The sequence below is a fragment of the Eucalyptus grandis genome, chromosome 3, assembly GCF_016545825.1.
Source record: "Eucalyptus grandis isolate ANBG69807.140 chromosome 3, ASM1654582v1, whole genome shotgun sequence".
Taxonomy (NCBI): domain Eukaryota; kingdom Viridiplantae; phylum Streptophyta; class Magnoliopsida; order Myrtales; family Myrtaceae; genus Eucalyptus; species Eucalyptus grandis.
The window spans coordinates 1,581,538-1,725,239 of record NC_052614.1 but is presented as its reverse complement, the minus strand read 5'-3'; the positions used below and the strand labels follow the sequence as shown (position 1 = coordinate 1,725,239).

General features: G+C 38.7%; 11 protein-coding genes, 2 long non-coding RNA genes and 3 pseudogenes across 13 annotated transcripts; 8 read left to right on the top strand and 8 right to left on the bottom strand.

The window, feature by feature from the left end:
• LOC120291137 overlaps positions 1–1,661 on the top strand; it is a 6,533-nt pseudogene extending 4,872 nt beyond the window's left edge.
• Positions 1,662–2,336: 675 nt separating this feature from the next.
• On the top strand, positions 2,337–9,519 carry LOC120286337 (annotated as a pseudogene).
• A 1,897-nt stretch (positions 9,520–11,416) lies between these two features.
• Positions 11,417–13,654, bottom strand: LOC120291325 (GPI mannosyltransferase 3-like). Its single transcript, XM_039308542.1, has 8 exons — positions 13,630–13,654; positions 13,480–13,580; positions 13,078–13,364; positions 12,688–12,969; positions 12,390–12,591; positions 12,028–12,179; positions 11,742–11,942; positions 11,417–11,706 (listed from the first exon to the last, which is right to left on the bottom strand). The coding sequence occupies exons 1-8, from the start codon at positions 13,652–13,654 to the stop codon at positions 11,595–11,597; spliced, it is 1,362 nt and encodes a 453-aa protein (XP_039164476.1). The 3' UTR covers positions 11,417–11,594.
• A 39-nt stretch (positions 13,655–13,693) lies between these two features.
• Positions 13,694–15,100, bottom strand: LOC120291176. The gene is made up of 3 exons (XR_005549060.1): positions 14,801–15,100; positions 13,905–14,139; positions 13,694–13,810 (listed from the first exon to the last, which is right to left on the bottom strand). It is a non-coding gene; the product is annotated as an uncharacterized LOC120291176 (long non-coding RNA).
• Positions 15,101–42,274: 27,174 nt separating this feature from the next.
• On the bottom strand, positions 42,275–42,661 carry LOC120291319 (protein DOWN-REGULATED IN DIF1 11-like). Its single transcript, XM_039308536.1, has one exon. It carries the CDS (start codon positions 42,659–42,661, stop codon positions 42,275–42,277), a length of 387 nt encoding a protein of 128 aa, XP_039164470.1.
• An 8,308-nt stretch (positions 42,662–50,969) lies between these two features.
• On the top strand, positions 50,970–51,384 carry LOC120291363. Its single transcript, XR_005549367.1, has 3 exons — positions 50,970–51,051; positions 51,158–51,200; positions 51,302–51,384. It is a non-coding gene; the product is annotated as an uncharacterized LOC120291363 (long non-coding RNA).
• Positions 51,385–51,513: 129 nt separating this feature from the next.
• LOC120291154 lies at positions 51,514–52,857 on the top strand. The gene is made up of 5 exons (XM_039308142.1): positions 51,514–51,600; positions 51,716–51,829; positions 51,915–52,003; positions 52,334–52,403; positions 52,490–52,857. Exons 1-5 carry the CDS (start codon positions 51,571–51,573, stop codon positions 52,553–52,555), a joined length of 369 nt encoding a protein of 122 aa, XP_039164076.1. The 5' UTR covers positions 51,514–51,570; the 3' UTR covers positions 52,556–52,857.
• A 79-nt stretch (positions 52,858–52,936) lies between these two features.
• On the bottom strand, positions 52,937–53,547 carry LOC104438767 (protein DOWN-REGULATED IN DIF1 11). Its single transcript, XM_010051947.3, has one exon. It carries the CDS (start codon positions 53,538–53,540, stop codon positions 53,130–53,132), a length of 411 nt encoding a protein of 136 aa, XP_010050249.3. The 5' UTR covers positions 53,541–53,547; the 3' UTR covers positions 52,937–53,129.
• Positions 53,548–54,040: 493 nt separating this feature from the next.
• On the bottom strand, positions 54,041–55,794 carry LOC120291169 (UDP-glucuronate 4-epimerase 1-like). Its single transcript, XM_039308197.1, has one exon. It carries the CDS (start codon positions 55,650–55,652, stop codon positions 54,324–54,326), a length of 1,329 nt encoding a protein of 442 aa, XP_039164131.1. The 5' UTR covers positions 55,653–55,794; the 3' UTR covers positions 54,041–54,323.
• A 7,815-nt stretch (positions 55,795–63,609) lies between these two features.
• LOC104436003 (glycine-rich cell wall structural protein 2) lies at positions 63,610–64,336 on the bottom strand. Its single transcript, XM_010048736.3, has one exon. The coding sequence runs from the start codon at positions 64,238–64,240 to the stop codon at positions 63,800–63,802; it is 441 nt and encodes a 146-aa protein (XP_010047038.2). The 5' UTR covers positions 64,241–64,336; the 3' UTR covers positions 63,610–63,799.
• Positions 64,337–70,262: 5,926 nt separating this feature from the next.
• On the top strand, positions 70,263–73,393 carry LOC104436002 (protein FLX-like 4). Its single transcript, XM_018869532.2, has 4 exons — positions 70,263–70,334; positions 71,528–72,125; positions 72,677–72,816; positions 72,924–73,393. Exons 2-4 carry the CDS (start codon positions 71,563–71,565, stop codon positions 73,184–73,186), a joined length of 966 nt encoding a protein of 321 aa, XP_018725077.1. The 5' UTR covers positions 70,263–70,334; positions 71,528–71,562; the 3' UTR covers positions 73,187–73,393.
• A 971-nt stretch (positions 73,394–74,364) lies between these two features.
• On the top strand, positions 74,365–77,917 carry LOC104436001 (cytochrome c oxidase subunit 6b-2). The gene is made up of 4 exons (XM_010048734.3): positions 74,365–74,520; positions 76,017–76,105; positions 76,183–76,264; positions 77,623–77,917. The coding sequence occupies exons 1-4, from the start codon at positions 74,512–74,514 to the stop codon at positions 77,674–77,676; spliced, it is 234 nt and encodes a 77-aa protein (XP_010047036.2). The 5' UTR covers positions 74,365–74,511; the 3' UTR covers positions 77,677–77,917.
• A 1,713-nt stretch (positions 77,918–79,630) lies between these two features.
• LOC104436000 (tetraspanin-8) lies at positions 79,631–81,971 on the top strand. The gene is made up of 2 exons (XM_010048733.3): positions 79,631–80,490; positions 81,370–81,971. Exons 1-2 carry the CDS (start codon positions 79,984–79,986, stop codon positions 81,679–81,681), a joined length of 819 nt encoding a protein of 272 aa, XP_010047035.1. The 5' UTR covers positions 79,631–79,983; the 3' UTR covers positions 81,682–81,971.
• A 1,158-nt stretch (positions 81,972–83,129) lies between these two features.
• LOC120292179 lies at positions 83,130–85,226 on the bottom strand (annotated as a pseudogene).
• Positions 85,227–109,528: 24,302 nt separating this feature from the next.
• Positions 109,529–111,794, top strand: LOC104438765 (tetraspanin-8). Its single transcript, XM_010051946.2, has 2 exons — positions 109,529–110,035; positions 111,480–111,794. Exons 1-2 carry the CDS (start codon positions 109,529–109,531, stop codon positions 111,792–111,794), a joined length of 822 nt encoding a protein of 273 aa, XP_010050248.2.
• A 5,397-nt stretch (positions 111,795–117,191) lies between these two features.
• On the bottom strand, positions 117,192–119,595 carry LOC104435999 (WAT1-related protein At4g30420). Its single transcript, XM_010048731.3, has 7 exons — positions 119,127–119,595; positions 118,995–119,060; positions 118,766–118,882; positions 118,219–118,450; positions 117,984–118,142; positions 117,699–117,850; positions 117,192–117,520 (listed from the first exon to the last, which is right to left on the bottom strand). The coding sequence occupies exons 1-7, from the start codon at positions 119,303–119,305 to the stop codon at positions 117,301–117,303; spliced, it is 1,125 nt and encodes a 374-aa protein (XP_010047033.2). The 5' UTR covers positions 119,306–119,595; the 3' UTR covers positions 117,192–117,300.
• Between the last annotated feature and the right edge of the window lie 24,107 nt (positions 119,596–143,702).

Here is a 143,702-nt window from a genome sequence, read left to right as displayed (position 1 = left end):
CTGGAGGGAGAGAAAGGGGGCGAAGGTGGGGGGATGGGAGGGATGTGCTTGGATGGAAGATTAATCATTTATCTGGTAGGAGAAACACAGAACTATAAATCTCAGGACTGTTGAGTCAGTTATTCAGCTGATTCCGAAATCCCTGTAACTAGCCAAGTTGATGCTATTTATGTTGTCGAGCCAACTTTATGTTGTGTAGATCACTTGTTTAGACTCAATGAATTCTTATGACTTGAACTTTTGTATGCTCTTCCTTGTCTTCAACTTATGAAACAAAATGTTTCTAATCCAGCTATGCAGTGATTCGCAAAGTAGATAAGGATCCCAAAACATCTGCATCTGAATTTACTGCCTGTAGGTGAGTTACTCATGATATCTAGCTTCACTTTCACTGTAGTGTTCCTTCATCTCTCATTTCTCAATTTCGCTTCTTCTATATCCCTGTAATTCTTTTCTTGGTGTAGATCCTTGTGATTTCATCCGACAGATCGAATATAGTATAAGTGCATATGGACCAAGATTTCTTCTTCCTTAATAGTTACCCATTTTAAAATGTGTTGGAGAGAATGCCTAGGATAAGCTGCATAAAGTACCTGGAGATGCCCAGTTTTCTTGAAAGTTTCTTGATTGGGTGCCCCCTATTAGATCTGTAATCCTTTGAATATTACTAAAAGGCCACTATCTCGATTTTCAAGTGTACAGTAGCATGCATGTGTTTGAACTTGAGGTTTGTGGCTGTGCATATTGGTCCATTGATGCTTATACACAATCCATTTGAGCTCTATAATTGTGCTCCTTGAGTGATTGAATCTCTAACATAACTGAATTGAGGTGTAATTATTGTTGCCAATGTTCCCATCACATGATTTTGTAAGCAATAGAATTTTAACTTGAAGATCGAAAGCCAAAGAGGGTGTCACTATTCTTGTAAATGTATCTTTTACTGGCTCATGGCCAGTGCCCTCGAATGCTTACCAAAATAACAGAGAAGTTTGGTCTTTCCTTAACCTCTCCATTCCAATGATGTAGACTGATTCTCCATGTACCTTTTTCAGGGCAATAATATCCATCATAACCTTCAACGGTTACTTCCAGGGAGTATAAACTAAGTATCAACGAACAAAATGAGGCCTCCTGGTCCCTGGAACGCGAATTCAACCTCTTGATGGGAAATTCCAGGCCGTAATACAGCACAGGGATCTCATGTGTTCTTTCCAAGAATTCTTTGGAGCACATGACAGGTTGGCAAAACTCATGTATATGTCAGCTTCGCAGTGAGCTTTGTACCAAGCACGCTTCTCATGCCGACATCAACCAACGAATGCTATGAAAGCAATGAAGAAAGATTAGAACATACTTTTGTGGTCATCAACTGAGCAAAGGGGTATTTTCCGAGGTACTCAAGTGGAAGCATGCCCATTTGCGGTCCTATAACACTCAATATGTATATATCATTAGTTTCTGCTATCCATATCTGCTTGGGGATTCAAGGTCTGAAGGTGTCCTTTATTAGACTACTTATCACGAAAGAAGACGAACAACCACGGTATATATGGTCTTTTTCGACTGCGTGGAGTCAGAAAAATGTATATAGCATCATACGGCATCATGTGACTTAACAATGATTGTCCTGCATAAAAATCCTTTCCCTCTTTCCCTCCCTCCCTTCCTCCATCTCTCTCTCTCTCTCTCTCTCTCTCTCTCTCTCTATACAAGGTAAATGCTTGCTTTTTCTGAACAAGGTAAATGTTTGACTTTCAAATGAGGGACTCAATCAAACATTGTATAACCTCTGAGCCATCTATTCAACGATAGAAAAAAGAGTTCTTGACGAAAGCGGACATGCGCAAGCCAAAGTGGACAACGATTGACGGCTGAGCCCGTCCCATGCTTTCCTCATGAAAATTCTTCACATGGCTGGCATTGAAACAGCAGCTGAAGTCAATCTAGTAGAAAGTAGCTTAGTCAACAGCTATGATGTGTTGCTCCAAGTATACCAATACACAAGATCCACAATGTGCGTCCTTTGCATGAATAATGCAGATAAAACATCTGTGCAAAAGTAATATATGACACGTTTGAGCCCAAATTTTGCACTCCCTAAGCGACATCTCAGCAGCATGCTCGGGGCTTGGATTTGGAAGACAGTTCAAAACAAAAACTTTGCATCATGATGGGCCTCAGATAACGTTACAACATACTAAAGAGGAACAAGCAATGGTAAAAGAGGGAAAATTTGTTCTCTTCAGTAATACATCGCATCTGTTGATTGTATCCTGTCTATTCGATTTGGACAAAATCATAACGTTCCAGACAGGAATTTCCCTGATGTTGCCATCAGGATAAGCAAGCCGATGAAGATGTGGCTGGCAAATGAGTTTGGACCCGAGACTAAGTCGACTACTCCAAACTCTTATTCGAAAAAAAAAAAAAGCTCCAATGAACCCTCATTCAGCAGCCTTGAGATGAGATGATGGGTAGCCTCCGTTTCTTCCTCGGTAAATCCAACTCCTTATCATCATCATCTCTTCCTCGGTCTCGGTAATTCGGTTACTATTCTGGTGGTCTTCACCCAACCGTCCTCTCTCTCTCTCACTGGCGGAAACCGGAAAACCCAACCGAAGAGGAAAAAGGAGAGACCTTTAGCAAAGCACTCTTCGCGCCGATTCTCAAAGTCGGATCGCCCTTCGCCTCTCCCTCCGCATGGCCTCCTTACGGAGGCTTCTTCCGTCCTGCTCGTCCCTCAAGGTCTGTGCTTTTCGTGCTCTGCTGCGTTTCCCTTCGCGTGCGGGACTAGGAAACCGACTATCTCTTCCGACCCATGTGCCCGTTCCTTCGGGTTCGCGTCCTCCATGCGCTGCACTCGTGTCTACGGTGTAAAAATCTCTGTGGGTCGCGACTTGCAATGCGGGTTTTGTCGTTGGCATTCTCACAAACACGTCTTTCGTCGTTGCAGGGGTTGAACGTTCTTCGCGATGAGGCCAGAGCAGGTAAGGCTTTTCCGTTTTTCTTGCTGTTCTGTGTTGTTATAAACCGTGGCCGTAAAGGCGGATCTGCAAAAGGTTCATTCTTGATTCTTGCAGAGCTTGGAGGAAGCTTCCGAGGCCTAAGCTCGATATGTCCGCAAAACCAGAAGATCTTGAAATGGGAGGAGCATTGGCAGTCCGAGCACGATGGTCCAGGGCTCGGCAATGAGATAGAGAAGATTCGGCATGAGTTCGATTCTGCCAAGAAGAGTTTTCTCAAGATTCCTGAAGCACTTAAAGAAATGCCAATGATGAACCCTAAAGGTTGCAAACCGTTTTCTTTCGTTTTAAAAATGCATTGCTCTTATTCAAACTGGGCTGTATGAGCCTGTGTAAAGTGCTGATTAGATGCTGACTGTTGTTGGGGATCACATTAGGAATATATGTGAACAGGAATATCAGACTGGATACTGTACAAGTGTATGGATTTGACTATGACTACACCCTGGCACATTACTCCGCTAATTTGCAGACTTTGATATATGATCTTGCGAAGCAGCACATGGTCAATGAGGTTTGTATAATGCCTAAAATCTCTGGATGTTACTTCCGCGTCTATAGCATGGCTGTTTTATGACGTGATTATTAATCACAAATTCCTTTGCCTTTCTTTCAGTTTAAGTACCCGGAAATTTGTATGAATTTTAAGTATGATCCAAGCTTTCCAATCAGAGGATTATACTATGACAAGCAAAAGGGATGTCTCTTGAAGTTGATTTCTTTGGCTCAATTGAGCTGATGGATGCTACTTTGGTCGACGGAAGGTAATTTTATCGCTCATTAGTCTTTGGTTGTTGTAAACATATTTCTTTCTAATGGTTGAATTCGTAGATCTTTCATATGGTCTTTGTATTCCTTTATCATGATCTTAGATGGAGACCAAAAATTCCACCTAAAGGTTATATCACTGCAGTGACTTTTGACATATGAAGCAGCATAATTGAGCAAATTCTGGAAATTTTCTACATGGTTGTGCATAGGAGTTAATAGAGCTTAAGCATCTCTCTTTATCCCTTTTGATGCATGTATTTTGGTATTGATTGTGCAGAATTGTTAAAGAACAAGTACTAAGCTTGATGAAACCATGTCTTTTACATGCTTGGTCATCTTATTTGTCAACTCAAATAGTTTGTGGTCTTTTCGGGTCATGGTTGACAGCATCCTTAGCTTGCTATTAGGTGGTTGGGCTTGTTGTAATATTTTCTTTTAATTATTTTTTTGCTAGTCAAGAGGCCCCACCTCTTGAGCTGAAATATAGTTGTTCCAGCTCATAGCTTTATGCACATTAATGCAGCTTTCCGGAAGGAAATCAATCTCATGTACGGAACACGACACATTGGCCGTGATCAGGCACGTGGGCTTGTTGGCTTAATGGACTTCTTCTGCTTTAGTGAGGTTAGTTTCAGCATCTGTTTGCTATTTTTAGAATCTCCTTCTAGAAAGCAAGTGGCACAGTAAGAATTTGGTGGTATTTGTAACAAAAACCAGTATCCTACACCAGGGCATGTGTCCTACTGCTGTCTGTGATTGAAACAACGTACTATAGACATATTGATTGCGGCTCCAACTTGATGGATTTTTCTTTAATTTATACAAACCTGTCTCTCTGAATGGTTTATATGTGCAGCGATCTATTCAACATTACTTCTATATCTTCTGTGGATCCATCTGACTTGAAGTAATTTTAGCTTATGCCACCATATACTTGTCTAAGCTGCTGCAACTTATAAATTGGCCATCCTGTCTCAAACCCGATTTTCAGTACCTTATCTGTAGTACTAGCCTCATCTTATCAGCTTCTCACCTGACTTTTGCTTTGTTACTTCTAGGCATGCCTCATTGCAGATATGGTGCAATTTTCGTTGATGCAAAGCTGGAATTTGATGCCTGTTACATTTATGAAGATGTAAACCGGCAATTCAGCATGTTCATCGAAGTGGATTAGTTCACAGAGGGATTCTTTCAGACCCTCATAGATACTTTTAGTAAAAACGTAAGTTAGTACTTCCTGTATTCATGTACTTTTTCACTGGATATTATTCTTTTATTGTTTATCGGATATGTGGAGTTCATCTATTGGTATTTGTCAACATAATGTGGAGGGGTGCTACACTTCCTGAAGATGCTGAAGGAGAAAGGGAAGAAACTTTTTGTTGACTAATTCTCCTTTCTATTTTGTGGATGGAGGGATGCAGTTTATGCTGGAGGTTAGATTCATCCTTGAAAACTATGCCACCGTGTTTCTTGTCATAGTGAAAATGTGAAGGTTGATGACTTCTATCTGGCATTCTTTTTCCACCACAGCAGAGCTGCTGGTGTTGATATTTTATGTATTAAAAGACAACAACATGTTCTTGTTCTTTTTTTTAACCCTTCTTTATGAGTTATATGGAGGTGTTATAATTTCATGAACCCAGTCTTGAAATTCTTTTCAGGAATACATAGACTGTAGAGATTCATGGAGGGAACTTTTGATGTTGTGATAGCTAAAGCAAATAAGCCTGACTTTTACACATCTGAGCACCCATTTCGGTTAGCATTTATACTTTGCTCTTTTTTTTCCCCTTTATATAAATAAAGTTAAGTGCTTTTTTACCTTACCATAGCTGTAGTTTGTTTCTTTGGTAATATTAAGAGTTGTGTTTTTGCGGGTATAAGCATCTCTTTTTGAAAATAGAGGAGATGGAACAGGGATTGTTTTACTGGTCTAAAGATATTCAGAAATTGCCTTACCCAATAGAATTGCTATTTAAGTCAAGCTAAAATGTGCAAAGTTATCTTGTAGCCATTATGTGGTTGTATTGGTATATGAGATGCTTTTCATACTATACTGGGTTAGTGGTAAACCTTGCCAAAAACTGTTGCTTCATTGCATCTGCTTCTGAGGAAATACAACAATTGATGATCGGACATTGCTCTACCTAAAATTGTCATCTCCCCTCAACTGTCAATGCACACATTATGCCACTGTCTCAACTTGTGATGCAGCCTCAATTTACTGGAAATTCTGCAAATCCAAATTTTCAGTCATCTAATTTTGAAAAAAATTGTGACTCATGTTGATGAATGCATAATTTTCCTCTTTCTTGCATGAAAACAGCTAGAAAATTGGATTGATATTTTAGGAGACCAATTTTTCTGAAGAGGAATATCTTCTTCTATAAGACCAGAAAATCTGTTTGGTTTGAGGACAAATCACATGCCCAGTTTATGATTCCAACTGTATGACCAATTACACCAAATTTATGCTGCATTAGAAATAGAGCCATGGATTGTTCATCATTACCAATTGAGGCATTGGAAGGGAGGGAGGGAGTAGATTGTTTCACTGCTCAAATAATTTATTCTTGTGTTTTGTAGGATCATTCTTGCATTGAAGAGTCTAGTTACTCAGCATGAAGTTCATTAACTATTGAAGTGGCCTTGTTAGTTTATGTCCAATTGAATTTTGTCTATGTGATAATGTTATTTTTGGTGATTTTCTCCATCAAACATCTATGCAGTTGTTATGACTGAAAGGATACCTGGCTTTTCACCAAGGTGGATGCGTTGCTTCCCAATAAAATTTATTACCATGGCTGCCTTAAATCATTCCTTCAGATCACTAAGTGGAATGGTCCAGAGGTATGCACTAAGTAGTTATACCATGTTTGCTTATATTTGCTTATTTATCAGACAATTGATCAATTCATCCTCCAGTATATCCTTTTTGCACCGTGAACTAATTTGTAATCCCTTTACCTCCTTGTAAGGTGATATACTTTGGGGATCATCTATTTAGTGACCTAAGAGGGCCTTCAAAGGCTGGCTGGCGTACTGCTGCTATCATCCATGAACTAGAAGTATGTTGGTTTATTTAGTTGTGATTCTTTCTATTCAGAAAGTTTATGGAGTTAATTGAACTCCTAGCCATTACTGATTTTAAATCGTGTAGTGCAAATTAATTATGAAGCATAATACTGAAGAAGCTGGAACGAAGTAGATGGAGTTCATTGAACTTCTTTCTTTTGTACTTTATAGATCTGGAGTCACCTATAGTTAGACAAAAATTAAAGATAAGACAATCCAATGTTGTGTCAGATTGTTGACTGCTCTGTTTATGCTGTGAAGCACAGCTTTTATTTCCCAGTCATGGTTTTGCTTTCTATTGGTTTACATACTCCTGTAGTTAGATAATAGAGGAGCTACTTTGTACTTATGTCAGTCTTTGGTTATATGCAGAATGAGATACATATCCAAAATGATGATCGCTACCGATTTGAACAGGTAAACTATGATGAATATTATTTATAATTGTTTGTATACCCAAAAATAGTTTGAATAAGGCATGTTATTATCTGTGATGATTTCAAGTTTTCATCATGCTCATGCATTCTTTGAGCTTACCATCATAAAGATTGCGATATGCATCTAAACTGTATGGAAAGACAAGACCCCCTCCCTGTCTCCCTTCCTCTCTAGGTGTATATCTGCTTGTTCACTTCCGGGTCATGCTATAGTGAGGCAGTTGAACAGCTTATTTATGTTAATTGTTTTGTGAGAGTTTTGCTTCTGATTTTTTATAAAACTGTTGGCATGTTTCAAAAATATTGATGGAACATTCCTATTTCCTATTAAAAGATGAATGCATTTAGGGATTACTTAGTGTCACCTGTAGAATTGAACTTGAGAGGGAGAGGCGAGGGGAGTTACCTCTACATGAGGTTCGTCTAATATGATATACTTTATATTTTTAGATAATTCCCTCAGTAATTTCATGTCAAAGTGGAGGTGGCTTTGTGGCTATTACTATATCAAGCTGCTTTTGGGTTTGGATGTTTTGATATTGCCACTTTTTGGGAGACGACTTCAACAAAAGTTCTCCCAACTTGAAGCTTCTTTCACCTTTTATACACCCAGTAACTACAACCGTTTGCTTCTGTCTGGCGGCAAACAGATTCTTTTGTCCTTATCCTTTTCATGATCATGAACCAGGCCCATCATTTAATCTTGTTCCCATCCAAAAATCACCTTTATTTTTTACCCAAAAAAAAAAAAAAAAAACGATTAGAGGGCCCTATTTCCTGATTCCATACTTTGGTGGCCATTCATTGTAATTAAGGGTGCGATGAGGTTTCATACTATTATATTCAATTAAGAAAGGGTTATTCATCTACTCTCAAAGCAACAAACTGAACCTTAATCTTTTCCCTAATATTAACTTGAGTTTACAGTCATATTTATGTCTTTGTGGTTGACATCTTTATTACCGAGGTAAGCACGTTTATGAACCTTATTGGTTATATGAGGACGTCGGACGTCCTTTGGGTTGCCCCAGAAGTTAATTTTTTATCTTTTCTATTCTGTTTAATTGGGTAGCTGAATGACTGTGTCAGCTGCTTGTTTCCTCAAATCACTTTATACCCCTATCATTGTGCATTTGAAATTTGATTCTGATCCTATGTACGGTATAGGAGTTTATAATCAACAGACTTAGCTGGCAATTCAAACCGGAAGTGTCTTTTTCTTATTACCTATTTTACTTGTGGACTCAGGCAAAATTTCACATTATACAAGAGTTACTAGGCAGATTGCATGCAACTGTTGTCGGTAGTCAAAGTGAAGGGTACAAGTCTCTTTTTTGAGGAGCTGAATGAGGAGAGGCAGAAATCGCGTCTCATGATGAAAAGAATGTTCAACAGTTCTTTTGGAGCTACTTTCCTCACTGATACCGGTCAAGAATCTGCTTTTTGCATATCATATTCATCAATATGCAGATGTCTACACCAGTAAACCCGAAAACTTGCTTTATCAACCTGAAGCATGGCTTCATGCACCCTTTGATATTAAAATCATGCCACATCATGTGAAGGTATGTATGGCTGCCTTTTCTCCAAACTTTACATCTATGTACAAGCAAATATCCTCAGTGGATGTGCTTGTGCCTGTGCGTGTTTTTCAGTTCTAAATCTACAATCAGCAGCTCCAATTCCTCTCCTGTGCAGGTTCCGCCTAGCCTGGTCAAAAGTCACTGATATCATTCCTGGTGCGCTTGGGGAGTAAGAATAGTTTTGGCATCATTACTCAGTTCTCACGAGTAAGATGAGACTGCTGGTTGTTTTGGTGATTTGATCATGCGGGTGGATGATGAATACACGAATTGAGTGCTCACCTTGCTGTTTCTTGGAGGATGTAGTATAAAAGTGGTCGGGCATTTATTCTTTTACATTAGCGTAGACACAAAGATAATGATCCCGTCAATTTTTGTACCTTGAAGTCCATTTACTTTTGAGGGTCACATGTACAAATTGAAAACTCCTGTGGTTATTTTCCTATAGATGTGTCTTCTAGAGTTAGTGGGGGAAATAACGCAGTTTCCCAGTTAATAAGGGAGTTGTGCAAACCATTGTTTTAAGCTGCTGATGTTCTTCAATCCAGTAAGCAGTTACCCAAAAGAATTCTCTGGCCATTTTATGGTGACTAAGAAATAGTTCAAGAATTGGACTTTCATTAATGATCTGTGTTCTTCCCATTGCAAATGGGATTTAGACACTCTCTTGCAACATTTAGATATGGCCATCAGCAATAAGCAGTTTTCAAAACAAGGTCCAGTAACAAGCAAAATCCAAAGCATGTCATTTCAGCTTTAAGTGAACATATCCTATCTCTGACAGCAAAATTCTTCTGTGCTGGTCTGATCTTTAAAGTTAAATATATCCTTCAATCATTAGTCTTTGAATTTAAGATTAAGATTACTAATTTTCGCCAGACTAAGGTTGGCGTTGATGGAGTTAATTCCTGCCATCAGATGCTGTGTAGGCTATTCACAACTATTAGGTTGTTTAATTGAGAATCTGTTAAAAACTGCTGTGAAGTGAAGTACCCTGGTTCTTATATGCATCTTATGAAGGTCTAGACACGTCAAAGCCAGAGACATTCATAATTTTTTCTGAACTTATTTTTCTATCTTTATTTTTCCCTTATATTTTTCTTTTCTTTTTCTTTTTTCTTCATTGGAAGTCCAGCGGGCCTCGGAGAAGATTGGCAATGCCCTAGCCAGCCCACGAGCAAGGACATCCGTGCCCTGGCCGACCACAGGTGAGGGTCTTGGCCCTATTCTCATCTGGGGCATTGCATGGATCTGGGCTAGGGCTGTCCTGTGACGCTCTCTCCTAGATTGAGCGGGTTGGTGGCCCTTGGCCCTCATTGGCCTAGAGTTGGATTTTTTTTTTTAAAAAGAATAAAAAAGAATTAGAAGACTGAATTGAACCGCCGTTTAGGACTTCATTTGGTAATTTCCCCATGCCGGTGCTCAGAAAATTGATCCATCGCAATTCCATCAAATCGCCTTTCTATAACCCTAATCAAAGCTGATTTGACCCCGTCAAGCTCGCTCCAGAAAAATTCCATTTCACGCTTGACCATGATGGAGCAAAAGACGAACGTCCTCATGATTTTGTGATCCTAGCACGTTGTCGACATATGCAAACATATTGCGAGACTTTGTACCATCAATGTGATGGGCACGACGATCAGGAGTACGAGGTGCGCCTCCGACAAGAGGAATACTCGCTAGAGAGTCGGTTCGTATGCGAGAGTTCAGATGGACTGCTCCCAGCACCCAACATGGTCTCTGGGTGCAGTCATGAGAGTGAAGAACAACCCGATTCAATTATGGAAGTGCTTGGACTGGACGATAACAGGTATACTCTGGCTAGACAACTTGGTAAAGATATTCCCCTATAGTATTGGAAAATTAGGGATCCATGTCTTAGGGAGAGAATTGCGCTTGAGCACGCATTGTGAACTCCTCGACGAATGACGGATTGTAGTATCCTAAACATTGTGAAGGAAGATGAAATGTGCACATCTTTTATCTGCTGTTGGTTCTAACCTTTGTTCATTCTAGTCTCTCTGGCCATCTTAAGGTTTTGTCAACATTGCATCCTTCAATATGGCTTATTGCAGGTAATCTAGGAATAGCCTTTTGGCAATTCCAACTTCCTATCAGTTTCATTAGCAAGTTTTGTCTTAAGATCAGGAATACCACGCGGACAATCTGTTGCAACATTTGGACATGTCCATCAGCTAAAAAGCAAGTTCCAAAACGGTAAAACCAGGTCCAGCGATAAGCAAACTTCATATCACGTTTTTCGGGCTTTAAAGTGCATTTATTTGCAATAAAACGAATGATTTAAAAAATATTTTCCTAAAAATGATCGCTTGTTTCGCTGTTCATTCAGGTGTCATTTAGCATTGGAATTAAAGATTAAGATTATGCTCCTTTCGTCGATTTGGTTCATGCCATCAAACCATGGTGTAGGCTATTTAAAATCCATAGATTGTTAACTGAGAATCAATTGAAACTTCTCTCGAGGGAAAGCTGCTTTAGTTTTTTAACGTGCACCTTATAAAGGCAGAATTACTTCGTGTAAATTTCTTCAAAGCCTAGGAATTGCCAACACATTCTGATCAGTGTTCACACTCTAAAAAACAGATGAGTTTCTCAAGCAAAGTGAAAATAGGATGTGAACAAAAAACACTTCAGACTTACAGAAAACTCGAATAACAAATGCATGAGCACATATCTCATTGACCTGTCAAAGCATAGACAACCACTGACGATTGGAGGTCACGATCCACCTTGAAGTGAGCATGGAAGAATCTCTTGACCTGCGATAATGGATAGCTCGAGTCATCAGGAAGAAACATAAACCAAAAGAAAATGCCCTGGGATTAAGATAGTAGGTGTTGAAGTTGAAGTTGGTATCTACCTCTTTGAAAGAATGCAACAGCAAAAATTCCCTCAAAACTCTTTCTTCTGATTCGAATAACACTATGTGACTTGGTGGTGACCAATCATTTGCAAGCTCTTTGGTAAACCCCACAGGATCCATCATAAATCGGTCTGACTCATCCGGAACACCCCTCTCTTCACTGTCGAGCAAATCCAAATGCAAATCCATGACTTAAGACCTCAGATAGATAGATCAGTTTCATACATGAACCCATAAAAGATTACCTTGGTGAGCAGTCCAAGAAATCCATGGGCAGGTCCTGATGAAGTGTTGAATAGTAAGGTGTGGCATGGCAGGGCATAAGGAAAAGGATACTTTTCACTCTATCTTTTGCAGCTTCTCTCGAAAGAAAGTTCATCACATCCTCAGATCCTCTCTGTCCAACATACCAAAGTACTTAGATATTCAAGAAGAAAAGTTCCAACATACATGTAATGATGAATAACGAAAAAGGCCCTAGTTAACAGAGCCATTCCGGCATTCCAACACACTCAATGTAAAAGGATAAAAAAAAAAAAAAAAAAGCTTTAATGAAACTGGGAGCATCACAGTTTTTTTATCAAAGGCAGAAAGAAGTATGGAGTACCTGATGAACTAAGCTCATGTACAAGGCCATAGGAATGTTAGTTGCAAGCAAGAAGAAGATGGCCCATCGCATTCTTGAGGGGCATTTAGTGTGATGTTTTGAAGCTTCTGCTGTCTTGTTATCAGAACTGTAGTTTGTCGATATTGCAGCTAGAGAAAATCCCGAGAACATCAAGGTTATCGGAAGCACAGGGAGAACAAATCTGGGTCCACATTTCTGGTTACAAAGGAGGATAAGTCGGGAAAAAAGGAAGGAATTCAAAGTAGCAACTAAGCAAATACAAAGGCATTGCCTGTACCTGAATTCTTTGTGGCCCAGTACACTGTAAAGTACTAAAACCCAGGCAATAAGCCCAGAAAGCCTCCAATTTCTGGACATGATGGTGCCAGCCAAGGAGAACGGCAAAAATGTAAAGAGCATCACTGTGAATCCCTGAGTAAAGTACCAATGCCACTTGTGTGTTCCATAGTAGTCCCCTCCGGAAGAAAGAAAATTGAACACGAGGAAGTTCAGAGGTACTAAAACCCATGAGCCGTAGACTAGCCGATCAAGTAAAGTTGCCAGTCCAAGCACCAGCACCCTATACAGCATATTAGAAATACACAAATCAAACGGACGAAATGCATCCACAGTTGCATGCCATCAAATAACCACAAGTACGAAAATTGATAGATGCACAATAACTCACCCAACAGGAAGAACCTCCAAAAAAATGAATCTCATTCTGTCGCGGGCCAAAAAAAGTTCTAGAAGGCCAACATACATCCATATAATGGCACTTGTTGGTCTAATTACACATGCAAATGCTGCCACTACCACACCCCATATCCTCATCGACGAGTCATCCCTCCTGGATGAAACTCTCACACATGGCCAGTAATACAGCCCAATGATTGTAAGGACAGTTTCCAAACTGTTTGATAATGTCCGTGTAATACAGAAGAACATAAACCAGTTTGTCAACTCTGAAAATAACTGACAGAAAGTTAAGGTCAATATTATTAAACTTCAAGCTGAAAATTCCACAAATCAACAATTTGGTCCAAGGGGGACGATACAGATGATGCCAAGTGTAATATGAAAAGGATACTGCCCATTTAGCGACACGATTGCCAAAAAGAAGGCGAGAGAGTTTATATAAGTAGAGATCACCAACTGCAGAAAATATTGACTGGAGCAGCCTTGGAGCCCCTCATCTGCATAGCAAGAAAAGCAGCTTTGCATATAATAGACGACAAACAATATTGATCACTTTTGTAATTCATCAACTTATCATGGCAAAGTTTTAGTTTCCAGTATTTACCATGATCAAAGGTTTATCAAGACCAAGTACTGCAAGAACTTTGTAAAGAAGAGCAAATATCATTGGATGCAGATAACCTCGAATACCCTTTTTCCATTCCCATGTTATGTGTCCATAGCTGCAGTTCATATATCCAAAAGACAATGTTTATCCCGTTAGCAACAACACAAATAGAAAATATGCAGCTATAGAACTTATGGAGGCTACCTTACCCAAATGCAATACGATGTGCAACTTCTAGAGCTTGCCAATGCTCATCTGGGTTGAAATATGTCTGCACAAGCAAGGAGTTCAACACTCGCACAGCCAAACAAAGCAAAAACACTCTCCTTTCTGACAAGCATGGATATGATTCTTCTAATTTTTCTTCAGGGAGGTCTTTCAAATTCTGTGATATTTGTCCACCACTACCGCCAGCAGAAACATGACGTCTCTGTCGCATGGTCGCTGCAAATGCACAGATAGTGATCACAAGGTTAACAAAACTGAGTAAGGGAATGCTGATCGGAGTTTAATCAGACATAGTGATAGATCGAAAAGTCAACAAAATGAAAACGTGTTCACCATTCACGATCAGAGTGAAACAACCATGCTTTGGCCAAAGCTACCATTATATCTCTTTTGGCTGGGAAATCAATCACCTTCCACAACAGTTTCACATGGATAGCCAACCAAAGAACACGCGTATGTGCACATTTGTGGCAACATCCGCAAACATATCAACTAACCATGCTGGAGATTTCCTCGTTTTTATTCGATTAAGATTTGGAGTAACAATCCATCACGTAAGCACAACATAATTCAATCCATTTACATGTGACAGAAAAAAATTGCAAGATCACATCCAGTCGGTTCTCTCCCGCCGTAAAGTCGAACTACAACCAGTAGCCATTCAAGCATATCTTTTCGTTTTCTTCTTTTCGTGGCAAATCTCACTTGACCCAGTTGCGATATGATCCAATTTAAATTGCAGATAGTTTCAAAAACTGAACTTTACGCACAACGCGAAGCGTGTAGCGGGAGATCCCAGATCACGAAATGGGGCAAGGCCGCGCGGGGGCGCGTGGGAGAGGAAGGGGAAAAGGGCAAATAGGGAAAGAGAAATTACCTGCGACGGCCACCTCAACTCGGGCTTGGCGGCAGCTTCGTTAGTTCGCGAGCAGAGGAAGAGAGAGAGAGTCGAAATCGCACAGAAAGGCGAGGGAGGCCGAGACCGAGAGAGCGAGAGAGGCGGCGGAAGAGAGAGAGAATGGGCAGTGAGTGGTGCGAGGTCTCTTCAAAAGGTGGCGGCGCCGCCAGCCGCGGCGGAGGAAGAGGCGGCTTGGCCAACCCGGGTCGTCCAATGCTTAGTAGAGATGATCAGTTCCTGATCAGGTCTATTTCGATTTTACGGTGAAATTGGGAATCGGACTAATTATCAAAAATGGGAATCGGAGATCGAACTATTTAGTTATAAGATTGGGAGTCAAATTGAACTATTGGTAAATAAAACTGATGATTTAGGCCCGTTTGTTTGCGTTTTTTTTTTTTGTTTTTAAACAGTTTTTTTTTTTGTTCCTAGAACAAAAAGGAAGAAACGCGTGTGTGCGTTTCTTTTGCTCTTTCGTTTTGTTAAAGAACAAAAAACAAAGAAAACACAAATTTTGTGTTTAGCATTTTAACACAAATCAAACACTTTTTTTTTTTTTTTTTTTTTCTTTTATTTTCTTGTTCTTCTTTCATGGCCAAGGCGGTCGCAAGCCTCGGCCACGGCGGCGACCGGCCGACGAGGGCCAGCTGGCCTCGCCCGGCCACGGCGGCTCGCCGGCCCCGCGAGGCCGACGCTTCGCCGTAGCCGGGCGAGGGTCGGCCTCGCTCGGCTGGTGGTCCGGCGAGGCCGACCGCGCCGGCCCGGGCGAGCTCGATCTCGCCCGAGATCCGGCTCGAGCTCGCGGCGGTGGCCGCGAGGCCGCGCCTCGCCGGCCGTCGGCCAAGGCCTTGGCCGGCGACCGGCCAAAAGAAAAAAAAAAAATGAAAAAAAAAAAAAGAAAAAAGGAAAAATAAGAAAAATAAAAGAAATAAAAAATTATCCAAATTTACCAAACATGTTTCTGTTTATTTTTATTAGAACAAGTTTACTAAACGCGTATTTTGTTCAAAAATTGTTAGTAAATATTTTTTTTTTTTTTCTATTTCTATTCCCTAACAATTTTTAAACGTAAACACAACCAAACGCGCCTTATTTTTTCTCACTATTTTTATCATTATTTTTTTCACACTACCTAAAATTGAATTGAGATAATATTCAATTTATATCCTATTAATTTTTTAAATAACAATAAAATAAAAAGACATATTTAGTCAATCCAGGTCTAATTTCTTATTAGAACCGATCTTACTTTTAGGAATTAAGAATTGGATGGAGAATAGAAGTGAGACTAAATCAACCGATCTAATTCGGTTTAGACAGATTTCGATTCCGGCGGTAGAAAGAGAGAGGGAGGAGATTTTACGATTTCCTTTTGTAGAAAAGTTGGAGGTGAGGGGTGATGAGTCATCTGCTAAAGTCACTTTAGGGTTTACTTATCGGCTGTTGGCTATACGAGATTCTCTGAATATCAAAAAAGAAATAAATTGGAGTTGAGGAATCTCCAAAGATGCCACGTGTCCGGGGAGCAGCAGCAGCAGCCAGGTTCACCCAAATGGAAATGGCTATGGCTACATGGCTACATGGCTATTGTTGCGCTTGCTTCTACTGCTTGTGTCACGGCCCGAAAGAAAGTATGTCCAAGAGGCTCCTACGGAACGGGCGTGATACATTCAACGCTCAACTTATCCCGTCTACTAGGGTTTTCTCGAGTCTTCTAAAACACTCCTGGGGGCGGGCGGTAAAGTAATTATACTGTTATGTAATAAATGCGGGTAGCTGGTAGTTGAGGAGATATAATCTCCACCGTTGGATTTAAGGGATATTTACGGATACGGTTTGCCTTATACTTATATATAAAGGGGTTTTCTCCCTTATTGTAAACCATCTTATTTTTTAAGTAAATATAAATCCAAAACGTTTATCTCTAGAAGTCTCTCTCTAAGATTCTTGTGAGTAAGTGTTGAAAAGGCTGCTTAGGGGTAAAACCTTAAGGCCGCACGGGTCAGCCTACGTGTGATCGAGAGTTGATCGATCGGCCCATGACAAGTGGTATTAGAGTTGATTTTGATCCAAGCGTAAGTTCAATGGTTGATCCACGATCTGATAAGGCACTCGCCATGGATGGTGACGTTGCTGATCGTGGGTGGAACGCTGAGAAGGGCACTGCCAAGGGGAAAAAGACTCGTGGTTGTTTGAGTTCAAGGGATCCAATGGGGAATCTTGTGCATCACATGACGAAGCTAGAGTTGTTCGTCATCGATGTCCAAGGATTGGTTGACGAGCTGACCCTCGTTGGTTTTTTTTTATAGGATAAAATTCCAAAAAAATGGACAGACCCCTACTGTGAACTAATAACTATATAACTAATAACCAACTCATCGTTTAACATTATTTGGATACAAAAAAGCCAGACTGTGGATGGAGTTGACGCCGGAAGGGAGGAGCTGGTTGCGGAAGTGCAAGAGCTCAAGACCAGCATGGGAGAACTCCACCACGAGTTGCTGGGGACTCTACAGGAGAAACTCACACAATTGTGCGAACCCTTGGAGGCCATGATGGCAACCATGCGCGCTGAGATAGCAGAGCTTACGGATAAGCTCACTGAAGCACAAGCTGCACGCGTGAATGGAGTAATCACGGTGCAAGGTCTACGAGTGAACACGCAGAAGCTGAAGGACTTTTGGGACTCGCGGGTGGCCAAATAAATGGACAACTTCCTATGGTACATGGAGCGGTACTTTTAAGCTATGGGGATCAACGACGACCAAACACGGGTAAACATCGCTTCAATGTATTTAGCTGATAGTGCATTGTTGTGGTGGCATTGTCGGTCGAATGATAGGTGCGGGAATCCTATCACGACCTGAGGTGGATTCGTCAAGGAGTTCCGACGGAACTACTACTCTGCCTATGCGGAGGAGGAAGCTTGTGACGAGCTAAAGCGTCTCGAGTAGAAATGTGGTGTACGCGACTAAATCAAGCGGTTTTTGGAGTTGCTACTCCAAATCCCCTCGATGAACGAATTTGAAGCATACCACCAGCTCAAGAGTAGTCTCAACCCATGGACCAAGCAAGAGCTGAAGCGGTTCAATGTGGAAGATCTCACGACAGCCATGACCGTAGCCGAATCACTTGTGGAATTCAAGGCATCATCTTTCACATCATGACCGGACACTCGTCCAGTCACTAGTGGGGGAGATCGGGGGAGATATAACAGCTCGACCGAAGGTAGAACACTAGCCTCCTCACCGGGCTCATGTGGGGCTAAACGGAGGAAAACAAAGGAAGGTACGCTCTTATAGCTGTTTCTTTTGTGACGGTTCGCACATGGCGCGGGATTGCCCGAGCAAGGCTAAGCTGGCTACCCTGTGTAAGGAGGATGAACCTAGGGAGGAAACGTGGTTGGGTTCGCTGTGCCTCCTTAGCACCATCAAAGCCAAGAAGGCGAGCCAAGGGCTTGATGTTCGCAGACTTGAAGATCAGAGAGTCCACAATGAGTGCGCTCGTGGACACGGGAGCATCCAACATTTTCATATCGGAGGAAGCCACAAAGAAACTTAACCTACGGGTTGAGAAGGGAGCCGGTTGGCTCAGGACAGTGAACTCAAAGGAAGTGCTTGCAATCGGTGTTGCGATACAACTTGGGGCATGGAAGAGTAAGGAGACCCTCGAGGTAATTCCCCTTGACGATTATGATATTGTCATTGGAATAAAGTTCCTAGATAGAATCCATGCGGTTGTAATCCCTTTTGCCGAGTGTATATGCGTGTTGGACAAGTATTGCCAATGCGTGATCCCGGTTCATCGTAAGTTGGACCGTGGTCGAAGGATGATCTCGGCCATGCGACTCACCAAAGGAACAAGGAAGGGTGAAGTGACTTTACTAGCGGCCTTAAAGATCGAGGAAGACAAGGGTGAAGGGAAGGAAGTCCCGACGGAGGTAGCCCAGGTCCTCGGCTCATTCAAGGACGTGATGCCTTCGGAGTTGCCGAAGAAGCTGCCACCCAAGAGAGAGGTGGATCATCGGATTGAGTTAGTGCCTGATGCTCGACCGCCTGCCATGGCGTCGTACCGCATGACACCCCCAGAATTGGAAGAGTTGAGGAGGCAACTCAAGGAACTGCTTGATGCGGGATATATTCGGCCGTTTAAGGCCCCGTTCGGTGCGCCGGTCCTATTTCAAAAGAAGCACGATAGGTCACTCCGGATGTGTATCGACTATCGGGCGCTAAACAAGCTGACTGTGAAGAACAAATATCCGATCCCGCTCATCACGGATCTCTTCGATCAACTTGGTGGAGCTCGGTAGTTTACTAAGTTAGATCTCCGATCGGGTTTCTATCAAGTTCGGATTGCTGAAGAGGACGAGTCGAAGGCTACATGCGTGACGCAGTATGGATTCTACGAGTTCCTTGTGATGCCGTTTGGTTTGACCAACGCTCTGGCTATTTTCTGCACAATGATGAACAAGGTACTCCACTATTTCCTAGATCGGTTTGTAGTGGTTTACCTAGATGATATTATAGTTTATAGTCAGACATTGGAAGAGTATGTCGAACACCTAAGGCAAGTCTTCCAAGTCTTGCGTGAGAACGAGCTGTACGTTAAGCGCAAGAAGTGTGCCTTCGCCCAAGAGGAAATTCCATTCCTAGAGCACATTGTCAGGGGTGAACGAGTGTAGATGGATGAGGCCAAGATTCAATCAATCGTCGAATGGGAACCACCAACGAAAGTGATGGGGTTGAGGTCGTTCTTGGGCCTCACCAATTACTACCGGCGATTCATTCAGAGTTACTCGAGCATCACTGTGCCACTCATGGACCTATTGAAGAAAGAGAAGGCATGGGAGTGGACGGATCAATGCCAAAGAGCCTTCGATCGATTGAAGACTGCCATGACCGAAGAGCGAGTGTTAGCATTGCCCGACCACACCAAGCCCTATGAGGTAGAGATTGACGCCTCGGATTATGCTATTGGTGGTGTATTTATGCAGGATGGTCATTCGATGGCATACGAGTCACGAAAGTTGAATGATATTGAACGTTGGTATACTGTTCAAGAGAAAGAGATGACTGCGGTGGTCCACTGCCTTCAAACGTGGAGGCACTATCTCTTGGGGTCGAAGTTCATCATGAGGATATACAACGTGGCCACGAGTTATTTCCAGAATCAAAAAAAGCTGAGTCCGAAACAAGCTCGATGACAAGATTTTCTGACGAAATTCGACTATGTGCTGGAGTACAAATTGGGGAAAGCCAACTCTGTGGTGGATGCACTAAGTCGAAGAATGGAGCCGGCAAACACAAGTGAGTCGACTGAGTTGTTCTTGGGTCAATTGTATCAAAGAAGGATCGGGGCATGATCCAAGAGCCCAAGCCCTCCTCGGGTATTCCAAAGAAGGCAAGACCTGACAATTTTGGTGTGAGGAAAAACTCCTCTACACCAAGGGAAGACGACTGTACGTGCCATTTCATGGGAAGCTGATGAAGGAGATCTTGCGCGAGTGCCACGACTCGAAGTGGGCGGATCATCCAGGGATCCACCGCACGTTGGCCCTCGTCGAAGATCAATACTACTAGCTTCAAATGCGAGACGACGTAGAGGCTTATGTGAAGACTTGTCTCGTGTGCCAACACGACAAGCCGGAGCAACGTTCGTCGCCGGGCCTGTTGGAACCACTTCCCATTCCAACTCGTCCATGGGAGAGTGTCTTCATGGACTTTATCGTCAACTTGCCAAAGTCCGAAGGGTGTCAGACTCTAATGGTTGTAGTTGTCAGATTCTCGAAGTACGCAACCTTTGTGCCCCCGACAAAGGATTGCTCGGCCGAGGAGGCGGCCAAACTGTTCATGAAGCATGTCGTGAAGTATTGAGGAGTGTCACAAATGATCGTTAGCGATCGGGATCCTCGCTTCACGGGACGTTTCTAGTTCGAGTTGTTCAAGCTGCTGAGGTCGGAGCTGAATATGTTGACGAGTTTGCATCTCCAAACCGACGGTCAAACAGAGCGAGTTAATGCACTCTTGGAGATCTACCTTCGGCACTATGTGAGCACGACGTAAGTGAATTGGGCGAAGCTGATTGACGTAGTCTACTTCTCCTACGACTTGCAACGGAGCAAGTCAACCAGCCAGAGTCCATTCGAGGTTGCGATTGGGCAGCAACCGAACACCCTAGGCACAATTGCTTCGGGTTACCGGGGGAGTAGTCCGCCCGCGTACAAGTTCACCAAGAATATCCAAGCGCATGAAGAAATGGGCGGACAAAAAGCGACGGCACGTGGAGTTCCAAGTAAGAGACCAAGTGTTGGCTAAGCTGCATACGGTCCTTCACTAAAAGGACGTGCACAAGGGGTTGATCCGTCGCTACGAGGGGCCGTTTTGTGTGCTACAACAGGTTAAGAATGTTGCATACAAGCTGGAGCTACTACCAAAACTCAAGATGCATCCGATTTTCAACATAAGTATGCTCAAACCTTTTCAAATTGATTTGGTCAATGGATTTGTAGCCTCTACAAGGAGGAAACAAAGACCGTGAAGAACTTGTTTCTTCATGGTTCTTGTACAGTGACTTTTGAAACATGATCTTTGTGATTACAGTGACCTGTTTGGTCAATGCAGTAAATTCTAAGTAGAGTCTTAGGAAAGCATTAGGGGAGGGACGAAACCAATCCAACATGGTACCCTTCCTATGTTTTAGTTAGTTCAGAGGGAGAGAAACCCGAGTCTGGGAAGTAGTTTAGAGAGTGAGAAACCATATTTTGCTGTTGGCTTCTTGCCCCGTACGGATGAAGATAATGTTAGTTTTCATTATGAACTTTGGTATAATAATTATAATTGAGTCGATGCAAATGATATCATATGGTTAGTGGATACTGGATGCACTTGCATGTATGCGATTTTTGTGCATGGGAGGCACTCCCTTCCATTTAAATGAAATAAGTTGATCAAAAAAGTAGAAATAGATTTTTGTAATTGGAACTTCATTGTCATGGTCATTTCAACAAGATACCCAAGCAACAATGTCGAGATTAAAGAGAATATTTTGTATTTGTTGGTCACCAGAAGATGTCCACTAACAATTATTGTCATAGCCCCAAAATATTTTGTTTTACATCCAAAGCAGTCCTTCTGAATTATTGTTGTTGCCCCAGAATATTTTGTTTTACATCCAAAGCAATCCTTCTGATCTTGTTGTAGACTCTGCCAGCTTAAGGGTTATAAAGTAAGTTGAAAATATTCCAATAAAAGTCACTTTGCACTGCCCAATGATGAAAGCTGACTTAGTGCTTCCAACGTGCCAAAAAATTCTCTCTACCCTATCATGTCTCTGTCATTTTGTGTGCTCTGAAAGATTTTGTTCGCTATGGTCAACACTAGTCATTGAAATCGGAGTTCTTTTTTAATCATTACAAAATTTTCTATTCTGCTTCTGGTCAATAATTCTGTCATCTCTGGTCCATATTTTGCTTTGCTTATGATGAAACAGTTCTCAGAATTGTTTTTGACCACCTCATGCCTTATATCTAGATGAATGATTGCAGTCTCTCTACATATTTCGCTTTAACCCATTCTCTTTTCTGTTCTGAGGATACTTAACTGCGGGTTTAGAATGTTGCATATGACATAGTTGTGCAGTTTAATGTAGAATTAAGTGGTTGTACATTATATCATGTGCACAGACAGAGTCCGAGGTTCATGTACACCTGAAAGGAGCTGCTGAAATAGTCTTGTCCTCATGTACCCAATACATGGATTTAAATGATCAGGTGGCTGCACTGGATGAAGAAAGGTATGTGACATATGGCCTTTAGGCCACGGATGTCTTTGAGCTAGTTAGGGCGTTTTGGTAACGTTTCATTTTAAAAATTGTTTTCAGGAACGTAAATAGAAAAAAATGTTTATGTTCCGGGGAACAATTTTGAACAAAAATGCGTTTGGAACTTTCTTTAAATATAAAAAGAATAGAAACACGTTTGGTAAATTTATATAATTTTTATTTCTTTTAATTTTTTAATATTTTTATTTTATTTTTCTATTTTATTTCTTATTTTTTATTTATTTTTCCTTTTTTTATTTTTCTTCTTTGGCCGGCCGCCGGCTCGACCATGGCCGGCAACCGGCAGGGCGACCGGCCGACGAGGGGCCGGCGGCCTCGCCCTGCCCACGGCGAGGCTCGCCGCCCCGGCGAGGCCGAGCCTCGCCGTGGCCGGGCGAGGCTCGCTTCCGCCGGCCACCGCTGGCGATGGCCGGCGAGGCCGAGCTCGCCAGCGGCCGGGCGAGGCTCGGCCTCGCTACAGCGCCACCGCCTGAGTTGGCGTCGCGGGCGGTGGCCCGGGCGAGGCCAAGCCTCGTCGGCCGTTGGGCGAGCTCGCCTCGCCGGATCTCGGGCAAGGCCGAGCCTCGCCCGGCCAAGGCGAGGCCGAGCCTCGCCAGCCCACGGCAGGCTCGGCCTCGCCGGGCCGCGAGCCTCGCCGTGGCCGGGTGAGGCCGCCGGCCCTCATCGGGCGGTCGCCGGCGGTCGCCGGCCATGGCCAAGGCCGGCGACCGGCCAAAGAAAAAGAAAGAAAAAGAAGAAGAAAAGAAAAAAATAAAAAAGATAAGTATTTCTAGATTTTGTTCCGAAAAACAAGAAACAAGTTTTTTATTTCTTTTGTTTCTTTTTTGTTCCTAGAACAAAAGAACAAAAAAGGAACAGTAAACGCACACAAACGCGTTGTTTTTGTTCATTGAACAAAAACAGAAATTTTTTTGTTCGGGAATGTAAATGAGGTGCAGCCAAACGCGCCCTTAAAGTGATTGAGCTCAAATCTGATTATGAAAATAATTATTTATGAGAGGGTTGCTGCACTAGTTTCGAGTAATTATTTGTCCTTTCCATCACTATTATGATGGTAGGATGTTAAGTCGTCTGGAAATAGGGTACCTTCTCTGTATCCAAAATTATGTACTCTAACGAGATAATTTTTACCCACTGATTGGAAAACATTCTATCAAGCTTCACCAGATACTCTTTGCACTCGTCTCTCCCTAATTCATTCCACTATATGATTTCTAAACAAGTGGTGGAAATGAATGCAGAGAAGCAACAGTTATCTGCCTTAATAAGCAGTTTTACTGGAACGACCCCTGTACCCTCTCTTCTATTTTCAACAAGAGATGCTCATACCCGCTGAAACACTGTAAATCCTAGCGTTACCAACGGAAACAAACTACAGCCCTAGCAAGAAAAAAATGCATTTAATTTTATTCACAATGGAGGGGAAAAAAAGAACAAAGTATAAATGCGAGCTGAAACGGGCGTTCAGAGGTGTAGAAGTCAGGCTCATTCGCTTATTTGCCGTTGTTTCAGGACTTCGGAAGACTTCAGAATGCACAGAGTTAATGCATCCACCGAAACGTATAGGAAGAGGAGAAAGAGTGAATGTGGAATCTTTACGTGGACAAACTCATCTTGCTTCTTCTCTCGAAAGGAGGCGAACCGGGAACTCAGGAACATGAAAGCGATTTTGCGCTTCTTTGATTTCAGGGGAGAGGTGTATTTAGTTTGTCCTTGAATCACAACTCACTTCACTCGGCGCTTTACTCTGTCTCTTTCTTTCCCGCAGAAAATCTTTGAACTTCCGCTTTTCCCTTCCTTCCTCGTGGAAGCTCTGGCCATAGCAGTCCATGAAGATGATCATCCATGCATTCATAATTTGCCCAACGAGCCTTGGGATTGGGAAGCAATATCTCTCCGTCTTCTTCTCTGCTCCAACATCAATCAAGTTTCGTAAAATGCAATCTCTCTCTCTCTCTCTCTCTCTCTCTCTCTCTCATTCATATTTATCTTGCAACCCTCTTCTTAGTTTTCAGGTTTTGGAGTTGGGGAATGAATAATTACCATGGGGAAGAAAGAAGCACTGGCAGCGCTGGTTGGGGAAGTCGAGAGCGATTCCCCAGTTGATTCTCAAGCTTCAGGTCCCCAAATTCAGAGAACCTGCTCTTCACTTGCTTAGCTCTTTCCTTTTCCAGGTCTACTCTTGTTCAATTCAAAGCTTCAATCTTCTCATGATTCTGTTCACTGAAACTTTTGTTGCTTTGTCATTTGTCAACAGAAGAGGGAAGAGGACCCAGAGAATTATTACAGAGCGAAATTATTTTGTTCCATTCTTGCAGTACCGCAGCCATCCTGATACAGGTCATTGCTCCTATTTTTACTGTCAAATTAACAGTTGTATGTGTAAAGTTGCAGAATATGAAGCTGGATCTTTGTTAATAGACCATTCAGTGTAGATTTAGGAAATGACAAGTTAACGTTGTAATCATTGGGATTAACGTCTGTGTTCTTGTTGTTTTTAAGGGTTCCACGAAAGAGGAAAGTCTTGACCTTTTTAACTCAGCTTGTTCTGCTCCCTGAGGTTATTTAGTCAGCGGTCTGCAGAGGGGATTCTAGATCGGTTGAGAATTTCATTTTGCTTGAAGATTGATTGGACGGGCAGTTTTCTCTTTAATATTGAAGTACCTGTGAATTAGTTGACAAATTTTTACTTTTCTATATCAGCCTGTAAATTGGGAGAAGGAAAGGACTCTGATACTTTTAACATGCAGGCTTTGTAAAATCTGCTTTGTCACAATGAAAAAGAGAATCTAGTGTTTTCATTTTGTGGCACAGAGAATGATTCTTCCCTATTTGCATCCATACTGCTGGTGATGTTTAGGTGATGGGTAGATCTTTGAGTTATGGTTGGTCTTATGAAGCAGGAGGTGCTCTTGATCTGCAGGATGATGGCTGATGGAAGTCTAAATGAGAAAGCATGCATGTGCTTTATCAATGTCATTAGTCTCTTGCAGGTAATCTGAAAGCAACTCATAAAGAAGCATGTCAAGTGCTGCCTAATGCATTCTCATTATTGTTCTTGTTCTCCCACTAATTTCTTCATTCAAGTCCATTGCAGGTAACAGTGAAACTCGGCAAAAGCTCATGAACTGAAGGCTTTGGAAACAATAATCAGTGTCTGAAATTGGCTAATCACGCTCTAGCATTTATCTTGATATGAATGTTCTCTCGTTTCCCTTCTTTTGTTAGTTCATCCTGCATTGTTAACTTCTCGGTACTCTTATAGCCTGTTTGTTTTCAATCCCGCAAACAACTGCTTCTGTTTTTTTATTCTCAGAAGCAAAAAAAGAATAAAAATCCTTTTGGTAAATTTTTTGTTCTCATGAATAGATTTGAACAAAATCAAGAAAAAAAAAATAGCTTCTTATTCTTGGGAAAAATTCATAAAATCTATTTTTTTTTCTTCTCTTTGCCTCGGCCATGGCTAGCGAACTCGCCGGAGCATCGCCGGGGGTCGGCAACGCCTAGCCACGGCAAGGCTCGACCTTGCCTTGGTTGGGCATGGGTGAGGTCGAGGCTTGTCATGGCTAGGCAAGCCTCTAGCAAGCTCGTGGAACATCGCCTTGGCTTGGCAAGGCTCTAGCAAGCTCGCAGGACTTCACCTAGCCAATCGCCACCACTACTATGGCTCGCAACGGACCACAAAGAAGGAGGGAAAAAAAGGAAAATAAAAATAAAATAAAAAGTATTAAAAAATTAAGAATTTTACCAAACGTATTTCTATACCGAGAGTAGAAATTTTGTGAAGTTATCAAAAATATGCTTTTGCTCAAAGATTGTTTGCGAGAACAGAATGAGAAAAAAATTATTTTTAATAAAAAATTATTTTTCAAAACAAAATCATTATCAAACGCGCCTTTAATACTATTGGAATCCATGATGGAAGTGTATGACAATATGATAGTTGTTGCCTTATCAGCATTTGGCATTATATGCCAGGTGGATTATTTTTCTCCATGCAGCAAATCGTCATTGACTCCATCTGATTGCAGACAAAAAATTTCTTCCATAATAACGTCTTTCTTGAAGGCGAGAGAAGTTAGTGCTGTCCAATGGGCTATTGAAAATGAGGTGGAAGTATGCTTCTTTAGCATGGACACTGGAAACGATCTAACAGAAGCGGTGAGAATTGCCCTTCACGTTCTATAATTTCTTAGCATCCCTTTTAACTGTTGTCCACCTATTTAAAAATGGGCGAACTCTATAATTCTCAAATTCTGTTCTTTCTTTATTAGATTGGACTGCACATTCTTGAATCCATACTTCAGGTTGACTTTGGAATATCACACATATTCAGTCCTGCAGCTGATCATCTTTTGAATAGACTGATGAGAACATGGGATAATTTGGTATGTCTTTAATCAGCCACTGTGGCCATTATAACGTGACATTATTTTGCACGAATCTCAAAAATTCAAACCTTGAATTATCTCCTTTTTTTTCGGGTAAATCAGATACCTGTTGTGCACGACTTCCCTCCTCAAATCCACTTTCATACCATCCGGTGCTACACTCTCCTATGTCATGATGAAAGGTAATTTACCTCATTTCCCTCTCGGTTGTGAAGGTGAGAGGTACTAGGTGCATTTCCTCTTTCATCATTGTCACAACCAAAATTTCAGATGCACCACATAAAATTAGGCTAATGGACTATTAAGTCTAACTTAGCTCGGGCTCTTCTAAGCACATACTAATTCACAACTTAGGTTCAAATATCTAGCATGCAAAAGGGAGTCGCCACTAATCAGTTTACGGTAGGTTGATTAAATACCTAAGTAAAATAATGAAATAATTATTTTACTTCTACAAGTTAGAGATTTTGGGTACGGAGATTTGGTTATACTAAACTTTTCTAATGCCTTTTGATGCATTTCTTTTATTTAAAAAAAAAAATTGTAGGCAACTTGAATTAATTTTAATTCACTTCCTAAACATGTGAGCTAATCATGCGGGAACATAAACCACCAATTTAAAATCCAGATAAAGTAGTGAATAAATTGCAAGACTTACCTCATGGCAACAAAATCATCTACAACGTTAAATCAGAATTCACATTAACAATCCTAGATATGATTTCTAATTAATACGCAATCACTCAATCTTTTTTTTTTTAAATAATTTTTCTTGTTTAATAAAATTCAATTTATATGTAATGCAATCTAGCAAATAACCTAATTCTAATGACGGGCAATCTTTAACTAAATGGACCTAGCAACCGACGTGCATTTCATGAATCTAATTCTATATGACGTGCACATGGCATTTTTATATTTTTTTTTAAAAGCATGCAATCTATCTAAAAGATTTATCTAAACTTAAAATTAAACATGCAATTTTATCCTAATATGCAATTATGTGCAAAGAATACCCAATGAAATTTGAAATTAAAATTGTCACATAATTAAACGTGCAATTAACATCCTAAATGAATGCATTTTTTTTTTTTTGGATTTTTATTCTTAAAATTCGAAATAAAATTCATATTCTAAATATGCAAGATAATCCTAAAATAAGAAATATTATAAAATGAACATAATCCTAATTCAAATATTTTTTTTTATTTTTTTACGAAAATGAAATTGATTCAACCAAACAACAAAGAAATAAAAAAAGATAAGATTGATATCCATAAATTGGCAAACCATATCTCGTGCATGAAATTAGGTTGGCCAATTTTTCAACAAAATTGTGAATTGAATCTCTTCGTGGGTTTAGTTCGACTTGCCATTGCACTAGCCACCGCGCGGCATCACCGCCGTCCGCGAGCTCGAGTGCCGACGCCCGAGCCACTCCACCACTATCGTTCCGCCAACTGCCCAGTTTCGTCTCCCTCACCCACAAGCTCGTGTCGCTGCGTCTGCCCCAAAGCCCGAAGCCGTCGCACACCGCCTCGCTTGCAACCCGCATTGGCTCGCGAAGCCACCTCTCCTTGCCAGCCACACGCGCCGCACTCACGTGCTTCCGCTTCTACTCCAACGACCCGAGGCCGCTCCTACTGTTCATTGCTTCGTCCCTACCACCGAGCCGTCACACGCTCCGCCCCGATTCGACCCCCTCTTCGAGCTATGACCTAGCAACCGTTGCAACTCAAACGACTCGCAACACTGCCCGACCAAAGAATGCCTTTGACACCGCCTATTCTCGCCCTCACATCGCTGGTTCAGTGCTAGCCGCCACTCACCATAGCTCCGAACGCGACCCACCACCAGCAGCCCCTTGTCAGCCCATACCCGAGCCCATCACGATCCACAATCCACCGATCGTTAAATCTTGTTTGAAAAAATCAATTAGGTAGTTTTTTTTTTTTTTAACTTTAACTTTGATCCTTTGTTTGAAATAGTCACCGATGTATGATCGAAATTCCTAACATGAAATAGTCTCTTAAATTAGGAATTGACAATCCGATTTTCAAGCTCGAAATCCGACTTGCAATTGCCTGGAAAATCGTCGATCCGATCTCACACTCTAGATTCGATTTGCGATTTTGTTTAAAAATTGACCAACCGAATCTCATGCGCGAGATATTGTTCACCAATTTATGGATATCAATCTTATCTTGTTTGATTTGCCGTTGTGTTGGTTGAATCAATTTTATTTTCGTAAAAGAAAAAAAAAAAAAAAAATTATTTGATTTAGGATTAAGTTCGTTTTAGAATATTTCTTGTTTTAGGGTTATCTTGCATATTTAGAATAGAGATTTTATTTCGGATTTTTATTTAAAAATCCAAAAAAATTTATTCATCTAGGATGCTAGTTGCACGTTTAATTATGTGGCAATTTTAATTTCAAATTTCATAGGGCATTTTTTGCACGTCATTGCATATTAGGATAAAATTGCATGTTTAATTTTAAGTTTAGATAAATCTTTTAGATAGATTGCATGATTTAAAAAAAAAAAAAAAAGGTCATGTGCATGTCATATAGAATTAGGTTCATGAAATGCATGTCAGTTGCTAGGTCCATTTAGTTAAAGATTGTCCGTCATTAGAATTAGGTCATTTGCTAGATTGCATTACATATTGATTAGATTTTATTAAACAAGTGAAAATTCTTTAAAAAAAGATTGAGTGATTGCGTGTTAATTAAAAATCATATCTAGAAGCTGTTGATGTGAATTCGATCTAACATTGCGAGATACTTTCGTTATCATGAGATAAATCTTTGCAATTTATTCACTGCTTTATATGGGTGTTAAATTGGTGGTTTGCGCTTTCGCATGATCACCTCACATGTTAGGGAAGTGAATTAAAATTAACTCAAGCTACTTGCAAAATATTTTTTCGAAATAAAAAGAGAAATGTACCGAAAGAACATTAGAAAAGTTTAGTGTAATTAAGTCCTCGTATCCAAAGTCTCTAGTTCATAGAATTATTTTACTTAGGTGTCTAATCGACTTACCGTAAACTAATTAGTGGCGACTCCCTTTTGCATGCTAAATATTTAAATCTAAGTCGTGAATTGGTATGGACTTGAGAGAGCCCGAGTTAAGTTAGACTTAGTAATCCATTAGTCTAATTTTAAGTGGTGCACCTGAAATTTTGGTCGTGACAGCTTGGCGAGGGATTTGTTAAAACTCTTAAGTGGACTTAAGCAAATTTTTCTTTTTTTTTTGAAAATTTTTTATTTGTTAGCGAGGATCCAATATGTCCCTTAAATAATGTTCTTGCAAAATGGGAGGTATAAGAAGAAGTATTTGCTAACATTTATTTTGTAGAAAGGTGGTTTATTTTCATGTTGAAGTGTTGTTTGATATAAACTGTTGTGCTTACCTTGCATTTGCACTACACTATTGCACATACAACCTACCGCCGGACTTGGGCCACATAGGATCACTAGGATGATATCGAGATGGATACCACTTTGACCGCATGCCTGCGGTACAAGTCATCCATCTCGATCCCGAAATTTCTTTTTTAGTGTTAAGAGTACCTATCTTGGTTCGCATGCACGCTACCCGGGTCGGCTTTTTAACCAAGCTGGAGTTATGAGGACCCAATGTAAGCCGCACGCCTGTGGCTAGTCTGATCATCTTTGTGGCTCCACTTTGTTAAGCCCTATAGACTAGAAATCGAGTCACTTATCATACGCATGTCTTTGTAATTGTCTCTTGTTTATTGGTAAAGTAAGTTTCCTAAATTTGCACCATTGCAATCTAATTACTTTATTATATCATTTTGTTGGTTTATGACATTAGGATTGTCCTAAGTCTTAGTCAATATACAATGGGAATACTGGACATCTGAATTATTCTCCCTTCAAAGGAAGAGCTTAGCACATGGTGGGACAAGTTAGACCAAGTTGGCAGTCAATTTGTAGAGTTACACATTAGTCAACTACTTCCATTGCTGCGTATCAACATCCATGGCGGCCTCATCTAAGCACTTGCCCATTGTTAGTGCCCCGAGATTTTTACTTTTATTTTTGGCAGTAAGCATGAGCTCACTCCTACCTTGGAAGAGTATAGTATTGCCGTAAGAAAATCCTTAAAAGCCGAATTAATTAGTCCGCCTATCGAAATAGATCCCGTTGTAGCCTTATCTCATTATTTGAGAATTAAGAATGACAATATAATGAAGGTTTTAAAGGCTCACCGTAATACATGTCATTTATCTTTTCTAAACGAATGTTTTGAAAATGGCACTTTATTTCAAATGTGTAGGGTTTCCCTTTTGCTTTATTTGGGTTTATAGTTTTTCCTTACTGTAAGAATGCTATTAACTATTTGATTGCTCATTTAGTTAAACAAGTGTTGGAAAGAAAAAATTTCGTAAACACTATTATGATTGAAACTCAATTTAAAGGAGGCGGTGATAAGACTTTCATTTTAAAGAAAAGTTTAAGCTAGAATAGTGTTTACGAAATTTTTCCTTCTAACACTTGTTTAACTAAATGAGAAATCAAAGGGTTAATAGCATTCTTGTAATAAGGAAAAACTATAAATCCAAAGAAAGCTAAAAGGAAAAACCCTACGAATTTGAAATGAAGTGCCATTTTCAAAATATTCTTTTAAAAAATATAAATGACATGTATTACAGTGAGCCTTTAAAAAATTCCTTATATTGTCCTCCTTAATTCTCAAAAAATCAGATAAGGCCACAACGGGATCTATTTCGATGGGCGGACTAATTAATTCAGCTTTCAAGGATTTTCCTACGGCAATACTATATTCTTCCAAAGTGGGAGTGAGTTCGTGCTTACTGCCGAAGATAAAAGTAAAAGTCTTAGGGCACCAACAATAGACAAGTGCTTAGATATGGCCGCCATGGATGTTCATACGTAGTAATGGAAGTAGTCGACTAATGTGCGACTCTGCAAATTAACTGCCAACTTGGTCTAACTTGTCCTACCATGCGCTAAGCTCTTCCTTTGGAGGGAGAATAATTCAAATGTCCGGTATTCCCATTGTATATTAACCAAGACTAGTACAATCCTAATGCTATAGACCGACAAAATGATATAATAAAGTAAGCAGATTGCAAGGGTTTCGAATTTAGAAAACTTACTTTAATAATAAACAAGGGGTAATAACAAAGACATGCGCATGGTAAGTCGCTTGATTTTTAGTCTATAGGGCTTAATAAAGTGGAGCCACAAGGATGATCAGACTAGTCACGAGCGTGCGGACTACGTCGGGTCCTCATGACTTCGACTTGGTCAAAGAGCCGACCCGAGTCGTGGGCATGCGGACCGAAGTGGGTACTCTTGACACCAAAAAAGAAATTTTGGGATCGAGATGGGCGACTCATACTATGAGCATGCGGTCAGAGTGGTATCTATCTCGATACCATCCTAGATATCCTATGCGGCCCAAGTCCGACGATAGGTTGCGTATGCAATAGTGTAGTGCAAATACAAGACATGCATAACAATTTATATCAAGCAACACTTCAACATAAAAATAAACCATACATTTCTATACCTCCCTACAAAACAAATGTTAGGAAACACTTCCTCTTATACCTCTAATCCTACAAGAACATTTAACACCTTAAATGTTAAGGACGTACCTAGGATCTCGCTGCAAAACAAAAAAATTTCAAAAGAAAAAAAAATTGGCCTAAGTCCACTTAAGAGTTTTGACAAATCTCTAGCGGAGTCGCCAAGTTGTCATAACCAAAATTTTTGGTGCACAACCTAAAATTAAGCTAATAGACTACTAAGTCTAATTTAGCTCGGGCTCTCTCAAGTCCATACCAATTCGCGACTTATATTTAAATATCTAACATGCAAAAGGGAGTCACCATTAATCAATTTATGGTAAATCAATTAGACACCTAAGTAAAATAATAAGAGAATTATAGACTTTGGATACAAGGATTTGTTACACTAAACTCTTCTAATCTCCTTTCGGTATCTTTTCTTTTTATTTGAAAAAATATTTTGCATGCAGCTTAAATTAATTTTAATTCATTTTCCTAACATATGAGGTAATTATGCGGGCGCAAACCACCAATTTAACACTCAGATAAAGCAGTGAATAAATTACAAAACTTACCTCATAGCAACGTAAAGCATCTACAATGTTAAATTAGAATTCACATCAATAGTCCTAGATATGACTTTTTAATTAACATACAATCACTTAATCTTTTTTAAAGAATATTCCTCTTATTTAATAAAATCTAATTTATATGTAATGCAATCTAGCAAATAACCTAATTATAATGACGGGCAATATTTAACTAAATGGACCTAACATGCATTTCATGAACTTAATTCTATATGACGTGCACATGACATTTTTATTTTTTTTTAAAAACATGCAATCTAAAAGATTTATCTAAACTTAAAATTAAACATGTAATTTTATTATAATATGCAATGACGTACAAAGAATGCTCCATGAAATTTGAAATTAAAATTGCCACATAATTAAACGTGCAATTAACATCCTAAATGAATGCATTTTTTGGATTTTTATATTTAAAAATTTGAAATAAAATCCATATTCAAAATATGCAAGATAACCTAAAACAAGAAATATTTAAAACGAACCTAATCCTAACTCAAATATATATTTTTATTTTTTCTTATACGAAAATAAAATTGATTCAACCAACACAACGTAAATCGACAGACAAGATAAGATTGATATCAATAAATTGGCTAACCACATCTTACGCATGAGATTTGGTTGATTAATTTTTAAACAAAATCGGGAATCGAATCTCGAGTGTGAAATCAATCGGTGATTTTCAGCGATTACGATTCGAATTTCAGCGCGAAAATCGGATTATCAATTCCTAATTTAAGAGGCTACTTCATGTCGGGAATTTCAATCATAGATGACTATTTTAAACAAAGGATCAAATATTAAAATAAAGAATAAAAGAAAGTAAATTAAAGAAAAATACCTATAATTTGATTTTTTCAAACGAGATTTATCGACGGGTGGATTGTGGATCGCGATGGGCTCGGTATGGCTTGACAAGGGGCTGCTGTGGTGGTGGGTCGCCGGCGTTCGGAGCTATGGTGAGTGGCGGCAGCTAGCAGACCAGCAGTGACAGAGGGCAGAATAGCTGGTGTCAAAGGCATTGCTGGGTCGTAGCTCGGAGAGGGGGGCCGCCGGGCGTCGGACCAGAGGCGGAGGCGTGCGGCGGCTCGGTGAGAGGGACAGCAGCAACGAACAAGGCAGGAGCAGCGTCGGGTCGTCGGAGCAGAGGCGGAGGCGCGCGAGTGCAGGCGAGGTGACTGGCGAGGGAGCGGTGGCTTCGCAGGCCGGCTTCGGGCTTCTGGGCAGACGCAGCGACAGGAGCTCGCCGGCGAGGGAGACGGAACTCCGGCGGCTGGCGGAACGGCAGTGGCGGAGCGGCTCGGGCGTCGGCGCTCGGAGCTCGCGGACGAGCGGCGATGCCGCGCGGCGGCCGGTGCAGCGGAGGCCTCGAGCGGCTGTGAGGCGGAGAGCAGCGGCGGGGAAGATGAACAGCAACCCTTGCTTTTTTTAACTCTCTCTTCAAGTCTCCCTCACGTCACTTTTCTCTCTGCACACTACTTTTGGCAGCCTTTTCCTTGAGGAAAATAAACCCCAAGGAAAGAGCTTTTTGTTCTTTTCGCTCGAACGAAGAGAAGCCTCGCTTCTCATCGTACGCAGCTCCTTTTATAGGGAAAAAAAAGTGATATTCACGAAATATTTTATCTCTTCCTCAATATACACGAAGATTGCCTATAACATCACGATCGCAAAAATCTTTTTTATTTTCCTCATCTTTTGAATATTCTCCACTGATTTCATCGCCTATTATTAAAAATAAGATTGCAATACGATTTTCTCAAATTCCAAAAAATCCACTGTAATATCATACCAAATCTCCATTTAATTTTCACTCATTTGAAAAAAAAAAAGGTTTGAGTTAATTTGCTTCCTTTGTGAACTTAGTCCAACGTCAAATTATAGTTCGTAACTACCAATTCAAACCCATTTATCACCAGCTCAATGCAAAATGTAATAATAATAAATAAGTGCACCTAAAATTATATATTATGCATTATAATATTTTTTTTTTCAGGGATAAAATTAATCTCTAATTTTATGCAATAAATAAATAATCAAGTCACCTAACAATCATCCAAATGCATATGGTACGCCCAACCAGTGGATACTTGTGTGCATTATAATTTTGGGCATCATCATACCGCTTGCCACCTAGTAGATGCTTTTGAATTTTCTGGGGCTTAAATTAAAAATTGATACGGTGCTGCAAAGTTCTAGCACTTGTTTTCAAGCAAATATTCTACTGTTCTCGATTTATGTGGTGACTCCTGATTCTTAAGTCGAGACCTGGCACTCATGTCTAGCAGGACATAATCTTGTGAAGCAGTTCCTCCCTGAGTCCTTCATCAATATCACTTTTCATGAAAGCCTAAAGGTATTTGCTGATAATTGGCAGCAGATTAATTTTTTTTATGAAGGATATGCAAATCTTGCAGTTTCATAATCTGTAGATAAATATTGCACGAGTTTCCCGTGATCCATAGATTGCTTTTACAACTACTGCAGATTGCTGCTATGAATGACTCATGAGACTCATGAGTAGCTCCTTCAGTTCACGAGATCTCATCATTAAGAAACGAATCAGGACTAATGGTGTCGAGTATTTCCCAAAGCTGCTGCATTTGGGGGTTCCGGTTTTATATTGCATTATGTAGAAAGTCGGTTCCTCAGAATATTACTTCAGAGAGAGAAATTACCGGACGTTAACCCACATCTTTTGTTGCACGTAACAAATCCGCTGCGAATTGCATTTTTTGCTCGAAATTCTTGGTCCGATCTTCGAATCCTCTAAAGTCTTTACCTTGTTTTTCTGTTTTCCTCGTTTTAACCTCCATGATCATGTCTTGTGTAAGATGAGTTTGGCAGGTTTGGCAGATTCTTTCTTTTATATCTGATGATTAGATTAGGGAACAACTTCCTGGTCTCTGGATTATCAATCCAGCCAGTAGGTCATATTCATCTCTAATTCGGTTTTACTTTCGGAGACACAGGTAAAACTAATTTGGGACAACAACTGATAATGGATACAAATTGTACTAAAAGCGCAAATAAACAACTCTTTGAACTGTCATCGTTCCCTTGCTTTGAAAAAGAAAAAAAGAAAAGAAAAGAAACTGCTCATTATTCCTCGTGTTTTTCGAGTTTGCAATGATAATTTGACATCGATTAAATCCGATAAAACCAGGCCTCCTTACGGTAGGGTAGGCGCTTTTTTGGCCAACAGGACACACTTATTCCACACTTTCTTGCTCCTGGGCACGGTGATGGAGGCATTCTTGCTGAAGCTGGGCGATAAGATAATGAAGCCCACCATCGACTCGTGGCACTGTTTTCCCATCGACACAAGCTTCTTACAGCATGCAGGGGTGATCTTTCTCTGCTTCGTGAATATGTTGAAGAAGATGTCTTCCCCGCAATTCTCGGCCAGCTTGCTAGCACAATTGACCAGGTAGTCTAATGTCTCCTGAGCAGGATCAGTCCGTTTGACTTTGACGGACAACGCGGCAACTACGCTGGCAAGGAGCAAGAACGCGACGAAGCCTGATCTTGCCATGGTCGAAAGAGGGGGAAGGCAACACAAGTGGAAGGTGATGAGATGAACGGTGCGAGCCGGTTCCATCTTATAGAAGATGTTGGAGGTGGGTTCAGCGGGAGGAAAAAGCATTCAGAAACTGCCCAAATGATTTCGATTGCGTCACTCTTCAATTAATGGCTGGCTTCAGTTACTAATGGGACTTAAAGGATACCTTGTTAACAGACCTTGGAATGGAATGGAATGGAATGGTGATGGCGTAGCCATTTTATGAACTCAAGATCAAGAAGCTCGATCACTCTCAAGCGAGACAACCATGACGATACACAGACAGGCAGGCAGGCAAGCAAACCGTGACAGCGAACGCTGAGTTTACAGCTGGGATACGTGATGAAGACGACGACAGAAGAGGTTGGGGCCCTCGTCATAACTACCCACTGTCCCTATCATCTCCCCATGTTCCCAATATGAATTTGCCCTTCAATCTTCCCTCATTAGATATCAAAATTCAATTTCATCAACATAAACGTGATGGATCCCGAGATTTCCTGAAGGAATTTAATAAACATGAAAGATATAGGGATGCAAGTCCGGAACATAATCCACACTGCAATCCTTACTATAATCCTAATTGTCATGTTCAGTGGAGGATGATGGCAATCGCTAGCCATTATCTGGATACAACCTGTACCCACTCTCCAACCTTCAGCTGTGTTCATCAAGAAGACTATCTGCAAATGAGCCGAGGCTCATGGACAGAGTTTTCCTTTTGGCCGTGGGACTGAGTCAAGGCTCAACAAATCGGAATGCGATGCCATATTTGAGCAGCCGTAAATGAGAACTTCCGTGTAAAACACCAGTTCTTAGTTTTCGCTGTTGTGCAATCCCGTGCTATGAATGAATCCAATCACCTAGCTCTTTTTCTTATGGAAATGACTTAGGGAAGCGGATGACTAAGAAAACAGTCAGCTTAGTTTTTTACTCTCTTTGCATTTTTAACCGATCCTCTTCTTTTTGTTTTCACGGAGGACTTCTGGCTTTGCTCCCGAAATCTTCAACACCCTATTTGACCGGACATAAACAAGCACTTGTCCACTCTTCAGCACCCTGTCCTACCTAGTTCTCGGTAAAGTACAAGGCCAAGTAGTAGTCCTGATACTTGTATGACAATCACCCAGAATCTGAGTCGTTTCTCAATGATCTATGATGATTTCTTTGCATCAATGCTGATTTTAGGCGAAAACTACTTCGTTTGCATGACCTGACACTAGCACTACCAGGGCACACACTTTGTTCGTTGAAATGCTTCGAAGCATTGTGTATGAGGCCCAAAAACTGAGCCGATCCACACTGGGCCACAGCTTGTACAGGGCTGGCCAGGGTGGATCATACGTGAAGACCAATTTGAGAGGTTGTTCTGATGGGTGTAGTTAGTTATTCTCCGAGATGTTTGTCCCATTTGAAAATCAATGTCACATACTTGCATTGGGATCGATTATATTTTCCTGTATGTCTCGCATATGTTAAGTATCATAGCTTGAATCTGGGTTGGCAACCTGTTTGCCTGACCTGGATTCTATCTCAGATTTGCAAAAACAGGTTGAACCTGTATATTTGAGGCTAATTTTAATCAGGTTATGTGTGTTTTAGGATCTTAATTCCAGTTAATATTGTTCCATACATGTTTTAGTATAATCCTCATTCCCTATTTGAGGTTAATATTGCTCACGGGTCAAGATTGAAGGCCATGAACATGGATCAAATAAACTAGCCTGGCCAGTCTATGCACACCAGATGTTCGACGTAATGCACAGATCAATTAATGTGATCTTTTAGTGTGATCTTCATGTTGTGAGTTGGCCCGTGTTCATGTAAATAAACATAGTTCGGTTTAATGAATTAAAATCGGCTTTCAAAAAAAAAGAAAAAAGCCAAAAAATGTAGACTAGTGTTAAATTAGGCAGAAATGACATTTAGAATTTAGAATTTTCCTAATTTTTTGAAGTCATTATCCTAATTCAGTGCTTTTTTTTTTTTTTTTTGTATTTTATAAATAATTATGTTTGTAAAAATAATCCATTTTGCTTATATTAGAATTAATATAGTGTTAAATCATAGATTTAGAGTAATTTCATGCATACTTAAATTTCCATATAGCTCATGGGGATCCTATCTTGTAGCTATATAACAAAGTTATGTATATTCTTTGCCCAACCCGAATCGAGTTATTATACCGCACTTTACTCTTCACTCATTCTCTCAATATTATATTGTTCATTTGTTTATGATTACTTTACGCTGTTTTTTTGAGTTGTGATTTGTCTGTTTTTGTCACGTCCCGAACTTCAAGCGCGTGCACATCCCTCAGTGGTCGATAAAAGTTTGCAACCTCCCAGGAATTTTTGCTAACCCGTTCATTTTATTGCACAAGCGGAAACGTAATAATAACCTCCAAACAACACAAAAATGTGATAGCAAACATATGATTATATTTTCACAAAACATACATATTTTTACACTAGTGTTTATGTACATAAAAGTCTAACTGAACATAGGTCTATATCAAAAGAAAAGAAAAGAAAAGAAACTGCTCATTATTCCTGTCGCGACCTAAATTTTTCGAGGTGTGAATCACCTAAAATTTGGTTAATGGATTATTAAGCCTAGACTTAATTCGAGCTCTCCCAAACCCATACCAATTCGCGACTTAGGTTTGAATTCTTAACATGCAATTGATTTTTTTAATCGAGTCGCCACTAATCTATTTTTTTAGTGGGTCGATTAGAAACCCAAGTAAAGTAACGGGAGTTTCACTTTACTCCTACGAACTGAGACTATGGGCGACGGGACTTGGTTACACTAGATTTCTCTAATGCCCTTTCGGTACCATTCTTTTATTTTCAAAAAATGATTTTGCAAAGTGACTTAAATTGATTTTAAATCTATTTTCCTAACATGTGAGGTGATTATGCGGGTGCGCAATCCACCAATTTAACACCCGAGATAAACAATAAATAAATTGCAAAAACTTACTTCAAAGCAACGAAAGCATCTACAAGGTTAGGTTAAAAACCATATCAACAACCCTGGATATGGTTTCTAATTAACACGCAATTTCTTTTTGTTTTCACTTAATTAATAAAAATCATGCAATATGCAATACAATATTAACTAAATGACCTAATTCTAATGACATGCAATTTCTAATTAAATAGGCCTAGCAAAAATACTAAATGACATGCATCCCGGTGAATCTAGCCCTAATGACATGCATATGACATTTTTTTCTAGGAGAATGCATTTTATCATAAATAATAAAACTAATTTAACCTATGACATTTTTGTATTTTTCAGGTGAAATGTGAAAATTACCTAATTAGATTAAGATCCTATTTAATTTATATTAGAATTAGGTTGGGCCAAATCCTAATTTAAACTAAAACATTATCTTAACCAAAATAATCCTAAAATGCAATATATCTAAAAATACCTAAACTTATAACAAATTAAGAAAAAAATATTATCTAGAATTGAACTAAATGCAATTTAGTCCTAATATGCAATGACGTGCAAAATATGCTTTAACACTACATGACATGTATATGATGATTCTTTTGTTTAGTTTCGAAATTAATAATAATTAAACATGTAATCCAAATTAAAAATCTAGCAACCTAAATTGATTGATTTGATTTTTTTAATTTTTTTATTTTAAAATTTGAAATAAAATTCCTATTCTAAATATATGAATCCTAAATCATGCAATATTATAACTCAAACACATTTCAAGATAAATAAAGCAATCAAGACAAAACAGATCATCAAAAATATTACATATCGTTCGGATCAATGGGTAATATTTCGCTGATAAAATCGATAAATTGATCTTAAGCCTTAAAGATCAAAATATCAATTTTATTCCCGCTAATTAATTATTTCATCTAGGCGCCTTATAGATGAAATAAAAACTCTACAGCGCGGTTGCGAATCAGGTAATATGTTGGAATTTCCAATCATATACTAAAGGCTAATTATACTAAAAGGAATAAGATAAAATAAAATAAAATGAAATAAATAAAACAAACTAAAGAAAACTACCTAATGTGTTTTCTCTTTTATTTTATTTTTTTCTCAAAATGGGCTTGGCAGCCGTAGGGTGGCGCTCGGACGGGGGACTCAGCAGCAGGTGCGGCGGCGTCGGGCTTGTGGGTCGCGGCGGCAATGGTGAACAGTGAGAGTTCGGTTGCTGCGGAACAGTAATGGAGCGGAGCAGGCCTCAGGCTTCGAGATGCGGCGTCGGGTGTGCAGGCGCGGCGTCCGATGAGCGGAGACGGGCGGCGAAGGCACCGGGCGCTTGGCTGAGGCGAGCGGCGCGGCGGCGCGGCGAGGTTGGGAGCGGCAGGCTTCGGAGCTCCGGCGTCGGCTGGGCAAGAGCGGGTCGCGATGGCCGGTGCGGGTTCTCGGGCTGCTGCAGCGTCGCGGGGTCGTCGGGTGGTGTGCGCGAGTTGCTGCGGGTCGCAGGTTGCTACGCGGCGAGGCTTGCGAGTGCTAGTGCGCGGAGGCGCGGCGATGACCGGCCGAATCGCGAACCGGCGGGTTGCAGGCGAAGCGGAGGGACCTGCTGCAGGCGTCGGTGGCGGTGCGGAGGCGCGGTGGAGCTCGGAGATCGACGGGCGGCGTCGCGGTAGAGCAGGGTGTTGCAGTGGCGCGGCGTCGGCGAGGGCGGGAGCGCGGTCGTCGTGGGTGGCGCTGGTGCAGTGCTCACGGACGGAGGAGGTGCGACGCGAGCATGGGCAGGGGCTTCCACGCGAAGAAGACGAACAGTAGCTCCTGCTGCTTTTTTTTTTTTTTTCTTTCTGGCCACACGTCACTTCTGCACTCTTTCTCTTTCTTTTCTTCTGCGGCTGCTGACTTCTTTCTTTTTCCTCTGCAGTTTGTCAGAGGGGAAAAGAACAAAGACTTCTTGGACGACAAAAGGGAGGAGGCCTTTCTCTTCTTTTTTTGGTATTTTTCTTTCTTCTCTTCTCTCACGATCGTGCTTCTTTCTTCACGAAATTCTTTACGAACTTTTCTCTCCAATTTTTTTTCGAATTCCTCTGAAAATTTTCTGAATTCGCTCCTCCTCGCATCCGTACGGATCGACTTATTTTATAGTGATTTCTAGACGGCCGGTCTTCATGGCAACTTTCAAACTTCCTTTTTCCTTTGCCTTAATTCATGTAAATTGGAACGAAATTTTGCAATCAATTTGATTTTTCCTTGGATATTTCGATTCCTTCCCTTTTATCAAACTCCTTCCTTTTTTTTATTTATCTAATTTCTTTGATTGAAAATTTGCTTCCATATTTACTATGAATTAAATATTCACCGGAGCAAGGATGGTTAATCAGAATTTCCACATTCCATTCATAACCAATCGAATCAATTTTCCCCTTTTTTATTTTTTCTTTTCAAAAAGCAATTTTTTTTTTCCTTATTTTCCTAGATTTGCTAAAAATAGGTGTCAACAATTCCTCGTGTTTTCGAGTTTGCAATGATAATTTGACATCGATTAAATCCGATAAAACCAGGCCTCCTTACGGTAGGGTAGGGCTTCTTTGGCCAACAGGACACACTTTTTCCACACTTTCTTGCTCCTGGGCACGGTGATGGAGGCATTCTTGCTGAAGCTGGGCGATAAGATAATGAAGCCCACCATCGACTCGTGGCACTGTTTTCCCATCGACACAAGCTTCTTACAGCATGCAGGGGTGATCTTTCTCTGCTTCGTGAATATGTTGAAGAAGATGTCTTCCCCGCAATCATCGGCCAGCTTGGTAGCACAATCGGCCAGGTAGTCTAATGTCTCCCCCGCAGGATCCTTCCATCTGACTCTGACGGACAACGTGGCAACTACGCTGGCAAGGAGCAAGAACGCCACGAAGCCTGATCTTGCCATGGTCGAAAGAGGGGGAAGGCAACACAAGTGGAAGGTGATGAGATGAACGGTGCGAGCCGGTTCCATCTTATAGAAGATGTGGGAGGTGGGTTCAGGGGGAGGAAAAGCATTCACTCTTAGCATTCAGAAACTGCCCGAATGATTTCCATTGCATCGCTCTTCAATTAATGGCTGGCTTCAGTTACTAAGTGGGACTTAAAGGATACCTTGTTAACAGACCTTGGAATGGAATGGAATGGTGATGGCGTAGCCATTTTATGAACTCAAGATCAAGAAGCTTGATCACTCTCGAGCGAGACAACCATGACGATACACAGGCAGGCAGGCAGGCAAGCAAACGGTAACGGCAACCGCAGACTTTACAGCTGGAATACATGATGAAGACGATGACAGAAGAGGTTGGAGCCCTTCATCATAACTCTCCACTGTCCCTATTATCTCCCCATGTTCCCAATATGAATTTGCCCTTCAATCTTCCCTCATTAGATATCAAAATTCAATTTCATCAACATAAACGTGATGGATCCCGAGATTTTCCGAAGGAATTTTATAAACATGAAAGATATAGGGATGCGCAAGTCAGGAATATAATCCACACTGCAATCCTTACTATAATCCTAACTGTCATGTTCAATGGAGGACGATGGCAATTGCTAGCCAATATCTGGGTACAACCCATACCCAATCTCCAACCTTCAGCTGTGTTCATCAAGAAGACTATCTGCAAATGAGTCGAGGCTTGTGGACAGAGTTTTCCTTTTGGCCGTGGGACTGAGTCAAGGCTCAACAAATCGGAATGCAACGCCATATTTAAGCAGCCTAAATGAGAACTCGGGTAAAACACCAGTTCTTAGTTTTTGCTGTTGTACAATCCCGTGCTATGAATGAATCCAATCACCTAGCTCTTTTTCGTATGGAAATGGCTTAGGGAAGCGGATGACTAAGAAAACAGTCAGCTTGGTTTTTTACTGTCTTTGCATTTTTAACCGATCCTCTCCTTTTTGTTTTCACGGAGGACTTCTGGCTTTGCTCCAGAAATCTTCAACACCCTATTTGACCGGAAATAAACGAGTACTTGTCCATTCTTCAGCACCCTGTCCTACCTAGTTCTCGGTAAAGTACAAGGCCAAGTAGTAGTCCTGATACTTGTATGACAATCACCCAGAATCTGAGTCGTTTCTCAATGATCTATGATGATTTCTTTGCGTCAATGCTGATTTTAGGCGAAAAACTACTTCGTTTGCATGACCTGACACTAGCACTACCAGGGCACACACTTTGTTCGTTGAAATGCTTCGAAGCATTGTGTATGAGGCCCAAAAACTTGAGCCAAAAACTGAGCCGATCCACACTGGGCCACAGCTGGTACAGGGCTGGCCAGGGTGGATCATACGTGAAGGCCAATTTGAGAGGTTGTTCTGATGTGTGTAGTTAGTTATTCTCCGAGATGTTTGTCGAATTTGAAAATCAATGTCACATACTTGCATTGGGATCGATTATATTTTCCTGTATGTCTCGCATATGTTAAGTATCATAGCTTGAATCTGGGTTGGCAACCTGTTTGCCTGACCTGGATATTCTATCTCAGATTTGCAAAAACAGGTTGAACCTGTATATTTGAGGCTAATTTTAATCATGTTATTGTGCGTTTTAGGATCTTAATTCCAGTTAATATTGTTTCATACATGTTTTAGTATAACCCTCATTCCCTATTTGAGGTTAATATTGCTCACGGGTCAAGATTGAAGGCCATGAACATGGATCAAATAAACTAGCCTGGCCAGTCTATGCACACCAGATGTTCGACGTAATGTGCAGGTCAATTAATGTGATCTTTTAATGTGATCTTCATGTTGTGAATTGGCCCGTGTTCATGTAAAAAAAAAAAAAAAAAAAAAAAAAAACATAGTTCGGTTTAATGAATTAAAATCGGCTTTCAAAAAAAAAAACCAAAAAATGTAGATTAGTGTTAAATTAGGGCAGAAATGACATCTTTAAGATTTTCCTAATTTTTTGAAGTCATTATCCTAATTCAGTGCCTTTTTTGTATTTTATAAATAATTATGTTTGTAAAAATAATCCATTTTGCTTATATTATAATTAATTTAGTGTAATATCACACATTTAGAATAATTTCATGCATACTTAAATTTCCATATAGCTCATGGGGATCCTATCTTGTAGCTATATAACAAAGTTATGTATATTATTTGCTCAACTTGAATCGAGTTATTATACCGCACTTTACTCTTCACTAATTCTCTCAATACTACATTGCTCATTTGTTTATGATTATTTTACGCTGTTTTCTTGAGTTGTGATTTATCTATTTTTGTCACGACCCGAACTTCGAGTGCATGCACATTCCTCAGTGGTCGATAAAAGTTTGCAACCTCTCAGCAATTGTTGCCGACCCGTTCATTTTATTGCACAAGAGGAAACGTAATAATAACCTCCAGACAACACAGAAATAGGATAGCAAACATAGGATTATATTTTCACAAAACATACATATTTTTACAGTAGTGTTTATGTATATAAAAGTTTAACAGAACATAGGTCTATATCAAAAGAAAAGAAAAGAAACTATTCATTATTCCTCTGTGTTTTTCGAGCTTGCAATGATAATTTGACATCGATTAAATCCGATAAAACCAGGCCTCCTTATGGTAGGGTAGGGGCTTCTTTGGCCAACAGGACACACTTATTCCACACTTTCTTGCTCCTGGGCACGGTGATGGAGGCATTCTTGCTGAAGCTGGGCGATAAGATAATGAAGCCCACCATCGACTCGTGGCACTGTTTTCCTATCGACACAAGCTTCTTACAGCATGCAGGGGTGATCCTTCTCTGCTTCGTGAATATGTTGAAGAAGATGTCTTCCCCGCAATTCCCAGTCAACTTGCTAGCACAATCGATCAGGTAGTCTAATGTCTCCGACGCAGGATCAGTCCGTTTGACTCTGACAGACAACGCGGCAACTACGCTGGCAAGGAGCAAGAACGCGACGAAGCCTGATCTTGCCATGGTCGAAAGAGGGGGAAGGCAACAAAAGTGGAAGGTGATGAGATGAACGGTGCGAGCCGGTTCCATCTTATAGAAGATGTGGGAGGTGGGGAGGAAAAGCATTCTCTCTTAGCATTCAGAAACTGTCCGAATGATTTCCATTGCATCGCTCTTCAATTAATGGCTGGCTTCAGTTACTAAGTGGGGACTTAAAGGATACCTTGTTAACAGACCTTGGAATGGAATGGAATGGTGATGGCGTAGCCATTTTATGAACTCAAGATCAAGGAGCTTGATCACTCTCAAGCGAGACAACCATGACGATACACAGGCAGGCAGGCAAGCAAGCAAGCAAACCGTAACGGCGACCGCAGACTTTACAGCTGGAATACATGATGAAGACGATGACAGAAGAGGTTGGAGCCCTTCATCATAACTCTCCACTGTCCCTATTATCTCCCCATGTTCCCAATATGAATTTGCCCTTCAATCTTCCCTCATTAGATATCAAAATTCAATTTCATCAACATAAACGTGATGGATCCCAAGATTTCCCGAAGGAACTTTATAAACATGAAAGATATAGGGATGCGCAAGTCAGGAACATAATCCACACTGCAATCCTTACTATAATCCTAATTGTCATGTTCAATGGAGGACGATGGCAATTGCTAGCCAATATCTATATACAACCCATACCCAATCTCCAACCTTCAGCTGTGTTCATCAAGAAGACTATCTGCAAATGAGTCGAGGCTCGTGGACAGAATTTTCCTTTTTGCCGTGGGACTGAGTCAAGGCTCAACAAATCAGAATGCAACGCCATATTTAAGCAGCCATAAATCGGAACTCGTGTAAAACACCAGTTCTTAGTTTTTTCTGTTGTACAATCCCTTGCTATGATAGAATCCAATCACCTAGCTCTTTTTCGTATGGAAATGGCTTAGGGAAGCGGATGACTAAGAAAACAGTCAGCTTAGTTTTTTACTGTCTTTGCAATTTTAACCGATCCTCTCCTTTTTGTTTTCGCGGAGGACTTCTGGCTTTGCTCCAGAAATCTTCAACACCCTATTTGACCGGACATAAACGAGCACTTGTCCATTCTTCAGCACCCTGTCCTACCTAGTTCTCGGTAAAGTACAAGGCCAAGTAGTAGTCCTGATACTTGTATGACAATCACCCAGAATCTGAGTCGTTTCTCATTGATCTATGATGATTTCTTTGCGTCAATGCTGCTTTTAGGCGAAAAACTACTTCGTTTGCATGACCTGACCTAGCACTACCAGGGCACACACTTTGTTCGTTGAAATGCTTCGAAGCATTGTGTATGAGGCCCAAAACTTGAGCCAAAAACTGAGCCGATCCACACTGGGCCACAGCTGGTACAGGGCTGGCCAGGGTGGATCATACGTGAAGGCCAATTTGAGAGGTTGGTCTGATGTGTGTAGTTAGTTATTCTCCGAGATGTTTGTCGAATTTGAAAATCAATGTCACATACTTGCATTGGGATCGATTATATTTTCCTGTATGTCTCGCATATGTTAAGTATCATAGCTTGAATCTGGGTTGGCAACCTGTTTGCCTGACCTGGATATTCTATCTCAGATTTGCAGAAACAGGTTGAACCTGTATATTTGAGGCTAATTTTAATCATGTTATTGTGCGTTTTAGGATCTTAATTCCAGTTAATATTGTTCCATACATGTTTTAGTATAACCCTCATTCCCTATTTGAGGTTAATGTTGCTCACGGGTCAAGATTGAAGGCCATGAACATGGATCAAATAAACTAGCCTGGCCAGTCTATGCACACCAGATGTTTGACGTAATGTGCAGATCAATTAATGTGATCTTTTAATGTGATCTTCATGTTGTGAATTGGCCCGTGTTCATGTAAATAAACATAGTGCGGTTTAATGAATTAAAATCGGCTTTCAAAAAAAAAAAAACCAAAAAATGTATATTAGTGTTAAATTAGGGCAGAAATGACATCTTTAAGATTTTCCTAATTTTTTGAAGTCATTATCCTAATTCAGTGCCTTTTTTTTGTATTTTATAAATAATTATGTTTGTAAAAATAATCCATTTTGCTTATATTATAATTAATTTAGTGTAATATCACACATTTAGAATAATTTCATGCATACTTAAATTTCCATATAGCTCATGGGGATCCTATCTTGTAGACATATAATAAAATTATGTATATTCTTTGCCCAACTCGAATCGAGTTATTATACCGCACTTTACTCTTTACTCATTCTCTCAATACTACTTTACTCATTTGTTTATGGTTGTTTTACGCTGTTTTCTTGAGTTGTGATTTATCTGTTTTAATGTAATGGTTAGATTACATTTTAGAACCATAATGAACACAAAAATATTGCATGGACACTTAGCAGACGAGAATCTTAAAGTTCATAATTTGATGAAAAGACTATATGGATACTTTAGTTGACAAATAATCAAGTTGAGGTATCGAAAAGGCATTTATTAGATAATTAGTGTAAATTGAATTTTTGGTTTTAAATTTTTGATTGCATAGAAAGTGAGATATATTGTCGAATTTCACTTGGCACCTAACCAATCCCATTAAACTAGTGACAACTCCTTCTCATGATAGAATTTTATAGGTTAATCAATTAAAATGACAAATTCCAATGTCGCGTAAGATAAGAGTTTAAGAGACCTTGCGCCGATTAAAGATTATTGGTCCACAACTCAACATTATCTCTAAACCCATCTTCCCTTAAATCTCGCTCTAGGAGGGTTGCGACACATGGTACGAACCTTCTATGCAAAACACCATAGTTTGACCGAACGTTTTTGACCGAACGTAAATAAGCACCTAAAGTCCAAAGAAAATAAAACCTTTAATCATTTGTTGATGCAACAAGTGCCAGCAAGTGCTAAATGGTTGAACAAGTAATCCGAGGGTTGGGAAAAAATATTGAAACTCAGCGCTCCCCTAAAATCTCAAATTCTATTATTGTCCAAGGGGTTATGTAAAAGTAATGTTGTATTTAAGACATAAAGGTCCTGCTTGTGACAATGCTCAAATGATGAACTCAATCGATGCACGAAGGTTTATGCAAAGTATGAACTGTTCATTGTAGCAAAACAAACACTTTTTCAATTTTGTTTTGCTCTAATACATTTATGTGACTATAATAATGTTCAACCCAAAAGCTTAATTTTAAAGATGGACGAAGACCACATGAATATAAAAAAACATGTAAACTTTGTAGATAAGCTATCCCTCTCATGTGCAAGTCAAATATTATAGTTTGGCGAATTGTATTAATAAGTTGGATATTTACACATCCCATCATGTTCATTGTTTAATATAAATAGCATATTAGAGTACATAAAAGATGCACAAACAAAAATGATAACAATATCTTATAATACTATTGCCTACTTGATTTTTATTTGCTTATATTTTTATTTGTTTCCCCACTCTGTTTTTAATTTTTTCCCTTTCTATCATTCTCTGATAAAATTTATTAAATAGTAAACTATACTAATATACCTAAATTATGTAATATATATAAATTCCAAAATTATATATTTATATATATTGAATTTATACAGTAAAATAGAAAAAGAATTGAATGTATGAAGAAATATAGGATTTAAGAAAAAAAAAAAGAAAGTGTTGTTATTTTTTGTATTTTTGATTTTTATATTAGAGTTAAAATATTATTTTAATTTTATTAATTTAAGAAGTTTATTATTCAAGAAAAATAACTTTTATATTACAAATATTAGAAATCCTTTTCATTTTTGTCTCATCTCCCCAATGAAATAATTTAATTTAAACTATATTCATCTTATATCTGACTTAATTCTGTCTTGGTGGTACACAAATAACAAACGTAGCCTTAATTGATGTTATATTGTCACCTGAAACCCTCATTTCAAATTGTATTGATCATTTTAGACTTTTATTTGAAATAACATTCAATTTAAGTTTTTATTTAAATTTTCTTTTTTTCTTTAAATGTAAACTGTGAATCTTTTTGGAAAACAATAAAATAAAGCACACTTGGAAAGACTTTGAGAAAGCACGAACTAAATGCATCCACTGAAACAAAACAGGAAGAGAAAAAAGGAGTAAATGTGGAATCTGTACCTGGAAAACTTAAATCCCACAACTTCTCTCGAACATAAAAAGCGATTTTGGGCTTTCTTTGATTCACAGCTCACTTCAGTCGGCGCTTTCCTCTGTTTCTTTCTTTCCCGCCGAGGAACTCTTTTGAACTTCCTCTCCGGCCATGGCGGTCCAAGAAGACCATCCCTACGCTCACAACTTGCCCGACGAGCCTTGGGATTGGGAAGAGATATCCCTCCACCTTCTTTACTCCAACATCGACCAAGGCCCGTCAAAATGCGATCTTTTTCGCTCTCTCCCTCGCTCTCTTTCGTGATCGATTTCGCGACCCATTTTCTTGAATTTCTTTTTCCAGGGTCGGGAACGGCAAATCGCCGTGGGGGAGGAGGAAGCACCGGCTCCGGTGGCTGGGGAAGCCGAGGGCGATTCCACAGCTGATTCTTAAGCTGCGGGACCCTCAGTTCAGAGAATCTGCTCTGCACTTGCTCAGTTCTTTCCTCTTCCAGGTCTCTGCCCTTGTTCGATTCAAAGGTTCGATCTTTTCACGGTTCTGTTTACTGAAACCTTTGTTGGGTTCGTCATTTGTCGACAGAAGAGGGAGGAGGACCCGGAGAATTATTGCAGGGCGGGGTTTCTTTTGTTCCATTCTTGCGGTACCATGGCCATCCTGATACAGGTCATTGCTCCCGTTCGCATCGACATTTGTATGTGTAATGTTGCGGAATTTGAAGCTAGATCGTTGTTAAGAGACCTTTCAGTATAAATTTCGAGTATGACGAGCTAACGTTGCAGTTGTTTTTAAGGGTTCCCACGAAAGAGGAAAGTCCGATTTTTTATATTTTTTTAAAACTGGGCTTGCTTTGTTCTTTGGGGTTATATAGTCAGTGGTCTGAAAAGGGATTTCTACATTGTTTGAGCATTTCGTTTTTCTTGAATATCGAACGGGCGGGCAGTTTGTCCTTGATTTCTTTGAAGTTCCTCTGAATGAAAATAGTTGATACGTTTTTTCCTTACTAGATTGGGGAAAAGGAAAGGACTCTGATACTTTTAACATGCAGGCTTTATAAAAATAATACTTTGGCACAATGAAAAGAAAAATTCTTCCCTATATTCATCCATACTGCCAGTGATATTTAGGGTGATGGGTGGATCTTTGAGTTATGGTTGGTCTTATGATGCAGGAGGTGCTCTTGATCTACAGGATGATGGTGGATGGAAGTCTAAACAATAGAGCATGCATGCGCCTTATCAATGTCATTATTCTATTCCAGGTAATCTGAAAGCAACTCAAAAAGAAGCATGTCAAGGGCTGTCTAACGCATTCTGATTATTATTCTTGTTGTCCCTTGTCTCAGTTAACTCTTTGCTTCATTGCAGTGCATTGCAGCTAATAGAGAAACCAGGCAAAAGCTCATGAACTGTAGGCTTCAGAAACTATCATCAGTGTCTGAAATTGGCTGACCATCCTCTAGCATTTATCTTCACGCGAACCTTCTCTTTTCCTTTCTTTTGTTAGTTCAGCCTGCATTGTTAACTTCTTGGTACCCTTAGTACTGTTCGTGTCCACACTGGAGGTGTATGACAACGTGAGAGCTGTTGCCTTGTCAGTGGTTGGCATTTTATGCCAGGTACATTCCATTTCTCCGTGCAGTGAATCATCAATGACTTTATCTGATCTCAGATAAAAATTGACTTTTCCTTCCATATTGATGTCTTTCTTGAAGGCAAGAGAATCCAGTGCTGTCCAATGGGCTATCAAAAATGAGGTGGTGGAAGTATGCTTGATTAGCATGGACACTGGAAATGAACTCACAAAAGTGGTGAGAATTACCCTTCACTTTCTATGATTTCTTAGCATTCCTATCACATGGTGTCCACCTATTTAAGATTAGACGAAATCTGTGCTATTCTCAAATTCTGTTCTTTCTTTATCAGATTGGACTGCACATTGTTGAATCCATACTTCGGGTGGACTTCGGAATATCATACTTATTCAGTCCTGCAGCTGATCACCTGTTGAATAGACTGATGAGAACATGGGACAATTTGGTACGTCTTTTGTCAGCCATTGCGGCCATATATAATGTGACTACACAAATCTTAAAAATTAAAACTACTTTTGTCTTTGCTTCAGGTAAATCAGATAGCTGTTGCGCACGACTTCTCTCCTCGAATCCTCTTTCATACCATCCGGTGCTACACTCTCTTATGTCATGATGAAAGGTAATTCATCTCATTTCCTTTTGGATGTGAAACTGAAAGGTACCAAGCAAGCATTTCCTCTTTTGTCGTCCAAATGCATCTGGTATGCATGACTGGTGGATATTTGTGTGAGTATGGTTCTTTCACGTATGCGTGGTGCATTATAATTCTGTGCATCGTCAAACTGCTTGCCACATAGTAGATGCTTTTGAATTTTCTGGGGCTTAAATTAGAAAATTGATATGGTGCTGCAAAGTTCTAGCACTTGTTTTCAAGCAAATATTCTACTGTTCTCAATTTATGTGGTGACTCCTGATTCTTAAGTTGAGACCTGTCATTCATGTCTAACAGGGGACATAATCTTGTGAAGCAGTCACTCCCTAAATCCTTCATCAACGGCACTTTTCATGAAAGCCTGAAGGTATTTGCTGATAATTTGGCATTGGATTAATACTTTTATGAAGGATATGCAAATCTTGCAGTCATAATTTGTGGATATTATTGCAGGAGTTTCCCGTGATTCGTAGATTGCTTTCACAGCTGCTACTGATTGCTGGTATAAACGACTCATGAGCAGCTTTTTCAGTTCACAAGATCTCATCATTCAAAGAAGTATCAGGATTAATGGTGTATTTCCTCAAAGCTGCTGCATTTCGGGGCTCAGGTGTTATATGGCATAATGTAGAAAGTTTCTCAGATTGTTACCTTAGAGAGAGAAATTGGCTGATGTTTACCCGTGTCTTTTGTTGGGTGTACATAAGCCTCTGTAAATTGCATTTTTGCTGGAAATTCTTGGCACGATCCTCGAATCCTCAAGAGATTCTAGCTTGTTTTTATACTTCTCTTTTTACTGTCCATGATCACGTCTGCTATAAAATGACATCGCAGGCTTGGCAGATTTGTCTTAATTTTTTTCTGATGATTAGATTAGGGAACATCTTCCTGGTCTCTGAATTATCAATCGAGCCCAGTAGGTCGTATTAATTGATCTCGTATTCGGTTTTCCTTCCGGAGACAAAGGTAAAACTAATTTAGGACATGAACTGATTATGGATGCAAATTGTATTGTAAGCGCAAATAAACAACTCTTTTAACTGTCAACATTCCTTTCGCCTTTATCGAGCGTGCGAAGATAATTTGACATCGATTAGATCCAACGAGACCAGGCCTTCTTACGCCGGGGAAGGGTTTCTTCGCTCAACAAGACGCACTTATTCCACACCTGCTTGCTCCTGGGCACGGTGATGGAGGCATTCTTGGCGAAAGTGGGAATGGAGACAATGAAATTCACCATAGCCTCGTGGCACTCTCTCCCCACCAACACGAGCTTCTTACAGCATTCGGGGGTGAGCTCGATCTCCTTCGTGAATATGTTGCCGAAGATGTCCTCCCCGCACTTCTCGGTCAGCTTGGAAGCGCATTGGGCCAGAAAAGAATCCGGCCCCGAGGGTTCAGGGGCAGGTGCGTCCTCATAATCCGCCCTTGCGATGGACAACAGGGCGACTCCACTGGCGATGAGCAAGAACGCGACGAAGCCGAAGTTTTCTGATCTTGCCATGGTTGAAAGAGGGGGAGGGAGGGAGGGAACAAAAGTGGAAGGTGAAGAGACGAACGGTGCGAACCAGTTCCATTTATAGACGTGGGAGGTGGGTTTGGGGGAGGAGGAGAAAGCATTCATTCTTGGCATTCAGAAACTGCCTGGATGATGTCGATTCCATCAACTCTTCAATTAATGGCTGGCTTCAGTTACAGAGTGGGACGTAAAGGCTACCTTGCTAACGGACCTTGGAAGGGCCTGGAACGGAATGGTGGTGGAGTAACCGTTTCATGAACTCAAGATCAAGAAGCTTTATCACTCTCAAGCGGGACAAACATGGCCATACGCAGGCAAGCAAGCAAGCAAGCAAAACCGGAACGGCGATCGCAGACTCTACAGCTGGGATCCAATGATGAAGACGACACCAGATGAAAAGAAGGAAGAGGTTGGGGGCCCCTCATCATAACCCGTCCATCACCAGTCGTCCCCACCACTTTGCCCTTCAATCTTCCCTCATCAGATGTCAAAAAAATTCAATAACCATCAAAATAAACGAAATGGGTCCCGAGATTTCCTGATGAAAATTTAAGATAACCATTACATCATTCCCCTTGAATTTCAGCCACTGAGCAATTGGATTGCTGCCTAGAATCGAAGCACTGAATTTTATTTACAGAACAGAAAACAACAACAAGATTTCCCTGAATTTTCTTTGTATATCACTTGTAAAGGGAAAAACCCCACTTTTTAAGAACTTCCGAACAAGAAAGGGGGAAATCGCAGGAGAGGAGAGGAGAGGATTGTTCAATGCGCAGACTTGCCATGATTGCTGTAGCCGTAGTACGACAAGTACCACTTCACGAACCTCTTCAGCCCGGTCCGCAGGTCCGTCGTGGGCTTGTACCCGAGCTCCCGCCGCGCCGAGCTGATGTTGGCGTGCGTGAACGGAACGTCGCCGTTCCCGGGCATCTCCACCTCCCGCCGCCGGGCCCTCACCCCGAGATGCCCCTCCAGCATGCTCACCATCTCCGGCACCGTCACCGGCGACGTGTTCCCCAGGTTGAAGACCCGGTACTGGGCGGGGCCGCGCTTCTTGCCGCCGGACCCGGTGCTCTTGCGCGCCGTGTCCAGCGACGCCAGGCAGCCCTTCACGACGTCGTCGATGTACGTGAAGTCCCGGGCCAGGTCGACCCGGTTCTTGCCCCGGTATATCGTGATGGGCTTGCCCTGGAGTATGTTCCGGGTGAAGGAGAAGTACGCCATGTCCGGGCGGCCCCACGGGCCGTACACGGTGAAGAAGCGCAGGCCGGTGATCGAGAGGCCATAGATGTGGTTGTAGGCGTGGGTGATTTCCTCGCCGGCCTTCTTGGTGGCGGCGTAGAGGGAGGCCGGCCGGTCGGTGCGGTCCGACTCGGAGAAGGGCGACTTGTCGTTGAGGCCGTAGACGGAGCTGGAGGAGGCCCAGACGAAGGCCGGCTGGGGGTTCGCCGACCGGGAGGCCTCGAGGAGCGCGACGAGGCCGGCGACGTTGGAGTGGACGTACGATTGCGGGTTCTCAAGGGCGTAGCGGACGCCGGCCTGGGCGGCGAGGTGCATCACGTGGGTGAAGGCCACGACGTCGAAGAGCTTGGCCAGGAGGCGGGCGTCGTTGACGTCGCCGTCGACGACGAAGACCTTCTGGGCGCGGAGCAGCGACGCGCGGGAGCGCTTGAGGGAAGGGTCGTAGTAGGGGTTGAAGTTGTCGAGGCCCACGACGCCGTCGCCGCGCTTCCGGAGGGCGAGGGAGACGTGGGCGCCGACGAAGCCGGCGGCGCCGGTGACGAGGACGGAGTGGCCGGCGCCGGCGCCGGCGGGGCGGCGGGGCCGGGCGGAGACGCGGACCTGCTTCTCCCACTGGATGCCGCCCCAGGAGGCGGCGAGGAGGCGGTTGCCGGAGGAGAGGAGGCCCTGGAGGCTGAGGTAGGAGGCGGTGAGGGCGAGGAGGAAGAGGGCCCACATGAAGGTGGCGCTCGTGGAGGCGAAGCAGCGGCGGAGGTGGCGGTGGTGGCGGTGGAGGTGGTGGTGGTCGGTCTTGAATTTCCCCGGCGTCGGCGGGAAGAGGTCGTCCTCCTCGGCCACCAGCAGTGGCGGCATCGCTACGCTTCTCGTTCTTGTTTCTTGTTCTTGTTCTTGATTGATTTCTCTCTCCTCTCTCCTCTCTCTGAAAAGAAGAAAGTTGAGATTTTTATGTTCTTTTTCAGCACCTCTGCTGCTGGATGCGAAAGGGTTTTCTCAAGTTCTAGAGGGAGATTATTTATAAAAGAGAAAAGTGGTCACCCACCAACACGGAAAGATGAGAAATTTCTCACGCGTGAACCCCTGTGCCGACTATAGTAAATATAATGTGCACAAAAACAGTGGGACTACTCTATTAAATTCAGCCTCTTATAAAATTATAAGAAAAAATTTCGAGTTAGTACATTCATGCCGCGTTAGAAAAGTGTCCGTTCCGAGTATTCTTTGGGATTTTTTCTATAACATAAGTCGTGGGGAATGTTAAACTCCTTTTGCGCCTATAAAAAAATTGCTAATGCTTGACGTGGACATGTTGCTGAATTGATGGGAATTGCACGCTTAAGCTAAAGGTCAAAGGCCTTACACGAAGCCATTAATAATTGGTCCGAGGATTTCCTTCTCGAGAATTGTCGAAGCCTTCCGTTGAGGTTGTCGTTGTTGTCGTCCCCATCTTGGGCCCATCTTGGGAATTTGGTCAATCTCGTGGAAACATGGGGCGCCCTCATTGTGGAAATTAACCGAATGATACAGCTCCTCGTTATTCCAGGACTCGTTGTTCTAGAATAAGAAGTGTGGGAATCGAGGGAGTGCTCCTGAATTGATCGATGGATTAGCAATAACAAGGGAAAGTTAATTAAGATTTCATCTATGGATGCACCTTTTACTCGCCAGCTTGTAGATTGCGAAATCTTTTGCTCAGATTTGTTGCCTGCTTTGGAGAATATGTTATCTCCCCCCTTTGAGGTCTTGTCACGCTCACTCTTTATGTTATGGTGTAATACTAGACCTATTAAACGATATGGTCTGATTTAAATTGACTTATATTTCCATACAATAAACTCATATTTGATCAAATTTATATCCGATTAATATTTAATTCAATCCATATTATTAAAATATTTTTTTTATATAATTCAATTTTGGAAAACTCATATCCAAACTAAAATAAAAAAAAGTCAAGTGATCGAGCATTAGATCAAGTACAAGTGAGAGAGAGTCATAGAGGTAGACTAGGTTTAAGTAGGGGTGTGCATGGTCCGGGCCGTCCGCTAAGGACCAGTTCCAAAAAATTGAAACCGGAATCCTTTGTTTTGTTACATGGATCCACCCGGAACCGGACCGGTTCGGTTCGGCCCTGGTTCGAATGGATCCATGGAACCGATCTTTATGCGAAACAATTTTGGTTTTCAACATGTAGAACACTAAGTGACATCAAAGCAAACCAAAGAAAAGAGCAACCAAATTTAAGTATGTGGAACAAAGATTCATTTGTTGCAACTATAAATGCAACCAATGAAGGAATATGTACGTAAGTTAATATAGAGTCGGAGAGAGTAGTAAGTGTTCAGGAAAAAATGGTCTCTCTTAACGCTATGAACTGGACATATCCCTCATCAGGTTTGGCAAAATATCACAAGTCGCACAGACAAATCAAAGGAGGTGAAATGAGGCACCATCCAAACACAAGAAAACAAAGGAAGTGCAATTAAACAAGACTTTATTGAATACATCACCTTCATTATATTAATAAATAAACTAAACAACCAAAAAGCATAAGAATTCCCCAATATTCAGCTTTGTATTCATCCTGTAGCGAAACAATTGCTACAAAACAATTGCTTTATATTCAGTTTTAGTAATTTTTTTTTAATATTAAAAGGGAATCGGTCCGGTCTGGGTGGGCGGCCGAGTGAATCTACCCATGGAACCGGGAATCGGACCGATTTCCACTGGTTCCCAAAAATTGGAATTGGGAACAGGACCGGTTCCCTCAAGAACCGCCGGTTCCGGGCGATTCCGGTCCGGTTTTGGGCGGTTCCCGGATATTTTGCATACCCCTAGGTTTAAGTAAGTTATCAATCCATTTAACATCCATATTATTTTATATTTCAAATCAATTTACTAAATATAATTAATACATATAATGTCTCAACCCATCTTTTTTAAAAATTAATGTGATTAATTTAGGCCTAAGCCTCTAGAGGTTTTACCAATATGGTCCATCTAATAAATTTTGGCTGAAGTTGACATGGGTGATAGCCTTTCTACATGATATACTCAGCACTAATATAAACAATTTTTTTCCAATTTTTAAAAATTTATATATATATTTTATTCTTTTTTCCTTTTCTTTTTTCCCCCTTTTTTTTTTTTTTCATTGTAGCCAAAGAGGTCTCTGAAACTCGTTAACCACTAGGTGAGGGCCTAGTCCTCATCGACCAGTTGGCGAGAGTTGCAGCCCTCACTCGGGCCATCTCGGTCGTGGGGAATAAACGATGAGTCCATTTGTGTTTGTGCATGTATCACTGAGGAGCTTGGGCAAATGGACTCAGTAACTCAGAGCAGGATGGAGATTTGACCACTATCTAAACAAAATGATAGCTTAGTGTCTATCAGCAATTGACGATTGTAGATTATTGATGCAAAACTACTTTGATGCTTATTTATAATTTGATATGAACCCATTGGGTATCACAGTTAATAAAACAAGAAACGATGGATAAAGAAAATAAAAATGAAGACAGAAGTGAGCACCGGTGACTAAGATCCTATTGCTCCATCTTTAACCGGTTACTCTGAGAAACATTTGCTCATCAGAATTTGGTGCCCACCGCCTTCTTCACAAAAGATGGCAGACAGAAAGCAGCAGCATGGATCTGGCACGATAGAATGCAAAGAGGTTTGCATTAGAAGACGTCAAAGTTTCAATTCACATGATGTGTAACATCTTTGTTTCATTTCTACCTGAGGGTTGTAGAACTTAGGAGGCCCTTTAGCCACCCCATTGTTCTCGGTATTTAGAGGATGACAGGTTTCTCAAAGTCAACTGTCGGCCCGTCGGTGGAGCATAGCACATATCCAATCGTCCCGCTAATGGAAAATAAGTCGAAAATTCATTCTTCATTCTTCCCATCATAAACTTGAAAAGAAAGAAAGAAAGGAGATTGCATAAATACGGTAAGAGAGTTTGGTTTGATACCTTGGGTAGGAAGGAATTGGACTCCAAGCATATCTGACTGAGCCCTTGAAAATTTTGTGACATTCATCAATTTTATCTTCCAGTTGGAAGTTATCCAGCCAAAAACTGTCAGCAGGAATGGACATAATGCCTCCAGGACGGAGCATCCGAGCTACTGATTCCAAAAACTCTTTATCCGCTATTTCAATTGCAAGAGTTCCTGAAACTTTTTCCACATGATTAGCATGTACTCTAGAATTCTTTTCTAGAAAAGGAGTACATGAGATCAGGAACTCTTGCAATTGAATTAGCGCTAAAGAGTTTTTGGAATCCGTCCTGGATTAGCATGTACTCCTTTTCTAAGAGGAGAAATATGATGTGACGTGCCATAGAAGATAGATTTTTTTATCTGGCACAGAAAACAAAAGTTATTCGATTGATTGAAATATATACCGAGTTTCCAAGAGGGTAGGGGAGGTAAATAGGCAATGGAAACTGCCCATGTTCTCAAATGCATCCAATATGATCACATCATAAGTTCCTTCGGGAACAGCCTTCAAGAAAGCAATTCCTGCAATGTTGAAAATAGAGACTGTGAAATAGAAATCTTTCGCAGCCTATCTATGTTCAGCAACGTGTAAAAACAATAAAAGAGACATATACCATCGCTAATGTACACTTTCACTCGCGGAAGTCACCTGGAAAACAAGAAGCTCCTGATATTTGGACTTCTCGTGGAACAACACCTTTTCCACCTCATAGAAGGGTAGTTCGCCTTCAAAACAAAAAAATCACAAATATCATGTTAGGCCTATATTGTAAATTTTTGTCTTTGATTTATAATTGTAGTCTTGATGTGTGATGATATTATTTGAGCAGTCAATGTATGGGTTTTATTAAGTAAACAAACCAATCTCTAGTGATGTGTTATACTTCTTTTCGAATATAATTAAGTGAGGTAACATATCAATCTAAGATGTTGAGGATAAAATAATTTACTGTCACCTCTTATCGTGCGACAATCTTATTTGAATTGAAATAAGTTGTGAGATTGTATTTCCAAGTTTTACCGTTATCTAGAAAAACTACAGGATAACTCACGAGCAAGGTTGAAAAGAGAGAAAAAAATGCCAAAATCAATTTGGAATGGTGAATCGCCAATCCCAATGTGGATGCTAAATTTCAGTAGACGTCCAAAACTAAAATGTTATGTAATGGGATATGTCATATCTTGACTTGACTATGCAACATACCTGGCCATTAAGGCAACTTCACAGGATGCCATTCTACATTATTGTTCAAGCCCATTGCCCTGATCTGATCAGCCAATTTATCGGCCATTTTAACCCTCTGGAAATGTGTGTACTGCATAGAAGCAGTCGCATTGAACTGCCTATTTATCTTCAAAGGGTGTAGGTATCGAGGGGGGGTGCTCCTGAATTGATTGATTAGCTTACGAGGGAAAGTTAATTAAGTTTTCATCTGTGGATGCACCCTTTACTCTTAATTAAGTTTTCATCTATGGATGTACCCTTTACTCGCCAGCTCGTAGATTGCGAAATCTTTTGCTCAGATTTGTTGCCTGCTTCGGGAAATATGTTATCTCCCCCATTGAGATCTGGTTGTGCTTACTCTTTATGTTATGTCATAATACCAGACCCATCAAACAAGATAGTCAGATTCAAATTGATCTATATTTCCATACAAAACAACTCATATTTGACTAAATTCATATCTAATTTATAATTAATTCAATCCATATTACTAAAATACTTTTACAAATAATTCAATTTTGGAAAATTCATATTCAAACTAAGGCGAAAAAGTGAAGTGATTGAGCATAAGATCAAATATAGATGAGAGAGAGTCGTAAAGGTAAATTAAGTTTAAGTTAGTTGTCAATCTATTTAACATTTATATATTTTTATATTTAAATCAATTCACTAAATGCAATTAATACATGTAACATCTTAATCCATCTTGGTAACATTTTAGCCCATCTGTGAGAGAGTCATAACACCCATATTATTTTTATATTTTAACCGATTTACTAAATATAATTAACACATATAACATCTTAGCTTATCTTGTTAAAATTGATTTATGACCCATTTTGACAGGTCTAAATATTATATATATTATATGATGCATTCACCATGCTTGATGTTTTCTCTTGTAAGAAAATTTAAGAGAGAAGATAGGAAAAAATGAATTAAGGGGGTTCAGGCATATAATCATCTTTCTAAAGGTAATTATTGCTCTCAAGATACAAGGAAGCCTAACAACTTTTGTCTCTAAACACTTCGTCTTTTTTATTAACTCTTCTTCCACGTGCTTTTGACGTTACAAATTACATTAAAATTTCTTTATTTGCCAAAAGAAAACATGCTTTGATCTTCACTGTTCGAAATAAATTACCAAAAAAATCTGATCCGAAAATAGAATAAGTTACCAAGAGAAAAGTAGCAAATCTTGGGATTTTCTAAATTCATCAAAATGAGTCATGTCATGTTGTAGAATCCATCGTTGAGGATTGATCAATCATTAGAGGCCAACTGGTTACGTTTGCATAAATTATTTCAAATATAAGTAGTTTTATTATTATTATTATTGAAAGCTAAAAAGTAGTTTTTCACATGAAAATAGTTCATATGGTTATGGATAAAATCAGTTATTTTAAAAAATAAAAACAAACATCCTTGAAAGCAGATATTGTTTGTTTCTCATAATCAGAAAGGTGATTCCATTTATCTGTAATTTTAGACTAATTGAGGGAAATTTCTAAGTCAAAACAGCGCAATTTTTTTCTATTTAAGAATGACTTGCATTTTCTTCTTTTCACCATACAATTAATTGATAACCTTAAAACTGTCTTTAGGATCGCTCAAAAGAAAAAACTGTCTTAGTAATGCCATTTTTTTTTATTGAAAACTCGTCTGGTTGGCAATAGATCTATATGGTTCGGAAAATATATGAATTCATCTATATTTTAACATGCGTTGCATGGTTGTACTAATTTATTCAATTTTCACCTTTTTATCTTGTCCTTTATTTATATAAGGGAAAAAACCTCCAAAAAACTAAATGATGTCAATTGTGACATATTTATCCTAAACATTTTTTGTGACATCAAAAATCTCAAGTTTGTACATGTGTGACATAGTTACCATATATCAACATTCCGTCGACAAGCACCATAAAAAAATCTACCTTCATGAATGGTGAAAGACAAACTATGTTAACAATGGTGCCTAGGTGGTTTAAATAAAATAAAAACGACGTTATTTTGAATGAAAAATCATTTGATAGAACTTTAATGAAAAGTACATGTATTACATAGATATACATTTGAGGTTTTTTATGTCACAAGAAAAAATATAGGATAAATGTGTTACAATTGACATAATTAGTGACTTTCTATGTCGCAATAAAATATTTAGGGTGAATGTATCACGGTAGGTATATTTTGAGTTTCATTGTGGCTTTTCCCCTCATATAATCAATGAACAATGGATTGTATACTCATATCATTTCTTTTGTATTTAAATATCAGAATTCTTGTTTGGGTGTTGATGAGGTTTTTTCCCAAATTATAATCCATGTTGAAGATAATAATCAATTTGAAATAATTTTACCGGCTTAGATTATTATTTTTATTAATGGAAACTAAGTGACTATATAATGGACAATAAAATAAACAAAGCACAGCTAATTGTCATGCATATTTCATAAAATGGTGTTAAGCAAACATTTGTTACTAGGCATAGCCAAACATCATTTCTATAAAAAAAAATGCAAAAAAGTTAAAAAAAAAAGTTAAATAATTTTATTTTATCCAAAGAAACAAAAATAAATGCAATCAAACGGCCTTCTAGCGTTCGAATAAAGCAAGCTGGTTTTTGTAAGGGAAAGAAGCATCCGGATCTCTCTTTATTTGTTATTTATTTATTTATCATCATCATCGTCATCATCGTTATCATTATCATTATTATTATGCGCTTCTTATTAATTATGTCACTTCAAAGAAACTGAGTTGGCTTCAAACAATTTGATGCTTGACTCCTGCTCTCATTGGCCGAGAGCTGCCTTCGCACGAAGGTCATTTTCTTCTTAGGTCAAAGGAAATTGATCATATCCATCACGGTTCTACATTGCCTCTTCGGTTGACTTTGGGAGCTGGACTGCTTTAGCATGCCTTCAAAAGAAGATTATCTTCTTCAACGGTTGCAGTGGTTATATGTTAGACTCATATCAATCTTCTGCTCGCGCAATGCCAAGCGTCCCTTTTGGCATGCGCATCGATAAGCACCGGCAGACTGAGAATGTCCCCATTTTCGACGTCGACATCTTTTCACGCGATGCTACTTGGCTATGATTATTATTGCCCATTCGCACCTCAAAATCTTACCTTGCTAAAGATCCTGAGCTATTGCGTATCATGGACTTTAGCCCATGAGAGAGGCAACGAGGTCCAACTGGTTTAGTGATTTCAATAGGAATCTTGGAGTTCATCTGTCTCAAACGTTTTCTGTTCCTGTTTAAATTAATCTGTATTTTAGTTCATCTAAGTTCTTGTGTTGCTGCTGAACTTGTTCAAGAAAGGTGTTTATACATATCTATGTCAGCTTCTGTTTGGCTCGAGTTAGTCTACTGTCAAGCCATAGGCAAAAATCTTATTTACTCGGCCAAATGACATACTCAGGACAATATTAGATCTGGCTTCACATGTATGAATCTTACTGATAATCTTTTAAAGGGAGCACTGCTCTCCAATTCCGTGAGAAAAAGACTCGCCATGATTTCTCGTCATGAGATAAAACACTTTGTTTCGATGTAATCAAAGTGCAGCGATGGACATGGATAATCATTAATATTATTTGAATCAAAGTAAGATGTAGACACTGAGATCAAACCCAAAGTGGTTCAAAAGACATAAAATATATGAAGTGATTAACCACCACTGGCACTCTCCCATAACATATTTATTCATAGTGATTCTTGGACTAATACATCTGTGATTGAGGCGATATAACAACACAACACATGCTTATTTGCCATGCCCTCCAGATCCGGCCCTGGACCCCGCATAGGAACCAGCATATGAGCCAGCCTCGGACCCAGCACCAGATCCTGACCCTGACCCTGACCCGGCCTGGGACCCCGCGTGAGATCCAGCATATGAACCGGCTTCAGATCCAGCTCCAGACGACCCGGACCCAGAGCCCGATCCTGAACCTGATGAAGACGCTGACCCCGATCCTGAACTAGACCCGGATCCAGAACCGGAGCCTGACCCAGCACCCGCTCCTGAGCCGCCGCCACCGCCACCTACGCCAATGCCTATCCCGACACCAGCACCAGCACCAATCCCCAAGTTTCCAAGCCCGAGGTCCAGGCCCAGGTCCTTCCTTGCCACCCTACTTTCAGACAACATAAAAAGAGTGGAAACGAGCAGCACCCCGAGGGATAAACACTTGAAACCGGCCATTGCGATGACCCAAATGAGACAATCTACCTGCTGATACCAAGGGGAGTCGAACTCACGCACTGTTTTCCTATGTTTTTGTATCAACTGCTGAAGTTATGCTGTGAGATGGACAATGTGAGGGGTCACTGCTATTTATAGCAACAAAAAGAGAAGTTGGTATGCCACGAATGGTGGAGCACTTCAAAGTGAGAGTACGCGTGTCGGGAGCCGCAATGAAGAAAGTGGAGAGAGCATGCGGATTGCTTCAGCTTTTGTTTGGTTGGCGATTTTGGGGTTTAGCTGGCCAAATTTTGTGGCCAAGAACGCCTTGTGTCTTCTACATAATATATTCGTCATAAGTTTTGGATTTGGATGGTGCGTACAACCGATCCATTTGTTCCCACAAATCATAGTGGAAGTATGATACATAAGCTCGCAATAATTTGATGCAAAGAATTGGATATTTCTGGAATGTCAACGCTTAGAATAAGAGATGATTGATAGAGTCGATTACAATGTTGCCTCTTTGAATTGTGTAGGACCTTTATCTTACCGAGCTTATTATTGTTTCTCGTAAAAAATGTCCAATAAGTCATAAACCTATTGTACAGATGTTAATTTAGTCTTTATCTTTTCAATTTTGCTAATATAGTCCTACACCTTTATATAAAATTCTACTGTAGTCATTTTGGTTAATTTTTGCAAAAATCATTGACATGGTTGGCAAAAGATTGAATTAGCATATATATAATAGGTTTAAGTCTAAATGGATAATTTTTCCATAGCTTCTCTTTAGCTACCTCATTGAACCGAATGTTTCTTGGTGTAACTTAAAGCTTTCTAAAATTTCTATATTTATACACGGAATACATATTGTTAGCCTAAGTTTCTCCAAGTCGAGATATGATTAATGTACCACAAGGGACTTGGGGACCAAGGTCAACTAGGATCCTTCTCCATCCAAATTAAGATTATGAAAAAGGATTGGAAGTTATATGTGAATCTTTCGCAATGAAAAAATCAATATAGTTCAAATAGGATATTGATATCAAGGGCTTATGGGACACTTGTTAACCATACACGATAAAGAATTACTTTCATTGTCCATGCGTGCTGATCAATCAGAACACTTGATAAAAGTACCTTGAGAATAATGGACTTGTCTGAATTTGAATGTATGACAAATGCCCTTAGTTCACTCGCTATAAAAATCTTCTTGTAAAGAGGAAATAGATCGCAATATTGCTTAGAGTTATAAAAGTTAAAGGATTTTTGGGTGCTTCGGAAGTACCGTGAGATTTTTTAGTTCAACTAATTATGGAGTACCAAGTGTTGCTGAAGTTTTCAGTGGAGAAAAATAAGGGATGAAAAATTGAAAGATTGCTCTCTAAAACAATGATTGATTTTTATCCCACAGTTAAGCCAGTAAACTTGAACTCAGACTTGTAACTTGACCTACTAATACCAGCCGAACCTTCAATTGACATATGTTCGCTCCAGAAAAAAAAAATCATGAAAACGAAAAAAAATTTCCTAAATTTTTTTATAAAATATTTTGTTTCTTTTCAAATTATGAAATTCATTTTGCTAACTTTAAGCACTATGCTTTCTTTTACCGTAAATGATTTTCTGTTGATTGATAATTTTTGTCACACCGCAAACCTCGAGCATGCCAACATCCCACCAATGGTCATGCAAATGCGACATTCCCAGGTAGTATTGTCGACCCCATTCATTTCATTACGCATGTAGAAGCGAAACAAATCCCCTAACCATGAAATATGGGATAGACAAGCAGGAAGCAAAACCACAACATAACACTTTCATAATTCAACTGAATTACAAATAGAGGTCTAGGGTCAAAAGTCTACAAAAGACCGGCTCTTAAAAAGGAACTGTCTTACGACCTACAAGTCGAACAAGTTCTCCAATTCTTATGACTTTACCTCCGCAACTCCTCAATCCTCAAGGCCAACCAAAGCTATCTGGTCGCTCCGTCCACTAGGGACTTGAAATTTTAATCCCACAACCGGGATGAGACGATGTCTCAGCAAGTTTAACCCCTAAACCCCTATTAGAAAAAAAATATGCCCGGGTGGCCTAGCTACATCACACGTAAGACTTACCTCGCATTAGTTTTCATTTGCAGGTTAGCACAGTTCATATAATTCAACCACGTGCAATTATGATAACCAAACAACTATGGCACAATCACATTATCAGAACAATTCAACCATTTGGATCGTTTCAACGATCAATCGACTCCGCAGATTACATGTCATTATAGCAAATCAATCACTGCTCCCAATCACGGCCCTATAGGAAGGTTTAACAATCAATGGCAATCACGGCCCCACTCGGCACGACCTTTGATTAGGTGGTAGATCTCGGCCGATGGGCACAACCTTTAATAGGTGGTTAATCATAGGTGGCAATCACACTTGGGCACAACTTCTAATAGGTGGTTAATCACGGTCAATCTCCCATCAATTTCCACACTTAGGATTTTATAAAGAATCCATATTTATCCCAATCACACTCAATTTGCCATAACCAATCATCAATTTCAAAGTCTAAATGCACAATAAAAATTAACACGAAATTCTAAGAGAATAAAGTCCCGACGAAATTCTCGAAATTTAACAAATAATTAAATTTATTCCGAAAACTAATTAAATAATAATATCCATATTTTTAGTGATCCACACTCAATTTATAATATCTAACCATCAATTTCGAAATCCGAATACACAGAAAGATCGATCACACGAAATTCTGAGAATCTGGGATCAAAATAATTTTTTATTTTTTTATAAATAATAATATTTTAATAATTTCAGAATATAATATAATATTATAAATTCCAGAATTTCAAAACAATTAAATTATTCAAAAATAAAACCCTATTATATCACATCAAGGCTTATTATTAAATAACTCTATTAGCTTTAATTAAACACACTTTAAATTAAACAAACTTCTTAATCCAAATCACAATTAAATAAACTAAACTATCCACCTAATCTTAAGCAAGGTAGACTAAGCACACTTATGCATCATTAACTCTTTAATCAAGATTTAGTGAGTCAAACTTACCAGATTAACGAGCCGAACAAACCAAAACGACGAGGACGACGCAAGGATCGACTTTTCTCAACGCAGGCCGAGCATCCGGGCCGGAAAGCCGGCCAAAACGGGTCAAACGTCCGCTGCCATACCCATTTTCTGCAACTATTGATTTGGGGCCGAGAGGGCGGATCCGGCGTCGGAATGGGCGGAGGAGGGCGGCGGCAGCTCGTGCGGGTGAGGCGGCAGCTCCGGCGGGTCTCCCGGCGACCTTGGCGACGGCGAGCTGGCTCTGAACAGCAGCTGGACGGAGGGCTGGAGGCGCGGGCCGAGGCGGAGCGGAGAGACGAGCTGGCCAACGAGCGGCGCGGGGTAGACGCGCAGCGGCGGCGGCGATAACGGCATGTGAGCGGGTGCGGACGGCCGGCGACGAGCGGCCGGGTGGGCGGCGAAGGGGCGGCGTCGGGCTGGCCTGGCCGGTCGCGCATCCTCTCCCCCCCCTTTCTCTCTCTTCTCAAGGTTGAAGAAGGTGGTGGGACCTCCTCACTTTTTGAGGACTAATTAGCACTTGCCACTTGTCAAGCTCTCCTTCAATATGGCCCAACTACCATGACATCATATGATGTCATACTTCAGTATCCCAAATCTTCCACAACCTTTCTTCAATAAGTTCAATTTCTTTTTCCGCCGAGGCCTAAATTCTCGTACATTAAATTCTTCAATTCTATTCGATTCTCTTCCAATTGAGTCCAATTGAAGCCTATAAAATTAATCCAATGTCTCCACACTTCAATTCACATCTTCACTTGTCCGTAAAACCAACTTAAGTTCCAAAAGCGCGATCAAATGTGGGCCTATTAATTTCTCGAGCCAAATTAGCCATTCTCTGATTTAATCGCTGAAAAATTCTAATTACATGAAAAATCTTATGAAGATGAGTTAATATTCCTAAAATGATTTGTGACACACCAAGACTTCTAATTTCTGAATTCGATTTCAATTCTACAGTTAATTTCACTTTGGCACGATACTAGCGCGGCCTAACCTACCAGGTAGCCTTTAGAAATGTTCATGTATTTGACTTGTGGTTGATCATCTCAAGCCACAATGTATATCTTTGAAACATTGGCGACTTTCAGTTGTTGGGGTAATCTCAAGATTTCAAATACGGACGCAGGGTACCAAATCGATAGAAAAGTCGGTCAAGTGCCGATCGACAAGAATTGTGCGATCTTGTGGAATCACCCACACCTGTCACATGCCTCTGTAGAGTTAACTTATCTCCGATCTCTAATCGATTTTTAATTGTGCCGTAATGACCTTTGCAGATTAACTCGGTCGAAAGGTCGTTTCTTAGTCAAATTCTTGAGTCCGATGCATTAGAATTTCTTAACGGCTTCACCTGATAAACTAGTTTTCACATGAGTGGCCGACTCAAGGAAATGAACTATATGCGTGCCAACGAAATGCCCGTTTCAATTTATTGAAAATAGAATTGGAAAATCGGGATGTCACAATTTTAGCAAACCAAACATGTAAAAGTCCAAAAAACTAATTTGTGACAATTCACTTGGTGTGTTTGAAGGAAAACCATTTTTGGGATATTGTTTTCTGACTTTTTCAGTGTTTGGATAATGAAAAACTAATCAATTTACAAAAAACATTTTTCATGAATCGAAAACAACAAGCTTAAATTATGGGAAAACAACTTCCTCTACTAATAAGAAAAATATCACTTTCCACAAGTGAAAAACTAACTATTCTCTGAAAAAATGAATTTTCATAAAAAATATTTTCCTTTTTCATAAATTTTTAGTGAAATAAATGCACTGTTATTTGTAGTGAAATTCATTAAGGAGAATATGTATAAAAGACTTGTTCATACACAAAACATAAGATAAATTTATTACCAATTAAGAATCTAAAATTCTGTTCATCATCAAATAAATGCTCCCGTCTACTATACGTTCTACACTCGTATTGATTTCCATTTAGAACGAACATAATCGCCATGGTAAAAAGAAACACAAAAATTAATTACCAATTTGACAACAAAACTCATTGACATGATCAATGAACCTATATGTTTGGAAAAGTGACACAAATTGTCTTTGAGTTTTGATCTAATATGCAATGTCATTCTTAATTTGTTTAATATAGTTATTGAACTTTGGTTCAATTTGCAATGCCGTTCTTAAACTTTTAATAAATTTAATGTAATCCCTAAATCTTTAAACATTTTCATATAATATATGAATTACATTGAACATTTATTGATGGTTCATAAAGTAAAAGTTTGGAGACAACATTGCACAAATAAAAAATTCAGGGACATCATTAAAATTCAAAAGCCATTTATGCTATCATCCCCTTATTTTTCATGCAAGGATGCGGTGAAACTTTATTTATTTATTTTATGTACATCAATGATCCTATCATCCTATCCCATTTGTCCCTCAAGTCGATTGCACACCATATGTATGGTACAAAACAAATTGCCCTCCCAATCTTTTATCAGTTTGTTTACTGAAAAATAAATAATTTGAAAATCATTTTTCTCAAAATAATCGTTTAAACAGTTGAAATAATTAGTTGAATGTCTTTATTATCGATAACAATTTATATCTAAATATTTTCGTGAACTATAAGAATATTTTTCATCCGTTCATTTTATAAATTTTATGAATATTTATTTTTAATAAAAAGTATTTTCAAATCATTTACTTCCCTCAATACAAAACGCATAATCCCACTTGGGCCATATCTTTCATGGGCTCGTTAGGCTTCGGTTTCAAGGGAACCCCAAACTCCCGTTTGTTCCAAGTCTTCGGTCGGTCTTCAGATTCGGAGTCTCCCCGAAGGAACGAAGAACCCACCTTTGAATTTGATCCTCCCGGCGTCAGCATCTCTGCACGACTGATTCTCTCTCTCTCTCTCTCTCTCTCTCTCTCTCGCTCTCGCTCATGGCGGAGGTAAAGATCTCTCTCTTTCACTCTCTCTCTCTACGCTTCACTTGGGTGGTCGTGCTTTTACTGGCTCGGTTTCCGACGTAAGTATGGCTGTCAAATTTGACTGGAGAGAAAAAAAAAAAAAACTGAGAAAGAAACAGAGGAGGGATTATCATGGTGCTCCGATCTTGATTCGTGTTCGTATATGTCGGATAGGATGCGGTGGCAGCGAAAGCTTCGGTTTTTTCTTTTTCTTCTTATATTTTCAGTTATTTTGCTGCCTTTTAGCTTGATGGGTAGGCCGGCGGTTTGTTGTGGCTTGAATTTTGTGATCAAAGTTTTTAGCTTTATGAGAATTGAGCCATTTGTTTTTGTTGAGAATTTGCTCGGTGGGTTTGGTCGGGTTGAATTTCTTGTGCTGGAGGTTGATGGGATCGATGAGTTCTAACTTGTGATGGGTTTGTGTTGAATAAGAAAGCAGATTTTCGTGTAATTTTCAGTCTGATTTTAGCATGGATGTTCCGTGTTGCAAATGGAACCTTTTTGGGAAACCCTTTTACCACCTTGTCTCCATCATGACTAAGATAGCATTTTCTTGGATCAAGAAACGCCGTATCTTTTATGAGGGCCGGATGTTCCGGATTGTTTCTGCTTGTGGCCTTTTTCTAGATTTCTGAGAATGCAAACGCTCTAGCAATGAATGTGCTCCTGTTGTTCTATCATCGCAAAAAATCTCTTAGCATTGCCACTGCTGTTAGCATTCAAGTGATGTACTATTGGAGTTCTGCTTTGGGCGGAAGCATGCTAAAGGTTGGTGACAAATTGATGATAGATATTGGGTGGCACCTGGTCTATCAATGGTCTACCAGGGCAAGCCTACTAAGTTATCCTTCAAGCATTTATCTGTTTGGTTTTTAAATGCATGGGCCCTCGAATAGCTGGATAGTTGGCTCAGACAGAGAGTCTTGAGCTGAGAAGATGTCAAAGAGAAGAGCATCCACACAATTTCTTGGCCTTTGGAATATATTGTAGCTATTTGGTGCTTCTTTTCTTATATAGCTTCTATGCTGCAGAGTCTTTAAGTAATATTAGTAGGTTGCTACCTTTATCTACTAAAAGATTAGAGGCAATCGATATTGTCCTGGCTCAAGTAAATTTGAAGCTTTCTCATTTTATACTTTTCTCTCCTTTGAGGGTTGCAGATGGTGGCCTGATTGCTATATCTGGTCACCCATGACCCAGATGAGTTTTTTTTTACTCGCAAATTGTCTTTAACATGAATTTGATTTTTCAGGAATTCCTGTGACTGAACCATCAGAACTTTACAGAATGTCTTCAAGGAAACATCTTCGAACTTCCCTTCTTGATGGACGATCTAGTCAAGCACCAGGTTTAATGCGGCATGGTCCATATACTGGCTTAGTTCCTCTGCCTGCTAGCAGTCGGCCATTGGAACCATTACCTCCTTCCCTCAAACTTTTGGAAAATAAGATTCTGGCCCAGAGTGCAGAAATTGATCAACTTGCCAAAGAAAATCATAGAATGGCCACCACCCATGTAGCTTTAAGGCAGGAGCTTGTTGCTGCTCAGCAGGAGGTACACCAACTTAAGGCACATATTAAAAGCACGCAGACTGAAAGTGACATCCAGATGAGGGTGTTGCTGGATAAAATAGCAAAATTCGAAGCAGACATAAGAGCAGGGGAGAGTGTGAGAAATGACCTACAGAAGGCACACAAAGAGGCACAAAGTTTAGTTGCTGCAAGACAAGAGCTGATTGTGCAAATTCAACGGGCAAAAGAGGAGCTAAATAAAAAACTGCTTGATGCCGAGAGCTTGCACCATTTGCATGCTGAACTGGATGGCTTGATGCGAGAACACCAAAGACTACGGTGAGTCATGAGTTTGCATTAATAAGTGATGTCTGAACAGAAAAAATGTCATGTTAATGATAGACTTGGAAGGCTTTTCTGTTTTAGGTAGAATACAATTTTAGGCTAACAACTAATTATAGGCAATTTTGACTGGTGCTGCTGAATATAAATAAGTAATGACAAGTATAAAGAGTGGACACTTTCCCTGACGTTCAATTCACACTCTCTGCTTAATACACATATTAGTAGACTAAAATGGATGAATAGGCACTTTTGGTTGTTGAAGAAATGGTAAGAAAGATTTCAAAAAATTAGGTACCTAGCATTGATCTACATTCATTTGCTGTATAACTTTCTTATTAAAGGTTGTACTTTCATTTGTTACTTTCCATTTGTGTTCTGCATGATGAGAATTTTACCTGAAGTACTTTCCAAAACGGATCAGTTTGGGCAGCATGACCTGTGCATCTTGTCGATATGAGTGTAAATAATAGGACTGATGTATCCTAGAGACAAATTTTAGAAATTTCTGGATTTTTCTGATAATTTTATTCTCCTTGTATCTGTAGCACTACATTCGAGTATGAGAAGAGTTTGAACATAGAGAAAGTACGGCAAATGCAAGCGATGGAGCAGAACTTGATTTCAATGGCAAGAGAAGTAGAGAAGTTGCGTGTTGGTGTTGTGTATGTTGAGAAGATGGCATATGGTTAGTAGTCTTGCCCTTGTTGAATTAGCTGATTATATGTCTCAATGTTCTTCCAGGATCTCTATTTGCTCCATCTGACAAATCTTTGTCATTAATATGTAATTAAGCACCGAACCCCCAGGGTGGTGTTGGCCTTTCAAACCCGGGTCCCTCGAGTGTGGCCCGACTACAAAGTAGCAGCCCCTATGTTGATGGTTTGGGAGCTCATCATGGCCAAATGGGTCCTCAGGCTGCAGGAGAAAGAGCCATTCCATACAGTGGGAGCAGCGGTGCAGTTTCTGGTGGTGGGATGGGTGGTGCGACGATTGCTAGTGCAAGTAGTGGTGTTGGCTGGGCAGGCACATATGACCCTTCACTTGTTGGGAGATGAACGACAAGGATTTTGAGATTCGATAATGCTTCTTGTATTGTCTTGCACATGTTGGCCATGACCTTATGTATGATAGTATACTAGATGTTTTGATAGCTCAATCTTTTGGGGTAAACAATCTCATGCCCATTGTCCATTTCTCTCTCTCTCTTTCTTGCAGACTTTGGTCCATAGTTCTAAAATCATGCTTGTTGCTTATTCTCCTACTGAACACCTTTCAAAAGCATCATCCAAAGAAAGCTACTCTCCACCGGTCTATACGACTTCTCGCAGTAGCATGCTCACTCCGCTCTTTCATTGCAGCTGGTCAATGCACCAATGAAGTTTCTGTTCTCAACAATGACTGCAACCGATCGTCTTTACCTCGCAATGCCGTTGTTGGTCGAGAAACTCAGCTGTACTTTGCCTCATAAGAAGCATACCGATCGTGTTCGCCAGGCTTCTTCATTTTGAATTAACCCAGCAAGGTGAATTTCAGTGAAGGGCAGTTGTGATTTGGGTGGAATTGTGAACCATGAAATGAAATGAAGATCCCTTGGCGATGATCAATTGAAAGAAGTGCCAAAATTATCTTCTGAACTGCGTTTGCCCCTCTGATTATCCAATACTCTTTCGAGTCAAGAGAAACAGTTTACCTTGGTGTTACGATACTGGGATAAGATAAAGGGGCTCCTCATATAATTGTCGGGATCATTGAGTGTAAACTAATTCGCTTGCAGTAACTTTTGTTTTATCAATTTTTATCTGATTTTAAAAGGGAAAAATGATACTATAATTTCTAAATTTCGGTTCAACATGCAATGTCACTTTTAATTTATTTAATGTCCCTAAACTATTTCATATGTTTAATATAGAATCTATTGATGTGATATTCAATCTGTTAACTTAAAATGGTAAACGATAGAAACAAAGTTATTCGTCTTTATCATTAAATAACGACGAACATGTTAACGCTTAAACTCTTTAATTCTTATTCCAAAAAGGATGGATAAACATATGGACATATTGACCTATCGCATTTTAAAATATAACTCAGCATATAATAGCGCCTAATTTGCCGTTTCTACCATTTTCCCCGTCGGAAAAGCAATGAACTTCAAATGGGCTTTCTCTTCGGCCCGGAAAATGTGCGTCGTTCCCTGTGGTCACACGTGGCGAACGGTAATTGGAAGGCGTGCTTCCTAGTGGCGAATAGCGAGCCACCCTGGTTTTTCTGACAGTCTCCTCCGAAACGAAGGAACACGAAAGAAGAAAAAGCTCCCACCTTTGATCTTCCTCTGCGCGTGGATCCGTGCGCGACGCTCGAGCTCTCTTCCAGATCACTCATGGCGGACGTACGATCTCTCTCTCTCTCTCTCTCCTTCTTTCGATTCGAACGTTCTTTCCTGTACTTGCTCCGTTTCTGTCGTGTTTGCCCCAAAACACAGTGGAGAGGGGAAAATTCGGGGGGGAAAAGAGGAAATGCGGCCGTCGAGCGGGCCGCGAACGCGTTCGAATGTGCGATTAAGTCGGATACGAGGAGATTGTTATGAAAAAGATGCGATATTTTTTTGTTCTTTCAGGTGTTTCGTGAGATTTTAGGATTTCAATGGTGCGAGGACGAAGAAATGCGGCCGTCGAGCGGTCCGTGAACGTGTTTGAATATGCGATTAAGTTGGATACGAGGAGATTGTTACGAAGAAGATGCGATTTTTTTCTTTTTTTAATTATTATATTCTTTCAGCTGTTCTCGTGAGATTTTAGGATTTCGATGTTGCGAGGAGGATTGGGGGAGGATGTCGGATTTTTATGTGCTTTCCCGCTTATAGGGGATGGATGACGTCTCTGAGGTTGTCCTGTTGATTTGATGAGAGAATTTTCTTGTCTTCATGAATTGGGTTGGGGTGTTTGGTCGAGGAAGTTGCGGTACTGAAGAGAATTGTGTTGTCCTTTTGGGGTTGAAGATGAGTGAGTCTAATGGGTTCTGATGGGGATGTGCTGGATATAGGTAGTGCCTTTAATATGACTTCTTACTTTGAGTTCATTGCTGTGGGTGAAACTTGTTGAAATATGGTCATATTGTGCGGGCGATCGTAACTCTGGATCGGTACTGTACAGCATGGTCTTAGATTGGCTGTATCTTTTGCGTATAGCATGTCGAATGGGGAATTTAGAAGGATTTTGTTGCCTAGACAGCGCAGGAAATGGTAGGAGTTCAACTTGGGGAGAAACTATGTGGGAACCAATTTTAGGCAACTCTCTTGTGCGCTGTGCATTGGGATGTGTATTTTGAAGCAGTCCTTTTGTTTGAAGTTGAGGGAAATGGAGGATTATTCATGATTTGACTGATTCCTTCAATTATTTGCATGGAAATTATTGTTCTAAGGACCTTCTTTTATGTTTCAAAATTGCGTTTTGATGCCAAAATATGCATTGGAGGCAATATAATGTTGTTAGTGCTACTGCATAGCCTGATTCTGTTCCAATAAATAGACAATTTGATGGTGCTTACTTTTTGCCGTAGATTAATCTGTTATGACAACTCATGATTCTTATTTTGACATTGAAAAAATATTAATTTTTTTAATGGCGCTCGTTTTCATATTCTTGTCTTGCAAATCCGTTGCTCTGTGTGCTAATGTTGTAAGCCAAATTTTCTTTCCACTGTGTGTGACGTATCCTTTCTTAGTAATAGAGAGACGGGCCTCCTGGAGCCCCTAGTCCCTGTTCTAGAAACCTTTGTTTTAAGCCCTTTGCTCAATATTCTTTCCTTGTATTTCCAAGACAACTCGGTCATTGTAAGAATAACATTCTATGACCATTATTTGAATGAGTTCTTTTTTTATGTTAGATTGATCTGAAAACAGCACCAGCTGATTTTCGATTTCCTACAACAAACCAGACCAGACATTGCTTCACTCGCTACATTGAATTCCATAGGTACGTTCATTTTTGACAGTTTTGGTAATTGTACCATTGAGTTTGTCAGGCATTAATTGTGTGTGTTCATTCTGCAGGTGCATTGCAGCAAAAGGCGAAGAGTCCGGTGACTGTGAGAAATTTTCCAAATACTATCGTTCCTTGTGCCCTGGGGAATGGGTGAGTGCATCTGCTTGTTCTATTTTTGCACAGATATTGGCTTTGGTTTCTGTCTGTGGCTTTGGGTGAGCTTCCAAATGGCAGTGGGGGCATGCAATAGTGTGGGCAAAGTTGGTCCATTTTATGATGACAATCCATGGGATTTGATCGTTTGATATGATGTTCATTTTGGAAAAATTCTCATTTCTTACACTCATTTTGCATTATTAGGAAAAAACTTAGGAAAATTGTTGCCTCTGTTTTATATTTTCACACTTTTTCCTAATCAAGTCTGATACCTTTAGTTTGTCTAATTATTTCCTTCTACTTTCAAAATTTTTTAATCAAGTCCCTCTGATACCAAATCCAACCAAATTTACCTGACATGCCTGTCGACCGACCCCATAATATGAGCTGGATATTTTTTTGAATGTGACGTCTACAAGGGCATCCACATTGGCTAAAATTATGCATATCATACTTCACAGATGTCTCCATTGGCTAAATGTCCACTTGGGGATCCACATGTTTTGTCCCCATTCTGTTTTGGTGTTGTCCGATGGCTATTTCAGCTGAAAATTTGGTTGGAACTGGTGTCAGAGGGATTTGATTCGAAATTTTTTGAAAGTAGAGGTTGATTAGATAAATTAGAAGTACAGGGACTTGAGTAGAAAGAACGTGACGGTACAGGGACAAGTGTAATATTTCCAGAATTATAGAAAGAAACTCTCTCCTTGGTTACGTGTTAAATCTTGGAATAATACTGAAGCTTTCAGGTTTGTTTGTTTTCTTCAGAGGTATACTCATGTCAGACCTCACATTCATTGTAGACTCTTGTATTTTCATATATAAGATGTACATCTTGACTTAAGTATAGAACTGAATTTTGCGGGATTTTACTGTTTCATCCCCTTAATAACTTGTTGTTTGCCTTCTTGTCAGTCAAGCTTGCGATTAAAGAAATTTGCTTCTGGCAAGGACAATGAGGTTTTGATGTCTGCACAATGCATGTCATAAGAAGGCACTTCTCGTCACAAATTCTAGTTAGGCCACCCACCCTCTCCATACAGATGTGCAAAAGTAGAGGGCATAAGAACAAATATTCATTCTCATCGGCTTAACTAAGTTCGACCCGATTACCTTATTTGGAGCATATCACACTCAATCTTATAATGTGCCTACCCACCTGTTTCATTGCTGCATCCCATCTGTCATCATCTTTTCTATAGATATTAATGACATGATACTGGGGATTGAGCTGGTTATATCTTATTTGGACCAACTTCTCTCAGGTTCTTTTGTCATTGATGTTCAAGTGATGGTACCTTACTATGCATCATATTATGTTTGTGATCTCCTCTATGCTTATCTTGGTATAGGTTGACAAGTGGAATGAGCAGAGGGAGAGTGGAACTTTCCCGGGGCCTCTTTAATTTCAGACTTTGGGCATTCAGTGTGACCCTTGTTGGTCATGGACGTGCAGATTTTTATGTTTGTTTCTGAAACTTGGCCTTCTTGCATGTGGATTTGATTCTAGAACAATAAGGCATCAAATGGAGCTTTTTGAGTTTGCCCAGGTTACTTCGATTTCATCGAACAATACTCCTTGTCTTTGTTGAAAATATTACCTTTTCTGGTCGAGTTTATCCATCTTTTAGCAGGTTTGGGTTTTAACCTAGAATCACAACACTCGCCTTAACTGCTGTGTTGGTCCCCGACATGAGATATTTTACGTTTTAACTGCTTCGCGCTTGTTGGGAAAATCTGTGGTATCCGCTTCTCGCGAATTCTCTTTTAGAGCATTTGAAGCACTGTTGCCACATGATAGATGCATCATTGGCATCGAGTACAGATGCCAGTGCTTGGAACTCTCTGGATCGTACAGCGGCATTATTCTCATGCGCCTAAAATTCAGGACTTGACCAAGAAACTAAAGCTAACTAACGAGAGTATGATGGAAGAAATGTGCGTGATTTGCGCGCCCAAACGTTTGACCTTTACCCAGCTTATACGCAAAGGCTTCTTCATGTACACAAGTTTGAGATAAACGCCATAGAAGAGCTCAGTAAGAAACAGGACCGTCAAGTCATCTTCACGAGCTACCAAAGAAAAGCAAGAAGGCTTACATAAAATAGAATTTGCAAGCATTCACTCTAGCATCATAATAAGTTGATTGACGGGTAGGCATTTTTGGGACCATGCGGGCTATTTCTTTCTTGGAAAATCAATGGTCTGGATTAGAAATGCCCTCTTGTTTTGCTTATGAAAGTGATCGAACGGTAAATATTTTCATCATCATAAATTGTTTAGATATAAAACATTATTGACCATGAAAATATCCTGTCAACTAACTTTTCTAAGAGAGAGAAAATTTCATTGCTTCTTTTTTGGCAAAGACAAGGCATTCTGCTGGGAAAATATTTCTTCTTTTCAATCGACATTTGTGAAGTCCAGGAGCAAAGGGTTTCTTTATCTTAAATTAGAAAATGCATTAAGAGCAGCTAGCCGAATCTCTTCTGTAGCTCATGGTAAAAACAAAAGGCTAATCGATGGCTAATGGTAGTTGGAAGAAGTCAAACACGCGAATGATTCTCAACAATTTCACCAAACGGCTGCTTTCTTTAAGATCAAAAGACAGATTAGACCAAAGGGTTTTTTTTTTTTTTTTTTTTTTTTTTTAATCTCAGCAAGCATGATTGAAGAAATGCCCGGATAGCACATGCACAACCGTGTGAACCTGACTATTAAAGTATTTCATATCTTGCGTCGCATGTTATTGAAGACGCCGCTTTCACATCACAGTTAAGTCAACCCCATCTCGGGTGCTCACAATCTTCTTCACTGAGAACGCAAAAGCAGAGATAATACCCGGATCGGCTTTGCTAAAATAGCGATATCTCAACGATTCGACGCATTGAAAAGTTCTTCAAGACCGGTTCTCGTGCATGCGCGACTGATGCTTCGACTAGTCAGGCTAATCTGTTTTCCAAACCAAAAAAATGAAAAGAAAAAAAAGAATCATTTTCCAACCCGGGTTTGCCAAATTTCTGCCATACGTCTCAAAGGTTTTGACAACGGCACAATAAATCAAAAACAAAGAAAGAGTTTGAACAGTACAGGTTGTTTTTTGAAATGATTTTTCAAATTGCAAGTGCATCATAGAAGTGTGAGAAATGGCGGTGAGCGAGACAGGGTCAAATTGTCTTGGCAGTTTGACCGAGCACCTTTCCCCAAGTTCAGTAATATCCCCCACAAATAATACCTACTCGCAGCGAAAGTTTCTTTGCAGATGGCGTTAAGCACACTAATTAAGTAACTAAATCCCTCGAGGATACACACTAATATACGATCAAACACGTTGCGTACGACCTTTTCAGCTGCAGAAAGTCAAGGAGCTTTTTCCTTTGCTTTGCTTTCCCTTGCGTTCTTGACGTTGGCAAAAAGCTGTGATTTTCAAATCGGTCACCGCCAGTCACTCCCCCAATTCCAACCCCCGACTCCACGACTGCCTGTCCCAAGCCAGTCGTGATCTCTCCTCTTTAAATCGCCAAAGCTCGAAACTTCCCAGCACGATTCTTGCGTTCACTCGTCACCGCCATCGCTCGACCCGCGTCGGTTACCGTCGCCACCGCGTGCAGGCGTTGTAACCACCGCCATTTACCGGCATTATATTCCGACCCTTTTGCTCATTCGGTCATCGGAGCGAAACCCACCTCAAAGATCGCACCTTTTTCGCCGCCATGGTCCGCCTGAGCAACAACCTCGTCGGGGTCCTCAACCTCGTCACCTTCCTGCTCTCGATCCCGATCCTCGGGGCCGGGATATGGCTCTCCAACCGGGCCAGCACCGACTGCGAGAAGTTCCTCGAGCGGCCTGTCATCGCCCTCGGCGTCTTCCTCATGCTGGTCTCCCTCGCCGGCCTCGTCGGCGCGTGCTGCCGCGTGTCCTGGCTCCTCTGGGTCTACCTCCTCGTCATGTTCTTGCTCATCGTCCTCCTGTTCTGCTTCACCGTCTTCGCCTTCGTCGTGACGAACAAGGGGGCGGGGGAGGTCCTCGGCGGGCGAGGGTATAAGGAGTATCGGCTCGGGGACTACTCGCATTGGCTGCAGAAGCGAGTGAGCAGCACCAAGAACTGGAACAAGATCAAGAGCTGCTTGAGCGACGGCAAGGTCTGCTCGAGCTTTCAAGAAAAGTACTTGAACGACACGATCGAGAAGTTTTACACCGAGCACTTGTCTGCTCTTCAGGTGAGTTCAGATCTGCCCGTCCTTGTTTCTGGATCTTTGTTATTCGTTCTTACCGTTGCGTTCTATCGTGAAGATGTGAAAGATGAATGTGTTATCGTGCTGTGGTTTTCTTCTTGTCGGCGGTTTTGATTGAGATCTGACCTCGTGGACTTGACCCCTTTTGAATCATTGATTGTGATTATCCGTGTTTGATGATTATGAGTTGGGGCCAAAAGATTAGACCTTTTTGGGCTTATTCCTGTTTCTTTTCCCCTCTTTCATAGATGATGAATGTTTCATCAAATGTTTCTGTGGGTAGTTTCCTCGTGTATTCTTTTTTTTTCGCTGGTCCTCAAAGATCTCTTTCCACAGAAAGATGGAGCTGCTCTGACCATGAACTTTTGACACTTTGTACTTTTCAAATTTCTCTGGGCATTACTTTGTGAACTTCAATGATACATCTTCAGAAATGCCAGCACCTTTTTTCTATAAGAATGTCAGGTAGTCGCTTTTTGCAATGGCTATTAAACGTTTTAATCCGGGGGCATTATTCATGCCCTCTGCCATGACAGGTTTACAGATGTTTCCTTTGCAATCCTATGTACACATTCATTGTGTCGTTCTGATTACGATATGGTGGTTCGATATGTATGAGTCCAATGAGGCCATGGCTAACTGCAATATGGCAACACATCTGCCTCCAATCTTCTAATCAAAAGTACCTACTGAAAATTTCAGCACCGGGTTTGCCAATTTCGTAGTGTGATTCTGATTGATTGCATCTCTCTTTTAGAGTCTGAGCTTGCACACACATGATTTTTTTGGTTCTGCCATTTAGCTACACTTGTTTTTATCTATCAGAATATGACATTCCAATGATATTTATTTCTTGATGTGCAGTCTGGTTGCTGCAAGCCGTCAAATGATTGCAATTTCATCTATGTGAGCCCGACGGTGTGGAACAAGACTGCTGTCCCTGTCAGCTCCAACCCAGATTGTAATGCATGGGACAACGACCCCAAGGTTCTGTGCTACAATTGCCAGTCATGCAAGGCCGGGCTGCTGCAGAATATCAAGACCGACTGGAAGAAAGTGGCCGTGGTCAACATCATATTCCTCCTCTTCCTCATTGTTGTATACACGGTGGGTTGCTGCGCCTTCAGGAACAATAGAGAGGACAACCATTATAGTGGATACAAGGGCCCCTACTAAAATGGTACACTATAGCTGGATCACTGCTTGTGTACTTGAGTGATTAGCGAACAATGTTGATGCTTTTATTTCTTGTTCAGCTGCTACAATTCAATTCAGTCGGTCCTGTACAGCATCCGATCTTTCAGGATTTGGTGGTTACTCTTGCTTCATTGATTTTGTGTTCTGCAACTTTTCGTGCCATGAGTTCATTTGATTATCCACTTCGCCCTTCTACCTTAGACCTACAGTGTATCGCTAGCTAGGAAAATTATGACCAGCGGTCCACCACTAGCTGTGGCTTTGTGCAATTAGACTTTGTTATGCCATAGCTTATTGTTACTAGAACTGTTCTGCGGCCTTTTCTCTTGAGAGATGTTTTTTATAATCACGGGGTCAACTTCATTTTTTTAAATGGACGTCTTTATTTAATGAAAACTATGGTGTCCTAGTTTATCCCTTCCGCTTTCATTTGTTTAAAGTAGACGTGTAGGTGAGCAAACGCGTAGGTGAGGTGGAGCGGATATGATTGGTCAAAAGAGGAAAAGAAAATGGTTGAGTGCGCATGAGAAAGGAGGAAGCAATCGGTTGAGAAATTCTTTTGTGGTTGATCTATCCAACTGGGACAGCTAACCTAACCCGCCAAATTCATTGCGTTTGAGAGTAGCAATTGGTTGGAGACTTTCATAAGCAAATTATCTATGAGGCGTTGGTCACAGGTTTCTAAATTTGAAACTTTCATTGATAAGCAACGACTTTACAGGGAAGGTGGGCTTAACCGTGGTGTAGAATTCATGCGTCAGCCTCTTGAGTATGGTTGGATAATATTGTATCAGCATTTTCCTGTCAAAACGGTCCACTGGTTACTTCAAATGCTAATTTGATACTGGCCAAACCCAAAGAGTTGTTTTGCTCTTAAAGATAAACTGGGTTGCTTGGTGGGTGAGGACTCAGATGACAGAGCACTGTTTCTGGATTCTCCGAATAACATCATCTTGTTTTAAATTACTAAGTAGCTCATGAGATTGATGTTGGTACACTTTGCCTCGTCAATCTTTCAGAAATTGCACTTAACATCTTTGGACGGAGCTCTTCTGCATTTCAGGGGTTACCATCTGCATAAAGAAAACTTTGGATCTAAGGTGACTACTTAGTACTCACCACATTGGCAGAGCCAGGGCACTGGCCGATCTTGTTATCATTTGGACAGGTCTGCAAGAGATAATTAAATTTGGCTGATCATGCTGCGATTTGGTTCTTGCACTACTTATCGGGTTCAAGGTTAATTACTGATATTGTTGCTGATTTGGTAGCGTGGCACGCTTTATGAATTACGCCTTGTTTAACACTGAAGTCTTGGCAGTCGAGAAACGGACGATACGATTTTACTGTTGATCAAGACCCATTGAAAAGTCTGTGGTTCGTGTTTGTTCCTTCTTCAATCACACACCTATACTAAATCAATTTCCTCCACCTGCTGGCATTTTAATAGTTGGTACGAGCAACATCTCGACCCCTGAATGTTAAAAGGACATTCAAAAGAATACAATCAAATACAGAAAGGAATTTGTAAAGCTTGTCAATCTAGACAGGGCTTATTTCATCAGCTGATTTGTCTGATAAAAGAGGTTCTGATAATTGACTTTTACAACTCGACGGCTTCTCCAGTAACGATTCATCGGCAGATGGTTTCACAGTTGGAGCACAATCAAACTGAAGCTTGGGGTCTGTCTCTTCAATGATCTCAATGTCTTTAGCTTTACCCCACAGCACTAAGTATAAACCAGCTACTACCTCAATTGCACCTGCCAAGCTGCAATCGAGTACAATATGTCAATTTTTCTGAAATCCTCAATTTGTATATCAGACTGAAATTCAAGATCAAAGTATGAAGTTCAAACTATGGAACAATAAGTTATTCTTAATACGCAAAATTGTTCCTCATAACACATAGGACTGACTATCCAAGATAGGAATGAAGACCCTACCTTCCGGTATATATCTCTGCGTGTAGAAATATAGCACAGCCAAAATGGTTACTATAACAGTGCTCAGAGGGATGAATGTCGAGGAGAAAATAGGACCTCTTCAGGAAATGCACCACGACTGGACGAAGAAAGAAATTCCAGATCCTACAGTTCCCTATTCACAAAGAGGCAAACAAAGCAAAAAGAACATCAAACTTGAGTAATTCGTACGAATAGTTCTAATTACGATGACTTTTGTGTGGTATCGTGTTAAGATGAACAGCTTTGCTGTAGTTACTTTACAGAATACAGAATGGCAGCTATTCCAAGCTTGGAATGGATCCTCCATGCATCAGGATCTTGTTCTAGAAATAATGTAATGACTGCACATTGAGTTGTGGACATAAAACACATCCAATCCGATAGAGATAGATGGTCAGGATGGCTTGCAGACATTGGGACCTGATTAGAAAATTATTCATCACTTCAGTGACCCTAATGGCATGTATGCGAGCAATGGATTACAGTTCAACACCTGCAGAATCAACCAAATCGACCAGCAGCAAGCACTTCCAAGTAGAAATACGCAACCCAGCAACCGTCACCTTCAGAATCAAAAATAGAGCTTGCGCGCAGATGGAACTCTGCATTCAGAAGCTTTGGTCCCCTGAGCAACACCATAACAATCGCTGTGCTGACGCAGACTGTCGTGCCCAGTATCTTGGCAATGTTTCTTAGACTTCTTCCATTAACCTTCTCCATTCTCAAGTTTTAAAGCAACATAGAATGGGAATGTCAGTGATTAGATTTCCTACAACAGAACCTATGCTCCCATTAACCACATTTGAGTTTCGAAGTACTTCTATGACGCGTGTGATCATTTTTTAGATATTGGCCACTGATTCGAAGTCTTCAAGCCCAGGAAAACATTTGTTTTTCTTCATTAACTCAATTCAGGTCATTGGCGTATAATTAGTTTTGACTTACGGAGACTGTGGAGGGCAATTATTTTCGATAGTCAGCTTATTTGGATTCCTCAAGAATAATCGGAACACAATTGTGTGTACTTACCCAATAGCAGACGCCATCAGAAATGTGGTTGCAGGGACAAGATTATTTGTTGCACTAGCGATCGATGATGAGGCCAAGTAACTACCTTCATAGTAAATGTTTTGACTGATTGCTACCCTGCAAAAATTCATTCTCATGAATCATGCGGACTTCGAGGTGAAAAGCACAAACATATTATTTGATATGAATTCAATAATCTAACTTCCGAGGGAAACTTACCCAATGAGAGATGCCAAGAATATCAAAGAGAAACTCTTCAATCCCAACGAAGTTTTGTAAGACTTCCTTCAAAAGTCAAAATTGAAAAGGGGAAAGTGGGGGGAGAGAGTCCAACAGAACAGTTCAGTACCTCCACAAGAAGGCAACGGGTGAAATGAAAAGTGTGGCTGTGGCTTGTCTATACACAACAAAGACTCTAGGGCTCACCCCTTGTAAAAAAGAAGCTCTAGCGAACAAAGTAAGAGCTGCATAACTAAATTGCAGGCCAAACATGGCCATGACAGGCTTGTAATTCTCAAAACCACCCATCCTTTCTTAGCTTCTCAAATGATATCGCTTAGCCCTAATATGAAGCCACACAGGCTGACAGATATAAGTAGTGTGGAACAAGGGGATGGTGTCTGTATTTACACTTCTTTCTGTACGAACTTACAAATCCGAGACACAGAGAAAAACGGGCGAAAAAACAGAAAGAGAAAGATGCAATACTTACACCGCCCGAACAGGTTCCTTAATAAAATCAGGATTTACTCAAGATGGCATCAAGTTTTACAGTAAACTTGTTCGATAATTGGAATGATCTACGTTGATGGCCAGCTAAAAAATTAACTTAAATTTTATTAAAATACCATAACAGTACTAATGATTCTCATGAAAGATGCCGTCTTTTCTCATATCAAATTTATCTTTCCTTGTTTGGGAGGTTGAATATCAGAGGAGGGAATTAATAGGGGAAGTAAGACGATTTAGTTCCTTTTCTGGAAGAAGAGATAATGTAGAGAGTGAAGGGAAGAGAGCCGTTCCATTCCAAGATGCAATCAGTCATAAGAGAGCCGTTCCATCCCAAGATGCAATCAGTCATACATTCATTAGGAAAGTTGGATTAGGACTAGTAAATTACCTGTCCTTATATGCCGTGGCTTTTGAGAGGCATTATTCAGATCATATCGTATGAATATCTATAATTTCAGTTAAATGTTTTGCCTACAAAAATTTTGTACGTGTCACCTTGACAAAGCCACACAAATCAATGTCTGTTAGCAAACCTAAAAAGAAATGCTATTCATTTGTACACGTCACCTTGACTAAGCCACACAAATTAACATTAATTGACATGTTAGGCCTAACGGAAATATCCCCATTGGGTGGTACCAATGGATTCACTGGCCTACATTTTCGACATTTGGTAGTTGATTGGCCTATTGATCAATTTGATCAGTCAAATTATTATTATCAATTTGGTTATTTTGACCAATATTAGCCTGATTATCCCCTTTATTCTAACATTCATTAGATGATTCAGTCCTTTCCATAGCTCTTATAGGAGTTTACTATTCTGAGAACGTGAAACTCTTACTTATTTTTGGGCCAAAGCAATTGCAACATTGTGCTATATCATCGATAGAGCATTTTTCCGATTATTGTTAGAGAAAAAACTCTATTGAGTTGTTCAAAGGAAGAAATCCAAGCATATCCTACTTCCACATTTTCGGCTGTAAATATTATGTGTTGAAAAATGCAAACGACAACTTGGTAAGTTTCAACCGAGGTCAACTGAAGATATATTTCTTGCTTACTTTACTACTAGAAAGGTATATCGTGTGTTTAACAAGATTTCGCAGGATGTAAAAGAATCAATAAATTATTAGGTTTGACAACAATATGAAAGGTATCCAAAACGTCGATGGAGATGAAGTTCCATCACCACTCAACAAGGTAGCACTTGTAAATATAAGAAATAAACTTGGCAGTGCAATCCACTTGATTATGGGACCTAAGGTAATTATCTTCCTAGAAATTGGCTTACTAATCTTCCTAATACTTCATGGGACCTCATCGTTTCCGAGGTCTGTGTTTTTTTTTATGAAGAAATTACGTGAAGTAATGAAGCTCAAATATATTTTATGACCGAAAAAAAAAATATCCACCTGATTACATAATCAATAGTGCAAATGATCAACACCCCATGGGAAATCAGGTCCACAACTAGTAAGATTGAAGTCAAAATTATTACCGTTGCACTGTACTACTTGTTATCATTCTGAACGTATCTGCTGTACAACTGTTTGAGTATTTATTGTTTTTAACTCTTTTAATTTGCCAGAAGTCACAGTTACTCTCTCTGCTCTCCTTACGTTACCATTGTCTCCTATTTATATGGCGATCGTGGCTCTGCAGTTACTCCATAGCCTTAGTAAGTTCTCCTTTTCCCTCTCACATTTGTGCCTATTTTAAGCCTTTAAATATGTCTACTCTATGCAAATTATTTTCTTTATCCTCTCACTTAGAAAATCCAGTGCTCCTAAGGCAAAGAGATTGAACCGATCAGGAAGACTCCAACTCTTCGCACCCCTGAGTCAAGCCTGAAGACTTCGCAAGAACATGCTCCTGACTGATCTATCCAAGAAGCCATTCTCTCAGCACTTGGAGTGAAAGCATCTGTTACTGATCAACAAATGCAGTTGCTTGCGCAACTTTGTCCTCAACCACAAGGGGCACCCCTACTCTTTCTTAGCAATCTGCAACTTGCAATTACGGGATTGATCCAACAGCAACAACATCAGCAACTCACCAACCAACCAATGTAAGGCGATGGTGAATCCCAACCTTCGCAAGAAGAAAATGCTCATAAGGAAGGCAAAACTAAAACCTCCAAAGAAAAGACTGATGAGCCTCAAGAAAAAGACGAAAAAGACGAGGAGATTACTTAGACAATCATCAAAAGCATTAGCATTGGTCCTAGTGAGACTAGCATCGAAAGCAACACCTGAAATTGAAGGAGTACACATTGAGAAGAGGAAGGACGATGACGACCGAGAGTACAATGTGATATTCTGAATTTTCCATGTTCAGTAATAATATTTAAGACGATTTTCCATTATGTAGGCTGCGTTTGGCAACCACTTTGCCAAGGATCTTTAGGAGTCTAAAGGCCTTTAGGCCAAAAATTGGGTGTTTGGGAACCAGCTTTCAAAGTCCCTTATGGGAAAGCAAATACTTGGGAAGGCTGAAAGCCCAAGCATTCTCGGCATCGAGGATCACTGTTCATTTTTTTTTTTTTTTCTAAATTTGTCCTCACGAATTTTTGTTTTTTCTGGTGCGTGCCCTCGTATGAGCACTGTTCATCTTCTCCCGGGACGCCGGGAGTTGCCGCCGGCCCCCGGAGGTCGCGGGTCGGCCGGAGGTCGCAGTCTCGCGGCGACCCAAATCTAGGTCGCCGGAGGTCGCGCGACCTCGCTGCGCGACCTCGTGCAACCAGATCTCTGGTCGCCGGAGGTCGGCGACCTCGCGGCGACCAGATCTGGTTGCTGGACTGGTCGCCGCGAGGTCGCGCGACCTCCGGCGAAACAGATCTAGTCGCGCGACCTCTGCGCAACCAGATCGGGTCACCGGAGGTCGCGCGACCTCTGCGGCCAGACTTGCCTCCGCGACCCAGATCCGGGGGTCGCCGGAGGTCCCGACGGCGTCGCGCGACCTCGCCGGCCCGGATCCGGGGTCGCCGGAGGTCGCCGCCGGCCGCCGGATGCCGCTGCCCTTTCTGGTTTTCATTTTTCATTTTTTTATTTTTCTTTTAATAATTTTTTTTTTTCACAAAAGTCCTTTGTCCCCCAAACACCATTTTGCTCAAAGGTACTTCACAAAGGGCTTTTAAATTACAATTTACCAAACACGTTTGCATTTTGAAAAACACATTTAACTCAAAGGTCTTTGCATTTTCCTAAAGACTTTCCCCAAAAGTCTTCCCAAACGCACCCGTAATCGGTGAAGTCCAATGCATTAATATTATATCAATAAAATATTGATGTGAACGTTGATGGTGTAATGACGCGAAGATCTATTTACTGCTATATTAGTTGAAGATGTGGATGGATAAACTTCGAATTTTATTTTTGAGAATTTTCAAATTTAAATTTATTAAATTGAATTTTTCCTACCATTCAATATTGTTCACTAAAATTTTTAGTGGAATCAAAATATATTTTGAATTAATCAATATTTTGAATGGATATTGATTTCTTTGTTTACATACTAATTTAATAAACATTTTAATAACTTGACTAGATATCCATTTTAAAAAGCCCATAGTTGAGCCGTTAGCCACATTCAAAATTGTGCCATCTCTTCGTGCTCAATCGATTATATTGAACCTAGTCTAGCTTGAGATCATGCAGTACATCACCAATTTTAACCTTAGCCAATTAACCCCTTTGACTCATCCATTTAATTGGCCAAGAAGGAGCTCTATTTTTTTCTTGCAGCCAATCTTATTAGACCATTTGCATCCTAACTCCTTACTTAGGGCCACTTGAAGTATTTCTATTGGAACACACAAACCTCCTACTTTCAGACCTAATGATTTTAACTCGATGACATTTATACTTTAACTTTGTTTAATCCATCCCATCCACATAACTCTTGTCTTGACCGTGTAAATGAATCTTGGAGAAACTTTTAAGTTCTAAGTATAGAAGACGTCACTTCATTAACTTCCAACTTTTTCTCAACTTTCGCTTTCGAATTCTGCGATTAAAAATGAAGGTACCACACTATGTTATTAAAGTTTCTGTCTTAAATCTTTCTAGGGTGGATGAGGCGAGTTATTGAGCTATACTACTTTTAACTCATGGGTTTCATCGTTTTGAAAAGGGATATGTTCACAAGAAATCCTAAAACTTATCATAAAAATGCAATTAAGTCTTAAAATTTACAAAAAATACAATCATGTTCTAAAACTTGTCAAATTGATTTAATCAAATTCTTTTGTTAATTTTGTCCAATTTGGCTATCGAAAAAACAAGCCCTCGATCCACCATCACTGAGAAGGGCCAGCGAGTGTGGAGGTGAGCCAACAAGGGTCATTGGGGCCTAGCTAGGGGTTGGCGACCCTCACCAACCATTGGTGAGGGTCTACTGGCCTTTCCTTGACCCTTGTCCAAACTGGGTGAGGGTTCGACCTCCTCTGACCCTTGCCTAGATTGGGCAAGGGTCACCATTTGTAGGGGTCGGCCACTAGTGGTGGCCTCACCTAGGTTCGTGCATGATCCTCGCTTGATCTAGGCAAGGGTTAGGGGAGGGCCGCGACCCTCACCCAAATTTGGCCTCGCTTGTCGTCAACGAGGGTTGCCAGCCCTGGTCGAGCCTCGACGATCTTTGCCACCCTTGATCAAGCCCCAGTGGCCACCACCAGGTCATCCTTACACTTGCCAGCTCTTCTTATCAATGGTGGGGTGGCAGCAACAAGGGCTTGTAGCCCTACCTATTTGACTTCTCCTTTTTATTTAAAATTTAATTTAAATAAAATTAGTATTAAAAATCAAATTTAGACCAAAAGGACATTATCTTAGTCTTATATTATGATTTAGCTACGTCATCATCACGTAGGAGAGAGATAATATTAAGAAAAGCCATGTTAGCATTTTTCATTATCGAAATGGGACGAGGTTAACGGAAATATTTGATTAAATTAATCTGTCAAATTTTAGGACTTGATTGCACTTTTTGCAAGATTAAGACTCAATTGCATTTTTGTAACAAGTTTAATGAATTTTAGTGAACATATCCCTTTTGAAAACAAGAATTGTTAATTGCAGTTTTGTTTATTTTGTTTGAAGGTGACTAAAGTTTAAGTTATCAAGTGAAACTCGAAGGGCTTAGTTAGGTTAATCTACTTAGCACTTTAACTTGGTTGTTTGATGGTTATTAATTTTTAGTTCAAACTTTGATGCTATGTGTGAGAAAGTTATAATGATTGCAAGTTGAATCGTTGTGTTCATTCCACTTAAATCGATGAGTTTCTACATGCCGAGGTTGTGATTAATCGACTTCCGTTAGATTTGATAGTATAAAGTAGAAATGATATTTTTGAACTAGAAAGTAATATCTTGCAATTTGATTAAGTTACTAATCTACTAGTGAAGTGTTGTTGATTAATTGTGTTGTTGTTTCTTTGAGTTGTCAATATTCACATTATCGATATTCAAGTCAATTTTTCGATTGAGACTAAGTTGTCAATGTATAAGATGTTGGTTGATAAGTTATGTATTTTTGTGTTATAGATTTATAAGTTGTCAACTTTTGACGAACTTATCAATCTTTGACTATATTATTACAGTTCATATGGGAAATGGAAAGAGGTATATTTGTTATTACAATTTATGTTAGTGATGCATATACATGACATGATGATTGTATTTGTATAAGATGATGTCGTGTACTGAATGTTGATTTGGAGAATGGCTGTGCAAGAAATATTAAAAGGGTGTGAATTCATTGTTGATGTAAGGAAGATCACATGACTTTGTTGTTATGTGCACTTTTGTTATATGATTATATATGAAAAGCATATTATACAATTCCATCGACCATGAATTAATGATGATGATGCTCCATGTGTCGGGATGTCCTAAGGAGTGTTTTAGGATGCCTCAAAAGTCGAGATGCCACATGAATTAGGATGCCCCTAGAGTGCTTAGGATGCCTTGGGATTGAAATGCTCCATGAATTGGAATGCTCCGTGAGTCAGGATATCTCGAGATTGTATGGGAGGAAAAGTAATAATGAATATTATACATGTTCATGGGTATGCTTATATTCATAAGTTGTTTAATTGGTGGTAGCCTTGCATCATAATATGTTAGGCCATTCACTTGCTTTGGAATGAATAATCTCATGCCTTGATATTGTCAGTCTCCATTGAAAGTGCTAGTATTACCACCTAGAGGTAGGTATGTAGGTGTAAAAACAAATTAAGCCAATAAAAGCAGTAAAAGTTATTTTCGCAAACAAAGTATGACTAAAATTTACACTAGACTTCTGATATAAGTTCAGACTCAAATAAGATGGTTTAGAAATTAGCAGAACTCAGAAAAAGATTGCAACAAACAAATCAAAAGAGTTAAAGGAAGAGAAAATTAGACATGAGATTTAAAGTAGTTTGATTTAGATCAAATTTACGTCAACTCTTCCACGTTGACAACCTTCTAGCTGAATTTCACTAAGGTACCAATAGAGAAGTACAACGATTTGAGTATGAATACTTAGTGAAAAATTTCTTTTTCTCTCACTAAGTCACCCCTCTTGTGTTTTTCTCTTTTGAGTCAATTTATAAGCACTGTCAATGAAGAACAAGTGATTGGAAAGGCCTCAAATTTTGGAATTTTTATTTTCACACACTATCCCAAATGGATTGAATGACTTCTTTAAATACTCATATACGCCTTTCTAACCGTTGACATTCTGCAGAGGAATTTCTTCCAATCAATCCGTTGGACAAAATCAATTAAGGAAATCTTGTAGCCATTTGAAGATTGAGGTGAAAATCCGATGATTATGGTAGCCTATACAATCAGAATCTAAGTTTCCATAAATAGATGCTTCCCAAAAAGGAACTTATCTTCTGTTCATAAACAAAAAAAAAAAAAAGAATGAAAACATGCAGGCCCTAAGTTTCCATAAATAGATGCTTCCCAAAAAGGAACTTATCTTCGAGGTCGATTTCATCAATTCGTGATTAATTTCATCAATATATTTATAAAAGGTAAGTGAGATTCTTGCCAGAAAGCTAGATATTAAGGATAAATCTTGTACGTACTAAATCCTTATCAAAAGATTAATAATCATGAGTCTAATTATATCTCCGTTCTTGACTTGAGTTCAATCTAGATATCGTTAGAGTGAGTCACATACAGTACATTTGAGCCTTTTGAAGAATTTTGTACTGATCCATCTTTCCAATCTGATCTTTTTCTACAGAATGATCATGAATAGACTTTTATACTTCTCTCGTGAACCAATCAAATCGATCCGTCAATTTGTCTTATTTGGAAGGGCATTGTATCTTGATTTCAGACCTTTTCAAAAAACTCTCTTTGAAATTCTTTTGCACACTACAACAAGAAATTTACCTCAGATTATAGCAAGTTTTTACTCCAACCTTCAATTTCCGAACAGAGAAAAATTTTATTTTTACTTTTGAAAGACGAAGCTATACTGTCACTATAAGCTCTAGCTGAGCTTATTTGCCATCCGGTCAGCCTCTTTGAAAGAAGTCCTGTTAACTCCTCTAAAGCTTATGCTTTTATATTGGAAAATTCTGAGCCTGTTCATTGCGAAAAAATTCTGTAAATATGTTGCCCTTCAAAGTCAATTTGATCTATAAAATTCTCATCATGCTTCTTCGTCCCAAGTCAAGCTCCACCGATAATGTCTCTCACTATAAAGCAAGATTTTTTTGAGCTATCTTGAAAGGAGTTAATTTTTCTTAACTCATATGATTATCCTACATATATATCATGCGGTAAAGCGAAAAATTGGTCAGGTGCCACTTGGAGCTCTCATCTCCCTTATCCTGCGATCAAAAGGCATCATCATCAACGATGATTATAAGGGGGACAAGCTACCAGGGGTGAAGATAGCAAGGAAACTCTGAAGAAGATGATATTGAGACCGACTCGTGAATTATGGGTGAATCAACAAAATGAAATTGTCCAAGTTGGACATGGTGATGATCAAGAAAGATTGAAAGGTGTGGAATGAACGATGCGTGGTAAAGGATTAGCACCATCGGCACCAACTAAACCACCAGTTCTTCGCTCCCGTCAAAAGAAATCATCAGTTCATGGGAAGTCTGGGTCTGGACGCCAAAAGGATGACATCTTCAATGCTACTCTCCACAAGGCCATTTAGAATTTATAAACCACTGTCAACCAAATGAACAAATTCCTCGTGCGCCTGGAACAGTCAATCCTTAGCCTGCAATGCTATAATCCTATTCGCCCATTTCCAAAAGCATCTGTTGAAACTCCTCCCTCTACCAAGATGAGAACCCGTCGTTCTTAGAAACTCTTAGGACCGTACCATCATCTCTGCGCATTTTAATTATTATCCTACTGTCATCTCTTATTTGGAATAAACTATTTGGTTTGTTATCTTTGCATCTATCTTTATGATAATGACAAAAAGGAGCAAAGTTAGTATGCGCATAGCGTGAAACGCTAAATGCTGATATAATCTACTAAGTAAGACATCGACAGGCGCTATGCTGATACCATTCTCATTAACGCACTTAATTACTTGATCTTACCATCACATGCTGAATCATCGAATCTCCTGTTAAGCAGATTCTATTTAATTTTATAGCAAATAATCTCAAATATTTACTGTATTATTTGACATTTGTAGGATAGTTTTGTTATCATAAAAAAATGAGAAATCGTTGGAAAATATTCCTTATGATATTTCGATGATTGTCAAACTATCTCTGAGTACTAACATTTACTATAACAAATGTAGATGGTGAAAGTGTTTGCATATCATCAATGATGTTGTGTTACCAAGAAACTAGGATGTGATGTATTGAACTTACAAGTATAAATGAGAGTGATGTCTCATAGTTACTTGGTAGGATCAGTCAAGCTAGTATCCTTAGAAGTCCCTTGGTATTGATAAGGATCGTTGATCTTAACATCTTGTGTCACTTAGTTAGTATCATCATTGAAGATAGCTAATTAGGTCACTCACAATTAGCACCGGTGATAGTATGGTGATGTATTAGGTCTAACAAAAGTGAGATACACGCTAGAAAGATGACCATTGATAGTATAGAATATAGCCATTACAGGACTAGACCTCTTAGCAAAATAATCGGGAAAGCAATCAAAAAAGGTGCTAGCAGTTTACTATTTTGATAGACGCATCAGGCCTATTTCAAGAAGCCTAAGACTAGTAGAGGAAACAAACATAGAAGTAGTGCCAATTCTATCAAAGGTTTCCTCCAATGATTCTCAATGGCTATCTAATCATCCTTGATGATCTCCAATGAACACATTGAGAACCTCATTACATAAGAAGCAATGATGCTATGAAAAGGCTTGGCTAGATTAAATATTGCGATTACTATCACAAACAGAAAGTGTATTTACTCTTTCTCTGTATTGCTCTTTGTAATGATATAGCACTAGAATAGTCGATGGTCGAGTGTACAAGTGTAAGAGTAGTGTGTGTTTCTTGATAGTGTGATCTATCATGTAAAAGGAACAACATGTGCTTGTTGTAACTTGTTCTATTGATTATTAGTGGAATCCAACCGTTGTTAAAGATGTTAGTTTGAGAGTGGACATAGGCTTGTGTACGAAGCCAAAACATTATAAATCGTTGTGTGATTATCTTGACTCACTTTGATCTATTTATCATCATCACACACGCTACTCTGTTTGAATTAATATCGTGAATGTTAATTATTTAACCTTTTGCAATTTTTTTTTTTAAATTATCATCCCTCAATCTATTCAACCTCTCTTCTAGGTTGCATTGTTAGCCCCACCACAAGTTATATCAGTTAGTGTAGTGCGATTCTACCAAGCAGCTATTTAAATAAAAAAATAAGATAGAAGAACTGTGATTAGAGTTTTATTGTGGTTTAGCTTTATATAAACCTACATACACTCTCTTAGACTAACAGTCACCAAAAAGTTGAATTCCACTAATAATCTTTTGAGTTGTTACACAATAATACTTGATGCTTCTACCTAAAACACTTCTACCAAAAATTGGTGCTATTTATATTTAAAGCTATTTATCATACTATTGCATACCCAAGCACTACTACAACTCTGGTACACTTCTCACTGAGATTGCAATCATTGATAAGCACTCTTGGTAAATGAACTCTCGCTTAACAACTCAACAAGAGTATAAGTACATAGCTTTTTCTATTTCATGGATTTGTCCTCTTTGGTGTAGGTTGACCTTCTTATATGTTATATTACATTGGTTCGTCCATGATAAGGTGAAATTAAAATATACTAATTCGTCTTGATATGATGTGATTGAGAAGGCACCCTTTGAAGGGATATGAGTAGTTATCTTTTCTAAATGAAGTATAAAATGGATAACTTCAGAAGATAGTTGACTCATGACAATACAATGTTTCAAAAAAGGACACTCTTCCTTTCTCTCTATCACTCCATCAAAGACGAACAAACAAAAAGGCTTCCATTTCTATTTTGAGAAGAAAAATAGCATTAACACTGCAGAACGTGAATGCTTTGCTCGTGATTATATTCAAACCATCGTGAAGTTGTGTCATTCATCCTTTGCTTATGATTCAACGTACATTCCTAGGTAGTTTATTTATTACGCATTGAAGAGGTTGGTTGTTTCTTGCACCAACTCTTTTCCAATATTGGTATTAAAGCCTGTGTTATGATCTCTACCTTGCTTTTTTGTTGAATTTTTTTTGCTTATTATTTGATATGAGATCAAGAGAATGAACTTCATATTGTTTGAATGTTCATTGCTCTGAAATTGCAACATGAATCGTTGAAAATGAACTGAATTGAAAAACGGATTTGAAGGTTACGGACGACCGTTTTGTCTTAGCCATTTTTGGTATTTTTTTAGCCAAAATTAATTTCTAACTACACAAGATGAAAGATCTTGACAAAACAAGTAGAAGGGTAGGTCGAATGTCACTGGAAAACTCTGAACGCGCCTTCATGAGCGGCTAAAAAGGGCGGTGCATGAGGGCTATGCGTCATACATGCTGGGAACGCTCAATGCATGAGCATGATGCACGCGCTAGCGGCACATGTTGACGTCATCGATAATGTTAGCAAATGGTTGATAACCGACAGTGTGACGTTATCGATGACATCGTCCACTAGCGACCTAACCTAGTCGAAGACTCGATCTGATGAGCCAACCTGGTTGATTGGTCAATGGTCGGATTGGTTGAACCGATTTGACCATTGGACTAGTCTAATCGGTCGGACTAGCCATGAGCCGCATTGGCTTTTTGGCGCATGCCTCACATGCGCTGTGCACTCAGATGGTGCATGTGGGTGTGTGTGATTTTCAATTAGTGCGTGGTTTGAGGCGTTTAGTTTGTATGGATGTGCTCTACATTGTGATACAATTATTTTACATGTTTGAGGCTTTTAAAGGTATAAAAATGCATACAAAGCCCTAAATATGCATATTTTTGAGATATAAATGCATTGTTCGTTTCCTCTTACTTGTATTTCACTATGGTATTGGAAATACAAAAACTAACCTATATGTAAATGACCACATATGTGTTGTGTGGAGTTTGGTTTGATGATAGCATGTATTTGGTTTAACATGCTTGCAATTTCCTAGTTTCGAACAAATTCAAACAATGGTTGGAGATCCTTGATCTTTTTTATTATATTATGAATTCTACTTTCGATTATAGTTATTACATGAATGTTTTGTATATTGGTTCATGTCATGCAATGCCTTTTGATATTAATAGAAAAAGTGCGATGATTACATGAGGTTACGTAATCATCTTTTTTAGTAGGAGTTCATAGGTTGGTAGAATTCGAAAGAGTTCTCATTCTAGAACTTAAAATGTGCATAAATTAAATTAATTAATGATAATAAAACAATCATACACAAAAACTGATTAGGAACATAGTAAACTTTCATTTCGGTGCCTTTTGTTAAATTATCATTAATTTAATTTTTTTGTTGCAAATTTTATATGTGTGTTACCATGGAAAATGTGATAGTATTGATTTCGTGTTTATTATATCAATGTATAGTAGCAATTGATTATGATTTCGGCATCCAAGATCATTATGACCGATCTCAATAAGAGTAAGAAGATGAACGGTGACAATTATTATATTTGGTATTGAAATGTTTAGTACATCCTTGAAGAGTAATAGATTTTAGAAACCCTCAATCATATAATGGATAAACCCGAGCATAGAATTTCAACTCAGCATAATAGAGATCAAGAAGTTTATCAAGCTTGAAAAAAAAATTGCATTACTTGAGTTACATGCAAGATGATCACATGTGTGAGTTTGAAAGTTATGATAAAATCAAGTTATTTTGGTTGCCTTGAAAGATAAGTTTGAGAGTATGTTTGTCACTTAATTGAGGAGGCTTAGAATCAAGTTTGACACATACTGAAAGCACTCAAATCTAATGATGGGCCAATATCTTTAGGAGATTTCAAACATAATTCATGAGCTGAAATTGATAGGTTACACCCTTATTGATGAATAGCAAGTTCAAGGTGTTATAAGGTATTCTCTTGATGGTAGAGAGTATATGAAAATTAACATGACGCACAATGAGAATGTCGCCACTTTTGACAATATAGCACATCATTTAGAATTAGAGAATGAGCACCTAGAGGCTGCGAGATTCTCTACCTATACTTTTGTTGCTGAATCGAGTTTGTGTAAATTTTTGAGCTTCAAATGCAAGGGGCACCATAAATTCAATAACAAAAGAAGGAGATTAATCAAGCACCTAAAATAGTTAAGACCCTATGATGCAAGAAGTGTGGTGAAAAGTAGGACAATACTAAGATGAAATGTTATAATTGCGGCAAATTGGGTCACTTTGCTTATGAATGTACTAAGCCGAAAGATGTATCCAATTATTCCATTAGTTTAAGTAATGCTTTTGTTTTTAGTACTGTAATGCTTGTTAAATCTCATCATATATGGACTATAGCCTCGGGAGTAATAGACCATGTAATTAGAGACTGATGAGCATTAGTGAAGTATCGTCGGATACAGCTTAAAAAAGATAGATATATGTTGAAAATAACTCAAGAGTTAAAGTAAATTGTATCAACACATGCAAATTAATATTACGTGGTGGGCAAAACCCAGATATTCGACGGAACTTTGTCTACATAGTTGTTATTCTAAGCTTAGGTTACCTATTGAATTTTTATGATGATTGTGTTAAAATTTTGTTTATAATAACTTATTATGGTTCTGTCATATATTGAATGATTTTGTGCTGTTAGACATTGATTATCATGTGTACAATATTAATGCTGATAGTTGTTCTTCTTTAATTGTATCTTCTAGTAATGTGGAGATTGATGCAAGTACATTGGGTTACAAAGAATGAAACGATTAGTAAGAGAAGGCCTTTTAGAATCACTCATTAATCCTGATTTACCCATATGTGAACATGGTCTAATAGGAAAAGCAACTAAAAAACCATTTAGTAAAGGAATCAGAGTTGAACTTCCATTGCAATTTGTACATTCTGACATTTGTGATCCATTGAATGTGAGGACAAGCCATAAAGCCTCATATTTCATCACTTTTATAAATAACTTCATGTGTTTTAATTATGTTTATCTAATCTCCTATAAGTCCAAAGTTTGGGATTGGTTTATACGATATATAATTTTGGTAAAGACTCAATTAAACAAAACAATAAAGGTATTGAGAATTGATAGCGACGTGAGTATCTGTCTGACTAATTTAAGGCTCTTTATAATGAAAAGTGAATTGTAAGATAATTGATTATTTCTAATATTAAGCAACAAAATGGAATTATTGAGAGAAGTAATATAACCCTTTTAAAATTGGTGAAGTCTACGATGACGCAGACAAGTCTACATGTCTTATATTAAGGAGATGCATTATCAACTACTGCATATATTTTTAACCGTGTGCCCTCTAAGTCATTGACTTTCTCCCCTTATGAATTATGGACCAATAGGAAATCAGACTTAAATAACCTATGATTTTGAGGTGTGCAGCTTATGTTCATAATTCTTTCCATATATATGGCAAATTAAGCCTTAGAAGGAAAAAATATATCTTTTAAAGATATTCTGAACACTCTAAAAGGTACATGTTCATAGGTGAGCAAGCCGACAAAAGTGTGATTGAAATGGAGTCACGAGATGTCACGTTTTTTTAGAACAATTCCCTAATAGATGTGAGATTAACACTAACTTCCAATTATATGAGATAGAAGATCCTGATAATACACCCATTGATGTTGTTAAGGGAAATGAAGTTTACCTCAATATACAAGAATTAGTAGAAGTGTCACATTGCCTAAAGAACTAAATTCAGAAGAAGTTTAGTTTTGTAAAAGTAATTGTAAAAGTATTTTCCGTCATCATTTTAAGATTGAATGAAAAGTATTTATGATTACTTTGTAAGACGATGTCGAGCCTAAGTAATTGTTAATTTGATAAGGAAGAATGAAGATAAGTTTTAAAAAGTGAAATAGAGTCAATAAGGGCATATCACGTCTGAGACTTAGTTGATTTGTCACCCAATCGCAAAGTTAAAAAAAAATAAATGGGTTCTCAAGATTAATCGAGGGACATATGGATTCATTGAAAAATATGAGGCTTGTCTTGTTATAAAAGGCTATACTCAATAAGAGAGTATAAAATATGATAAAACATTTTCACCAATTGTAAGATTTACCTCTATACACCTTATTTTAGTTATTATCATACATTTGGACCTATAATTACATTAAATAGATGTAAAGACGACATTTATCAATGAAAAACTAGATGAAAAAATTTATATGAAACAATCAATAGGTTTCATAGCAAAATATCAGGAGCGTAAAATTTGCAAGTTTCATCGCTCAATATATAGCATTAAACAATCATCTAGATAATGATATTTTTGTTTTCATCGAGTCATAGCATCTTTTAGGTTCATATGATCAAAGAAGATCACTGTGTATATGTCAAACAGTCTAAAAATAAATTTGTGATTTATCACTTTATGTAGACGATATTCTATTGAGTGGGAATGACAAGAGTTTGGTTATCACTTTAAAAGAATAATTGTCCTCTAATTTTGAAATGAAGAATATAGAAGAAGCTGATTCTATATTGAAAACTAAGATTGAAAAGATTGATCAAGAAAACTTTTTACTCTATCACAAAAATCTTATATAATGAAGATTCTTGAACATCACAATTTGTAGTATTGTAATTCCATTAATATCCCTGTCATGCAAGGCAAAGACTTGAGTACTAAAATGTGTCCTATAACTCCAAAAAAAAAAAAAAGAAATTGAGAATGTTCTTTACACTAGTTCAGTCGAAGTACTAAAATGTGTCCTATAACGTGTACTCAACCTAATATAAGTCATGTCGTAGGGTTAGTAAGTCGATATCAATCAAATCATGATCAAGCACATTGGAAAGTAATGAAGAGGATTTTAAGATACTTGAAAAGCACCATGGACCATCGACCTTATTATCAACAAAATAATTTACGCTTATTAGGTTACTCAAATGCTGATTGGGAAGAGATCTAGATGAGCATAAATCTACTTCTAGGTATGCGTTCTTACTTAAAGAAGGTGCAATTTCTTGGAATAGTAAAAAATAGTCATGCACAACTTTACCTACGATGGAGGTGAAATTCATTGCATGCTTTGCCCCAGTGTAAGAAGTAGAATAGCCAAAACATTTCTTGAAAAATTTAGCTATTGTCACTGATGTTTCAAACCAGTAATAGTCTATTGTGATAGTCAAGTAGCCATTACATATGTGAAAGGTTTCAAGTATCATGACAAGATGAAACACATTAGCATAAAGAACAACTTTACCATAAATATAATAGCATAGAAATGAGTGATCCTTCAAAACATACCAATCCATTTATAAAGGTTATTCTTAAAGACGTGTTCTTAACCTACAGAATATCTCTAAGATTACATAGAAAATAATATATAATATTATTGAATATCATTAATTTATGTATAATGAACATATGTATTGTACTTGTTTTTTTTTTTTTTTATGTGCTGGAGGAACTGCCTTGCAGCCGACAGCCGCGCCATAAACCCCTAGGTGACACTTAAGCAGGAGGACCCACTACCCTTGAGTCACACTTAATACACCTAGCGCCTCCCCTGGGTTTTGAACCCTTCACCTCTAGGCTGAGGATCAGCATGGCCTTATCCAGCGGAGCCACCGTGGCCGGTGGTTATGTATTGTACTTGTTTATCTTTAGTAACTTGATATTTTATTAATAAGTACAAATCATTATGAGACTAGCTCAAATATATATATATTATTGAAAGGTATGTCAGCAGATAATGATTGGTTCACTCACACAAGCAATCACCTTAAGTGCCATAGTTAGCATGTTGAGATGAGATATTATGTACCTATAAATGCTAGAATAGCAAGTTTAGTACATAAAATTATTTTATATCACCTTGATTGAAGTCAAGATGAGGTTTGTGCTTTGCACATAATAAAATTGAACATGAAAGTCCTACAATCATAAATACTTGAAAGATGCCGAATACGAGTACTTTTGGGTGTTGTAGAAAGCAAACTGATATAGTACTCAAGCTAAATATGAGAATGTGAGGAGCACACGATTATGTTTAAGCTACGATCTGTATAGTTAATGTCGCAACCAATTTTTTTGGGTGTGAACCATCTAAGGTTTGGCTAATGGATTGTTAAGCCTAGACTTAACTCGGGCTCTCCCAAGCCCATACCAATTCGCGACTTTCGGTTCAAGTTCTTAACATGTAATTTTTTTTTAATTAGGAGTTGCCATTAATCTATTTTTTGGTGGGTCGATTAGAAACACAAGTAAAGTAACGGGAGATTTACTTTACTCCTACGAACTAGAGACTAAGGATACAGGGACTTGGTTACGCTAGATTTCTCTAACGCCCTTTCGGTACCTTTCTTTTTATTTTGAAAAAAATGTTTGGCAAGCGGTTTGGATTGATTTTAAATTTATTTCATTAATATGTGAAGCGATCATGCGGGTGCACAAACCACCAATTTAACACCCAAGTATAGCAATAAATAAATTGTAGGACTTACCTCGTAGAAATGAAAGCATCCGCGTTGTTAGTTTAGAATTCACATCAACAGTCTTAAATATGATTTCTAATTAACACGCAATTTCTCTTTTTGTTTTCACTTAATTAATGAGAATCATGCTTTATGCAATGCATGCCACTAATTTAACATAAAATGATATGACATGGCAACATGACTTAACTATATGACCTAAGCAATATGACATAAATAAGCATGTAGCCTATCCTAAGCATGAGATGGATTTATTCTAGATAATTTTTTGTATTTTCCATGAGATTCGAAATTAAAGAAATGCAACACTTAAATATGCAATCTAAATTAATCTAATGACCGACAATTTCTAATTAAATGAACCTAACAAAAATCACTAAATGACGTGCATTGTATGAACCTAATTTTATATGACGTGCACATGGTTTTTATTCTAAATAAGCATGCAATTTATCCTAATATGCAATGGCGTGCAAAGAATGCCCTAATTCTAATTTTTTCTTTTTCTTTTATGAAATTCGAAATTAAAATTGCCAAATAATTAAATGTGCAATTCAAATTTAAAACTAACATCCTAAATGAATGCATTTTTATTTTTATTTTTTCTTATTTAAGGAATTCGAAGTAAATAAATTTCTTATTCTAAACATGCAAAATAACCCTAAAAACAAGTAATATCCTAATATGCATTTAACCTAAATATCTATATTTTTTGGGGTTTCTTTTACGGTAGTAATCAAATAAAGGCATCAAGAACATCCCGGCAACAAATCAAGCAAGATATCATCCATGTCTATTTAATTTTGGGAAATAAATTGACGAATCGTATCTCGCGCATGAGATCAGATTGACCAATTTTAAAATAAAATCACGAATCGTATCTCGAGCGTGAGATCGGATCGGTGATTTTCCGTATGATTGTGGGTCATATTTCGAGCGTGAAATCAGACCGTCAATCACATATACGTTGCAAAATTAGGAAGATTTCCCAATTTAAAAGGCTAATTGAGATTACGGACACCGCGTCGACGAATTTTTTGGAAATTAAAATAGACAAAATTTTACCTATTCCCAATACCGACTTCCAATTTGGACTTCGAACGGTGGCTCGTGAATCACGATGGAGTTTGATTTAGATCGGTAGATCGTCGCCTTAGCTTGCGGTGCGGTGCTCAGCAAAAGTGGTGGTGTAGCCGACGTCGAGGAATCTTTGCGTGACGATGCGAGGCAAAGTCGAGAGTTGGATACCGTGTAATCGTTTTCGCTTGGTAAGGCTCCGAGATCAGCGTTGATTGGAACTTGAACGCGTGACCAAAGGATGGAATTCTCGACTGGGGTTATTGGCGTCCCTCGAGAAATCCTGCAGCTGCTTGATGAGGCACGACTAAGGCTAGTCGTGGCGGGAACTTGCTGAACACCTGCCATGGAAAAGTCGATCCCGATAATAAAGAGACAAGCTTGCTGGAAGTGCGATGACGCGAGGAGCTACCGCAACGTCTTCAATTTTTGTGAAACACAATCAATTCCCCCTCAAAGTTGACCAGCCTTCTTTTACTAGGAACATCTATGCCCTGATTTTTCTTTTCTCTCTTTTTTTTGGTCGAAGTGAAAACGCTTTGATTGATACTAAGTCGGTGGATTACAAATAGTAGGAAAATCAACACATAAGATAAGAAAGAGTTCATGCGGGGGATTAGTAACCCAATTACCGAGCAAGGAACCGGAGCTGTGTGATTTTGCGACCCAGTCCGCGGCTCGGTTGGACTCGCGCGGTTCAAATTGCAAGCAAACATCCTTCATTTGGCCCAGCAATTGTCGGCAGTCCAGTACAAAGGGCCGCAAGGCCCATGGAGTTTCTGTGCAGCCCCAGAACCGATGAACAGCCAAGGAGCGGTCGCTAGATACGTAGAAGATGGCTTCAGTTCGTGCGGGTGAAAGTGATTATGTCAGAACAGCTCTCTTCTCCTTCAACCACTCGAGCGAACGCCGGATAGCTAGGGTTTCGGCCATGTGAGCCGATTGAGCTCGGATTTTCTGCACAAAACCAGCAGTGCACACCCCATCAGCTCCTCTACAAAGACCGGCGATGGATCCCTCTGATCGGCTCTCCTGCCATGAGCAATCCACGTTGATCTTCCACGCGCCCGGATCTGGAGGTACCCACAAGTGTCTTTCCGAGGTAAGCACTGTCTTTTGTGGTTGCCACTTCTTGAAAAGTTGCTGAGCTAGGCGAGCTTCACTTATTATCTTGTTTTGTTCTGTTTTCCTTCCTTGAAAGATCAGGCCGTTTCGTGCTTTCCATATGTACCACAAAATGGTCGCGAAGGTCGCCTTTTGACTTGCTGAGATGCCAGAGAAGAGGTAGTTACATACCCACTAATCTATTCTTGTAACTGATGTCGGGGATGTGCTGATTTGGTCACTAAAGTTCAGCCATATTGCGTTTGTCCACTGGCACAGGATAAATAGGTGCTCGGAGGACTCCGAATGCTCACAGCAGAAAGGGCAAGTAGGCTCAGGTAAGATTTTCCTCCGGCACAGGTTGAGTCTCGTAGGAAGACCTTCAGTACATAAGCTCCACATGAAGTGCCTGATTCTGGGATTAGTATGTATGTGCCATATTTCCTTCCATAGTCTGTTGGGGACTTGAAAAGAAGATGATGCCTGATTCTCTGTGTTTGTTATGGTTGCTGCTCGTAGTCTGTGGTATCCATGTTTGATTTTGTAGTTCCCTGAGTGATGCCCTATCCATATTAAGTGGTCAGGTCTGGTGTTTATGCTAAGTGTCATTTGCTGGATCTCCTCTAAAATGTTGCTGTCAAAAAGCTCATTGATGAGTTGATTTTTCCATGTGCGCGAGTGTGGCTCGATAATATCTGCAACTAACTTTGGGTCGTTTTGATTCGCCGGTCCTCCAATTTTGCCTGACATGAGCCAACGATCTTCTCTTAAGTTTATAGATTTGCCATCCCCAATCTCCCATTTCAAATCGGGTTCAAGAGCATCGCGGCCAAGTAGAAGGCTTTGCCAACCCCATGATGGTCTGGCACCCTTTGTAGCGATCCATAGGCTACCATTAGGGAAGTAGAGTCCTTTAAACATTCTACTCCATAAGGCTTCTGGAGTTTGATGGAGTCTCCAGCTTGTTTTCCCAGCATTGCCCTGTTTAGATCCATTAAATCTCTAAATCCCAAGCCACCCCGGGGTCCTTTCTCATCTTTAAGACATCCCAACTCTTCCAGTGAACACCTCTCTGTGCTGCATTCTTTCGCCACCAGAAATCTGAAATTTTCCTTTCAATCGCTCTACAAATGGATAGGGGTATTTTGAATATATTCATGGCATATTGGGGAAGAGCCTGAACAACCATTTTTATTAGTACTTCTTTCCCCGCCTTTGAAATTAACTGCTCCTTCCAGCCCTCCAGTTTTCTATCCACCGTGCTATGATCCAATTGAACATCTGTTTTTTGTTGGACCCCAATCGGATGGTATCCCCAAGTATTTTCCAGTCTTTTCTAAGATAGGAACCCTCAATTCCGATGCTATGTTTCTTTTTAAAACCTGTGGACAGCTTTCCCCAAAGAATACCCCAGATTTGTTACGATTAACTGACTGGCCCGTCGCAAAGCAATAGCAATTCAGTAAGTTTGCAAGATTCTGAGCTTCTCTAAGTGTTCCATCCATAAAGAAAATAGCATCATCCACGAAGAATAAATGGGAAAGAGTGGGGCGGTGAGGGTTTAATTTGATACTTTTAGGCTACCATCACCGACATTTTTTTTTTTTTCACCATGTGGGAGAGAGGACATTGGCCAAAAGTATGAACAGATGAGGTGAGAGCGGATCGCCTTGTCGTATACCTCTTGATGGACTAAAGGTTTTCCTTCACCATTGCTTAAAATTCGAAATTGGGCTGAGGAGATGCAAAATCTAATTAGCTGCACCCATCTATCACCGAAACCCATCTTCTTCATGCAATCACATAGAAAGTCCCACTCGACTCTATCGTATGCTTTATGCATATCTAGTTTCAGCACAGCCTGAAATTTCCTTCGCCTTTTTCTAACTCGTAGCTGATGGATAACTTCTTGGACTATAAAGATATTATCTTGTATCTGTCGATTGCTAACAAAAGCGCTTTGTTCTGGAGAAATAATGAGATGGAGCCAAGGTTTGAGTCGATTCGCCATGACTTTTGTGATAATTTTATAGCTGAAGTTGCACAGGCTGATAGGCCTGAATTCTGATATGCTTTCAAGGTTTGCCACCTTGGGGATGAGTGTAATATGGTTAAGGTTTAGTTCTGGATCAAAGGTTCCTTCTCTGAAAAAGGAATTTACAAGTTGAAATATGTCTTCATGAATGATATGCCATTGACTTTGGTAGAATAGGCCACTTAAACCATCCGGTCCTGGGGCTTTAGTTGCCCCCATCTGAAAAACAGCTTGCTGCACTTCTTCCTTTGTGACTGGTCTTATGAGCACCTCATTCATTTCCTCGGTTACCATGCTGGGACATTGCTCTAAGACTGGCTGATAGTGTCGGTACCCCACAGATTGGTATAGATTCTTATAGTAGGCTGTGATGTGTTGTTTGATAACTCGAGGCTCGCGGCTCCACACATTCTCATCAAGTTTGAGCATGCTGATTTTGTTTCTTTGTCGTCTCTGAATGGTTGTTGCATGGAAGAATTTTGAGTTTGATCACCCCACTTCAGCCAATTAATTCTGGATCTAATCCCCCAATACATTTCTTCTTGGCGCCATAATGCGCCAATTTTCTCAGTTAAATTATTGTATTCCTCTCCCATATTTGTCTGGTCTGCTCTGTTCATTATCTGGATAAGCTGGTTTCTAAGCTCATCAATATGTTTGGATGCATTTCTAAAGGATCTTCTGCTCCACTTTCTCAAATCTTGAGTTACTTGCTTTGTTTTCCTTACCAGGTTTTGGTGCTGCCCATGTACTGTCTTCCAAGCCTGATCTACTACAGCTGCACACTGAGGATGATCTACCCAGTAAGGTTCAAATCTAAATAATTTCTGTCTTTTCGGTACTATTGAATTTAAACAGAGCATTAGAGGACCATGATCAGAACCTATTGCTGGATAGACAAAAGCTTCAGCATTTGGAAATAGGATCCGCCATTCTAGGTTGCAAAATACTCGATCAAGTCTTTTCTTGACTAATTCCTCTCCTTCCCTTTTATTAGTCCACGTGAATGCACACCCCTTACTTTCAATGTCCAATAAAATAAACAAAAATGTTCCTAAACTATATGCCATGTGATTTTATTTTTTCAGGGATAAAATTAACCCCTAATTTTTTAATACGATAAATGTCTAAATGGGTCGCCAAAATTTAGGTGTCAACAGTTAATATATTTAATAAATGACATGAACTTTTATAAAAAAAAGAAATCAATTATAGTATATAACTCATACTATATGTGCATTGTATGACTAACAAGGGAATGTGAGTAAAATCATCTCCCTTTTTTTTTGTAAGTCTTTGAGGCAATTTATAATTTATCTCAATCTGTATCCTATGTTGTTTTTAATTATGTTCTCGAAATAAAAGATTAAAGGTTGTTACTTTAGCATGTTACCGATGGTCATGACTAGATTTAACTTTATAGGACATGTTTAGGAAAACAATTATTATGAAATGGAGAGAAATATGAGTGCAAATGAAGACTATTGTTGTTTTTATATCTATCACATGTATTTACCGGTTGATCAATTTTATCGCTTTCTGTGGTTTTGGATATAGTTGTAAATACTTGGTGTTAAAAAAATAATTAAATATAAGCTTTTAAGTATAGATTTTAAGGGATATATATACTTATGTTGATATAGCCAAATATGTATGAGGCACCGTGAGACATCAATTATTTATTATTTTTTTGGGTTGTGGCCATTATGTTATCTCTAATAGGTACATAATTTGAGCTGCCAAGTACAAATGTACTCATTAGTCACACAACTTTCTTGCCAGTGTGAATTATTTCAAAAATAAATTAATGTTAATGCCTTATATTGCCCATCATGTTAGAGTAAGAGATGTTATTATGTTGGTTCCTCCATGATATGGTGCATTTAAAAGATACTAATTCGTATTGATGTGATGTGATTGAGAAGGCACTTTTTGAAGGAAATATAAAAAGGATAATTTCTAAAGATGACTAACTCTTGACAATAAAACCTTAAAAAAAAATGCTTTTCCTTTCTCTCACTCTCATTCCATTAAAGACAAACAAACAAAAAGCTTTTCATTTCTATTTAAGAAGACAAACGGTATTAATGTTGTGGAACATGAATGCTTTTTTCGTGATTGTATTTGAACCATCGTGAAGTCATATCATCTATCATTTGCTCGTGATTTAATGTACATTCCTGAGTAATTTGTTTATTGCGCATTGAAAAAATTAGTCTTTTTTTCCACCAATTCTCTTCCAACATTATATAATCTTCATAATCCAAACTAGCCATTGAATCTTCAAGTTCATTACTTTATTCATTGAAAGTAATCAATCAAATAACCAAAGATCTAGTCATCCATACAATCAAATCTTCCAACATTCTTATTGCTTAGATGGATAGAGTTGACTTATTAGGAAATAATCCTTATTACCAAATGATTAATAATGATTGGATTTTTCCCTAAATAATGTTTTGGATTTTCAAACCTACACCATTAGATTATGGGGAGATCTACGATTGGAATCAAATGGATACTTGTATATAGAGAAGTCTCTTCCCCCTCATCTGTATTATTTCACTAGTAACAAAAATTCAGTGCTTCTTTCTACGAGTTTTTATTTCTAATATCCTTGTGAGTATGGTGAGAAAAGCTGACTAGGAAAGAAATTCCTAAAATCGAATGGCAAGGGAATGCTAAATTAATTGGCTGTGACACCAATCTCCAATCCACACATTTCACTCTATCGCTCTCGCGAAAACCCACCTCAAAGATCTCGCCTTTTTCGACCCCCACATCATGGTCCGTCTGAGCAATAGCCTCGTGGGCATCCTCAACCTCCTCACCTTCGTCCTCTCGGTCCCAATCCTCGGCTCCGGCATATGGCTCCTGAAACGGGCCAGCACCGACTGTGAGAAGTTCCTTGAGCGGCCTGTCATTGCCCTTGGCGTCTTCCTCATGCTCGTCTCCCTCGCCGGCCTCATCGGTGCTTGCTGCCGCGTGTCCTGGCTCCTCTGGCTCTACCTCCTCGTCACCTTCTTGCTCATTATCCTCTTGTTCTGCTTCACCATCTTTGCCTTTGTCGTGACGAACAAGGGGGCTGGTGAGGCTCTCAGTGGGCGAGGGTATAAGGAGTATCGGCTCGGGGATTACTCGCATTGGTTGCAGAAGCGGGTCAACAGCACCAAGAATTGGAGCAAGATCAAGAGCTGCCTGAGTGACAGCATGGTCTGCTCGATCTTTCAAGACAAGTACTTTAGGGACACGAGCGAGAAGTTTTACATCGAGCACTTGTCTTCTCTTCAGGTGAGTTCAGATTTGTCCATCTTTGTTTATCGTTCAGACTTTTGGGTTCTCCCGCGAAGATGTGAAAATTGAATGTGTAATTGTGTTGTGGTTTCTTCTTGTGGGCGGTTTTGATTGAGACTTGACCTTGTGGACTTGACCCTAATGAATCATTGATTCTGATTGTCCATGTTTGATTAATATGAATTGTGATTAAAATCGTAGAACTTTTGACATTTTGCAATTTTTAAATTCCTCTTAGCATAACTTTGTGAACTTCACTGATACATCTTCAAGAAAAATAGCAAAAAACAAATCTTAAATCCATGGCATTGATATTAATTCAATCTTAAATCTTTCAATTAGACCAATTTAGTCATTTTTTTTATAGTGGCACTAATTCAATCCTACTACCAATTGCCAAATGCTGACATGGCAATTTTTTAATAATTTTATATTTCTTTCGAATTTTTTGTTAATTTTTTTTCTTTTTCTTTTTTTCTCTTCTTTCTCCTTGGGCTTCTTCTCCCTACAATGACTACCGAGGCTCTGGCAAGGGCCGCTGCCACACCCAGCCTCGCCATGGCCTTGCCTTGAGTGAAGGTGGCCTCACTAGGGCCTTGAAGAATGCCCCCTTTGCCTGAGGCAAGGCTATGGCAAGGCTGGCCTCACCTAGATTTGAGCTAAATTGCCTCGCTCACAACCCTAGGTGAGGTCGGGCAAGGGCCGTGATTCTCATCGGCAACCGGCGAGGGCTGCTGTAGGGAGAAGAAGGTCAAGGAGGAAGAAAAAAAAAGGAAAGGAAAAAGGAAAAAAAAAAAAAAGTTTGAAAATTAATGAAAATTAATTTAAAAATTGTCATATCAGCATTGGTTGGATAATAGGCATTGGCCAAGGTCCACATCAGCGCTAGTCGGCTAAAATTGACTGGAATGACTAAATTGGTGATAATATAAAAATGTTTAGAACTAAATTAATCCAATTGAAATGTTTGATATTGAATTGGTATTAATACCATAGGTTTATGACGTTTTTAGTACTTTTCCCCTTAAAAAATGCCAGCGTTTTTTTTTTCTATGAATGTCAGGTAGTCGCTTTTTGCGATGGCTATCGAGTGTTTAACTATGCCATGACAGGTTTGCAGATATTTCCTTTCCACTGCTAGTACAAATTCATTGTGTCGTTCTGACTATGATATGGCGGTTCTATTTGTACGAGTCAAATGAGGCCATGTCCAATTGCAATATGGTAACACATCCGCCTCCAATCTTCTAAACGAAAGTATCCACTGAAAATTTGAGCACCGTGTTTGCAAACTTCGTAGCGTGATTCTGATTGATTGCATCTCACTATAAGAGTCTGAGCTCGCACACGCATGATCGTGTTCCGGTTCTGCCATTTAGCTACACTTGTTTTTATCCATCAGCATATGACATTCCGACGACCTTTGTTTCTTGATGTGCAGTCTGGTTGCTGCAAGCCGTCGAATGACTGCAATTTCACCTACGTGAACCCGACCGTATGGAACAAGACTGCTGATTCTGTCTACTCTAACCCCGATTGTAATGCGTGGGACAACGATCCCAAGGTTCTGTGCTACAATTGCCAGTCGTGCAAGGCCGGGCTTTTGCAGGGTATCAAGAGCGACTGGAAGAAAGTGGCCGTGGTCAACATCATATTCCTCCTCTTCCTCATTGTTGTATACTCGGTGGGTTGCTGCGCCTTCAGGAACAGTAGAGAGGACAACTATTATAGAAAACGAGGGGCCCTACTAAATTGATTTTTAGTACTTCTTTGAGGCATGTGATCATTCTTTAGATATTGGTCATTTATTCGATTTCTTCTAGCTCAAAGAAAACGTTTGCTTGTTCTTCTTCATTAGCTTAATTCAGGACATTGGCGTTTAATTAGTGTTGGCTCTAATTATGGGGACTGTGGAGGGCAATTATTCCTTATAGTCCGCTTATTTGAATTCCCCAAGAATAATTGGAAAATAGTTGCGTATACTTACCTAATAACAGACGCCATTAGAAAAGTGGTTGCGGGAATACGATTGGTTTTTGTGTTAGTGATCGATGATGAGGCCAAGTACATACCCTCATAGTAAATGTTTTGATTGATAGCTACCATGCAAATATCCGTTCTCATGAAACGTGCGATCTTTGAGTGTCAAAAGCTCACACTTTCTAAAGGAAATTTACCCAAAGAGAGATGCCAAGAATATCAAAGAGACACTCTTCAATCCAAACGAAGTCTGAGACTTTCTGCAAAAACTAAAAATTTAAGAGAGAGGAGAGAGAGAGAGAGAGAGAGTTGAACAGAACAGTTCAGTTCCTCCAAAAGAAGGCAACAGGGACAACAATGACTCTAGGGCTCTCAACCCTAGTAAAAAAAGAAGCTCTAGAGAACAAAGTGAGAGCTGCATAATTTTAACTGCAGGCCAAACACGGCCACAACAGGCTTGTAATCATCAAAACCGCCCATCCTTACTTAGCTTCTCAAATGATAATCCCTAGCCTCAATCTTACATATTGGTAGTTTGTTTGTAAAAAAAATGAAGATATGCCTATTTCCCACATCAAAAAGATGTGAGTGCGCATGAATTTTGACAATAATCAACAATTATTATTTTTTATTTATTGAAAAATTCGAAGTTATTTTTATAAAAAAAAAATTAACCATGGTGTCATTGAAATAGTACGATTGTTTGGAATGAGTTATGGCTTTTTTTTTTTTTATTTAATTCTAAATTTTTTTATGTTTTTCAATGTAACCTTTAAGACATGCGTGGTTACTTTGCAACTCTTCCCAAAAAGTTATCTTTGTTCATTTTGTAACATTTTGAAAAGTTCTGTCTTTTATATAAGTATGTTTGTTTTTTTTTTAATTAAATAATCTTGCTCTTCCCATATCGTTTTCTTTAAAAAAGATATACAACAATTTTTTTTTTCAATTGTTTTCTTAAAAAGACCCTGGCGAAATTTTAGAATAATTATCTAATGTTCTCATTTGAGATTTTGTTATATCTTGGAGGAAATTTGCTGATAACTATTAGCAATATTATGGGGCAGATAAATTTTTAAATAAAGTGATATCACGTCTCAAAGTTTAACTTGATTGCTCTAGAGATTCGACTTCATTGTTATACCTAATTCGAAGCCATATTTTCTTAACAACAGATTGACACACATAGGTAGTGTGGAACAAGGGGATGGTGTTTTACACTTCTTTGTGTACAAGCTTACAAATCAAAGAAGAGAGAGAGCAAGTTGCGGTACTTCTGTTCCTAAGAAGGTAAGCACATGGAGACAAAAACAAAAGAAAAAGAAAAAGAGAAAGGCAATATGTATACCGCCCTAAGAGGTTTTTAATAAAATCAGGATTGCCTCAAGATACCATCAGATTTTACGGTAAGTTATTCAATGTTTGGAATGATTTACATTGATGGCCATCCAAAAAAATAACTACAATTTTCAAAGTACCATATAACAGTACTAATTAGTATCATGGAAGATCTGGTCTTTCCTCCTCATACTAGATGTGTCTTTCCTTGTTTGGAAGGTTGAATATATGAAGAAAGAATTAATAGGGAAAACAAGGCGATTTAGTTCCTTTTTCTGGAAGAAGGAAGATCAGAGAGTGAAGGCCAGTGGACCGTTTCCTCCGAAGATGCAATCATTCGTACATTCATTATGGCAATTGGATGAGGACTTGTAGATTAACTATTTTTATGTAACGGGCTTTCGGGAGGCATTATTAAGATGACATCTTGTGATTTTTCTGTAATTTCAATTAAGTGTTTCATCTACAAAATTATGTACTCGTCAGACTTATTGTTAACACACAAATTTTAATTAATTATTTGGTAATTCATTGTATAGAAAATTAGGGATCAATACTGGTCGCTAGCAAAAAAAATAATTTTCATTGAAGTGCTTGTAGTCACTAGGAGTATATTTCATTAATAAATAAATAAAAATGTTTAATTAAACCGGCAGTTTATAGACTGAGCTTAATTAAATCATTTGAATTAAACCCATGGGTGAAGCGAAATTCGGCCAAGCCCGTAGGGGTGCACTCGCCGAAATTTACAAGATGAAAAGGGGAGTTCTGAGCTTTAATTGAATCGAACTTAGCCCATTAGAGTTCTTTACCCAAAAAAAAAACTTAGCCCATTAGAGTTTAATTAATAAAATGCCTTAGGTTGTTAGAGCCCGTTATCTCAAAAAGGCCAAAATTAAGCCCGCTAATCAAGATTAGACCTATGTTATTCCATTATATAAATACTTTCAAGGCTTCACAAAGGAAAAAATAAATGAGGTCAGAACATCGGAGCCTATTGAGACCCACAAGAGAGGGAGATAGATAAAAGAAACCGCGGCCAAGCAGCATCCTCTCGGCCGTCCCCTGTTCCCGGCCAAGCATTCTCTTAGCCACGCCTTGCTCCTGACCGAGCTCTAAGAAGCATTGACACTTTCCAGAAGCCTTCGTGTCGTGTTTGATACTCCGACACGTGTCCAACACGCCGACACGTGATCAACGAGTGTCAAGAAATCTGACACGTGGTCAACTCTTCCCGACACGCTCTGACACGCGATTCCGACACGTATGTGGTCAATTTTAAAAATTTTCAATACTTGAGGGGTCAAAATATAAATATATGAAAAAATAATGAAAATAACAAAAATAAAGGAGAAAGAAGAAAATTATTGCTCTCAAGTTTTTCACTTATAAGTATTGACATTCCCGTGAGTGACAATGGAACGCCCCTCTTCTTGCTGACGTTGCTCTGTTGCCCTCGCAGACTTAAAGTTGTGATTTATTTTTTATTTTTATTTTTTTGCTTATTTCTGCCTTTCGCAGGCATCGCCTGTGAGTTATCTCTTTTTGTCTATGTCATTGGCTTGTGAGTTATCTCTCATATTTTCCATGGACAATTTAGTTATTTCCTTTTCTTTGACATCTAGTCCTAGATTTTCATTTTTCTCGAACCTTGTTTTGCAGAGGAGCTCCAAGCCAGTCTATATCATGAATTCCAAACTCTGTCTGGGGCTAAGAAATCTTACTAATCTCCAACAAATGTAAGAAAATATGACATGTTCCTTCAAATCACTTTTTTGTGTTAGCAATTTTTGAATTTCTCATTCAATCTCTGTTAAATTAAAACAATGAATGATATTAACAAATGTTGAATTAATATTTTTAGTATAAATTAATTATATGCTCATTTTATTATTATTTATTTATTTTTACATTTATATATAAAAGTATATATTTCATATATAATGTATCGGAACGTGTCGGGATTCTCTATTTTTTGAGAAATGACTTGTCGGTGTATTGTGTCGTGTTGTGTCGCGTGTCATGTGTCCGTGTCGGTGCTACATAGACCGAGCTCCTGATCGAGAATTCCAACACCGAGTCCTTGGCCGAGCCTCGAATCGGTGAGACTTGTTTCGTGGCCAAGCACATCACTGAGACACCCTGCGCCTGGCCGAGCCGATGACCGAGAACTCTGGCCCATGACCTGCTCAGCCGCGACTACAGTGACAACGATCCGCTTTGCCCGCAACGCAGCTCCGTTAGACGCCGGCGTTGTTCCTCTTGTTCCACAACGACGGCCCTGAGATGCTACCTATAGCCTCCTCATCGCTTTTCCTTACTATTGCACCTACGACACCGGGAGCTCACCGCTTATTATCGTCGTTGGCTTCATCCGCTGCTCCACCCTTGTTGGAGCACCAGCATCCCAAAATAGAAATTTAAAAATTAGAAAAATCTCAAAAAATTATTAAAAACTAAAAATTTTCACTTCATAAAAAATTTGAGAATTGTAGTAAACGCTTTTTTGTTAGTCTACGCTTTTTGTTCATTTTCACTTCCAAAAATAGAAATTTTGGAATTGCATCAAACAACACAAACTTGTCCAAGAGATAGAAATGAAAACAATTATTTCTAAACAAAAATTGTTCTCGAAAATATAAATGTTGCCAAATACGCCCACAGCAACCTAAAGTAATTTCCTCGACTTCTCTTTGTAAGACGGGAGAGAGGTCCAGTCCAGTTGATGGATGTAAAAGGCCCCATTATCCAAGTGAGAAGTGTCTGACCCAAAAACTAGGCCTTTAATCTTTGGAATCATTGTTTCATACCTTACCGGAGACTTTCCCACGTGTTTGTACGTAGCTTCACATGACCAAATCCCGACATTCTCACAAAATTTCTGTGAATGGTCTCTCGGGTAGCTTGAAAGTGCAGAGACACATCAAGAACTCAATTAACCTCACCGGATCCGTCAAATGGTCCGATGTTCTTTCACCCCAATCAAGGTTGCTTTTAACGAGGATAATCATGACATTCATCCTCAAAAGATGGAGCCACTTTCACATTCAAGGATTCCAAGTGGTCACGCATGTCTGCGTTTTTTATTTTTATTTTTATATTGGGTTTCATTTTAGCAACAAATGGCATGCGTCATAGTCCTCAAACAAGGAGGGCCCGAGGACACAGTGGCCAGAGGAGTTTCATGTGCATGCCAAGATGGATGGAGGATACCTTTCATGCTGAACTGAAAAAAAGAAAATGGGACCATCTCCCTCTCTCTCCCTCTCTCGAAAATATTCGTGCCATTAAGGCAGGAATACCATCATCTTGCCTTAAGTCACTTTGCCACCATAACTCATTAATTCATGACATTAGTTGACCACCCTAACTCGTGAGATTGATGTTGGTGCACTTTGCCGCCGCGTAGACTTAACAGAAATTGCGCTCTACATTTTGGGACAGAGCTCTTCTGCATTTGGGGGTTACCATCTGCATAAAGAAAACTTTGGCTCGAGGGTGACTACTTGGTACTTGCCACAATGTCAGAGCCAGGGTACGGGCTGATCTTGCTATCACTACTTGAAAGGCTCGTTCAACATAAATGAATTCAGCCTATCATACTGTAATTTTAGTTCCTTGAGATACTTACTGGGTGCAAGTTTATTCACTGATTTTGTTGCTGATTCGGTAGTGCATCACACTTTATGAATTATGTCTTGCTGTACGAAGTCTTGGCAGTCAAGAAATGGACAATAATATTTTACTGCCAATCAATCCCAAGTTCGCGGTTCGTGTTTTTTTCCCTTCAATCACGAACCTATACTAAATGATGTTCCTTCTCCCTCTGGCATTTCAATAGTTGGTACAAACGACATTCCGAATCCCAAATGCAAAAGGACAACGAAAATAAGTCCACTCTGTGCTATTTAAATATAGAAAGGAAATTCACAAAATTTGTCGATCTAGACGGGGTTTGTTTCATCAGCTGATACATCTGATAAAAGAGGTTTTGATAAATCACATTTACAACTTGATAGCTTCTCATCGACAGCTGGTTTCACGGTGTGATCATAATCAATTTGAAGCTTGGGCTCTGTCTCTTCATTGATCTCAACAAGGTCTTTAGCTTTACCCCACAGCACTAAATATAAACCAGCCACTACCCCAATTGCACCTGCCAAGCTGCAATAGAGTAAAAAATTGTCAATTTCTCTGAAAAGCCTTGATTTCTACATCAGACTCTTAATTCAAGATTGAAGTACGAAGTTCAACCTTCGTGATAGTAAGTCAACGTTGATAGGCAAAATTATTCCTCATAACACATAAGACTGACTCTCCAAGATAGGAATAAAGACACTACCTTCCGGTATATATTTCTTCGTGCAGAAATATAGCAGCCAAAATGGTTACTATAACAGTGGCAAGAGGGTTGAACATCGCAGAGAAGAGAGGGCCTCTTTGGGAAATGCACCACGACTGGACGAAGAAAGAAATTCCAGATCCTACAATTCCCTATCCACAACAATTCAAACAAAGAAAATAAGACGTCAAACTTCAGTAATTCTTATGAATACTTCCAATAAGAACATACAAATAATTCATATGGTATCTCGTGTTGATATGAACGGCAAATATAGTTACTTACAGCATACAAAATAGTAGCTATCCCAAGCTTGGAGTCAATCTTCCATGCTTCAGGATCTTGTTCTAGGAAAAATGTGATGACTGCACATTGAATTGTGGATATGAAACACATCCAAGCGGATAAAGATAGATGGTCAGGATGGCTTGCCGACATTGGGACCTGCGTAGAAAATTATTGACTATTTAAGTGACTCTAATGGCATGTATGTGACTTTCGATGAATTACAGGTCAATACCTGCAAAATCAGCCAAATCGACCAGCAACAAGCGCTTCCAATGAGTAATACGCAACCCAGCAACCAACTGTCGCCTTCAGAAGCAAAAATAGAATTCGCAAGTAGATGGAACTCTGCATTTAGAAGCTTTGGTCCCCTGAGCAACGCCATAACAATCGCTCCACAGACGCAGATTGCCGTGCCCAATATTTTGGCAATGCTTCTTAGACTTCGTACGTTAACCTTCTCCATTCTTAAGTTTTTAAGCAACAAAGAATTGCGGAAGGTCAGTGTTTAGATTACCCACATCAGAACTTATGTTAATAATAGCCACATCTGAGTTTCAAAATACTTCTTTGAGCAAGTGATTTTTCTTTGGACATTAGTCATTGATTTCGATCACTTCGAGCTCAAAAACATGTTTGTTTGTTCTTCATTAGCTTAAATCAGGTAATTGGTGTTTAATTAGTTTTGACTTTAATTATGTGGGCTGTGGAGGGAAATTATTTCTGATGGTCTTTTTATTTTATATTCTCAGAATAATGGGAACAAAGTTGTGTGTGTGTACCCAAGAGCAGTTGCCAACAGAAACGTGGTTGCAGGGACAAGATTGCCTGTTGCACTAGCCATTGATGACGAGGCTAAGTACATTCCCTCAAAGTAAATGTTTTGATTGATTGCTACCCTGCAAATATCCATCCTCATGATCCTCATGAATTATAAGATCTTCACGCCGAAAAGCACAAACATATTTTTTGACATGACCGAAAGTAATTTAACTTATGAAGGAAACTTACCCAATGAGAGATGCCAAGAATATCAAAGAGAAGCTCTTCAATCCCAACGAAGTCCTGTGTGACTTCCTGCAAAAGAATCAAAATTGAGAGGAGAGAGAGAGAGAGAGAGAGAGAGAGAGAGAAGTTCAGTACCTCCACAAGAAGGCAACAGGTGAAATGAAAAGTGTGGCTGCGGCTTGCCTATACACAACAAAGACTCTAGGGCTCAACCCCTGCAAAAGAGAAGCTCTAGCGAGCAGAGAAAGAGCTGCATAAGTAAACTGCAGGCCAAACATGGCCACGACAGGCTTGAAATCATCAAAACCACCCATCCCTTTTCGGCTTCTCAAATGATATCACTCAGCCTCAATAGGAAGCCACACAGGTTGACAGATATAAGTAGTGTGGAATAATGGGATGGTGTTGGCATTTACACTTCTTTATGTACAAACTTACAAAAATCGGACAGAGAAAGCTGTTCCTAGGAAGATAAGCACATGGAGACAAAAATAAGATGCAATATTTATACTATCCTAACAGGTTTGTTAGAAAAACCAGGATTGCCTCAGGACGGCATCAAGTTTTGCAGTAAACCCATAGACCATGCTCTTGTTCTGGAGTGATTGTGTTGATGGCCCGTAAAAAACCTGACTCTACTGTTAAGAGCACCATAACAATACTTATGATTCTCGTGCAAGATGCTCTGTCTTTCTTTATACTAAGTTTTTTCTTCCCTCGCTTGGAATGAAGAATAACATCGGAAAAAAATTAAAGGGAAAGCAAGATGACTTTGGCCTTTTCTAGAAGATGAGAAATTATAGAGAGTGAAGGGAAGAAAGCCATTGCCTCCTCGTACATTCCTTACGAAAGTTGAATTAAAACTTGTAAAATACCCATTCTTATATGATAAATGGATCAAAGAGCTGAAAATAATTAAAGTAAATGACACGCCTAATTCAACCGTGCCTTTCTGGATGCATTATTACGACCATATCATGTGATTTTCTATGTTTTATCTAGAAATAATTGTACACGTCACCTTGACTAAGCCAACACAAATCATTGTTCATATCTTCCATTTAGCACCTAGCAAAGCTGAAAAGAAATGCTTTTCTGGTACTAGCAGACGGACACTCCTCTCTCTCTCTCTCTCTCTCTCTCTCTCTCTCTCTCTCTGCTAATTAAGAATTAAGATCAACTAAAGAGAAATGGGAAAGAGACGTGTTGTCGATGAAACCCGACGTTGGAAGCCAATCGGATCTTGAATCGAGAACCTCTCTCTCTCTCTCTCTCTCTCTCTGCTAATTAAGAATTAAGATCAACTAAAGAGAAATGGGAAAGAGACGTGTTGTCGACGAAACCTGACGTTGGAAGCCAATCGGATCTTGAATCGAGAACGTGGCTTTTCTCCGACAGGAAAGCTGCGATATGATACATAAAACGAAGGTTGGGCTTTGTCTGCATCCATGTTTCGAAGCGGCATGCTTTGGCAACTCCCAGCTCACGGTATGCAATCATTCTTATCCTCCCTCATCACGCATGCAACAGTACAAGTGCATTCTCATGCATACTCAGTCGTCCCTCTCAAATGTGTGCCAACCCTAAACCCATGTGGGTCGAACTTATTATAAGCTGTGTAATGAACGAGCGATGTGGCTTGGGATATTCGAGGGTTACCGAAAAGAAGATGCCTGTCAATGAGTGATGGGCGTGGATTTCTTTCACGTTGATCTTGCTAGATTTAGAGTCCAGTGATCGGTGAAGGAATTGGGATTTACACCAACGGTTAAAAAGTTTGATTACCAAATTATTCTGATTTGATTTTGCATTTTTACTAGGGCTAATCCATCAAGAATCAAGAATTTACCGATCCATGATGGATCTTTAAGAACAAAGCTCTCATACAATCTCAACGGTATTTTTAATTTTCATTTTTTTTTCATATATAAACCTTCTAAGATAAGTACATGCGATATTTCTTCTATCCATATGTAAGCAAATTTTGTGGTATTGATAAGTGTCAAGGAGATAGATCTTAGTCTATATATGACCTTTGAGAGGGAAAGTATAAAAAAATCATAATTCTATTACATTTGTGTTAATTCATTTATGAATTTTTCAATTATATCAATTGAATTATAATAATTTATCAATAAAGTTCATCCAACTAATTTTAACTGGAAATCATCAGATGGACGCTAGTAATTCTGCGTGGCACAAACGGTGCTGACGTGGACAAATTTGATATTTTTTTAATATTTATCTTGAATTTTATTATTATTTTAAATTATATTCATTTCTTTTCATTTCTTTTCTAAATCCTTTTTATTTCTTGGTGTTTTTTACAACTCTAGGCTTGTGATATGGCTGGCCATGGATAAGGGCCTATGTGACCTCACTAGCTGCAAGTAAGGGCTTTGGTCCTTGCCCAAATCCAAGTGAGGGGTAACCACCTCGCCTAATGGCTGACAAGGGCCACAACGCCCTCATTGGCCACAGGCAAGGGCAACTTGGCCCTCGCTTAGACTAGGTAAGGGCGTCGCATCCCTTGCCAGCCAATAGGCAAGGGTTGTGGCCCTCATTGAAAAAGAAAAGAAAAGAAAGGAAATAAACAAATAGAAAGAAAACAAAAAAGTAATAAGAAATTTATAAAAATTTTAAAAATAAAAATTGTTCAAGTCAATACATATTGTGCCAAGTAGGATAAATACCATTCATATTAGTGATTTCCAGTAAAAAATTAACTGGATAGACTAAATTAGAAAATCATTAAAAAGTTTAGGACTTAATTAGCATAATTAAAAGTTCAAGACTAAATTAGCACAAGTGCAATATGTTGCTAACTTTTTGGGTACATTTCCGATCTTTGAGTATCAAATCTACGTCATTGGATTAATGGAATTAGGTTAAATTTATTATGTCTTTTCTATATAAAATAAAAAATAGAAGATAACACGAATAGACTCCGCTGGTAGATTCAAAACAATTAAATGGGCTGGCACCAGCTGTTAGCTCAATATTGAATGGAAAAAATATAAAAATAATCTAACTTTTTGGTTAGTCATATATTTTGCGGAGCACTTTGGATATTCTAGTTTTAAAGTCCGGGATCCACAAGCTTTAAGTACATGTGCTAGGAAAGTCTAAACTTGCGGCAAGCATCATGAACACACAAGTTGAGATGGAGATTGCTCGCGCAGTTAATATCTAAGTTTGCTAATATAAAATTGATTTATAGATCTAGGCTTGTCGGGAAAAAAAAAAAAAGAAGGATCCAAAGCTAGATGGATAGTATTGTGGAATATATATTTATATCCAAAGCTAGATGAAAAAAGTTGTCTGCTCACGCACTGATCGCTCCTCATAAGTTCGTCCAACCTAATTTAAGTAGGTCTGATTTTTCAAATTCAACATATAACATTGCAATTATTTAAACTAATTATAATAGTTATTCTTTATCATGTTATGTCTCTTTCTTACTAGGTCTTTGGGTTGGTTTGGATTCTGACTTGAAGCTCAAGCCATCCCATTCGACCTGCAAACGGCCTTGGAGAGATGTGACCTCAAGATTCTGATTGTGTTGAGTAGAGCCCGTGTTAAGTTTTGCTGATAGCAGCTCATTTGACACCCCTAGCCACACCACTTTAATCCTCCATGGGTAAATTTTTCAAGTCAAGTCAGGTCAGGTCAGATCAGCATTATGTGAAGCTCAAAAAATTTTAGGCGAAATTTCTATAATTCATATAGTTTTTTCATATTTCCAATAATACATTATTAATATTTCTCATCCTTTATAAAAAAAAATTAAATTTAAAAGTGAATTGATTATTCTGTGATGTCGGTTGAATTAATTATTTCAATGTACTATTGAAGGAACGAAATTTCACGAGCAAAAAATAATTAATTTGATTAATATTGGATAAACACTACGGGGCTTGGCTCGGCTCCAACTAAACAAACCCAAAATTTTCAGGCCGGGCTAGCCATGTCCCAAGGCCGAAAGTTTCGGGTTGGGCCAGTTTTGAGGAGTACGCCCGGCCCGCCCGGCCCGGCCCGGCCCGGCCCATTTACACCCCGACATGTAGCAACGTGAAGTTGTTGCCTACACTTGGACGTAAAAGGGCCTGTCATCCGAGAGAAAAAGCGTCTGGCTTTTCCGACAACTTCCTTCAAGGAAATGAATGATGAAGACACTTCAAAGATCTCGATTAACCTCGTCGAATCCCTGTCTTATAACGCGATGTTCTATCACCCCCCAAACTGAGGTTGCAAGATGAGAATACGCATGCCATGTCATTCCCACGCCACATTTACATTCGAGGATCCCAAGTGACGGCATACGTAATGTCTATACTTTTTCTTAGTTTTGGGTTCATTTTGGGAGGATGACACAACCATTCCTTGAATTTTGGCCCATTGTATAATGTCATTTCCGATCATTTAATTTTTTCATTGTAGTCTTTAGACTTTAGCCTAATGTGCAATCTCATCCTTGAATTTTTAATTTGTTTCATGCAGTTCATGAACTTTGATACATGTTTAGTTTAGTCCTGAACCATGTAAAAATGCTCAATATTGCACTTGCATTTGACATTAGAAACTTTCATTTCAAGGACTAAATCTAACATTTATCAAAGTTCGAGAACCATATTGAACAAATTAAAAATCTAGAAATGATATTGCACACTAAAGGTAAAATTCATAAATCATATTGAATAAATTAAAAGTTTGAGGATAATATTGCACGTCGAGCCACAATTCAAAGACCGTTTATGTCATGGTTCCTTTCCTTTTCACAGCAGGCGGCATGCATGTTGTGTTCTTGGTCCTTAAACAAGAAAGGCCCACGGACGCAGAGTCGACAGAGGAGTTTCATGAGGATGGCAATTGGCAAGATGGATGGAGGGAGCGTTTAATGCTGAAGTTGACCACCACGACTCATTTTTTCGTGTCCGTGAGGCAAAGGAAATGAGGGTTTGGCCCATCAGGGGCGTCATGGGGACAAGAGTATCATTACCAGTTGCATTGACGATGAGGATATCTCTCTCTCTCTCTCTCTCTCTCAGCTTAGACAACTAGCTGTACAGTATTCTTTTTCCATTTTCAGAATTAAGGAAACGTGTGGATGAACAATGGCAGTGGTGACAGATTGAGCTGTAGCTGGACCTTCGACTCGCAGACGAGTCCCTCTCTTCTCCAGTGGCAAAAACTCCTCTTCTCCTCCACAAACTTTTGGGCCTGAAATGCAGGTCGAGCTTGTCAGCCTGAAGGGAAATGAATCGCGCCAATCTTTCTCCTCTTAATTTAAAACAGTTCAATGTGAAATTTTGGCACGTAAAAGGCCAAGAAGTTGGTGTTTCGCATTTATGTTATGTTACTTTTCATTTGTTTGGACCCCAAAGTTAGTATGCTAATATTTTGAAAATGAATTCTCTTCTCATGAAAGGGGAAATCAATTTCCCCAGTGAGACACCATTGGGGTGCTACCAATGCAATACCAGTGAGCACCTCTCTCTCTCTCTCTCTCTCTCTCTCATATATATATACACTCTGAGTAACTATTTTGTTTGCTTGCTTGTGTAAGATTCAGCCAAAGTAAGTATACATACTTAAAAATTGCTATTTAATTTTTAAAAATCATGAAAAAGAATTATAAACATATTTAATTTGACTTAACTTCGTTCAAAAGTTCAAACCATTGAGTCATTCAACAACTGAGTATTATCAATTGTTTATTTTAGCTCCAATTATTTAGTCTCGTGGATCGCTTGAAACCTCCTCTCCATGCGTGACCATTATAACTTTGTTTCAGTGGGAAATATTGAACTGAATTATTTGTTCAGTATTCAAAACTAGAATCCAGATTAATCTCTAAATATGAATATGTACTATTAAACTCACATATTCCTTATCCATCCTCTAGAAGGCATAAGATTATGCTCAAAACTATACAAGCCTCCAAATACAAAATATTGTGATTAATTATGATCAAACAGAAACTTGAAATGACTCATCATTTATTGTTTACTACGTAAAACATTCACTAAAAATATTGTATAGCTGGGGGAAATTGAAAATAAGGACGAGGGCTTTTCTATTTGGTACATTGTCATGAGTTGAGATTCCCACTCAACTCGAGTGTATAACAAAACTTATCATATTCAAATTTGAGACAAGGTCAAATCATCTCAAACCCGCTTCGTTATCATCCTTAGCTACGTCATCTTCTCGCCGACTCCCGTATAGCTAGACTTGGAAACCTAAAGATTGGACCGTGATTATATATTAAGATGTTAATTGAGTGGATACAATGTGATAAGGTTTAATGCATGGTTGGGCAAAGGTTTAAATTGGGGTAGACATCAGAGTGAGAACATAGATGGAGACTTCCTACTTGAGTTCCCCCTTTCGTATTCTTACAGCTACTTTTCCACAACGGCAATCAGAGCCAAGCCAACTAAAGATGTTGTCGACTTGCAAATACATGAAATGGTCAGGCCCTTTTGTCCTCGCGAGGGCTCAATCTTGATGCCAAGCCAAGATCCTAAACTTCAGAAACCAAATTGAGATGAAGTGAGAATGTCGTGCAAGAAATTTCATCTACCAGAAGTTGGAACTAATTGAGCCAATAATATTCAGGCGCATGTTATGAGAGGTACAATCTCAAATGTAAAAGTTGTTGAAAAGTATCCTGAGACTTATTAAGCAATAAAGATAACAATATAATGAAATTTCTAATACACTGATTATTTTTGCGATGCACATAATCAATATTTTGAAATTAAGTATTTCCTCATTATGCATATTTAATAAATTTTTGGGAGCACTCGTAACAGACGTAAATCTGAAGATAATGATAATGGAGTTTTAGGACTAAATGGTCATGGAGTTGAGAACTTAAAGAAATCTTTCAAACTCCATTCAGAGTTTCTTGTATCTTATTTCAAGATGTGCATTTTGAAATGTTAGAGATGCTTCCCGTTTGGTAGAAGTCGAATTATAAAATCTTAAGATTTATAAAATTATAAAAAGCATAAACTTGAAATAAGATGCAAGAAACTCTGAATGGAATTCGAAAGATTTCTTTAAGTTCTCAACTCCATGACCATTTAGTCCTGAAACTCCATTATAATTATCTTTAGATTTAGGTCTGTTATGAGTGCTCCCAGAAATTTATTAAATATGCGTAATGAGGAAATACTTAATTTCAAGATATTGATTATGCGTATTACAAAAATAACCAGTCCATTATAAATTTCATTATCTTGTTATTTTTATTACTTAACAAGTGTCTTGGGATACTTTTCAACAAAATCCTTTTACATTTGAGATTGTATCTCCCGGAACATGCGTCTGAATATTATTGGCTTGTTTAGTTCCAACTTTCAGTAGATGAAATTTCTTGCACGACATTCTCACTTCATCTCAATTTGGCTTCTGGAGTTTAGGATCCTCGCTTGGCATCAAGACTGAGCCCTCACGAGGACAAAAGGGCCTGACTATTTCATGTATTTGCAAGTCGCCAACATCTTTAGTTGGCTTGGCTCTGATTGCTGTTGTGGAAAAGTAGCTGTAAGAATACGACAGGGGGAACTCAAGTGGGAAGTCTCTCCATATATGTTCTCATTCTGATGTCTACCCCAATTTATACCTTTGCCCAACCATGCATTAAACCTTATCACATTGTATTCACTCAATTAACATCTTAATATATAATCATGGTCCAATCTTTAGGTTTCCAAGTCTAGCTATAGGGGAGTTGGCGAGAAGATGACGTAGCTAAGGATGATAACGAAGCAGGTTTGAAATGATTTGACCTTGTCTAAAATTTGAATTTGATAAATTTTGTTATACCCTCTAGTTGAGTGGGACTCTCAACTCATGACAATGTACCAAATAGAATAGCCCTCGTCCTTATTTTCAATGCTCTCCTGCTATACAATATTTTTAGTGAATGTTTTACGTTGTAAACAATAAATGATGAATCATTTCTAGTTTCTGTTTGATCATAATTAATCACAATATTTTGTATTAGGAGGTTTGTATAGTTTTGAGCATAATCTTATGCCTTCTAGAGGATGGATAAGGAATTTGTTAGTTTAATAGTACATATTCATATTTGGAGATTAATCTGGATTCTAGTTTTGAATACCGAACAAATAATGCAGTTCAATATATCCCACTAAAACAAAGTTCTAATGGTCACGCATGGAGAGGAGGCTTCAAACAATCCACGGGACTAAATAATTAGAGCTAAAAGAAACAATAGATAATACTTAGTTGTCCAATAAGTCAATGGTTTAAACTTTTGAACAAAGTTAAGTCAAATTGAGTATGTACATAATTCTTTTACATAATTTTTAAAAATTAAATAGCAATTTAAATTTTTGTGTAAAGTATGTATACTCCTTACTTTGGCTGAATCTTACACAAACAAGCATGCAAAATAGTTACTTAGAGTATGTTTGTTTCCTAAATAATTTTATGTCGAAGGAAAGCGATGCTTTTGCTTCTCTGGTTGAGTATGAAAATGAAATGAAAGTACTGTCTATTAGATGAGAGAGAGAGAGAGAGAGAGAGATGCTCACCGGTATTGCATTGGTAGCACCACAATGGTGTCTCTATGGGTAAAATGATTTCCCCTTTCATGAGAAGAGAATTCAATTATTTAAAATGTTAGCATAATAACTTTGGTGTCCAAACAGGTAAAAAGTTTGAAAGTATTTTCCTGAAATAGTTTTACTCCATATAACGTACCCTTATTAACTTTCCTACGCAAACTTTGGATATAATAATATTATTAAGAAAAGTACTACATATGAATATATTGTTGACATTGGTACATTTTGAGATGTTTGACGTGCGTCACGTTGGATAAAGTTCTAATTATAAAGACTTGAGATTATAAAATAAATAAAAAAAATTGTATAAAACGTGTAGATAACTTGAGATAGAAATATAAGAAATTATGAATGGAATTTGAAAGATTTCTTTTAAGTTCTCAGCTCCATCACCATTTTGTCCTAGAACCTAGAACGATTATAGTTTCCGGTATTAGTCAAGTTCTTGACCTTATAAATATCATTTTCTTTATATGTAGTCTTGTTAACTAGTGATCTTGAAAAATTATTAAATTTGCATTGTGAGAAAATATTTGATTTTCAAAATACTGATTGTGCATATCACGACAAGAAATAATAAGCTAACCGTACTGTGAAACATCCGAAGAAATGGTGGCTTTGTCACTTGGTGGGATTTCTAAAATTCCACTGAGTGAGATTCCTCAAATATGAAGGAAGAAAGAACAAAGGAACATATATTATTGGGTTTGATTTGCTTGCATCACAGCGAATGTAATTTAAATAAACAGTAATTTCCATGATTAAAAAATGGAAAAAACTTAAAGAAAAAAATTATCAAATTGCAAAAATTATAAGAATGAAATAGGGTGGCAAATCATCTCATATTATTTACATTAGCATTGACCATTCGTGTAATTTCATGTCATGATCAAAATATTCCAATGTCACTATAAAAGGTATTTTTACAAAAAATTTAAGAAAGATTGTCAATTTTAAGTGGACAGAATTGTATTATGGCAAGTTCAATTTATGTTTAAGTTTCTCAATAAATTCATATCATATTCGAGCCACTTTTCTTGGTGTGTCAGCAATTGTGATCCCTAGAATGAATCAGTTTATATTCATTTTAGTTCCTAACATCATAATGTAATTCGAATTTTTCTATTAAGTATGAAAATCCGAATCAAGAAAGATAAGTAAATTTCTTTTTCCAAAAAAGGAGGTTTACTTAGATTTAGAGTGCAAATGAAAGAGTTTGTGTCGTGTATCTAAACGAATAGAAAAACTTTGAAGATATTGAAAGTCCAATTTATCTATATTATTTGCGTATTGGATACTTAATATTCTTTAACTATGAATTCCTAAATGGCATTTATTTGATTTTGGACCAATATTACACCATCTAAATTTTACAGTTAATGACCCCATGGATTTCCTTTTTCTTGAATAATGTCATTGGATTTGTTTCTTTGAAAATTGACCCATGCAAAAGCACTGACTTTCTATAGCAAATTAGTATCCGGTTGCCCAACATAAACAACATAAATGAACCGGTCAAGTTGCATGGCTGGTCATTGAGAGTGATGGTACTTTTATGTTGTCATGGTCCTATCCCAACATCTAGGGGTGAGCATGGTCCTGGTTGGGCCGGTCCACTTCTTAACCCTAGGATCAACCCGCACAGTGTTGGTCTTTAATTTTTGGGACTGAGGACCGACCCTATTGAGCTTGGAACCGAGGATCGGACCGACCCAATGGGTTCGATCTAGTTCCAAGGCCAACTCAGGACCAACTAATAATTTTTTATTTCATTGTTTGTACTTCTTTAAAAAGTGATTGAGGACCGGACTGACCCAGTGGGTTCAATCCGATTTCAAGGTCAACCCAAGATTAACTAATAATTTTTTATTTCATTTTTTGTACTCCTTGAAAAGGCAACCGAGGACCGTACTAACCCAATAGGTTTGATCATCAGCAAGGTCAGCTAAGAAAGGCAAGCAGTGAGGGTCAAGTGGAGTGAGCGTCGAACAGAATGAGTATCGAATGTCGAGTGGGGAGCAACAAGCCAAGCAAGCATCTAGCGGCGAGCGGCACGAGTGACCCAAAGCAAGCAAGATGAGTGTCGAGTGGCGAGCGAAAAAGTTATTTTTTTCGATTTTAGCAAATTAAGACTAAGGTGACAAATAAGACAGAAGATAACGAATACTAGAGAATGATGCCATAAGGTGCCTTTTTGGACGCCATGAGGACTCCTCACAAAAACATTTTCCTACTTCGTAAATTATGACTATTGACGCCGTAAAAGACATTAAAAACCTAAGTTATTTAATAAAAATGTAAAATTACTTAAACTCCTCACTAAATAATTATTTAATGTTGTTGACGTCGTTTATTTTTAAATTTTATCTATATAAAAAAATTATAAATAATATATTAGAGAGAGAGAGAGAGAGAGAGAGAGAGAGAGAGAGAGAGAGAGATATATATATATATATATATATATATATATATATATATATATATATATCAAAAAAGAAATACTTGCTATAGTTCTATCTATATCAAAATTCCAAGGAGATTTATTAAATCAAAAATTCCTCTTAAGGATTGATTGCAAATCAGCCAAAGCGTTTTACAAAAAGCGTTTTAAACATTGCATCAAAACAAATTTTTGCCAGATGGCAAGCCATACTTTCAATATTCGATTTTGACATTGAATTTATAAATGGTTCTTCAAATTCATTACCTGATTTTCTCACAAGAGAATTTTTACAGGGGATACAATCATGCCAAGATCCAAAAAAGACAAAGATAAAGGCAAAGGCAAAGCCACTGCCGAACCCTCCAATACACCACCAAAGCCAAAAGGCTTAACATCCGTCAAAACATGGCTCCAAATGGCAAAAAACAACCAGACATTCTTACAACAAACACCTTTGACAACAGAACCCATATCATCTGAACCCATACTAGCCTTTAATCAGTTAGCCAACATACTACCAAAAGAACTGAACAACTTGTTCTTTGTTGTTATTGACTTGTTTGAGAATACCACCATATCCTAATTCTGAGGCATCTGTTTCAACTATTTTGAAAGTTGAAGGGTCAGCAAGGTGTAAGCATGGTATATCTTTTACATGCATTTTGATTTGTTTGACAATGTACGTATGGACAGAGGTCAGGGTGGAGGATCCTTACGTAACCTTTGGTGTAAAGGTTTACAAAGGATATTTATATTGGGAAAGAAATCTAAAATATAATTGAGACTACCCAAAAATCTTTGTAATTGAGTTTTGTCTTTAATCTCATCAGGGAATTTATCGGTAAAAGAGATTGATCTTTCAATGGGGGTTATAGTATTTAAATGAATGTAATGGCCTAAAAATCTAATCTTTGTTTTGAAGAGTGCAATTTTAGTAGGAGAAACTACAAGACCATTTGTATTATTATTTTTATGAAAGTAGATAAATGTTTGAAATGTTGTTCTATATTGGAAGAAAATACTAGAACATCATCTATATAAACTATGATGTATTCTGAATATGGATTGAAAATCTCATTCATAATTCTTTGGAATTCGAAGGGGCATTTTTGAGGCCGAATGGCATAACATTCCATTCATATTGGCCAAAAGGGACTGTAAAGGCTGTCTTGTATTTATCCTTATCACTAATTTGTATTTGCCAAAATCCTGATTTCATGTCAAATTTTGAAAATATTTTTGATCTACAAAGTCTGTTTAACAAATCTTTTTTATTAGGTATAGGATATCTTATCCATCTAAGAGCCTTTGAATTCCCAAAAAACCTTAGCCCGGAGTTTGCCAAAGCCATAGAACAAAAGAAAAAACTCCTAGGAAAAGCAAAGCTAGAACCTACTCCTATTATAGACACCCATAAATTCCAGAATCTTATCATTAAAGACACCCCTGACCAACCCACTATCAGTACATTGACCAAACAATCTGGTGACTCTGATAATGAATCGGTCCCTGAGATTAACAGACTCAACTGGAGACAACCTTAGAAGCTTTATTACAGTAGGGCTACTCCACCAGATATTGCCCAAGAAGAATCATCACAAAAAATACAAAATAAATACTCTCCTGATGCCATATATATATATATGAGTTAGTCCGGGTTGAACTGACCCAAAACTCTCAAGATTGAGGACCGACCCGCATAGTGCTGGTCCATAAATTCTAAGACCAATGACCGATCCAGTCTCCTTGAAAACCGGACCAGGACTGGCGGGATTGGGCCGATCCAGGGTCGGTCCAGGGTTGAGCCTGGACCGATGCTCACCCCTACCGACATCCATCGCTACATTAAAATTTCAATGTTTCCTTCTTTTTATTACAAGCGTCACCAGATTTCTTTCAACAAAATCTGTTGCATTTAAGATTTGTGTCTCTCCCGACAACCGTTTGAATGTCATTGGCTCATTTTTTTGGAATATCCAATAGAGTGAAATGACTTATCCATCAAGATTAAGCCCTCTAAAGTGACATCTTGAATGTCTTTTAATAACGCAAAAAAATTGTCATCAAAACTAAGGTACATTTAAATAAATAATTTAATTTTTCTAGATATAATAAGTTATATCACTTATCACTTATGAAAATAAAAACTAAAATCTATTTGCATTGTTCATGCAAATATTTAGATATAAATTATTGTAGATAATAAAAATATTTTTATTAACTAATTTTTCAAATAATATAAATAAATATTTTTAAAATTATTTATTTTTTGTAAAATAAATGGAACTCAAATATCTTCGCATTTGCAAGTCGGTGAAATGAACACTTCCTCTTTTCTTGTCCCTCCCAGAATTAGCTGGCTTTCATCGCTGGCGGGGAAAAGTGGCTAGGAGATGCGACAGGTGGGAGCTCAAGTGGTGGTCAGTCTCTCCTCTCCATCAGTGCTCAAGTGGTGGGAACTCAATTATATCTGTTCTCTCCCTTTTATTGGTATTCATTTTGATAAACAAATATACGTATATAAGCAAATCAAGATCAAAATTTGATCACAATGGAAGTAAAAATGCTTATACAATTATTTCCACAACATTTTTCACTCATTTTAATAATAACACACCGAAGAGATAAATGGACTAAGCATATTAACCTTGTACCATGCTCCTAAATTTGGTTTTGATGTTCTCTAAATTCTAAGCACAAACATCTGATGTCACAATAGCAATGGTTCCAACGTTCTTTAGACTACGACTATGAACGCTTGATCTTCTAGTAACACCACTTTTGACGTCCTTTGAATTTTGACTACAAACATCCGATGTCTTCTAGTAATACTGGTTCTGACATTCTTCAGATGCAAAATGTCTTATCTCTTCATAACGTAGGTTCTGACGTTCTTTAGATTTTGCCTCACAATTGTCAAGCCTCTAGTTCAAATATTTTATTTTTTAGCCCAACTCAATCTGATTAGCTTAACTTGCAAACATATTTGCAATATTCTCTCTCTCATTCAAATGTCATTCTAATTGATTATAGGGCGTGACATCTCTAGGTTCATCACTGAGCTAACAATAAGACTTATACTAATACATTAGCACAATCCAAAGAACTGATTGTCCAGATCAATCTCCTACTCTTACAAATCATAAGTGACATCTAATAATATATCATAACTACCTAGACAGTATGAAATATTTCAAGAATATAATAAACACATAAGCTTTGGTGATCAAGTAATTTTATCATTTTGTCTCAGCACATCCCAATAGAACAAAGGCCATTGAATTGTTGGTCAAGCTACCAATTCAGTAGACGCCCAAATCTAATTGACATGTATTTACTCGAAACATGAACCATTCATTCTCAATTATAACCCCAGCCAAGGATTTGAATATAATGTCATGATTAGATCATATAGGACATTAATCTTGCATATCTATATATAATAAGAAGACATATTTCATATTACACACGCATATGCCTTCATATATAAACAAACTATGATCATTAAGTATAGAGATGGTTCAACGAAGTGTCACTATGCGCACTTGTGAATCATAGCCATCTAACATACAAGTCAACATTGTGCATCGGGTCTAAGGATCTTATACCAAACCAAAGCATGAATGATCAAACAATAACCTCGCTAAAAGCTTCCATTTCGCCAATCATTCTATGCATGTCATGTTTAGTAAATATGTCCAAGACAAGCACTTATGTTCTAGTTTGGATATCACTATACTCAATAACTTGTGACTCGTCACCTCTTTAAATATCCAATATTAAATGGTGAAACTTGAGAACATACCAATCTTAATAGGATTATCAATATCCTCTCAATGATCTAACGATCGGGAGTTGTTTAAAGATTCATATAACTATAAACTTGTCACATATATTATTAATACCTTAAGAATAGGTTTAGTCATAGCTAATTTTATGGACTCATTCATATAAGTAGGATGATGAATGAATATTTATTTGCTATTAAATAATTATTAACATGCAACTATTATATTATTATTTTAGGGTATATAGCTAACATATTTTCCTAAATTATATCTAATCAATTGATATCTAAGTATACGCTAAGGCTCCAGCTGTTCCGTTTTGAGTCCAGCTATGTTAAGAGTTGGCGTGAAAATGATGTAGCTCGGCATGATTTGACGGTTTCTCAAATTCAAATTTGAAAATTTCCACTATAACCCTCGAGTTGAGGTAATGTTTGGAATTCCGAGTAACGAGGAATTTTGACTCTACTCGTAACGACGTGCCAAATGAAAAAACCCTTGTCCTCATTTATAATGTTTCTTCCATTATACAAATTTTATAGCGAATGTTTTACAAAGTCAAAAATGAATGATAAATCATTTCGAGTTTCTCCATGTGTGTCTAATCATAATTAGTCACAACATTTTGTGTTTAGAGGTTTTATATAATTGCGAATATAATCTTGTGCCTGCTATAGGATGAAAAACGAATATTTTTATTTGATGGTAAATGTGCATATCAGCTAAAGAAATCGCACATTGGACGTCTATAGTTGAAAGAAACAACCAACAATACTTAGTTATCCCATAGATTAATGGATTAGACTTGTGAGTAAAACTGGGTTCAATTAAGTGAGTTAATGTATTACAGATAAGTGGGTAAATCTCACTAGAATTGTGCAGAGTAAGACAATTCAAAAATCTAATATTCAATACTCAGATTTGTATTCGAGATAGGGTACCCGTGAAGCTATTGATTTCATCGGGTTCTCTTCAGCAACTTGACTTCCACCAGATGAACAACATGGAGGCCACCGTCATTTTAAAGAATCAAGAAGGCAGACGAGCATTGAGTTTTTGTTTCTTCCATCAAAACCTGTTTCAACCGCCAACTGCCAACAAAACATCTTGCGCACAATCAAGTAAGCGCACCAGGCAACAAGTGCCCAGTTTTCGGCAAGTACGGCTGTTTGTTGTTTCTTGAATGTTAGCTCCGAGAAAAAAGGAACCGCGTGTGTCTATATATATATATATATATATATACAAATTAAGAAAAATTAACATCTTAAGTCTACAATACCAATTTTATCACTAAGCAAAATATAAGATAATTCTCTAGGAGGCTGCGGGTAAAATATAGTATCTAAACACTTTGCTATACCAACATTAGCAAGCATAAAGCTAATTGCCTTTTCGAAAAAATGTGATGAATTTTGGACTCAAAATGGTAGCTCAGTAACCTTCTAATATCCTTAAGTCGTGCTGGACTAGTGTTATCTACTACTCTCTCTAAGTTAACAAGTTCGGTAATAATTTTGGAGTCCATCTCAATGATGAGTTTGTGGAAACCTTGTTGCTTTGCAATGGTAAGTCCCATCCATAGTGCTCATAGTTTAGCTCATAGAGACAAATATATTCCAAGAAATGAGGTAAAACCTCCAAGTCAATCTCCCTCTTCATTGTGGAATAATCCTTCGGCAACCATATTTATTTTCCATTTCACTATTGAATGACACAAGGCAAAATTTAATGGTTCCATATAAATAAATAAAAACAACGTTTGTGTGTTGATCAAATTTCAATATATGTTGGGAAGAGACAAAAGCTGTTGAAATCCCCAAGTAAGTCAGGACTTGCTTTTAGCATTCGGCATTTTGAAAATGCAAATCCACTTCTACTGCTCATCTGCTGACTTCTTCTTCTTCTTCTTCTTCTTCTTCTTCTTCTTCTTCTTCTTTTCAACCGTTCATCTTCCCCCTAGCTATCGGAGGCCAACCAGCTACTAACAGCCAGATTTAATCGCCGGACAGTCTTGTCTGAGGTCATGTGAACCCAAGCGACGCCGCCTAGGTATACACGACCCAAGTGACTACCTAGGCAGCACCTAAGGTCACACCTCAAGCCACCTCGGCTAAGATTTGCACAACCTCAAGCCACAAGATCTGGCCATTTGGGGGTTGGCCACTAGCCAACCTACACTGAATTTAATTTTCAAACTTCAAAATATATATATATATATAGCAAAAGCCCTTTTATAAATGTGGGTTTTACTAAACGGCATTTATGCCAAAACTCGCTTCCAATGATATTTGAAGTTACAATTTACCAAATAGTATAATATTTTGGAAAACTCTTTTACTCCAAAGGTATTTCCCCATAGTCAAACCAAATGGGCCCTAGTAACTTACGAATATTTTCTTTCAAATTACTTGTATATTAAAGTAGAAAAAGTCGAGAACTTCCAAGTTTTCAGAAAAATGCTGGTTATTGCTATGAAAATATTTGTAAGCTATCAATAAGTTATCGGAAAATAAGGTGATTGATAAATTTTTTTATTCTACAAACAGCTGACAACTTTTTCAGAAACCTACTTACACGAAAAAGGAAAAAAAAAAAATCATATTTAATTCAAGATTACAAGCACGAAAACTAATCAAAGAGCAATGTTTCCATAATTTAAAGTTAAATGCTTCAATTGCAAAACCATCTTCCACAACTATCATTTTTCCAGATGACTCAGGGCCTAGGAATTCATATCTGTCAAGACAAATAAATGTGAAAATGGAGACTTTTTGAAACATACCAAACGTGTAGGTTAGGGTTTGGTACAAAGAACTTTATCATCCTATGGTCGGCTAGCTAAAAGACACAATAAATAGCCTAGCCACCGGAGAAATAAAATGCAACTATATACGAGATATCTTTATAATTGGTTGATTTCGAATTGTTTGCCGTTAAGGTGGTCCTGCATGCCTGGGCGGAGCTAATACGAGTACAAAAAGAAGTCAAATGCTCTAAAAAATGGCTTCATTAATTGACTCACGTTTTTTGGGGTTTTGCAAATTGCTAGTGGGGGTTGAATTCAGATCTCCATTAGGGTGTTTGGGTACATTTACCATTTCAGATCTCTAGCTCTCCATCTCTTCCATGACCTCTTTTTAACCCAAGAATGGCACCTAGGTAAGATAATGTAATGAAGGAAGATGCACCCTCATATTTTGATAACATAAGGTATTTTCAACCTTTATAATATCAAGGCTTCATTTATTTTGCAAAAAAAAATGAATAATTTGAAAAATATTTTTCTAAGAATGATTACTTGTATCACTTATAAAGTATTTTTATTATCCACGAAGATATTTACACAAAAATTGTTGTCGATAATAAAAATATTTTTCATTAACTAATTATTTTAAACGATATTAGTAATTATTTTTTAAAAATATAATTTTCAAATTATTCATTCTTTGGGAAATAAATGAAATCTAAAGGTTACGCACTTCTTCTTATGTACGACTTGGGAGACTTGGTGACTCTCATACATGAATTATGCAATTAGAGATTATTAGGCTGGCAAAGAAGTGAAAAATTGAATTTCTCAAAACCACAGGGGGAAGGTCCCGTTTTCATCCCCAAATTTGGTTAATTTTACGTGCTCGTTTTTGGAACCAAGACCTTGCATTCGGTACAAGCATCTCCAAGGAAACATGCATTAAATGCTCTCATCGAGCCCATCTCTTCTAACTTATGCGGTGACAAATTTGCCACCACCCAAAATGGTCACAAGTATCTGCTTAAACCGTCACTATCCTGAAGTTGTTGTGAAAAATTACCAAAAAAATCATAAGCATATTGTAATTTTATCTACTCACTTGTAAACCTTTTTACAATTATGCTAATTTCAATCCATCTAGCCATATTTGATCGGTCTGTGCTCACTTGGGCATCGGCCATCAAGCAGACACTGACGTAGACAATTTAAATGATTTTTTTCTCTTTTTCCTTTCCCCTTTTTTTCCCTTCTTCATTCTTCCTCCGACTAGTCAGTCAGCGAGGCTTGCCCCCGTCGACCACTGGTGAGAGCGTGCCTTGCCCAACCATGGCAAGGCTGACCTCACCATTGTTGGGCAAGGCTCGTGGTTGCCATGGCTAGGCAACACCTTACCAGTTCTTCCGAGGCCGGCCTCATCGGCCAGAGGAAGAAGGAAGAAAGGGGAAAAAGAGAAAGAAAAAATTAAAAAAAAAAATTGAAAAAGAGAAAATCTTGTCCACATCAATGTCCCTCAACCAAATTTGGTCAGATGGATCGAACTAGCATAAATGCAAAAGGATTTGGACTCAATTAGCCAAACAAATATTTATGACTAAATTAGCATAATAACAATAGGTTTACAGCCTTTTTTTTTTTTTTTGGTAATTCTCCCAATGTCAACGAGATGTAGATCAAGATAATTAAAAAAAAAACTCATAAATATATTGTATGGATGTTAATTTAATTCTAAAATTTTTAAATTACCTTTTGGCGATTTTGTCAATATAATCCTCCCAATCAATTTTACTCGGAAATCACTAACATGACAATCCAGTCAATACAAGTCATCCTATGTGGCATGGCCAACATTGACGCAACCGATTTTTATAATTTTCAAAAAAATTCTAAAATAGTTTTTATTTATTTTCTTTTCCTGTCCTTTTCTCTGTTTTCCCCTTTTTCCTTGTCCTTGACAACCTTGTAGGCCATAAGAGGGTCCCCCTCCCTAGACCTAGCAAAAGTCGACCTCATCAAGCTCGGGCGAGGCTTGAACTCACTAGTCATCACTGAGGCCCAGCAACCAACAAAGGAAAATAGGGGGAAAAGAAAAGGAAATTAAAAAAAATGAAAAATTTGTAAAAATTATCTACTTTAGCATTGGGCATTCCATGTAAGTCAGCCAATGCACGTGTAATCGATTTTATGCCATCATTAACCGAAAGGACTACATTAGTAAATCATTAAAGATCTAGGACTAAATTATCCAAACTAAAAGTTTATGATTAAATTGCCATCTGTACAATAACTTTATAACTTTTGAGCACCACACATCTGTGCTTAACTGCTTATACTCTTCAAGTGAATATGTAAGATGTACATCATTTGCTCCTCCTTTCTATGGGACCCCAAATTTGAGGACCTCACAACCCGAGTTCCCGATCAAAACAAGCTGAAAATTAAATTTCAAAAGAATTCTGTAAGGAATATATATATAGATTGCAGTCAAGTATCAATCATTTCAATTAGTGCAATCGGGTGTTAAATCCTTCATTTAAATTCGCAATATTCCTTTTCAATCAAAAATTTTCTAAGTTTCCCGGCCCAGATGGACCTCTCATGCTGCTGCCACATAAATTTTATGGCTTACCACTTAAAGCAATTTCAAGTTGAAAGATTTGATTGTATTTCATTACTAGCTATCTCCTTGATTGTAAAATTTTATAGTGAATGAGGTGAGGTGCCGACAGAGGAGAAAAGTGGTACATAAAAAGTCATTATTTCCGACAAAAGGAAAGAAACCCATTAGCGAATCTTATGCGAACTTTGATACTTTTGACCTTACTTCCAATCATTTGATCAGGTGATTACAAACATAATGTTCGACTTTACTAAAATGCACACACGAATGCACGAAAAAGTATTGTATAGACTCAATCTATATAGGCTAACTCCATCATAGCTATAATGATGATCCATGGTTATAATATTGTCGATCTTCATAGATAGTAAGCTAACAAAATGGATTTCTTCCATTGCCTCTGGTCGTGCTATGGGCTTGTCTCCTACCTTCGACACACCTTTCGACGTGATAATTAGCATCTCAGAAAAAGTTTCCAGAATTGACAACGGTTGGAGAGACGAAATAAGCAGAATAGCACATTCATGGAAAGAAGCTGACATGTAACAGGATTATTTACCAATTGCATGAGACAAGGATGTTAGAAGAGCGCCCAGGTGAAGCGAATGGACCGAATGTAAATGACCGGGTATGGGACGGAGCCGTGAACTGTATTCTTGACTTGTTTCTCAAATCGTATCAGCTTAAGACAAGAATCCTAGATATGAGTGTTACATCACCTATAAAGTACCAACACTCTCTAGGAGCCTTCTTGTCATGTCGGACACTTCGACATATGTCCAACACTTTCAAACACTCTCCAACACTCGATCAACACATGTCGAAAAATCCGACACCTAGTCAACTTTCTTGACACTCTCCAATACTCGAGTTGGAATTCTAACATATGAGTTTTCGACACGTGATTTCGATATTGAGGTCAATTTTAAAAATTCAATAAATAAAATGTCAATATATATACGTGTGTGTGTGTGTGACAAAATAAAACACAGTAATAAAAATAATAAATGGAAAAGGAAGAAAAACCAAGTCTTCTATTCTCTTCTGACTCCCACTTCTCGTAATACACAATTCACCCCTTAAGTTTTTTTTTTTTTTCTCATCTTCCAACATATCTAACATGCGAGTTAGAACCACCGCGCAGCTGGCTTTGGGCCCTCTCCCTCTCACGAAGGGGAAGGGTTCAAATCCCATAGGCGTCGCATTCGCGCAACTCAAATGCGGTTGGGTCTATGGTGGTAGCTTAGTCCGTCCCGGGTTTACGTCTAAGCTGCCGATTGATGGCGATTTCTGGGTCATCAAAAAAAAAAAAACATACGAGTCCAGAATATGGATCGCTTGTTTTTTTCTTTAAGTTTTACAAATTATTGAAATAGAGTTGAATTTGTCAAATAAAAACAATGAATGATATTAATAAATAGCGGATTAATGTTTTTAGTGTATATTCATTCTAGGATTATTATTTATTTATGAACTTAATAATCAAACTACTAGGATTCGCCCTAGTGGCCATCCTTTCAACATGGAAGGGGGAGGTGAGGGGTTTAAATCCCCACCTTCTCAGGGGGGATGGGGTGAGGACGGGTAAGTTTCAGGAGTAGGTTTTGACTCCTACGCCCTGCAAGAGGTAGCGCAAAAGTCTGAGAGTGAAGTGTAGAGTAGGCATAAAGTAAGACTAACAAAAAAAAAAACTTAATAATCATAAAAGAATATATATACGTAATATTCAACGTGCCACAATGTATCGGAATTCTCTATTTTTTTATAAATAACGTGTCGGCGTATTGTGTCGTGTTTGTGTTATGTGTCGCATGTCAGTGTCGGTACTACTTAGTATATCACCTCACAGCGTCACATCGTATCAGCAAGAATCCCCATCGTTATAGTGTAAGAAACAAGGTTCATATTGTTGTTATTATCATTACTATTGTTATTATTTTGCTCGCCAGCTTTAATCTTCTTTTTTTTTGGTCGTACGTCAGCCTTAAAGTTGACAAATGCAATAATTATATCTATGGATGCCCCAATAGAGAAGGAACTTTCTAATTATCTCAACCACAAAATCTTATGGACTCTTGACCAAGAAATAATAGTACTCTTCTAGTATAGAAGTTAATTTCACTTCCGTATTCATTCTCATCAAAAGAGGTGAAGTGCCCATAGGGGAGGTAAAGTGCATATCTCCTGATGAGGTGGGCTATACCCTACACCCATATCAATCGTTTAGTTTAATATAGTTCGGGGGCACAAGTGCATAAAATCGACTATCGGAAGATTCATGAAGTATGCTACAAATTTATAAATAGATTAATGCAAACATTTGTGGGTGATCCTGATTTGGAATAGTATATATGGGTGATCAATCATATCTAGTCTCTAATTCCAAACTGTTCGAAGCTTAAAATCTACCTCATGATCAACAGAACTCCTGATACTTGGAAAATGTTGTTTCAAATTATTTTAGGGCACCTTATAGTTTTGTCAAATTTCATATGTAAGTTTTACATACACATTAACGACATCTTTTTGTCGTGAAAATTAAAGCTAATATAGCAGAGTCTGCATTATTTATTTATTTGTCAATGGGAATATCTTTTCAAGCACAATACAAAGTCATAAAATTGTCGGTCGAATTCAAATATAAATAAGTGACAAGATATCATGTAGTCTAGAAAGAGCATTAACTCGTGCATACTTTTCCTTTCTTATATACATTCCACCTTTAAATTGTAGCTCCGGTAGGTAGCGTTCATGTTCTTAAATCATTTACATTCTCTCTCAATGTTTTATATTTGGAAATAATTGTTTTTAATTATTTGGGAAGAGAGAAAATAAGGAGAAAATTGAATAAAAAAAGAAAACAATGTTTCCAAATTAGAGAGAAAATCGCATTGAAAGTGAGGAAATTAATTCCTTTTTAACTTTTGAATTGGCATTTTTAATACCATTTGAAGGAAAAGGAATGTAAAAATTTTACTTTCAAATTTTGCACTTTTTCCATTCACTTCCATTCCTAATATTCCTCTTCATCAAAACAAGACCTAAATAATATATTTGTACCCGTCCTTATTTTCTTTGGGAAAAAAGTTGCAAAAAAATCTTAAACTATGCCCATTACGATATATTTACCCTAAAAAATTTTCTATAACTCCAAAAATTCCAACTTAGTATTTGTGTAATGCATTTATCTTTAGTCAAAATTCTATTAAGGAGGATTGTTAAAATGTCGGAAAAAAGCAACTAGTATTAACATGACATTCACGTGATTTAAGTGAAATAAAAACGATATTATTTTGATCGAAAAATCATTTGACAATATGTCACATACTTACAAGTTTGAATTTTTTTTTGTTACAAGAAAAAATTTATGATAAATATGTTATAGTGGGTATAGTTTGAGATTGTTGATATCACAAAAAAAAAAAAATTCAAAACAAATGTATTGTAGCGATTAAAATTTAGATTTTTGGTGATTTTTTCTTTTCTTTTTTCCTCTTTAATTCCTCTTCTACCTACCAAAGTAAATTTTAATTGATAATACCTACCAAGGTAAATGTGCACAGCCCCATCGTGCACGGCAGCTCAGATGACTCAATTCATTTCATCCGCCCTCTCCTCTTGTCACCTAACACCTTGGAGGAGTGTGTGATCCAGGTAAGAATGTAAATTCTCCTGCGTGACGATACATTGAATCGCTGGACACGAGACAGGTTCGTTTCGTCCTCATTTTACTTGTCCCGTGCCCATTTAGCTGAGATGGGTACATCCACCTTTTTCTGCTGATATGGAAAACAGATAAGGGTCACTCTCCCCGATGCTGTGGGCAAACCTCTGCAAAATTTATCGGACCCCCTTATGTACGAACTACTGTGAGGACTGATGAGTAATTATCAGCATTTATTGGGCATCCATATCGGTCATTTAAACTGTCAATTGTTTAGTTTTAAGATTAATATTAAGAAAAATTATAAATTAATATATCGATAATAAATTCATATCAAATTACTTTAATCCCGAATTGGCATACGTGTAATAAATTTGCCTTCCATTAATTTTTACTAAATTTTATTAACACGTGACAGTCAATGCACATATCAATTTGGAGCTTTACCCATCTATTTAACACAATTACACCGGTTTGTAATTTTTTGTTATATTAATTCAACTTAACGGACGCTAACATAAATTTATTGCGAGTGTATCCAATTAGGTTTTTTGACTGTCAAATAATTAATTTATGATAAATTTATCATAAGTACATTAGTTTAGAATTTTCCGTGATATTAATAATTTACTATTCATCAGCCTTACCAAAAAAGAAAAATTACTATTCATCAGGCCCAATAACTACATAGTGAATTAGCCCATTGCAAGACCAGAAGTACCAATTACCGTATGATCCAAAGCAAAGGGGCGAAAGCATAGAAAGAAAGAAGGGAAAGAAACTCTAGGGCAACCAGTAGAGATTTAACAGGCTGTGATCATCTCGTAGTCATGAGATACCAATC

What these genes read in the sequence shown, in the direction of transcription:
- LOC120291169 (XM_039308197.1), bottom strand. Translation starts at nt 55,652, where the DNA reads ATGCCGCCACTGCTGGTGGCCGAGGAGGACGACCTCTTCCCGCCGACG.
- LOC104436003 (XM_010048736.3), bottom strand. Translation starts at nt 64,240, where the DNA reads ATGGCCGGTTTCAAGTGTTTATCCCTCGGGGTGCTGCTCGTTTCCACT.
- LOC120291319 (XM_039308536.1), bottom strand. Translation starts at nt 42,661, where the DNA reads ATGGCAAGATCAGGCTTCGTGGCGTTCTTGCTCCTTGCCAGCGTAGTT.
- LOC120291325 (XM_039308542.1), bottom strand. Translation starts at nt 13,654, where the DNA reads ATGAATTACAAAAGTGATCAATATT. An exon ending in TTACAAAAGTGATCAATATT is followed by an intron (nt 13,581 to 13,629) that starts GTTTGTCGTCTA and finishes TATGCAGATGAG; the next exon opens with GGGCTCCAAGGCTGCTCCAG. An exon ending in TTGGAGGTTCTTCCTGTTGG is followed by an intron (nt 12,970 to 13,077) that starts GTGAGTTATTGT and finishes TATGCTGTATAG; the next exon opens with GGTGCTGGTGCTTGGACTGG.
- LOC104436000 (XM_010048733.3), top strand. Translation starts at nt 79,984, where the DNA reads ATGGTCCGCCTGAGCAACAACCTCGTCGGGGTCCTCAACCTCGTCACC. An exon ending in AGCACTTGTCTGCTCTTCAG is followed by an intron (nt 80,491 to 81,369) that starts GTGAGTTCAGAT and finishes CTTGATGTGCAG; the next exon opens with TCTGGTTGCTGCAAGCCGTC.
- LOC104436002 (XM_018869532.2), top strand. Translation starts at nt 71,563, where the DNA reads ATGTCTTCAAGGAAACATCTTCGAACTTCCCTTCTTGATGGACGATCT. An exon ending in CGAGAACACCAAAGACTACG is followed by an intron (nt 72,126 to 72,676) that starts GTGAGTCATGAG and finishes TTGTATCTGTAG; the next exon opens with CACTACATTCGAGTATGAGA. An exon ending in TGTTGAGAAGATGGCATATG is followed by an intron (nt 72,817 to 72,923) that starts GTTAGTAGTCTT and finishes TATGTAATTAAG; the next exon opens with CACCGAACCCCCAGGGTGGT.
- LOC104435999 (XM_010048731.3), bottom strand. Translation starts at nt 119,305, where the DNA reads ATGGGTGGTTTTGATGATTTCAAGCCTGTCGTGGCCATGTTTGGCCTG. An exon ending in CGATTTGGCTGATTTTGCAG is followed by an intron (nt 118,143 to 118,218) that starts GTATTGACCTGT and finishes TTTTCTACGCAG; the next exon opens with GTCCCAATGTCGGCAAGCCA. An exon ending in TAGCTACTATTTTGTATGCT is followed by an intron (nt 117,851 to 117,983) that starts GTAAGTAACTAT and finishes TGTTGTGGATAG; the next exon opens with GGAATTGTAGGATCTGGAAT.
- LOC120291154 (XM_039308142.1), top strand. Translation starts at nt 51,571, where the DNA reads ATGGACACTGGAAATGAACTCACAAAAGTG. An exon ending in TGAGAACATGGGACAATTTG is followed by an intron (nt 51,830 to 51,914) that starts GTACGTCTTTTG and finishes TCTTTGCTTCAG; the next exon opens with GTAAATCAGATAGCTGTTGC. An exon ending in CTCTTATGTCATGATGAAAG is followed by an intron (nt 52,004 to 52,333) that starts GTAATTCATCTC and finishes CATGTCTAACAG; the next exon opens with GGGACATAATCTTGTGAAGC.
- LOC104436001 (XM_010048734.3), top strand. An exon ending in CGCTACATTGAATTCCATAG is followed by an intron (nt 76,106 to 76,182) that starts GTACGTTCATTT and finishes TTCATTCTGCAG; the next exon opens with GTGCATTGCAGCAAAAGGCG. An exon ending in CCTTGTGCCCTGGGGAATGG is followed by an intron (nt 76,265 to 77,622) that starts GTGAGTGCATCT and finishes ATCTTGGTATAG; the next exon opens with GTTGACAAGTGGAATGAGCA.
- LOC104438765 (XM_010051946.2), top strand. Translation starts at nt 109,529, where the DNA reads ATGGTCCGTCTGAGCAATAGCCTCGTGGGCATCCTCAACCTCCTCACC. An exon ending in AGCACTTGTCTTCTCTTCAG is followed by an intron (nt 110,036 to 111,479) that starts GTGAGTTCAGAT and finishes CTTGATGTGCAG; the next exon opens with TCTGGTTGCTGCAAGCCGTC.
- LOC104438767 (XM_010051947.3), bottom strand. Translation starts at nt 53,540, where the DNA reads ATGGCAAGATCAGAAAACTTCGGCTTCGTCGCGTTCTTGCTCATCGCC.